Below are 123,045 nucleotides of genomic sequence, written 5' to 3'. Positions count from 1 at the left end.
CCAGCTAACACGACAATAAAGCAGGCTGCAGTGGGAAAACAACTTGGTAACCTTATGATTCATTTATTATTTGAATTTAATGATGAATTAAACCCCTGACACCATCCTTACTTAAAAATAAATAAATAAATAAACCTTACTCAGCTTCATAATTATCCCACCTTGACCAATAACTAGGTTAACTTTAGGAAAATCACATTGCAGATACCTCCTTCCAGAGATACAACATAAAGTATTTTATTAATGAAATTATTTCACCTTTAACAAAGTATTTGAAATCTAAAAGAACAGTCCAAGGCTTCTAGGAGATTCTTGATTTATAATTAAAAAGAGAACTGTTGAAAATGACTCCTCAAATTAGCAAATCGAATCCAAGTACAATATCGATCGGGCCCACTCCAACACAATGCAAGTGTTTAGACTCTGGTTACTCTTTTTTTCCCCACAACAAAAAGCAGACAGCTAATAAAAGTCAGTATATAAAAGCCCTTTTATAAAACCCTTTGCAATTAAAAATCACATTTAGCGTCCATAATGCTGCAGCAGCGGAGGGCTGCCCCCCACCCCCCACACAACTACAGCCCTCTCTCAGCAGCAGGTTTGTCTCCGTCACAATGGTAGCTCACAAAGAAACATCACAGTACCAATTTAATTTTCCACGGACAGCAGCAATTTGCGCTACTCTACTTCAAAACGAGTACGTTAACTAATCATTAGCTCCACGTACATATATTTAAAATACTATGTACAAGTCTGGATCCACTTTTAAGGGAACACTGAACTGCCCATGCTTGCATAGCCAGTTTTTAATGAGCAAAGGCAGGATTACGTGCCTGCGGTCTCTGATTTGGCCTTACCCAATCAATAACACCATCGCTTGGGCAGGGATGCTTGCGCATCCCTCTCGGCAGACACGGGGTAAGTGGCAGATGACATTTTTGTCTCCAAGACACAAGCAAGACTTGCATTTAATAGTTTAGGTACTTTTCATATGAAATTCCACCCTTGAGCAAGGCACTAATTTAGTGGGAGACCTCTACTGACTGCGGTAAAGCTTCGGTTCACCCAAAGAGTTGAAGGCCCACTGCCTATAGCTTCAGGATGATGATGGGGTTTTCAGAGATACACGAAGCACTTAAATGGAAAAGGGTTTTTTTTGCTATCTGTGTGCTTTTCAGAAAGCTATACAAACCCACAATACGGTATCTTTATAGAACAGTTTTGTTGTACAACTCAGGTATAATTCTTGATTTCCAAAGAAGTTGCATAAAAGATATAAATACCTATTATTACTGGGTCATTATAATCACAATTTTTTGGTCAAGTACCAGTCTTTTTTTTGTTTGTTTGTTTGAAGAAAAGTAAGCAGTATTCAGAAACACATTAACTTCTCAATGAAAGTTTGGCATCCAAGCTCTGCTTTTAAAGTTTTATTTTTTAAACAACAACAAAAAAAGTCCTCCACTTAAGAAAGTTAGGTTGTTACCATCTTACATTTCAGAATACAAAACTGAAAAAAATCCCTATTAAAAAAAAAAAAAAAGAAAAGAAAAAAAGGCAGGACTTCAGCCAAGTATTCAGCTACTTATTGCTGTAGTTGTAACTCGAGTCCATTTAAAACCCTATGTTTTGGTCATTGGTAGCGAGAACACATTTGGAACACTAGCAGCAATAGAAAACCCCCTTAAAACATAGACAGGTACACTGTTGAGTGAAAATCAGCAGAAACCATCACCACTGAAACATAACAAAGCATTATGTAAAAGTACAACTTAACTGGTAGCTAGAAAAAGCGTTGATTTAAAGTACTGTCCCAAAGCTTTACGTGGGCCTATGTGAGCAAAGAAAAGTCCTTTTGTTCCCACTATGAAAAGACCAGAACCCCAGCGCTACTCAAACATAATGAATGCAGCCTCCACTCTGCCTCAATGCTTTCTCTCTCCCACCCTCCTCCAGCAGGTGGAACACACAAACTCAAAATAATTGCTAATTCCAAATTCAGGTGATATGCACAAACACACTGTTGAACAAAGTTTGGACAAGAAAACAGTACACCTGAGTTCAGTCATACAAACTAATTTTTTTGTCAAGTGTTAGACGAATATATCCATGTCTCTAATATGAATCTAGATGTATTTTCTTACAAAACGCATTGATAGAAATATCCAGGCAAATGCATACCATACAATAGCAAAAGCTTTAAGCCCCATTTAATAAGATGACTTTCTGATTAAAAATAGAAGGCAATTAAGATTTACTCAAAATTACAATTAAGAAAAGCTTTCACAGTGCAATGTTGAAACTGTCACAAAGTTAAGAAAATACTGATATCAAAGTACAATCACAATGTTAAGGTAGACAAAACTACTATACAAGGGCAGATCTTGTAAAATCAAAAGGAACGAACACAACATAGGGGACACCTCACGCCCCTGCTCTACATAGCTCATTTCCTAGTCTGCAGAATCCTCATTGTGTCTTTCTTTTTTTGACATCGGTAGAAGTCTCGTTAAAACTAAGAGATTCATTCTTCTTTGTAGACCAGATTTCAGAGCATGATTACTTCGTGAAAACACGTTCTTCATCACTGCACAATTTCAAAGTAGTGCAATATTGCCATGATGTGCTGAGGCATGAACACATAGCCTGTGTACAGTGCCATTCCAACGATGGAAACTAGCATTGAATCTGAGTGACAGTTAAGGAAGAAAGTATTTGAAACAAAGTGCATTAGAAGTCACATAAGCATAGCATTAAATCTTTCCTGTTAACTATCTTACAACGTTGTATTTTTAAAATACAGGGTGTCAACTGCATTCAGCGAATACATCTGTAGAAGAAGCAATAGAAAACTGACAACCAGAATACTCGGTAGGAGTGACGAGCTGCACCGTGGTAGGAGGCCTGGGGAAACTGAAAATAGGCAAAAAGCTCAACTTATGTGTTGCTTGACAGTACTTAGAACAAAAAACCTGCAGGGTAATGAAAAATATGAGTGATGTTGTGACAGGCACCTTTCTAGCAATTTCAGCCACAAAGCCTCAGAGGATCAGCGTGGCTTGGAGTAAAGTTGTGCATTTAAATAAACAGATACTCACTATAGCAGATCCGTAAAACAAACCTCACATGAAGAAGTCTGCTAAACAATCTCAAGATGACCACTTTGTTAGTTGAAGTCCAAATGGGGACCTTTTATAGAACTTCGAGAAGGCAGATGGCAGGAGGATAGCTTATAATATGTACGTACCACTAAACCTTCGTCAAGCTCTAGGATTCTCAAAGCTTTATCTACAGAAATCATGGCACCAGACTACTGAAGGATCACATCATTCAAAGTTTAAGACTTCATAAATTCAAAAGTAGCACACTCAATTAATAACAGCCTCTTGATTTCAACCAACTACCAGCAGAGATTCAGTAAGCTTAGACAGAAACATTAGGAAGAGCTCTGAAGATTAACAAACAAGATAACGCTGGATAACAGTACTCAATTTCCACAGGTGAAATCAGAGGAGCTGCGCATGCTCCTTAACTTTGAGAAATCAAGTTACCTCAGCACGTGCGTTACAAAGGCTTTGTGACTGACTTCCCTGTGATAGAGCGGAGATATTCGTTGTGCTTATTAGAGCGTACTAGCTTCTGGGTGTATTTTTAGTCCCAGAAGATTGCACAACGCGAGACACTAAAATGAAGGTCAGCCCATAAATCCACGTTTCAGTACCAGTGCTCGCGGTGACTCCGGAGCACGAGGCGCTGGCGGCGCACGCAGGAGGTCGGCGCACCCGTAGCTCCCGAGGCCGCCGTGTCGGCGCGGCGTCCCCACGGCACCTGGCAGGCCTGGCACAGCCACGCTGAAAGCACCCCGTTTGAGGACAGGAACAGCCCTGCTGAACTGAGATCGCAAACGATACTTGGGGCACATAGGTGGTTTTTAAGTTAAGCAGCAGTTGCTTCCCTGCAACATGAGCGTTTTATAAAAATATGTGATCATACACACATACCTTCCATTTGCTTAAATATCTTGCCCAAGTTAAAAAGATGCATAGTTAACACAAAAGCAAAAAAAATACATATTCATGACTAATCTACTCGCAAGGGAAGCAATAATGGAGGTTTTTTCAGTGATACAGACACGGCATAAACAGAGGAAGGTATTTTAGTCAGGAATGTGTTGTTGTTTTTTTAATTAAGAACTGCTACCTAAACAATCGTGTGCAGTCAGCCTATAAATACTAGAACAAATAAACAGTAGGTTATCTCCACTTTTACTGACTGTACGCAGGAAAAAACTAATCTCATCACACAGCTGTAACCTGGGAAAACACTTTTATGTAACGAAAGCCAATTCCTTTACAACTGACCAGGAAAAGCAGCTTTGCGCTAGTACTAACACCCTTCTCGCTGGGTGTAAGCGATGATAATGTTTTGGTTAATTTGTCTCTTTGCCTCTTGACATTAACTGGAGGTGGCTCGGGGTCACTCACGCCAGACATCCTTTCAACCCAGGATCAAAACAGACACGCTGAAGAGAAGCACTTGCGATGCCATAACAACACTTGAGGGGATATACTGCCTGCGTGGGAGAGCTGGTCGAAGAAGCTAACCTTTAAGTACTCTTTTACACAGATGCCTTCACGTTAGCATCCATCAAGCTCTCCCACTCCAAGCGAGACAAACAAATTTACCAGCCCGAGGACCAGGCACTCTTCCACCAAAACACCATGTGACGAAGCACGACCAAGACGCGAGTGAGCTCGGCGGCGTGCACGCCCACTTCCCACTCGGCAAAAACACGCGCACGGAGGGATTCATGGAAGGCTCGTGCTAACCAGAAACCTCGGCGTTCCGGTTTACAAGCCAAGAAAAAAAAAAATACCAGAAAAAAAAGACCAAAGCGGACCCAACTCCTGACAGACACCGAGCCCCGGGCAGCAGGACCGGCGGCAGCAGGCGGGGCAGCGGCACGACGGGGACCGCCCGGCTCCGGCGGCGCCGGCCCCCGCCCGCTCCCCGCTCCCCGCGCCCCGAACCCGCTCCCCGCGGCCGCCCCGCTCCGTGCCCCAGCGCCGCCCGGCAGGCCCGGCGCCGCCGCCAGAAGGATACTGAAGACGGTGCGCTCCCAGGGCTCCAGCATGTAGAGCGCGGTGACCAGCAGGTACTGGTAGTACAGCCACGACATCTGCTTCCAGGCCGAGCCCAGCGCCATGGCGCGCACCGCGCTCTCCCCGCCCGCCGCTGGCTCCGCGCCGGGCCCAGGCCGAGCGGAGACGGGGGGCGGCGGCTGCCCGGGACCCGCCCTCCCGCCGCCGGCGCCGCCGCCGGGCCCGGCCCCGCCGAGGCCCGGCCCCGCGCCCCGCCCGGGCGGCCGCTGCCCTCCGGGGCCGGGCTGCCCGAAATGGAGGCGCCGAGAAGCGGCGCCCGGCCCGGCCCGGCCCCGGCCGGCCGTCAGGTGGCGGCGCACAGGGGTCGCCGTCCCCGGCCCAGCAGCCCAGGGGGACGTGCAGGGCTGCGCCTGACCGACCACCGGCTTCTGGGGAGAATCGAGCCTCAGCAGGATGTTGCTGCAGACGGTTTTCTCTCAGCCTGTTTCGTTTGAGTTGACACACTGGGAATTATGGAAGACCTGAAGGCTGCGCTCAACGTGATGCACTGGAAGTGTGCTCAGAAGGCTTCAGCGTGTGTAGTTGTCAGAGGGTAAAGCCCTCCCCAAACCAGTGCCCAGATAAACGAGACCTCAGAATCTGACAATGCTGACTGTCCAGATTAATCCCAGAGGAATGGAAAAAATAAAGCTGCTACAGATCAACTTTGTACCGCAACTGTTGCTAACTTTGCACTTCTGTAAGGCTTATGGGGCCAAACACCAGAGGGTGTTACAACCCCCTGACTGCTATTTGGCTTCAGATACAGAAAAAGTCAGAGATTGGCCTGGGACTGCGTGATTAGAAAGGCCATTGACAACCTAGTTTAGAAGGCCCCAATCTAGTTTAATCTAGTTTAGTTAAACCAAAAACCTGGTAAAAAGGTATACACGTGGAAATCGGGCACCGTGACTAAGCTGAGCATGAGGTGTAACCTCTAGGCACTGGGGCCAGGCCACCAGCCAAGACCTCCCCCACAGGCCAAGTGCGTGCACCGTAGATGAGAAACTGATACCAACCCAGTACAACCATCCTGCTTAGTAAATCAATTTATGTCACTGAGTGTCGTAATTCTGTTCTTGCAGGCACCCCACCCCAACTTCACCTGTGCTGTTCGTACAACGGAAAGCAAGGAAATACAGTCACGGGAGGGTGTATGTATTAATTATTTACACAGTTGCAATTGCAACTACAGTACTAGGAGCTAACTGTGCAGAAGAAAACCACCTGGCAGACAACTGAATATTGTCTCTATTTATGTGGCAGGATCTGAAAACGGTTTTAATCTGTCCAGAATACATTTAGACACACTTTCTGTGCAGATTTATTTCAGCACAAGAAGAAATGAGAGCATTGACACAATTAATACCCCCACACAAGCGGCCACAAGAACTGTTGTCCCTTTCCAAGACAGCTGTTGCTTGTTGCAATTGTTACTGGAGGAGTCTTGTGTTGGTGCCACTGCTTGAAAAAGTAGTGGTAGTTATGAAAGCCTCCTTTCTATATAAACACAAAGTTCAAGGACAAGTGGTGTTTTCAGCACAAATAAAGCACTACTCCCATTCACAGCTGCGAGCTGTAGCGATATGGGGCAAATGTGTCCCAGTTCTGCCTGCTCCCACGCTTTGCAAGAGTGGGACTGCGATTTGAGTGATAGGGCAAGCAAGAAGCAGCAGCAAGTACCCGATACGAGAAGAAAGGTAATGTCAAGAGGCACACCAGCTGCATGATTTCCTGCTACATCCACCAGCTGTTGTCCAGGTCTCTTACACCTTTTCACTACGGTACGTACTCAGGAGGCAATTGTTAATATTTATTTAGAGCCTTACAAAAAAAAATAACAATACTCCTCTGAATAGTTCCCCTTCCTTTCCCAGCTCCATTCTAGCCCTGCTTTGGAACTGCCATCATCTATTGTTCCTCCTGCTACCACTGGCACTGACACCTGAGCCCTCGAACTACATTCCCAGATGCTCACGTTTCCAGCAGTTCAGGGCAAAGACCCTTAGCCTGGTGCTCCACAGCACTTTGATGCTGCACCTGGACTGTGAAGATGGCTACATCGTGGCCAGTATGCCCTACAGCACAGAGTGCATCCTCTATCACATCTGCTCCTCCACAGTTGTAAGAAGGAACAGTTCTTATGTTCAAAATGCATGTGTATTCTGAGCTGCTTCCTGAGAAACAAGCAGTAATTTCAGCATTTCCATGGTCACCCTAACAAGATGGAAGCCAGCAATCTTCTGAATACAATAAAAGCCATTTACAACATTTACTCTTCTGCCAAGCTCAAACTGTCCTGAGCTTTATACAGCTAAACTTCTGGAATGATTAAAAAAATATAAATCAATGTTGCTATGTACTAAAACTAGACTTTTACAGCTTGCAAAGAGCAGTAGGATTGATTTTCTTTTTACTGGAAAGTACAATGTCTGTATTTTACCCAAATTTTACAAGAACTGCATGCTGTTTATTCCAGTAAGACAAAAAATTTGAAGGTTTGTATTTCCCTCCATCATCACCAGTGAGTTATTTTCTTGAAAAGTTGTGAAGAAAAAGGTGAACGCTGATACTTGTACTAAATTCCTTCAGTAAAACTAAAATATTAAATTTGCTAAAAAACAATGTCCACAAAAGCAATTAACAAATAGCTAAGCAAATAACTGCATTGTTTCCAACCCACAGGATGTTTACGGAGCTCTGAAAGTGGACCAGATGAGGCACAGATCATGCCAGTCTGCACTGCAGAAGCTGTTGTCCACTACCCTGTGTGATGTTCGATGACTAAAGGATTTACTTCCAGGAGGTCCTTCTGAGTTTTGGCCTCCACCCAATGGTTACTCTGGCAGTGACACTACTCTGAAACAGCTGCACTGACCATTTTCCTTTTTACATCCTGCTGAACGTCTCTCTACCTCCGCTCACTCTGTCATTTTCCAGGTGTATTTTTTATCACAGCTTCTTTTACATTAATCCCAGATACATCTTGTATAGGAACCTGGTGGTCATTTATCTTCCCTTACAATGTAATTCCTCAAAGTCTCTGGGGGCAAACCGGCAGCAGCCTATGGCCCACAGCATTCGGTTTTTGAAGGGCCAAAACATTAATCAAACTTATATTGTATTTTTTTTAATTTTAAACATGGGCCAACTTCACCTCTGCCATTTCTTCTATCTTTCCTACTACAATTACTCATGCAGTAACACAAAATTGAGATGACCTGGCCACCAATACACCAGCCAGCTTAATATTGTCACTTCTATTGTCCATAGTGTTGGCTTCATGCAACCCTGACGGTAGAACAAACGTTTTGGTGTTTTCCCCCTAGGCTCATGGGCTCATGTAACACTGTACAAAATCAGTATTTGTAGATCAGTAGAACACAGCACCAGGGACTAGAGAAGGTAACCAAAGAGACCTATGATTCTACTGTAATCTAAACCACAAAATATGATGTTCTTCAGGTTCCTACCTCTTAAATATTTCTGTCAATATCTCAGAGCATGTAACAACTTATTTACAGTACTATCAAAAGAAAAAAGCTTAAAGATGAGATTGAACAAAGGCCTGTTTGAAAAAAAAAGTTGAAACATTAAAAAACATGAGGCTATAAAGAAGAGACATTACTTACTAATAAAAAAATAGTTCACCTCTTGGGAGTATGCCTGGAGAAGCAGAGAAAAGGATCCAACATTAACGTTACAGTGGTTTCATTGACTAAACAAGAAGCCTAAATATCATAGAGCAGAAGCTACTTACGCTTCCATAAAGAAGCCATAATTGTACTGAAGAAACACAAAAAGCACACAAACTAGATTAATGGCCATAGAGCTAACCATAAGTTTATTCTTAAAACATGTCACCGTGAAGAAAAAGGACAGTAGAAAAAAATGTCAGGTATTTTCTTCTAATGTATTTTTACATTAAAAGTTCCTAATTGTGTTACTAAGCATTACTATGTTGATTTAAGTGATCCATTCCAAACTTGATATAACCTGATTTTCCCATCTATACAAATAAAAATTTCAATTTGAGATCTTAATGAGCCAAAAATCCAAATATAATGACAAGTCCTTCCTTATCTTACCTACATTTGTGCAAATCATCCAAGAATGCCAGCCTAAAGAAGCCCGACATCCTGACTGAGAGTTTATTAGTATCCTAGAAATGATGAATGCAGCTACACAGGACCAGCTTATACCGTCTTTATTCTAAGCAGCAGTTCTAATACATATTGAGATAATGGACAGTATATACACAGGGAATGATCATAATACACAGATCTTACATTTTATTTACAAAATTTTCAATCCTCAATGATGCAACCACCTGGCAGCGTGAAAGAATATTGTTCTCAAATGCAAGCAGTTAACCATATTCCTTTCATAAAAAGGAATACAACAACAAGTGTCAAAAACCCAACCGCTATAAAGTTCTCTAATTAAAATGTACATTTAAAAGAACGTATTTTAAACATGCTAACATGCCTGCATTTCTGATACTTCACACTGTCTTAAACAGTGCACTTTTTTTTTTTGCTGCTTTTGCATATTAGCAGTGGCTGGCTAGAACATTGAAGAAGTGAAAAACTTCATCTTTATCCATCACTGCCACCTCAGTTGAACATTCAGTACATAACACTGGATGATACACTTCCTCCTCTTCTTGATTGGACTGTACAGAGGTAGTTTCTTTGCTGTGCTTCATTTTCTTGCTTCTTTTATTTAGCTTCTTTCTGTATTTCAGAATTTCCTCTTTGTTAACAAAGCAGTTCATCACAAACATTGCTCTGTACTGTGTTTTGTAAGATTCATGTCTACGGAGAAGGGGAGAAAATGCAAGTCATACCACTGATAAAACTCTGCTTCCAAGAAATTGGTTATCATCACTAGAAATGGGATTAAACGTAGGAAGTACCATGTCAAAGGGCTGAAAGCCAAATAAGTATGAAGTTTTATAAGCAGAACTCACAACTACCGAAATCACAAAACTAGAGTTGCAAGCCTGAAATTCTCTATCTATAAATAACAAACATTGATACATCACACTTGAAAAATATCTGTCTATAATAAAATGGATTTTCAGCTGTCATCTGCATAACAACCGCATAGCTGGAGCACATAGCAAATTCAGGGCTGCAACAACACCATGTCTCTCAGGCTGCAGTTTTAGAGCAGCCTAAACCAACATAACAGGTGGCTGCAGAAGTCCTATCTTGACTTCTGGGTCTTTAGTGCTTGTACAATGATGTGCTGAGCTATTTTAGTTTATCAAACTCACGAAAGACCAGTCCAACGATAAAAACAGTTTTCTGCGAGCTTCGCAAACTGAAATACTTAACTACAGAACAGTCACAGAATGCCAGAACCAGCAAACGGAAGAGATTGGGAAATAGCACCCAGCATTTAGATGATTTTAGGCTGCTGTGGAATTTCACCTTCAACTACCAAAAGTACTGAGTAAATTTGGGGTAGCTTATTCCTCATTTCACAGGGTTTCTTTCTCCATTACTCTCAGTGCAAAAGTCTTCTCCTTTGCACAAGTTCACAATAGTAATTAGGTCTGCAGTGCAGTCAAATACTGGAGAGCTGCAAAACATGCTTTCCAGGTACTACTTAACTATACTCAAAACTGCTAACACTCAGAGCAATTAAGAATATACTACTATCCTGATTTTGCCTAATCATCCACTAAAAATGAAACTTTAACATGAAAATAATAGTTAACCTGGAATAATTTGATACCTCTAAACATCAAGCTAACATATTTTTCTAAAAACAAAAAATCAGCGTGAACTTCCTGTTTAATCTCCATGATGTTTTTTAACAGTTTACCTTCTCCACTATACTAAAGTTCTTCCCTGTTCTTCCTCATCTCCATGCTTCATGTTAAACTGACCATCACCATTCTTTGAAACTAGAATTCACCCCTACATCTGATTCATCTTCTTGTTATTAGCTCCACCTTGCAAGGCTCAATTGATCAAATCACTGAGTACACTAAAAATGCAACTGACCAGAAGAGAGGCATTGCAAGAAGACCCCTTATTGTTCAATAGTTACCTCTGACAGTCCAGGCATAACGTTGTCATGCAGGCAGGGCAATTCAAAACAGCATCGCTATTTGGAACAGCTGAAGGTTTTGTCTGTTGTTGCCGCAGCCCTTTTCTTTGATTACGGTACCTACCAATTGGAGAAGGGAGGAGAGACAGAAAAAGTGAAATTACGTGCCCTTGCTGTCACACACATCAATTCAACCTTAAGAACTCTTTTTGTATTAAGATACATCAGTAAGTACCCGGCTCCTTCTCGAGACCTTTTTCATTAACTCAAAACACATAAACATAAGCATTGCATGGAAAAAACACGCAGCAGTATCTTTCCATTTATTTTGTTCAGAGGATTCTCATTTGGTGACATACGTACATCTAATGTGGACTTCTGCCCAATAATCATCTTCCTGGAGAAGGCAGGTATCTTAAGTGCAATCTCTGCAGGCAACATACATTAATGTTGTGTTTTTCAAGATTTACATTTCCCTTCTGCTTCAACAAGCATTTTTCTAATTTATCCTTCAAAAAAAACTCAAGTAAGGCAGCTTTGTTCTGTTTGTATGACAACCTTTTCATTAACACTGTGGTTCTTTCGATAAGATCTATACACAAAACTGGCTTATTGAACTAGCACATTCATTATATGCACATAGAAGTTTTACAGGCTTTTAAATTTCATACACTGTAAATTCTAAGGCAAAAATATTCTCACTGTGTGGACTTGACAGCATTTTTCTGTATAGTCACCACGTTCAATGGAATTTTTCATTTTGTGGTAATGCCCTCTTTTGGCTGGAATAAAGTTAATTTTCCTCCTAGTAGCTGGTATGGTGCTGTGTTTTGGGTTTGGGATGAGAATAACGCTGATAACGCACTGATAGTTTAGCTGTTGCAGAGCAGTGCTCACACAGAGCCAAGGACTTTCCAGCCTCTCACCAGTACCACCCTGCCAGCATCAGGTGCCCCAGGAGCTGGGAGGGGACAGAGCCAGGACAGCTGACACAGAGTGGCTGCAGGGATGTCCCATACCTTACGGCTTCACGATGAGCAATAAAACTGCAGGAGTTGGCCAGGGAGGTGCGGGGAGCAGGGAGGCTGCTGCTGCTCAGGGAGTGGCTGGGCATTGTTTGGCAGGCGATGAGCAATTGCATTGTCCATCACTTTCTTTCTATATTCTTTTATCATCATCATCATCATCATTTTTCCCTTCCTTTTCTGTCCTATTAAATTGTATTTATCCCAGCCCACAAGTGGTTTTTTTTGTAGTTGTTCCCCCCCACCCCGATTCTCTCCCCCACCCCACTGCGGAAGGGGAAGTAAGCAAATGGCTACATGGTGCTGAGTTGCCAGCCAGGTTAAACCACAACAGCTAAGCATCCTACAGCTCAATTATTTACAGTCTCTTACCTCCTCCTTTGTAAGTCAACCCACGCTTGGTCTCGATTGTCTTCTTCTGGGTCATATAACAGCTCATCATTGGAAAGAATCCGACGTTGCTGATGTTTTCTTTTTTTCTGGGCATCCTGTGTAACTGTAAAGATTTGTGCAAGTACACATTACATCAGTTGGACATGAGACGATTCTCTACTTAAATCAAAATGTGAATTTTTTGATTTTCCTTTAAAACATCTGCAATAACTAAACTAAATCAAAGATCTAGCTCATCTCTACTCCAAATGCACCGCCCCAAAGGATTAAGACGTCTTACGTAGATTGGCATACATCATAAATTTGCAGGAACTTTGTTGAGATGATATAGGCTGGTAATTGTCCCCAGAGGGCTCTCTTCAGAGTCCCTGACCCCCCTACAAGGATTCTACTAGACCTGAGATGGTAGTCTCCTAAAATGCCCTCCTCTCCTCAGTTACTTACCCATTTTATCTTCCTCTTCTGAATCAGAATCAAAGTAAATGTCATCGTAGTATTTCGAAGTGGTGGCATCTCCAGTCTGCCCAGTGCTTGAGGAAGTACCTATATGCGTAATTGGAGAGAGAAGTTGTAAGAACATCTCACCAAAAGGATAACTAATGTATAGTCCAGAACAAACCTTCATTTCCAAGTTAGTTTACTCAGAAGCATTCTGGGTGTGTTAAGTAACAGCTCTCCCAATTTACTCCCATATCCCGATCATCCACACTACTTGCGTTATTTCGTTTATAGGTGCTCTCTCAGAGTAGAACTGCTCACTTTCTCTGAGACGAACCCCCAGTACAGTTCAAAGGAAGGTTTCTTTTATTCAGTCATGCAGAAGAAATACAGATGTGGCACATTGTCATAAACTTTGACGTAAGTAAAATTCACAAGAAAAAAACTTGCTACTTTTCAGGACCACAGTAGTTCATAAAAGACCTAGATCGATTGGCTGTCACATGTTGGTCCGCCCCAAAAATCCTATTCTGTTCTGGATGCATGTAGCAGTATAAACATTTCTACACCTTCTTAACTGCAAAACCAAAACTGAAGGATCAGGTTTGTCTACTAAAACAGAAAAACTATTAAACCTGCTGGATGCAAAATAAAGTTCCTACCTTAAAATAAATACGACACGTATTTCCCCAGAAATTAAAACACCTCACTAGGCGTTTGTACTAGGTACAAAACTAGAACATACGCTCCTCCAACACCAAAGCAATCAATCTATTGCACCCAAAATAGTACACAAACTCCAGAACAGGTAAGTCTTTAACACATTTTTACTATCTGATGTAACTTGTAATTTTAAGCACTTAAGGGAGGAAGAGATGAGTATTTTTCTTGATTCTTTTCCCCATCTGATTTGGGATCTCAATCCAACATATGCTTTTCTTTTGTGCAAGAAAGGGCACCAAATCTTGATAGCATCCAGAGCCACTAGAGGCTGCAACCTGCTCCTGAGACTTCTAAATACATGTGCAAAGTTAAAGAGACACCAGGGAAAAAGGAGACAGATCAAACAAAGAGAATTCACAGTAAAACAGGGAATCACAAGTTCACAAACAACAAAACAAGTCTTAGAAAATGATGAAAACAAACGCATTTCTGCAAGTGGCACCTAGTGACCAATTTCTGCAGCGATCAGCCATTTTAAGATTTTTCCACAGGCTTCCTACAGCCCCCCACTGCCACCACAAACCTCCCCTCTAGCTGTGAGAGCACATCAAGTCCTTAACCAGACACCACTTCACCCGGTGTCATGCACAAGCAGACGCTAGGTGCGATTTACCCATTTCTGGTGATTTCCATTTGCCTTCTATCGTTCTCATGGTGGTGTTGAGCTCGGCCTCCATCTCCTTCTGGAACTCATCGTCGCTGGAGGATTCGCTCTCCCCGGTCAGGCACTCCCGTAGCAGTTTCCGCTTCTGATCGGGAGTGCCGTGTAAGAGCACGTCCACCTCATCTTCCGAGCTACAAGGATCGAAACGTTACGGATCTCATCAACACTACCAGCTTAAAACACCGACTGATTTGGGGAACGAACACCTAGATTGCGGGGACATACTGGGAGGCGCTTCTCCACGGATCTGGGTGAAATTGCTATGCCTCCCGGGCCCGGGACGCTCCCCACCGCAGCCGGGCTGGGCTCAGCAGGGCGCCCCTCGGTTTTCCAGCCTCAGCCCAACAAAGGCGACCCCCCCGCCCCCCCAAGGCGCCGGGCCCGGGCCTCCGCGGTTACCGGCCCCAGCGGGCAGCGGAGGGAAAGGGCAGCCCCCGGCCGCCCTCCGCGTGCTCCGAGAGGCACCTGCTGAGCGCCCGCTCCTCGTCGCTGGGCTCCTCCACCACGTAGGGGTCGTCCTCCTCCCGCAGCCGGCTCATGGCGGCCGCCACCGCTTCCGCCCGCTCCCGGCGGCTCCGGGCCCGCCCCGCCGCCCGCCTCCGCCCCTCGCTGGGCCGGGCCGGGCCCGGGGAGGCGGCGCCGCCTCGGCCGAAGGCCCCCGGGAGCTTTGGGGGCTGCCCCTCGGGAGCTTTTGGTCCCGCTTCCAGTTGGAGAGACACAGCCGATACCAAGAGGCTTGAAAAAAATTTAATGAGCTAGTAACACTGAACAACAAGGACTAATCTAAAAACCGTTCCCACGATCCTACTTAAAATATTTACACGTTTGTTAACTGTATGTACATTTTAGTCTTTGTCCCTTATAGTCTATTTATAGATGAGTTCCTTAGGAATTATACCTTTAATAGTTGGAAGATGAACAGCACAGTAGTGTTGTAGTAGCCATTAATAGAAAACATTATATACACAACATGAGTTGCTAATAGCCACTGGGCACCGGTAACTCAAAGTCTGAGGCTATGCATATGCAACCCAATGCACAATGCAAACAGCATGTGAAGCCAAGAAACTTCTCCGCCTTAGACATGTTCCATGTGCAATGCTGTAGAAGTATACTACACTGTGCAATTCACCCTACTTGGAAAAGAAACAAAAAAACAAACAAAAAAAAGATGCCCCACAAAACTAACAAACCTCTGTGCTGCAGTACAGGAGAGGCTGTAAATACAGAGACATCAGCTTACATTGATCTGCATCTCCAAGCATGAAATCCCATTCACCAGAACTCTGCTGCTCCACAGAAGGTCTGCAAATTTTTTATAAAGCAGCAATCCCACTGCAAAGAACAACTCATCAAGTAAAGCCTAATTTCATGACATTCTGGAATTATACAGAAGAACAGCAGCTCATGGAAAAGATTCATGGTTCAAGTGAGAGAAAGCAATACAACAAATGAAAGACCAAGGATTCAAAGAACATGAAGTGTTCAGAGCTCTAAGTCCAGTTAACAGATTGAGATCCTTTTCAGGCATTCCTCCATTGGCTATACCTTCACTTTTTTATTTTCTGAAGTGAAGCTTCTTATCTGTATCAAAGTGGGGCTGTATTATCTTTCCTTAATAATTTATGCATCTGCTGAATACACTCCTGTTACTTTATGTCCCGCTTCTGGGAAGAAAGCAGCAAGTTCCCTTAAAAAGCATTTCTGCCAAAGAAAATGCAGTCAGCCAACAAACTCAAAAAAAAAAAAAAAGACATAAGTACACTGGATAGGAAAGTCACAGACAAACAGGCAAACGAATAAACCTGAGAATGCAAGTGAAAAATTGTACCAGGCTAGTACTTAAGTGTCAGACCAATCTAGTACTTACTCAATGGTTTTACAGGATGAATAGAGAGAAGTCTAATTAATCTGATTTACTAGAAAATATTAAGCTTATAGATGATACAGTGTCTGCATAATTTTAGAAAAATCATTGATTTCATGGTTTATTTTACAATAATTGGATTAGTCTACAAGTTAAGGCAAACATACTAATGTATTTGCTTTTCCTTTTAAATCATAGTTATAAAGGTTACACAAAGTTCTCCAAAACTTCTAAGAAATGTTCACAATTGAAAAAAAACGATTAAATTTCTTGATATCAGTACATGGAAAAAAACTAAGACAGTGTATACAATGCATTATAGTAACAATATTCAAATATCTAATGGTAATATTTAAGCCATTTGAACAATGTACTTCAAATGGTGAACTTCAGAAATTACTTACAAAGGTAAATAAGATTGGCAGCTGTATCATAGTATTCATAACATGAACATATTATTGGCTAGCTTCACAAAAACAGAGCATTTGGTTTCTGAACAATGAAAGCATATAATGATTAAATAAACATGAATATGTATGAATAACAAGTATGCTGTTGCTTCGTATAGTCTGGAGCTACTTTCAGGTGTCTGTTTTAATTCTTTTGAAAGGAGGAGCTTGCTTATGTGCACTTTGTCAAATGATTTCTCCAGGGAACTGTAAATGCCTATTTAAAGTCATGAAAACAAAATCCAGAGGAGGGCAGCCCTTGTTAGTGGGAGGACGGAGCGTAGCTTATGTGTCACCATTTAACACTGCCAGGCAGCTCTGCAGCAGCTGTAAGTTACCCTGCAAAAATAAGAAAAAAAATTACATTTCCTTATTTTCTTTTTAAGCTTATGGTAAAAATATGTTTTTTAAACAGCAATGACACTCATCATTAAAGGAAAACAGATAGGTATTAAGTGTATGTAGAGACATTCATGTCAAATCACTTTTTTTTTTTTGATTGTAAGAACATTGTTATATAGAACTATGAACTTGAGACTCAAAAATAAGCATTTGCTACCCTTTCCGTGTTTCTTTACAAGTTTCTTGCAAAAGATCTAGAAGTTCTGTGGTGGTGTTTTTTTTTTTTAATATAGTATCCCTATTATTCTGTCACTGCATTATTATTCCCCAAACAGAAGCACTCATTAATTCAGCATTCTTTGAATGTATCAAGAAGTGTTAACCAGTGCTCAGCACTCAGTACCTTCTCACTAGAGCAGCCATTTAAGCTCCAAGCTCTGTTCAAGGATAGGCCTTGTTTGTGGAAAGCAGCCTTTCCACAGGCTGACTTAAGTCCACGCAGCTACTGAACAATTTGTCATTCTTACTTTTTCAGTTGAAAGCATTCCAAGGGACCTGTAGTAGATAGGCAGAAGGACGCTTGTCCCTCAGCCTAAAAAGGTCAGAAATCAGAGCTCTATCCCCCATTAAGGTTTTTACAATCTGGATTAAATAATTAACTACATTAAAACAGAAGATTCCCATTTATGTCTATTGAACCCTTTTAAGTGTTATTCAGAAGACAGCCATTTTAGTTAAGGCTTCAACAGCTTTTTGTCCTTTTATGTCTATACTGGCAGAGGACAGTCACAAGCTACCTCACAAGGCCCACAGTTCTGGGATATGAACAAGCTCAATATACAGGAGACACATGGGGACTTGATGGCCCATCGTTGTGTACAGAAGAACTCATAAATCCAAGGTCTCTATTATTGTAACAGTTGATTATTAGCAAGTAATGAAGTCACGATAGGAATGAAGTATTTCTTCAGCCTGAAGAATGTCTGTGGACTGCACGCCTGCTGCCTACAATGAAGGTGTGACTAGTCATCTTTCGCCCATCCCTTTACAGTTCAGTAGCAGCACGAAATATCTGCAGTTTGCAGGCCATTATGTAACATTAAGAGTTTCAGTCAGCCAGTCTACTGACATTTTACAAATAGGCACATCATTCATTTTCATTAAATTTGCAAAGTTCAGAAGAATAAGCTTATTTAAATTATAATAAATCAAGGACAACAGAGGCTGAGAGCTATTCCTCCTTCTGGCTGCAACATTTGATAGACTTGACTTGCACCAGCACAGCTCAAGAAAGTCCTGTAATTTCAAACTCAGGAAAGCGTTTCTTGCCAACTCGGACTCCTGAGCTCTAGGAATTACTGTTACTGGTAGACTGCGGTGACAGAATCAGGAAGAAAGAACTACTTAGAAAGCATTTAACCAAATCCCTTAGCTTTGTGTTTTGCTTATTCCCTTCTGTCAATTCCAAACAGACATCTGTTGTTAGTATGGCAACAAATTCTTTTCCCACCAGAGTCCAGGGGCAAGACTGTATGTATCAGTATTTCTGGAAAAAGATGTCTTTTTTTTTTTGAGGTAGGTGGCTTAGTTAAAACTCACGCGTCACAACACGAAGCGTAGCCAAGGCTCTAAATGCTGTAAGTATATGACTATAACTCCCGCAGTTTCACCAAGTTTCAGACTGTCAATCCTGCCTTCTTAAACATGAAGCCCAACACAAGAACACCTCAAAATCTAATGGTTTGAAATAGAGAACAGGTTTAAACGCAGCTATTGCACAACATGCTTGAATGCGTAAGGCCTTAAGTAAGCTACTGATGCCTAAAGTCATAAACAGAGCTAGCCTAAAATCACAGTACGTATCAATTACTAATCATAAAACGATCATTTTAACACAACAGATAAGTTACTTTTGCATTCAACATTTCCTTATTCCAATACCATTCCAAAAGTCTGACCTGCAAGTAAAATACAACTCTAATTTATGCTGTAACATAACCAGGAAACTAGAAGACAGACCCTACCTAGAGAAACAATCAGAAAGACTGGCTACAGATAAAGAAACATTAGTGCATTTACCATAGGCCAGAGACCAACCCGAACTAAAGTTTCAGTTTGACAGCTATTTTAAGTGAATCTAGAGTCCATTCTGCTGATAAGGAGGGAAGCTCCCTTTTATTCCTAGACCTTCCCAGCTAAAACTGTGTGTTTTGACACAAGGAATGCTGTGAAAACAAGACAGAGAATAAAGCTTAAAAAAAGCAAATTTTAGCTGCATCTTACTATACACCTGCACACATACTAGTGCCAAGATGAAGCAGAGGACCAGAGTCATCATCATCCATCTTGACAGTAGCCTGCACTTGCATCAACTTAAATAAATCATCAAGCCACAGTCTGATTTTTAGCTTTCCCTAAAGGACTAAACTGCAACCAGGAGAGGCTAAGAGCATATTAACAGATTATAACAAGCATTTCAGAAGTAGTAAAAACTGGGCACAGCTGGTATACTTCATATGGGTGCATACAGTGCCCTTGATCTGCTAAAGGTCTGACTTCATCACCCTCCAGGTTTCTACACCCACACAGCCCAATATAGCTCAGGAAATGGGAACCAACTTTCAAAACCTTCTCTCAATACTTGGATCACTCTGACTTCTAGCACAGCTGTGTTTTAGGATTTATGTTTTTCTTTCAACTTAGAGGAAAACTTGTAACAGTACGTCATGCAGCAGTGTTCAGTGTGGCTGAATTTCCTCGCAGAAGACAACCTCTCAGGTTGAGCAGGTTTCACCTCTGTGCTTTCTATGCCAGGCAACGCCAGGTCTAGAAGCCATAAAGCTAGAGTGATTCAGATCCAGAAGCATCTGCGTGACATCTAGTCCGGAGATACTCATTCCAGAAAAAAAAAAGCCACATTAAAAGAACTACACACTGCTGCTGGCTCTTGCTATCTGTTGCTCACAGCCTTCTCCACCCTTTTTTTTTTTCCCCGCATTAGCTTTTTGCTGGAAAGAGCACACAGACCTGAACAACCGCGCACGTTGCCAAGCCTGGAAGTGCTGTGCTCCAGATCCCCTTGCCAAGCCCGCTTCCTAGTTTGGAGCGCCTAACCCTTCACCTGCCTTCAAAAGCCACAAAAGCATGCAGACAAGGACTGCTGCAGCATGAGGCAAAGCACTCTGTCCAGAAACTTAAAGCGGGGATCTTTTGGTCTGGCCTGATGAACTTACTGCCTGCAGGAAAAAGTAGCTTTCTTTTCGTTCCTACCAGCCCTCTTTTGGCTCCACTGCAAGAAGAATTAGGTGTCTATTAATATCCCAGCTTAGACCACTCAAAACCAGGACTATTTATTTTGCATTGCAACAAGTGCAAAAAAAAAATCATCTCCAGCACAAGGAAAAACCTTTATATTCCCATATTCCCATAACATTGTTCTTCATACATCAGGGGACAATACTATCACAAAAAAAATCCAAGTCTTTTCATATCTTTCTTCATTTTAAGGAGGTACCTCAGAAAGACAGTCTCAGCCAAACAATTTAGTTCTTCCATACCCTGTACAGACTAATTAGAAAGCTATCCATAAGACTATCCTCAAATGCGTAAGAGAATCTCCCATTATATAAGACAGGAAAACAATCTATTGCACTTGTAAATTCTGTAGTAATCCAACTGAGAATCTATAAAAATAAAGGCATAGCAACCAAACTAATCCATCAGTGGTTGCATGTTTTGAATAAACACAAAACATAGGCTTTGAAAAAAAAACAGAACTTTCAAACCTAATGCGAAACAAAATATCCTTTTGCTCAAAAAATTCATAATGTTTGTTAACATTCCAAGAACAGTCATCATTTGTCAAAATGTCCCCTTCAACTGAAAATATTTAAATATGCAAGACTGTTTAGCAAATCTCAGTGCTTCATGATAAAATAGGTAAAAGAGGTTCAACAAAAAAAAAAAAGGAGGGCTAGAGTTCAAAGCTTCTTACAGCCTCATTTTGTTAGTAAACTTATTAAGACAATTTAAGACACGCACTATCTGAAGGTACACGTCCTAAACACAGACTGGAGACAAATGAAGAACTTGTTCAAAAGTTTCACGCTCTTCCAGGTAAATTGAGGACCTCAAGAAGCATGTATCAAGTAAGTTGAAAGCTACAGACATAAATGACTTTCCCCCGCCTTTTTCAGTTATTAGTTAGTAAAATTCAAGAGAACATCACTGCAAGATTTTGATTTGCAGAGTTAATACAAATGATTCTTTGACAATAATTTAGAAGATAGACATTTTTCAAGCATTTTACTCCAAGGCAAGCAGGAAATTCAGCAAGAAGTCAGATACAACAGATCTTGAAGAGTCAAAGTTTTTACAAGTTTTAAGAATGAGGGAAAAATTGTCAAATTTCTGATACGGCACATTAAAGCAAGCACTGCTCATCTGAAAAAGGAGTTGAGCATTCTGACTTCACTGATTGATTTGCCAGGAAAATATCCCATCAAACTGAACTTATATCTACACAGATAAGGGGGAAAAAAATCCCACCAAGTCCCAAAAAGCTTTTCACAGTATGTTAGTTTTACAATCAATGAGTTTGGCAAAATGAAGAATGACACTGTCAATACTACTGAAAAGAGTGTAAAGCTGCCCAAAAGATGGGAACAAGTTAACTCACCAACATTACAAATCTCTTAACTACTCCATTTAACACCTATATTCTGAGGTCATTCAAATCTTGGTGTTTAGCACATTTTCAAGTAAATGAAAAATGCTGAAGAGTTTACTTTTTAAAGAAAGACATCTTCTGCTATTGGACTGTTAAAGTAAGATAGTTATACTTCTCTAGCAAATCAGAGCAGCTAGTCCAATTTAACTAAAAACAATAATTTCATATGGGTTAAAAGAATCAAATACACCGTGAAATTTAAGGACAGTACACACTCTTTATTTCCTGCAAGAAGTTATATCACTCAAAAGGCTATCTACATCATTTCCCTTTTGTTAGCGTTGTTTAAAGGCAAAAAAGAACACTCAAAAAGCACACATACAGAACTGATCTGACTTTAGTCCCTAACTTCTGACAGGCCTTCTGTGTGATCTCATTCTTAGTATCTGTCTGTATACATCAAGCCTTCAGCATCTGGACAACAGGAGAAACCACTTCCTATCTCACTGTAAATGATAAAATGAGGTTTTAAAAATAGGCAGGTATTCAAACTGCACCAATAAATATCAAAAACCCAGAGAACCATAAAACTGCAGCCAAAATTGTCTTCAAGAAGATGAATTTTCCAAAGGCACCTCAAAGCACACCAGTCCCCTAGAGCTATTTCACCTATACTCTTTTTCTTTAAATATTAAAGAAAGTTGTAGAAATTCACCTTCCTGGAGAATGCTTACCAAACTCCCCTTTCTTGGATGCAGAGCATGTATCACACAAAACTCACACAGCTGTTTTGGTTATTCAAGCAAATAATATTTAAAACCATTTGAAATAAAGGCCAAAAGGGATTACAGTTACCTTAGCATGCTTTAATTCCAGTTCTGCTAGTTCCACTAAGTTTTTTCTGAATGCTGCAACTCTTCTTGTCTTAAAGTCTATCAGTTCTGTATAAAATAAAAACGGATTCATTAACAGTATTAATGCTAGTGCCCTTAACTGTTAACTGATTTTCCTTCAAAATGGAATAGGGAAAGAATGAGAGAGAGAGCAACAGGAAAAAAAATAAATCAAGTTTAATCTCATCAAATCCCAGACTCGAAGATACCACTACATCCTTATAATGAGGAAGCAAACCATCATTGCAGTTCTCCATGTCTAGCTAACTTTTTGTGGACACCAAGCTCGTTTTGAAAAAAGACTGCAATGTGGATGCTTTTAAACATTTAATTCTTCTGTTCCACGTGCACTGTTCTTTCAAAGCTGATATGTGGAAGTCTCTACGGAAGATGCCCGACTAAAACTAGCATGAAGAACAAAAGAAACAAGTATGCTTTATGCATATAACTTTGTGGCTGATAGGTTCACACATCCTCCACTGTCTTATCTAAAGTAATCATTAGCCAAATTTACAGGGTCAAACAATTCTTAACTGATAAAGACAGAAGAGCACGGTGTTTAAACATTTGTACAAATCTGCCCCAAATGAGTCAGATGACTACTTACTCACAACAGTCTTAGACAAAAAAAAAAGTAAGTTTCCAGGAAAGAGGCAACATGTAAATAATATTGATTTTCTTTAAAGTTACTGTAACTCTGTTTTCCATGACCACTCCCTTTTCTAGTGTCATTGCTGCCACCAACTGCTGCCTTCACAGAAGAATGCATAAAACCAAAATGGCAATTTCAACAGTACTTGAAAAAAAGTCAGGTTTGCCATTACTGCTAGCAATTACCCTTTCATGTACTATTCTATGCATATAAGAGACGTAAAAAATAATCTGTACCGAAACTTTGCTCTGCCAAACAATTATGACATTGATATTATTGACTAATGTAACAATCAGAGCCAAATGAAAATACCATTCAAACTTTCCAAAATAAGTACTGATTAAAAGATAATACTTTGCTTAGGGAACACAGAACAAAAAATTCTTCGCAGTAACAGTATCTTAAAATCTGCTAATTTTCAAGTAGTAACGTAGGATCAAAGACCACCCAAATACCTTGTTTTGCAGACTCAGATATTTTCTCAAATTTCTGACAGCATATCTGTTGAGTAGTTTCAGCCTGCAACACATCTTTATTTTTTGCTCTTGCTTTATCCAATGCCTTGTTAGCATTTTCATAATCCACTAGTGACCTAGATCTTCTATATAGGAGATCCTATAAAAAAGAGTATGAAGGATGTATAAAGTTTACAAGAATCTACCCAAGGATTTTATTAGCATATACCAAGGGAAAAAAAAAAAACAGATTAATTTTAGTCTTTCTTCCTGTATTCCAGTTATAACTAAATAATTTTCATTCACTTCATCCTGCAAATCACAAAAGCGTCCATACTGGATCAGACGTGCAATTTAATATTGTTTGGTCTGCATCTTGTCTGACAGAAGCTAGCACCAGATGGCTTAGATGATACTGCAAAAAGTCTAAGAAGAGGCAATCATTGGAAATTTCACAGCTTCTGAGATTAGAAACAAACTATATTTAGATTATGGATTAGAAATACACACAGGGCCTAAGAGACAGCAGTATTCTTTTTTTGTGCAACAGCTATTGCTGTGATTTAAATACAGACACTTCCTTAGTCTGTCATATTACTTAATCATCTTGTATCAAGCAACACTAAGAATGAGTCTCAGTAGGTATAGAATATCAAATCTGGCCCACATGTTTTTGTATCAGCACTTGCAGAGCATCTGGAATATCTTTTTTTTAATATTAAAAAAATGGGTAGAACTGCTTGCAGTCTACAAGCAACTTGAAAAATTCAAATGTTCCTCCACTGTTTTTAATTATACTGTATGATTTAGCTTTGGTAAGTGGATCACAATCCCAAATTACCGTATATAAGAAACAACAATGCAGTTAAAATCCAATTGTTACAGTTGAGGTAGAAATAGCAGGTTGGAGGTGGTAGCATTTATAACATATCCACTTTTAAAAAAACATACTGTGCATTTCTCAAGGCAATTTTTTCCCTTTTTTGAAAAAAAAGGAACACTACTTCACTGAACACGCAACAAATTCACCTTAGCAGCTTGAGATTCCCTTAAGTAATATTTCAGAAGATCAGAAAGTTTAAGATCTTCATCAGCAGATACCCGGGCCTCTATTTTCTGGAAAAAACAGTAAGTAAAAGCATCAATTTAAAAACATCCAGACATCGGGCACTCATTTGTATGATGTAAATACAATATAAAACATACAACAGTGCATGATAGATTTCTCAAAAGTCTCTCTCAAAAGCTAAGATCATGCATTTGTGATAGAATACTTAAATGTGCGTCATGAGAAACAGAATTAGTCTTTTGTATTAAAATGTAAGCAATAACCTACTGTGCAAGCAGTAATTGAAAACTGGCTATTTTAAACAAAACTTTCTTTCCAATTTCTACTATACATATATACATACACATATATAGTATACTAGAGAAACAGCAGAGAAAAAACTTCTGTAGTATAGAGAGTTGAACAAGAAGTTGTTTAATTTTTGAGATCAAAGGAAAACATTTAAAGTACCCTTACAGAGTAGTTGTGTAACTACACTGCATTAAATGGTTCAAAATACTACTTCCCAGTAAGATTACTTGCTTGTATCTAAAACAGAAACTTCTATGAATTTAGAAACAGAATAAGTGTACTTTAAGTATCTTAATTTTAAAAGAAATTCTAAAAGGCAACATTTGAGGTCAAAGCAAGTAATTTCACAAATACCATTTTCTTTAAAATACCCATTTACATGGATACAACTGTTTAGGAAATGCACACACTTCATTCAAAAGATTTCCTAGCATGTGGCATGCCTCTGCAGAAACAGGTCTTGGCTTCAGAAAAAAACAACATGTCCTCCATTTTTTTGGATTAAGGATTAAATTTCTTTTTTCCTTAACAAGTTCTGTGATGACCAATTTCAAGTATAGAAGGTAGTCTAAGCATTTAAGGTGTACAGCAGCTTTAGTAGCTTATAACACAGAAGACAAAGACTGCCAAGAAAATTTTAGTAGACTGAATACTCAAAAGGATCCATCATTTTACAAAACAGATGACTGAAAGCTTAGGCTTTTTCACTACCTAGTACATGTTTCTTAAATACTCAGTGTAGCACCATCCTTAAAACATCCACATGCTCATGTTTAAGTGACACAAAGTGTCCTGGCACTTCAAAGATACACACAAAGAATACATATACAAAGATTTCAAAATACATACCCTTGTTTTGTCAAATAACTCTGACACCTTCAGGAAAAACCTGTAGGAAGGAAACAGTTGGTATTATAACAAAATTAATTTTAACAGTCTAATCAATTTTCTATAACTCAAAATATAGCTTGTGTATGGCAATAAAAGCTGTAAAGGTGCTGCTTATAATTGTAATTTACAGAACCCAGAGAACATAAGGTTTTTAAATTGTAGTACTTCAAACATTTGGGAATTGTACAACTTCATAAAAGGTAAGAGACAAAGCATAACAGATGGATGGATTTTACTAAAGAATAACTGAACTGCTCCTCAGAGATTCTTTATGCTTTAAGTTAAACTCCAAATACCACCACACTGCTTAACAGTCTTATGCTATTATCAAGTGTCCTTCACTCAAATTTGAATGTGCTTTTCTCCAAATAGTAAACACGACATGTCCTACTTGAGATTCAAGGAGGCTGAACAGTGTTGTGCATCTTCATCAGAGGAAGCAAAATAAGGGTTCAGCATAACAGCAGACTGAATTACAATCAAATCATTTCATTTTGAGAGAAGACAGACATTACCTAGAATGCTAAGGAAAAATCTCTTAATGGGATACAACTATAATAAATTCTTTTCTCATAGCAAGTGTGCTACCAACCTCAACAGGTCACCATGAAGACTGCTACTTGGAAAGCACCCCCCATAAGTTATTAACAAAATCTTACTTGCATATATCTGTGGAATCCTGTGTTCCTAATGCATATAATGAAGAACCAATTCTATTATAGTCATCTGCAACATCTAGAAAAAAAAGGAAGCACTTGTTTTTACCACTGAATACCTCTCCTTTCTGGAAAACAAGTTCCTTTATTTCTTCAAGAGTAGGTGTTTTTCTAAAAGGAACATACTTTGATACAAAAACAGAAATGAAATTCCATTTATAACATGTATTATGAATGACAACTTCAAGCGGAAGTTAGAACCAGTTCTATTGTATCAAAGTGCCATCAGAAGCAATTCTCATTATTAAGACAACCTTGTTTTAACAGATTGAGTGGGTCATCATCAGTCCAATAATTCATTGCTCCATACATCCCAAGGGAATTAGTGCAGTTGGTTACAGTGAAGAATGGTATTAGGCAGTCATTAACCTCCACATCTACTTCTCATATTTAAACATAAAATACATTTTCTGCTGGAAATAGGAAGTCAGTAACTCCGTAAGCACTGCAGCTCTCTGCAGATCACAAGCAAGTTATTCATAATCTACAGATGGCCATTTTCAAAATGAGCTTCCCAGGTTATAGCTTTAATCTTCTAGCCAGAATTTCAAAAGGTATCATTTGTCTCACTTCTCAGTTTAATAAAAATTGTCAGTAAACTTATAGGATTTAAGTGTGTGTATATATACATATATATATATATATACATATATGTATGTATGTATTCCTAAACCAAAGGTTTCGATTTTCTCTGCAATTGAGAGCACTACCTAGAGCTTCAAGAAATGACCATTAGCTAGCATTCATCTCAGGAAGAGGAATCAATAGCTAAGTGGAGAACCTCACCTCAGCAACAGAAGGTGTCCTGCAAACCACACTAGTGAATACACATTCCATTCTCCATTCTAGAAGGCTGAAAAAAATGCAAACTGGACCTCCTGGTCTAAAACTAACAGCCCAAACATCAGTATGCTGCTCAGCAAGGCAATGCAATGCGTAGTGTGTGAAGAACTGCACCCTGGTGAATGCAAGCTCATCTAATAAGGAACAACTTCATTAGAATTAAAAACACAAATAATGCTATATTCCCCATTTTACATTTTAAAGACTAAGAAGAATTAGACGTCAAAAAAATATGTTTTCCTACAGAAAGTTTTGTGTTTCTCTTCAAAGGAAGAGCATGAAGACTGAGGGTATCTTCAGTGTTGCAGTGCATTGTTCGTACTTCATCCAGTCTATTACAGCAAAGGCTAAACCTTGAAAATGAGATTAAACTTCGTTTCACTAACATAAAACTACACTTGAAGAAATTCGATCACTTTTTGCACGTAAAAAGAAAACTAAAAACTACTGCTCCTCACAAATCATTTCTGTGCACTTTAGCTAGTACTGCTTTCCTTCTGGAAGAACAACTCACTTTTGTGTGATCTTGTCATTTTATCAGATTTGGCAGAGGCATCTTTGACTCGGTTGTGGTATTCTACAAGGAATGTTCTTTCATGTTCAAAGAAATCATCCACATCCTGCAGAAAAACAAGGACAAACTCAAAATCCTCAGATTTCACTTACTCTGTAGTGCAATTTATACAGAGAAGATTTGCACATATTGCTGAGAGAGGAAATGAAATCTATTTTTATTGTCTTAAACACCATTTATGTAAATCAATTTCCTCTTCACTTATTTTATCCTGTTCTAAAGTTTTATTATGAATTTGTAGCAAGCATTTTAAAGGTCTAGGTAACTAAACCTGAAATGAAGAAAATAACTTCTCTACTATCACTTTGTTGATAGAAAAATAGGATAAATGTCAAGTACTTAATATAAGACACCAACCTAGAAAAAGGTTGGGCAGGTAGAAAGATACCCAGTTGTGCAAATGGTATGGTTGCAGCAGAGACGATATGAACTTATAGCTCAAGAACACTGATCTTGATGACAGATGTCTTTCAACTTGGTAAATGTATGTAAATTTAAATAGTTATTGCATTGCCATTGAAGGTATTTGGTTTACATTTACTTAAATTAAAACAAAACCAGCACAGATGCTCAAAAACACGTAACAGCCTAAAACACGGGCTTTGAACAATTTTGAACTTTTTGAATAGTAACTGCTGGTTATTTGAATTCTGTATTTTTCTCTGAGCCATACTTAACCTATGGTTGTTATCTTATATCCACTGTCCAATACAGCTGAAATTCAAGATTTTACAACTAGGAATTTTAGCTCTGCTAACTTGCTTGCAAATGGGAAGTTATCACTAGAAAGAAAGATCATCATCAGCTTCTGCAGAATTTGTTTGTTATAAAACCATTCTTTCAACTTTAGGAAAAGTTGAAATAAAATTGAATTTTCATCATCTCAGCTATCTTCTTGAGTCTTCCCTGAGGGAAAACGCAGTATCACCTCTGCTGTGCATAGCTTTGAAAAGGTAGAAGAATGTTACAAGGCAGGGACAATTCTGAGCATTAGTAACTTCTGAGCAGCTGTCAGACAGCACACCTCCCCATCATAAAAAAAAAAATGACAGACCAAAAAAAAAAGATAATCAATTACCTATGGGTGAAAAAAATGCTTAATTCCATAAAACAGGGGAAAGGAAAGAATACTGGGAGTTCCCTTTCACGGAAGCAATTAGATAGTTCTCAGAGATTTTTGATCCTTGTGGGTCCCTTCCAACTCAGTATACTCTATGGTTCTGTGATTCTGTGAGATTTTGCATTCAGAGACACAGGTCCCTTCCCATGCTCTGCCTCTAATTTTTGAGAGACATGGCTAAAAAGTCCTTATTGTAGCTATGTAAAGTTCTGCTTCAATTGAAAAAAAAAAACAACATTAATACTTTGTTTATCTCGATATGTTAAGCTTCAATCACCTTTACTCCTGAAACAATGACACCATCTGCTGATTTAACCATATTTTTAAAGAAGTCTTCAAGTTTCTCTTTCTTATTTTTCCCACGAACACTCAACTGAAAAACAAATTCATATATCATGTTAGTTCATTTCCTGGAGGCAAAAGACGCTTTTTTTTTTTTAAATATAGATTGACATACCAAAACTTGCTACTCCTAAACCAGTTTTCCTGCTCTCTGCTTAGTCAAACCCTACATCAATGGGGACAGAGCACCACGCAACCCAGAACAACATACTGCTCTCATTTACTAGACTGTCCTTATACCTACAATACCCTTCCAGAAAAAAAAAACAGTATTACTCGAGCAGATACAGATAATATTAAATGCATGACATATACCTTCCAGTTATCAATAATACAGTATTTATCATGCATAGTATAGCTGATAAGTTAACCTAATATTACTAGGTTTTGCTCTTTTAAGTGTAGAATCACAGATCTTTCACTTTCAGAAAGTGCAGAAGCCTCAGATCCCTTACTAGATAAAGGATAACGTTGGTTTCAGCCTGCTCACACACTTCGTGTCCATTTAAGTCTGCCCGGTTTAGGAAATTAGAGCTGGCATATCTACATCAAGCAACAAGGATCCTCTGTAATATATTTTGAAGACAAGCATGCACTCAATTGAATCAGTGCTTTCTACTTCAACATTCAATGCTCATTTCTGCAATTTTTCTGCATTTACTGCATTTGTAGAATATAAGCATGTAACATTTCGATAGCCACAGTAGCTAAGCATCTAGGAGAAAAAAAATAATTGAAATGTCACCTACATTTAAAAAAAGGCTTTATCATAAAATTTCATAGCAAATTCACTCTGGTTTTGTGAGCAACAAAATTTAAAATCACAGTTCCAAATCCTGAAAATCTGTGTTCCATCTTTGTTGCTTCAACTCTCCCACCTTCACTCCACACCCCAAATTCCAGTCAAGAAGGGGACAACACCAAATGAAATCACTATCAAAAGCTAATCTTTTTAATCCAAAACATATTAGATTTCCATTAATACTTTTGATGCTGAGCCTAGAGTACATGGAGCATTTGGTTCCCCAGGTGGCAGCAGAATGAACTCGCCAGACCTAAATTAATTTCTAACTTTTAAAATACAAATATGTCTGGTATGAAGTAACTGATGCAATTTGCTCCAGGAGGTAAAGCCCTCTTAATCAATTTTCCGTGCTACCATAAAAGTCCATCTTAATTTCTCTTCCAGCAATTCAGTTTTCAATACTCACATCCTGATTATATTCCAAGAAGACATGGAAATTTAAATCCTTTCTCAAAATAGGATGTGCTGCCACACGACACAAAAATACTTCATGCATTGCAACTGTCTTCTTGAATATTGCCAAATATTCACTGAAAACAAGAAACAAGACAGACATAAGAATTTCACTTGAAGCAATAAAGTCTGAGGAAAGCCTACTGAGAAGCTTAAAGAGATCCTCAGTAAGCATACAAAATTTTAAGCTCACATAGTTGAGGTTATCATTGATATTTTATGTATACATGAACAAATAGCACAATGTTAATACTGGGGGGGGGGGGGGGGGGGGGATTTGAAGCCCTAACATATTACAGATACTTTTAAAGAAGACTTAACAAATACAATCTAATTTTTAAGACTAGCTAACACTGACTGGTTTGCTGTAAGTGTAACCTCATTTAGGTGTCCTTTCCCTGCTTCCACAAAAGTCAAGAAATTGAGACACAAACAACGCTAGCTAATATGTGGCTGACGTGCAATTTCCTTCCTCCCCATCTCCATCCCCTTGCCTGTTTGCACCTCCTTCCTTACTTAAATGCTCATATCATTTTGTTAGCTCTTTAAATAGCTGCCTCTTACTCCACATTAAAGCACTGAGCCTTTTTTGGCTGAAGCTTACACAGATGTCTTGCTTCATAGTGGTTCTAAAAGTGAAATTAATTATTGTGTTTGGTAGGTACAACCAAAAAAAAAAATCACATTTTACCATGACAATTGCACAGCTGCCCAGGTGAACCAACTCAACTTTAAATCACAAATGAATAATTGCTTTAATTAAGAGGAAGGCATTCTTATCAATACAAGTTTGCTAGAACTTTTTGCTCTGCAAATTCAAAGAATAAGCTGTAACCTCTCTAGAAAAGAGGAAGGGGCTTTTTTCCCCATTCTGAGGTCAAAAGGTAAAATGATAATCAACACTTCTGCTTCCACTATGTCCAAGAGGTTAAGATTTACATACCAGCAAACCAGCAGGGCCAGTGTTGGGAGATGTTTGATCTCATTGAGAGTAGTAGTCATTCAGTGAAGACAAAAAAGGAGGATGCAGAGGATGGAGGTGGCAGTAGAAGAAACCCAAAGTTTTCTGTGTTATCCAACCCCTAACCAGACCACAAGAGAATCATGATCAGGGCCGCTGGAAAACCACAGATTCTTTAAAATCTATAGTGTTTTACTATTTTCCAGTTCTCTGCGTATGAAGTGTATATCTACTCTGTAATAAATTATGTTGCATGTAATGCTAATACAGAGCTTTAAGATATTTGCTCACAGCAACCAGAATTTGGAGAGAAAGCAGCATTTCTAAGAGTTCTATGTACTTTTCTTGCCAATTCAGAGCTCTTGACAGAAGCAGTCTAGAAGCAGTGTAAATATACACTTAAAAATGAAACCAATGGCAGGAAAAAGATCAAAGAAGTGAGCACATGACAAGGAAAGTGGATGGAGCCAGGAGAAACTTCACTGTGTAACTTGGTATGGAAAAAAAAGACTTGTTGCGAATGTTTCAACACATACTAAATTCATAGTATGGAAAGATACTATTTTCAGGAGGTATATTCTCCCTGTGCAAAAACCCAGAAGTGTCAGGAAAAAAAAAAAGATTTTCTAGTAATCTCCATATTCTCGGGGAACAGAAGGATGGCATCTATGCTTACAATGCCAACCACATGCAAAAGTCCCTAGTTCAATCACTAGATCTATAAACCTTAAAATTTCATTGCGCTTATAAAACTGGGAACACCAGGGGAAAAAAAAAATAAATAAAGACTGAGGCTACCTCTTCCCTTCGCAAGTGTTCTGTGAGGAAAACTATTACATACTATATTAAAACTATATCTAGCTATTTTTTTCCTTATTAAAAATTCTCAAGAACAAGCTGATTTTCTTCCTTTTTCAGAAGATTGTCCATGAATTTATTATTATTATTATTATTATTTTTTTTTTTTACAATTTCTAAGCAATGATTTCTACAATTTTCCTAATGGCTCTGATCATGATCACTAAGATAATGCTGGTTATGTAGCAAATTGATTCACAAGCCTTTATCTCAGAGAACTTTTGCAGTGAAGTCAGAAATACAGGATAGCAAAACAGCATTAAAATTTTATTTTTCTAAAAAAAAAAGTAGTAATCAAGTCTACATACGCCTCCAGTTCTTGTTTCATCTTGGTGAATTCTTCTTTAGTCATTGATCCTTCCCCTTCTCCAAGTTTCTGCAATTTCTCCCTTGAGGCATCGAAGTCAGGCCTGGGTGGTGCTGGCGGAATCTGGAATTGAATCAAAAATTTTTAATTGCTCAACTTCTCAGTCAAACAACATCCATTCAGTAAAGAAACTGAAATTTGCCTGCAGCTTTTTCATATGTTGTCATTCATTACAGTATTTATAGATAAATTCTGTCCTGAATGAGTTAGACATTCAGCATTACTATGCCAATTTTGGCCAGATGTTTTTGAAGATTACTAAAGAACTAACTAAATGTCTTCAGTAGGTTAATTACAACAGAAATCAAGCCTTACTTAGCTTTACCAATACAAGGAATTACAATTTTAAACCAGAATTGATTATAAAATGGTGGTTTCACTTATTCGGTGTAGACTGTTTCTTGTTTAAAGAAAGAATTCTACAATTCTTTTCAAACCACCCATTTATAACTCCCAAAAATACTAAACCAAAAAACCCACATTCTACGTTGTTTGAAGGCACCAGTTCTTTCTTGCAGCACTGCTGACATTACAGATATATCTGCTGAAATAACAAAGCATACAATAAACAAGTCTCTAGGCTAATATTGTAATGTAGTATATTAACACTGAAAGAGAAAACACTGCTGTCAAACTAATCCTGAAATGCTATGAACAAAGACAAACAGAACAAATAAAATTTAAGTTCACTGATATTTGCCCATTACATTAATGCGTTACAAAAAAACATAAAAGCCAGAATCTACTCAGTCAAGTGTCTGAAGCTAGTTACTACCACTCCAAAGGTCTAGTCACTCCAAATAGCTCTTCTTACTGAAAAAGACTCAGCTCAAGAATGGTATGACACATCACAGGCTATATTCATCATAATGTATCCATTAGTCAATTAGAAATTTAACACATTTACCTACTGAATCAGCAGATCCCCTCACCCAAACACAAAGCTTTCATACCAAAACGGTAAGTATTCCTATTTGTAATTAAAGTATGAACAGTAGCGCCCATTTTTAATAGGCACCCAGTCATAAGGTGACTATTTTGGGGACATCTCTTCCTTGGATGCCTGAAATAAACCACAAAATGCTAAGTTATGCATTAAGGTTTTCTGTAGTTCTAGATGGTATTTGCTTCCTTTTTTTTCCCCTCCAACTGATTTATGATTCTGATCTTCAAAACTGAAAAAGCCTAACTACTAGAGCTCAGTTACTGCACTCTGCCATTCCAGCTAAAACAAAAGCTGCATGAAACTTGTAACTAAGTTAAACATTGGCTCAATTTGAGAGAAAAATAAAAGAACAAAAAAAATACCACCAAGTTATACAGTTCACCTATCTACCACACTTCAACACTGTGGACTAAAAATATGCTGGATACTGATTAAAGTACTCTCTCCTTAGGACTAAAAGGCAAGAAGTACGACAACTACAGTGACTTTCCTCCAAGCTTTCTTCAAACATTAACGTTGCGTAACTATGTAAAATGACAGTAAAGCATTAGATCTCCCTTTAGAAGGAATGAACAGCTGCCATTTCCATTGGACTTAAAAGCCAGTAGTGCTTTTTACACGCCCTGTTTTCCACGGACATCAAAGAACTGTAATACTTACGATATAGCCAGCATAGTCCTCGTTCTCGACAAAGGAATCATGAAGCCAAATAAACTCTTCATGTTGCCGGACAACAGAAAATTCATTTTGTTTGAAATTTGGTAAGGAACTCTGGAAAGGGAAGAGGAAGAACTACAATTTAGAAAAACAAAAACAAAAGTCAGTGTTTTTCATTACCATACGGAAAGAGCCTTGAAGGAACATCAAGGTATAACTCTGTTAAAAAAAAAAAATAATCCGAGCTTCCAGATATGAATTTGATCAAAAAAAGTTTATAAAGCAATAATTACCCTCATCTTAACTGGTGCATCAATAAATTGGTATGGGTTGCCCAGGGAGGTTGTGCAGTCTCCACCCTTGGAGATATTCAAAACCCAATCGGACAAACCCTGAACAACCTCCTCAGATTCACCCCAGTTTTATGGTGGCAATGGGGGGAGGACATGGGACTAAATGATCTCCAGCAATCTTCCACCTCAACTATTCTGTGATTCTGCAATCAATAAACCATTAAATTCACAAAAAGAAGCCAGATACAAACAGTAACTAAAAACGATTATTGAATATAATTCATTATGAAATGTATTTTTAGACTCTGAAACCATGGCTAGCCTAGTAAGAACTACACTAAAGAATACTGAGGTATATTAAAAATTCTACCTGCAAACAGGCTAATTAATAAGCCTAGGAGTCACATGATATCACATCAGTACAAAAAAGAACACCATTTCCTAGGCTCTTTTTAAAGCTCATTTTTTTGTCATTGAATAGTTTGTTGAGCACTGCAGCTCCAGTCTCTTAAACATGAGACAGTGCTATCTTCTCATTTCCTTTGAAATATATATTACACTTGCTTCAAAAATACAATTTAAGCAAACTTTCTTTTCCATAATTAAGAAAACATTCAATGTACAAACAGAGTCTTTTACCTTTGTGTGGACAGTGAATTTCACTTTATCCCTCTCACTGAGTGCATCTGAGATATCCACTTGCAGAGCAGCATCAGTCTGGAGATCTACATTTATTGCTCTAAGCTAAACAAAGAAAAAAATCTATTTAGCTTAAATTAAAAAAAAAAAGTTAATTGCATTTCCGTTATACTTCCCTTGAGAAAAACCCTGATCCTTCCTGCAATGATGAACATTCTTAAAAGACTAAAGATAGATTATAAAAAAAAAATTAAAAATAAATTAAAAGATTATTTTGGGGGGTTGGGTGGGAGGGGATCTATCAGTACTCCTTATGGCACGCATAATCACACAAATAACATCCCTTATTGCATTCCCTATGTGGGCACCATCCTCATTTCTGTGTATTGTTAACTTGCTAGCAATTGAGGTGGTCAAGACAAAGTACATTTACAGATAGCAGCCAGTTCTGTAGGTTTCTCTTCTCTACTCCACCCCCATTCTTCCACTTACCTACACTCAGCCAACAACCTGCAGCATATGAGGTAATTTAAAAGTAACTGATAGTTGTAAAGGTGTTTTTGAGAAGAAAAGTGGTCCTATATTTCAAAGCAAGATCTGTTAGAGACCTAGATTACTTGCATTGTCTTACACTATTCTTAAGATTTCCCATAATACGCTGAAAATGCTAAAAAAAACAATTATCTGAACTACAGAGGTAAGTTCCCTTTGAAACATTTTTTTCTGAAAAAACAAGATGCCAATCCCTTCAAAAACAGCATGAGAAATGGTAACAGTGCTAGCAACATACATTTTCTTCTTCCATGTTGCATGTGAAATCTTAACTACCACAATCTAATGCAAATCAAATCAAAAAGAAAATGAGACAATGATCAAATACAGAAAAATCAGATTATCTCAGCACTGCGATTATGAGTCAATGTTTGGCAGTAGCTTGACTAAACGCTTCACCACTATTCAGTGAAACTAACCTCACCTAGACCTCAAAGAGAAGTTCACTTCCCCTCACCCTTGCTGTTCTAGAGCAATTTGTCCCATGACCATTTCATAATCACGATCAAACAACATTCAGAATACCTTTACAAGTACTAAGGCTAACTAATCTTCTACAGTCACACTGTCAGAAGTTATTTCATTTGTCACGCTTGTGAGAGTCACTTTTTACTGAAGCATTTTGTTGTCTTTGATGTTGCATTTATTTCTACAAATAACACATTCTACTGTATAAAAGTGCTTTGCCATAAAGATATTAGACTTTTTCCTGCAAGATTTTTCAGAAATGCATTTTTTGAAGTCTGCACTCAAGTCCAAAAACGCACCGAGTATCAGCAACGTACGGCACAAAGGCTACGCATGAGCAAATTCTGAAGGGAACGCTGAAAAGCACTGAAACAGCACTAGGAGAGAAGCGTGAACTGCCACATCTTGTTTTCCGCTAGTTATCTTAACCCTGATCTTAAATTTTAGTGGTCAGCACCCACTGTTTACTTTTCTTGTTACACTTAATACACCAACAACTCCGCTGCTTATGCAGCAGCGACCAGGCTGCTCGAGCTTACAATTACTGTATTAAACTAAACGAAATCATACGGCCTGGAGCATTATGCTAGGCTACAATAAGGTTTGACAGCTACTACACAAATAGTAGTATTTTGGGGTGTTTCGTTTCCTCCAAGTGGGTCACTGCCTCACACAAAGACGTGATATTAACATGCGATGATCTGCTGCAGATCACTTCGCCAAAGCAGAATGTCCCAGCTCCTACTGAGTTTCCAACGTGCTTAACATCTAATTTAGGAAAGAAAAATATAATCTGACATACCAGTGTCAGCCTTATGTCATGACACCACATTTTTCCAGCCTGGAAAAAAGTTTTTAGTGGTTACATTGTTTGAGGTACTGCTCGTTCTTCTCCAGTCCCCCAGAAGCCATTAACGAGCAGAGCAGAAAGCTCTCAGCAAATAATCTGAATTATCCAGACTTTTTTTTGGTAACCTTTCACAGGTCTTAACGATTTCACTAATATACTTTGTTTTCCTTTTTAAAAAAGTGGTACAATACAAAACCCAAAGATTCAGAAAAACAACTGTTCAGATTTGTCACTGGTCCTTACACAGCATCTAGTGCATCACACCCTACGGGGCCATACACACTCTTTACAACTTCAGAAGCAAAATGCTTATCTGCACTGAGAAAAGGAAGAGCAACATGAACCCCGACAACTTCACTCAAGACATAATACTGTAAAGGACTACTTGTTTGATTTATACCAAGTTACACTCGTAACAATCCTGAAGAGTTTAATCATATGTTAAGTTATGCTACGTAGCCTGACTGCCAACGGGGAACATTTTCATCTGCAATGGTAATGAAGCATTCAGTGAGAGGTGTCAAAGACAACCAGAAAGTTGAAGGACCATAAATTTATTCATATGACACAATGGCTCACATTGTATTACTGGGAATTAAATTCACAAACAGCATCATCACACAACAAACTTAAGCAATCTCTTCACTACTTCAAAAGGGAACTGGCAGCAATGGATGGTTTTCTAGTCATGAAGAACAGAAAATGAAAACATAAAACGCTACAAAACTTTCCAAAGTCTGACTTGGACAAAAACTGAAATGAAACTACTTTAAACTCCAGAAAAAACAGGGATGGGATAAATCCCTCTGTCTCTTGGCTCCTCCACCCACCCCAATCTAATACACATAAAGCCGCACAGTAAGTTTATGCTTACATACATGCTCTACACTTATGCTGAATAACTTGCAAAACAAAAGCTAACTTAATTTAGCTGCTTCATAGTTTCCTAAGCTATACCAACAAAGCCCCTTTTTTATTCAAAGGGTCTAAAAAAATGCCAGAAGCCAAAACAGGACTAATTGATGTTACAGTACTAAAAGAAAACACAATGCAAATGTGGGGGAATTAGCACCTCAACCCTTGTTCAAGGACCAAATATACTTCAAATGATAATGAAGCTGGAAGAGACAAGGGGAACAAGCAAACCTTACATTCCTAGGCAATGTCATCCTTTAACAACAGTAACTGCTATACTCTCAGCTCTTTCAAAAGAGTTAGAGAAGAAGGACCCATTTTTCAACAGGTTCTTTACAGACATTTAAATACACGGAGCAAGGAAAACAAACAACACTTTCACAACAAAAGAATACCAAGCCTCAGCGCAGCATCAGGTTTCTAGCAGACCTGTTCCAAGGGATAGCGCACTTCCCCTAAACGAGCGCACCGGACCATTAGCCAAGTCAGCTGAAGTATATATAGATACAAAATATACAAGACAGTACTAGCAGGGCAATACTATACCACCTTTTAAAGCACGCATTGCTTACATTAGAGATCACACACGCACAAAAACAGGAACTGAGTTACTCTAAGGGGACTCAATAGTATCTCCCTAAGTGAGATTTAGAAAAGCAATGCCTGCAAGTTCATTTTATGCAGACTATTCATAATAGGTTCCTTCTACAGACCACCCACTGCTACTTCCTCAAAGATGATTCTCAGTCCTCCGTTTTACAGTCCTCCGGAAAAGGCTCCACATGGTATAAAGCAATTGTTAGAGAATTCCTGTTTTATGTGGCATCAGCACAATTTCCAGCCCTCTTTTCATCCCATCATCCCCACATGAAACTTAACACAACTGCAGCTGACCAACATAATTCTAAGAGCTACGACTACAGTTGTCATAACAATCTCCAAACTCCAAAGAAAAGAGTATCGATTTTCAAAACTTAAAGTGAATTACTCTAACCAGAAATTGCCATACGCACTTTCAAATAAAGGCTTAACCTATCCATTTTTTAATCACAAACGGAAGAAGGTGACAAATCAGAACAAGGGAAACACTCTGCGTAAAGCTGTTTGTTTATACTACTGCTACCACGAAAAAAAATAAGGTTTTGAAGATAATAGCACAGAGAACCCATTCAGGAACAGGCTGCCAGTGTTGCTTCTGATTAGGTTTTCTGTATCACAACCAAAATCGTGCAGATGATGGGCTGTATTTTAACCCCAGGGACTTACGCAGCAGTAGGGGGAAAAAAAGTAACTGAAAATAAGAAACCTAAAAACAAAATTAGGAAAATGAGGATAGTGTTTATTTCCTCAGTGCTGGATACATGAGGAAGCAAGGGAAAGAAAAAAAAGAAAAAGAGAGGAGTGCATTTGGCCAACTGAGATGATGCAAGTCGCCCAGCAGCACAAACAAGACTGTTAAGAGATTTCTGAAGGCTTTAAAATTACATTGTGAACTCTGACTACTTGTGGCCTTAGAGAGAGAATTAAAAAACGAACAGCAAAGCTTCACACGGGATCAGACCTGCGTTCTTGTATTCCTCCTACGTCTTCAGGTAAAAACAACTGAACCGTGTATTTCAGTGTCTGTTCCTACATACCAGGGACAGGACACGTAAAATACAGTTCCACTGGTGTTCTTCAGTCCTGGTTCAAGGAACTGGAACGCAAAATGCACAGAAATCCTACCACATGCACACAGCCAAAAATCGCTTTGTACTTAACGTTACACTGGACGCTGAGTATGCCAATACCGTGTTTTCCAGATTTTGTGTCTGTAGTAAGACACCAGATGCAGCTACAGCAACACCCAGCAGCCACAAGGCCAGGCCGTGCCCTCCTTCCCGGCAGCAGCTCTGCTGCCTGGCTCGGAAGGAGCCCCTCAGCGACCTGAGGGTGCCCTCGGTTTGAATGAGCTCCGCTCGTTACCTGACCTGCTGCTCGGGGAGACGGGGACGGTGCAGGCGGGCGGACGGACGGCTGGCTGCAGCACTCAGAAGCGACGTGCAGGCCGGCAGGGCAGGGCAGGGCAGGGCAGCCCCCAGCCCCCCGGGGCAGCCCGGCGGCCCCGTCCCGGCCGCCCAACTTCTCCCGGCACGGCGCTCACCGGGCAGCGCATGCCCGCGGCGCACCCGTCCCATTGTTACCTCCGGGGCACCTCCGGGGCCTACCGAGCGCGGCCGGTGCCGCCGCCTAGGCCCCGGCCCCCCGTTAGAGGCGGCCCCGCGGCTCCGGGGGGGGGCAGCCCGAGCCCCGCTCCCGGCCGGTGGGCGCGGGGGGGCCGTGCCGGGCCGCCCCCAGCCCGCAGCCCCCCGCAGCGCGGGGACGAGCGCCCTGCCCCAGCCCAGCCCAGCCCTGCGCCGAGCCCCCCAAGCGCCGCCGGGCTCCACTCACCCCTCGGTCCTCCTCCGAGAGGAAATCCGGGCCGTCGTCCGAGCCTTCCTGCTGGCGGCCGGCCGGGGGGACGCGGCGGGTGGGCGTGAGGGGAAGGGGGGGTGTGGGGGGGGGGAGACAAAGCGCACAGGTTAGCGACCGGCCGCGCCCTCCCTCCTGCCCTCCCTGCCCGCCCGCCCCGCCCCGGCCGCGGGCCGCCCGGACCCCCACCATCATGGCTGCTCGGCGCCGCTCCGCGCCCGCTCTCCCCCCGCCAGGCCGCCCGCAGCCCAGCGGCGGGGCGGGGCTGCGGCGCGCAGGGGCGGGGCGGGGCGGCGGCGGCGCCTCTCGCGAGGGAGCGGCGGGAGCGGGCGGGTGGCGACCGGCCCTCCCCTCCCCTCCCCTCCGCTCCCCGTGAGGGGACGGGTGGGCTCGGCGGGGTCCGCCCGCTGTGGGGGCACGGCTGTGGGTCTCTCAGCCCCCCCAGTGCTGGGGTTCGTGGGTGCGAGGTCGCGCAGAGCGAAGGAGAGGAGCCTGTGCGAGGCAGGCAGAGCTGCCTCCATCCATCCTTGACCTTCGCTCGCAACCCGCCGCTTGTCAGCCATCCCGCTGCTTCCGTGGCTTCGGGGGAGACGGGCTGCCACAGCAGCGTGTGCCTCTGCGAGCACGGTCACACAGCTACACCGTGCTGGGAGCGGCGTGGTTCATAACACGCCTCGGGTCCTGGGCAGTTACCTGGCTGCCTTCAGTCAGGTTGAGGAACAGAGCCAATAAATGCCCCTCCATTTAGTGACAGGGAACAGTGGAAAATAACACCATCCAAACACTAGATGTAAACATGGAGGGCAGCGAATCCATGGCCAAGGCTTCATTTTCAGGTGAATCAGAGCTGGAACAGCAAAAGCACAGCCTCAGGGTAGGGTTTTATGACCACAAGCTGATCCAAGCCTGTGCGCTTGCCAAGGGGTGGTGGCCGGTGTGGACATCAGCACTTCAGGGCCATGCGGGCAGGTGAGGGAATTGATCCAGCTGCAAATTAATCCCACAGAAAGTGGTTTCCATCTGAGCCAGCTCCACCAAGCAGCCGAAAACACACTTACACGAGCACTAATGGGTCAGGACCACCGCTTCCAGCAGCAGCACCACAGGTTTAGCTGGGCCTAAACTGATCAGGAAGTTACAGCTTGGAGAATCCCGTTCCTGCAGCTGCAGGATGGGCGAAGAGAAAGCTTCCTGAGCTCCATCGTGCTTAAAAACATACCTGGGAGTCAGATAACAGAAATTGTCTTGAAAATTGCCTTTAGCATGGCTGCGGAAAAAGGCCTTTGAACATGCTTTTTGTGTGTAATTTAAAGGGCTGTTCTTCCAACAATTTTCACGTACGCAGTTTCTACACGGATACAGGCACATGCAGTATTACACAAAGCACTGACTTGCTCCTCAGGTCTAGAGAATTTAAAACATTTTATGGGATACTGAGAAAGAGTATGTGATCTCTGTTTAAATACCAGCCTTGCCATGCTGAAGAGGCAAAGACAAAGCCGTGAGGGAACCGATTTCTGTGGGTTTACCTGCGTATACTAGCATCCTGTTCTGTGCGTAGTCTGGGCTAAGTGCTGTGCTACCACTCCACCCAAGATCTAATTTCCTGGAAAAACCAAGATCAGTGACAGAATTACCTGAATTACCTTAGGTTGATTTTTTTTTTCTTATTTGTTAATACATTCTTGTAGGGCCAAAGAACCCTAGCCAAAGAGTTGTGAAAAGGCTTCACAAATAATAAAAAAGACAACTCCCTTTTTCAGACTGCTGAGGAGTCCAGCTGACTGGCATGAACCCAGTAGCATGACCATCTCAAAAGCATGTATAAATAAACAAACAAAAAAATAAATAAATAAATAAAATGACTATATGGCTTTCCAGCGTGACTCTGGAAGCAGTTTGGTCCTTTTTTGGTGGCTTGGAGACTAAGGAGCAACATAGGCCAATACAGCGGTAGTACTGTGGCCCTGAAGTTATTCTGTACAACGTGATACCAAAACTGCTAAGCAGCAATCTTATCCATGATACAAATCTTTTGACATGCCCTGATCAGATCGCTCTCTCCCAACTCCACGTCTTGCCCTACTTTTGCCCCATGCTCCTCCCTACTGGCACAGCACTGCTTGCTGCTGGCTGTTTCAGCTTCAGCAGCGGTGAGACAAGCCACATTCCTCTTGTCCTCTGCCTGCTTTGTGGCATTCCCACAGTGCGAGAAGGGTTGCTGTGTGAATAGAGGCCTGAGGCTCCCAGGACAGATGTAAGACCAGTCTGGAAAGGCTAGTGTGAATCTGTGAAAACAGGGGCAAGCAAGGACCAGAACCAGACCCGGGAGTCAAATGCTTGTTTCTGCTGCCGTGGGGACATCCTGGTTACTGGGCTAGTAGGCTAGAGAAGAGCACTATCTCTTCTCAGCGCTCTGCTGTCAAGACTCAGCTCCGTAAGCCCACGCTGAGGCTGTAGATCACATTAAATTTCCTTTGACAGCTCACCCCACCGAAGGAGTCTCCATCGCGGCCGTTTGCGCACTCACCTCTATGTCTACCCACCAATCGTAAACCAGGTCAATGAACTAAATATAACCCAGGAAGAGGGAAATTGCATGTTGTAGCTGTGGCAATCTGACCGCCCTCCGGTAACATCACATTCCTCCCTTCCGTCCACGCACGTTTCGTATCTACATCTTGATCGGGCCCTGCCTCCACTCGACCTGCCTAGCCAGCAGAAAAATGACAGAGGATGAAGGAAAGGAAAGCTGTTTTGTCAGGGAAGTTGCACGGACTCTGATAAGCTGCATGGCTGGGCCAGAGAAGGATGCAGGAGATTGAAGCCAGAGGAAATGAGAGTCTTGGGGCTCTCGTGCTATGTCTTGAGGAATTATTCCCCTTACTAAAAACACCTCACTTTTGCTCCAGGACCTGCACTGACTCTACTCGGCTCTTTGTTATACATTTAATTTTTTTCCTGGCTTTTTTATTCACTTTTTCCGCTCTTATACCCTATTTTATTTAGTCTCCTTTTAGCAGTTAACCTCTTGCAGCAAGGATCGCCATTGCTCAGAGTCTGTAGAGCCATAAGTAGAAAGAGGGACCGATCCCGTGCCAATGCGGAAACTACAGCACTGCTGTAAAGCACAGGTCTTCAGTGTGTCTAAACCCATGCACCTGCAAAGAGGCAAAGTGACGGTAGATGGTGCTGTATACATATTTTTAGGAACGTATTTTGGCCGATGTTTACCAACCAATAACGTTTCTTTTGACTGTGATATCTGTGGAAGCCTAGAAGCCACGTAATTTAAGAAATATTTGGCTTTTATCAGGGAATCGCTACAGAAATCTAAAGACTTTCCATTCCTTGGCATCATGGCTTACAGTACTACCGTATGAATAATCACCGAGTGATTCAATGAATCCAAGGGCTTTGATTTATGCAAGTGCTGTAGTTCTGATATTTTCATTAGCTGATATATATATATATATTTAAAAAGTGTGAGCAACTATTCATGACTCCTCTCTCTAACCTAATTACGCTCAATTTTCTTCAAACAACCTCATGTGTTGTTCATGTGGAGCTCAAATAAAACTTCTTGCAGACAAACTGTGGTCATCAGGACCAACTTTCCCATATCTCAGTGCCAGGCTGCTTCCTCCTTTCATTTCATCTTTCAGAAGAAAGTATTTTATTCTCTTAAACACTTCATTTAAATTTTCTCCACTGCTGCTAACTGAAACCGTATTACGGAACCATATCATTAAAGCTATATTGCAAGGGTGTTTTTGTTTGTGTTCTGTTTTTGTTTTGTTTTGGTGGCAGAGCACAAAATTATATTAAAAAATGATAATATTTACCTTTTATTTCTGTGGAAAACTAGAGCTTTTAAGTTTAATGTTTTTCAGAAGATTAAGGATGAAGGAGAAAAAAATTTCAAAATCTTATTATAAAACCATTCTAAAAAGCACAATTATCAATAGAGGCTTTCTATCTATTAGGGAGATAGATCACTTTGCAGCAAAAAATATGATCAAACTGATTATATTACTTTATGAACACAAAGAGGATGTGAGCTGTAGGATTAAAAGAACAGAGAAGAAAAAATACGCATAATATTCTAGAAAAGAAAATTAAATACAGCTTAGTACAGTATGTGCCTAGTAACTTCTAGCCACTCTGAAAAACAATAATTTCCATCAGAAAAAAAAAAAAATAATCTGTTTCTCAGTGTGGAATAGACTTCTGTGTATTCCGAAGCATAATGGGGCCATATGCAAATAATAAAGATGTGTGGGTTTTTCTTCAGACTGCAGGGATCCTGAAAAGGCTCACTGTGCAGTTTTAAAAATCCTCTCCTCCTTGTGCCAGATGCTGACTATATGTATGCATATACATTGTAATGCAATTCAGCACACTTCTTTCCTAGGAAATATTTTTTTTCCTTTTTTTTTTCTTTCCATTTTTAAAATTGATTTGCATGGCATTATAGACACATTCTGTCTTTGTACTTGTCTGCTATGAATGACTTAGTACTCATATACAACTACACCGATGCAGAACGTTGCACTAATCTAAAGCCTCATCTTTCACCTGTGCCATGAACTAATACCAAGAAGCTGTAATGGGAAGAATATGTTATCCAGTAAACAGAGGTTAAAATGACTTATCCTGAGCCCTGAACCTTCTGAAGGTCTTTTTCTTCTTTGGATTGCATACTGTTATTAACCTAATCATCACTGTTTTATAAGAGTTTATATTTTATACATAAAATTATGGACCGAACAGATTTTCAGCTACCTAATCTGGATTTAAAGCCACTGATCTCAGCTATTTTCCTAAACTCCAGTCCTTTTTCCTTTTTTAAAACAGTTGAAACAAGGAGAATATTCTGCAGGAATCTTTTTTTTTCTCACTCTTCTCAAATCCTAATATGTATTTCTTTAAGAAAAAGCCAGAATTTCTGGCTTCGTGTTTGGTCCAGACTAAGAGTGTTACTTGCTCTTCATACTGGCACAACAATAGCAATAATAATAGTAATAATAACAGTAATAATAATGGCAACTATAATAATAATAGTAATAATAATATTTATTATTATTAACAGATCCAGAAAACCTTTTATGTTGACATCACCGCTGAAACCAGATTCTCTTCCCATGTAGCATCTCGGAGTTTTAATTTCAGAGCTGCCAGTTTTAATTCCTGGGTTGTGGAGGGCAATATGAATGCTTTGGGGTAACAAAAGTGAGGTTGCAGTGAGTAACTGCAATGATAGGAGTATTATGGGAGACTTCTCTGAAGCAGTTTTATCACTATTTTCACATGAGATGTTGATGAATCTAAGGTAAAAACAACCAGAAGGCCATTTACAGTAGTGCTTTCATTAGGGTTAGCAGTGATGATTCTTGTCAGGGCTAGGGAATAGTAAAACAGATTCAAAAACCCCTCAGTATAAATAAGGCCTTGTTGATAAAAGTGTTACCGAAAAGGATAAAAAGCAGCTTAGCTAACACTGACCTCATGCACGTCGTCACTCAAAGGCCAACTCTGCCCCAGCAGGGCAGCACCAGGCTGGGGGACAAAGCAGCTCTTGTCATGTCTTGTCATTGGTACAATAATGGATATCAGGAAGGACTTCACAATGCTGCTTATTTTGCCAGAACAGATTGAATGACACTTTTTGCCTAATTCAGCAGATACCTATTTTTGGTGACTATTGGTCATTATTCTTTGACTTTTGCTCCCTCTTTTCTTATTTTCTTTTCTTCTAATACTTTTTTCCTTTTTTTTTTTTTTAACATTTACTGTTTTTCCTTCCTAATCTCTCATTCCCATTTCAACCTGTCTCTTTCTTTCTCTTTGTTAGACTTTGTCTTTCTGTTCCCATTTTACTTCAGTCTTGCCTGAAGGCAACTGTCTGTTCTCTCCAGCTGATCACAGAATGACACCTCTTCCCTCACTCCCAAGCCTTTAGGTCCTCTCTGTCATCAGTCCCAGCTCATTCTGGTTTTGCCTCTTTTCTTTCTCTCAGTCTTGTATTCAGTCCTCTGTTCTCCTAATGTATTCCTCATTGGTTTCTGGCTCGCTCGCATGTCACTGTTGTCCTCTTTGATGCCTGGCAGGTAGCCAAATGCTTCTGAGTTCTCCCCTGAAAACCTGGGGTACCTCTTAGCACGTCCTATGAATGCCAGGAGTATTAGAGCATCACTTGGAGCACAAGAGAATATTACGACCTCTAACCTGCTCTACTGGGCACAATATTCACGAGCTTGCCAAACAATAACTCGGTGTCCTTTGTCTTCCTGCATGTATCAGGTGAGCCTTATCTGGCTAGCATTTCTGACCAAAGAGATCTCATTCAAAACAATGGAAGATAAGCCAAGGGGAAAAAAAAAAAAGAAAAAAAAAAAAAAAAAACCATGTTATTTCTGACAAATATTTTACCAGAAAAAATGCTGTGTTTACTAGGTACCATCAACCAGCATTAAAACAGCAATTAGCTGAGGCATTATATAATGGCCAAGGGCAGCTCTTCAAACATTATCATGTCTGACTCAAAAGCACAGCTGCTTCCATCTCCAGGTGAATCTTTTGTGACACTTCTTTTACAGCACATGCACTTGGGTGCAGCCACCCTAAGACATCCTATGTTTCATCCACAGTCTCAAATGCCTGCTTGCCCAGTGATCCAGACAAAATAATATCTGTGCTGTGTCCAAATGTGTTCCTTTCCGTATGTTGTCATCACAGGCCTTAGAACCGATTTGAGGATTATTCAGGAAAAAAATAAATAAAAATCAGGCCACATAGATGTTGGCCAGCCAACCATATCATCCTGTGTGTTTCCTTTTCCCGACTTCACAGCTACGCAGATGCTTGTTAATTTTAAATCACGCTGGATAGCCAGTTGCAATAAAAGGCATGGGTTAAGCTGCAGCCGCACAGAGCACTCACTGTTAGGCTTTGCTGCAGTTTTACTTCCAGCTGTCTGCTTTTGAGTTAACATCCCTCGAGACTGCTTGATTTGACTGATGGTGCAAAACAGCCAGGATGTGCAGGGGGAATGTAACTGCTGCACTGAATAACTGATTCCCGCAGTGTGACCAGCTGCACTTGAGCCGCTGCCCGTGCTTCCAGACAGGCCAGCTCCACCTGAGTCATCAAACCATCTCTCTGGGTCTGGAGATGCCGAATGTGACGCAGTCACCGAGCGTGGCTGGGAGAAAGCCAGAGGCCGTGCTGCCACAGGAGGGATGTCATGCCGGTGCATGACATCCCCTCCTGCACGTGCAGTCCCTGCGGCCTGTGCTGTCCCAGCGCTGCCAGGGTGCCGCCACAGGGCAGAGAGGAGAGGGAGCCGAGCCAAGATGGCGACAGCCAAGCCAAGATGGCGACAGCCATGTCCCTGTGGTGAGGGTTAGAGGGGGAGTCTTTCCCTTCCCCTCTTACTGTGCCTCTTCTGAGGCACGAAAATACATTTCACCTTCCACTGCTTAACCTGCCCTTGGCTTACAGGCGCAGCTGCACCCCATGCCAGCCTCTGGCTCCCGCAAAACAAGTTAAAATACGCGTGGCATGGTGTTTTAGAGAAGCGTGGTGGCATTCACTGATGGACAGGCCCTGCCGCACAGATTGTACACAGGCACCGAGTCTGTCACAGTGCAAATTTGGCTGGGATAGCTCGCATCACCATGGAGGTCTGCAGAAAGCATACAGACAACAAAAGCACCTGTCTATCAGCCTCCGGCCAGCATAACTGGCTGGTGTTGACCAGGCTAAGCTGTATCCTGGAATGATGGCTAACGGGATACACCAGAAATTCTTCCATCAGGACAGTATTTGACTCCATGCAAAAGGCAGGGGCTCAGTGTCCTGCTTACACATGACCTGCAAAATGGAACTACAAAGGAAACTAGTCATCTTTATTTTCGAGATTTATTTCAGGCAGGTTACCCACGTGAGTAAGATAGTCAGGAATACACTTCCTTCGTCTCAGCTCTTCTGCTAGTGCAAATCAATGTTTTTCCATTAAAGTCGATGGAGCTTTGCTGATTACATGAAGTCAGGATCATTAATGTCCAATTTATTGGCTCTAGTCATTAGATAATACTCTACAATGGGACATCTTTTTCTGCAGCTTCTTTATATAAAGCACAAAGGACCTATACAATTTCACTTCATTATATTTTGCTTTAGTCCCACCTTCTCCAAAAAAATCCTTTTGTTATTTCTCACTTGAGGGGGCAGCTATGACTAAGTGGCGGAACAAAAACTTCAGATTTACCAGACCTGCAGTGCAGCTCATTTCCCACCATTTAAGGCAATGCTATTCTTGGAATTTGCACTTTGAAATGTCCCCACCCAGAGGATAGGTGCTTTAGGACAAAGGTAGGCACCAGAGTAAGTCCCAGTTACTGACCAAAGACTAAAAGACTAGGTTAATTTTTTCCTTTCACAGCTCATAGAAAAAAATTCTCTCTGCTGTGTGTCTTATTTCACATCTCCACATAACCTCCCAAGTGTAGCACTGAAGACAGAGGAGCTCCAGAAATTAATGCTGACAATGGATCCCCCCTCCAACCTGGGCTGACCTTTCTTAGCTCTGGACTTTAAGTAATCCTGTCTCCTAGCCATATTGTCACAAAATCAGCTCTGCGACACATACAACAAAGACTTCTGCTAAATCGTGACTACTTTATATTAGGATGTACATGAATTTCAGCTCCACAAAACACCCCAGTGCAGTGGTGTGGTACAATACTGTATCAAATCTTGCAACCACAACAAAATTGAGTTAAATCAAGTCGGTTGTGGAACAAGCCTACAGGAAAGTACAGCAAAAGTTGTCATACTGGTGATTCATTTGGTGGTACTCTTCCCTCTGTGAGATTTCTGAACCAATGCCCTAGGTACAGGGGGCTCTGACTTCCAGATGAATCATAAAATGTCTTGGCTGCCTGAGATGTGGTTGTGTGTGACATGCATAATCTCTGTGACGAGCTAAGGCAAATAGAGCAAGTAAGGTTTAATTAGGTTCAGTAAGGCTCCTTGTTAAATTTACACAACATCGTCAGCTCCAGTCCCCTCCTAGGGCTCCAGCAGTTTTTCTAAACCCCCTCCTCCTGGGTCACCTGCAGTTCACATCTGGTTCTGAATGTAAAACACACCAACACCGAACATCACAGCTATGTCTGAAGTGCTGCCAGCAATCAATTCGTGTTGGGCTACAAGGCTACCACGTAGGGTTCCTCAGGAAGATAACTGCATGCCCCACAGTTGAAAGTTAGGTAAATGATGCTTATAGAACTGGTGAATGCCCACAGTAAAGTTTATAGCTCTTTCACTGTTTTCATATTTCCCTTATTTTGTATATTTGAGACACCCTGTCTTAAATTTGTCAATAAAATATTAGAAAAATGCTTAATTTGTTCTAAGTCTTCCACATTTTTATTTTGAATGAAGTACTAAATATCTGGGGCTTCATTTATTAAAAGCAAGATACTGATTGCATAATGTAAAATTTTAGATATAGTCAAGAGAGGGAATAAGAGAACTTGGCAACTGCCAAAGTACGTAGGTCTGAGGTACGTAGGTCTGAGGTGAATAATGACCAGGATTTGGACACATTCGGAAGGAATAGAAGATAAAGAGGGGTATAGAAATGGGAGAAAAATATCCACTTCTTGATAAATTATAGATTTAGATTATACATTAATTTGATAGATTTATTTGACAATATAATTGCCTGTTCTTTACAAAGATAGACACTAGACCTCATCTTGCTGGACTTCCTGAATGCGTTTTGTCTAACGCGGCATGGGAGAGCAGTAATTAACATGAAAATCAAGACTAACATATGAACTGTAAAGCATACAAGAGACTAACTGGAGAGACATATTCTGTCAAGAGAAAGGGGAATTATTAACAGAGTTTCCTAGATTCACTCTGGGAACAATCTTATTTAATCTTCTCATTAATGACCTTGGCACAAAAAATAGAAAGTAAATGAGCTAATGAAATCTGCTGACAACACATAGCTGGAAGATACTGTTGATACAGAGGAGAACTGAAATATCATGCAGGAAGACCTGCATGACCTTGAAGGACTGCAATAACAGAAATAAGATGAAATTTTATAGTAAATAGTGCAAAGTGATGATCTTTAGGTTGGAATTAAAATAAGGCTTCAGAGTATCAAAGCACGGTTCTGGCACACCCTCTCTATTGCAGTAGTAGAAAGAAAAATCTAACTAATTTTAAGGTCAACTTGCTATATTTGGGAAAAAAAAAAAAAGCAGGGGCAGGGAGTGAGGGAGCAATATGGCTTGAGAGTGGGTAATAGCAAGTGGTTGGAAAGAAAACCCCACTGGGTAGCATCAGGTTCTCCATTCCCTGTCAGCCCAACGTACCACAGAAAAACAACGTGCAAATTTTCACGTGCACTGCATGGAGCCCATACCTTTACCATCTCTGCTTACTGCAGGTTTGGAGAGATGTGATCAGAGTCCTGCAGACATTTCAGATGCTGTGGTAAATCATATGGCCGGAACACAGCCAGGGAAGCCTGTCTTCCTTTGGCCATGTCAGTTTAACGCTTCAGCAAGGCACAAGACCAAAGAATCCTCATGTGGCAAGAAGTAACCAAAATAGCTTTGACCTGTTCAATAAGTCCATTCTGCAAGTCCTGGCAACATAGGTAGTGCTGTCTTTGCAGCAGGAATTGATTCTTATAGGATTAGCTTACAGAGACTCCTCTCCCACTTCCTGGCCTATGAGTTTGTGGAAGTGTTTCCTGGGCACCTCATCACTGGAGCTTAGGATGAGAAAAACACATTCACTTCTGATCAAAGGCAATGATCAAAACATGATTTCTGGAGGAAGTAAATTAAACACACTATGCTGTTGTGCCAAAAATAAATAATTCTTCTGACAACTGAACCTGATTCTACAGAAATCTCACCAGGCTTATTAACAAGAAGTACTACACAGACAATTAACATGAGTAAGGCATGTGTTAGACGTGGAGATGTTTATGTTATATTTAATGAGAGCTGAATCTACAAGGTGCAAAGTGAGATGGATGCAATGACACATCACCACCATGATGATACAGACGTCACCGTGTCTGAGTTATAGATGCCTGCTCCCTAGTCACTGTGTCAATGTAAAACATTTGTACAATTCTGGTTCAGAAGCCAGGCAAACCAGAACCTAGCCACCAAACGGTGCCCTTCAAGATGTGAAGTTCTGCTGCATTCAACATGAGGGTGACTGCATTGAAGTAAGTTGAGAAGGTGAGTGAAGTTTGTACCTCAGTGCTGTCAAAGGATGAGTCTTGGCCATCAGGCCAGACTGACACACAGCAGTATGGGTGAACCCCCTAACTTGCAATCCAAAGAGAAACTGGAGTATGGAGACCTGCTTAGGGCATGAACTTGTGAATTAGAACCACTGCTAGTTGACACAGAGGTGAATTCAGGCTGCTTCCTTAATGGGGGGATTTCTAACTTTTTTTGTCCTATGTTTTTTGTATAAAAACTAGGGTGCACTCAGCCATTTTGTAAACAATATGGCAACAAGACTGGGCTGTGCAATGTTTGTGCTGCATCCTGTGCTGTCATTGTGTGCTGGTCATGTGTAAGGTACCCTTATAGCACGGGGCCACCTGGGAGACTCGGACAGGGGGTGCCCAGCTCCAGGCCCACAGATGGGCCGTGGCGTCAGAATTGTTTCTGAACTTAACTTCACAAAAATGAGGTGGGCTTTTGTGCACATACAGAACACAAGCAGACAGAACATGGATGCTGATCCAAAGAAGTCATAATAGGTATAAGTGGCCACATGACTACAACATTTATCATTCATGTCATGCATTTAAGAAGTGGACACTGCTAGACTAAATTAATAACACACATTCAGAACAACCTTTTGATTAAAATAATTATGGCTGCATTTTTTCTTTACATAAAGACCACCACATTTCAGTCTGGAATACGCTATCGTTGTTGTCTAAAACTACAAATCTGTGATATACGCTCTGAAATATATATAATGCTGGCACGTTATTAGCCTTCACCTGCTGTACACCCAGAGCATTTCCCTGCTGCCTGCATCATACTATACTGTTCTAATGATTCCATACACGAACAAACTTGCAATAAGCATTTCTAACTTCCACTGATTTTAATGGGAATTACCCCTGGTTATGCCTGGATTACATCAAACTTGACAAAAAAAAACTTCATATACACTTAGCACGTGTGCACCGGCTGAATTTCACGTACATATCAGATGACCTCTTTCACCTATTGCTCTTGTTTTCTATCTATTCTGTAGTGAACACATAATTTACTTCTCTGTTCAATACACCACTAGATACAGTTCATCTGGAAAGCCATCAGAAAGCTGAAGCTGGACAAAATTTGTCCCACAAGGAAACTGAATGAACAAAGCAAAAAAAAAAAAAAATATCTATCAAGAAATGCTGGCCCTTGGATACTGAAAGCTGTGTGATGTGCTACCCATGGAGCATGCCTAGGAAGACTGTGGCATGGCAAGGCTCCCAGCCTCTGCAATGCTCATAGTCAGCACTTACGAATCTGAGGAATTCGGTTAATTCATATCACTGATCTTCATGGGGGAAGGGTGGCCAAAGCGCTGTTAGAAGTGGTGAAAAGAGGAAGCTAGAGCTGGCATCAGGCATGCACGTCTGATGTAGCGCACCTCCAAGTTTCACCTTTAAGTTAAACGGAAAAAGGCTTTGTGTGTGTTCTGCAGTGTTATCAGCAGCTGAGGTTTGATGGGCTGGAGTTTGCCACTGCTCTCTCAGCTCAGCAGGAGTCAGAGTACTACAGAACATGCAGGTTAAAGCATGTGCTTGTTGAGAAGCTGAGATGCAAGCTTCTCAATCACCTGGCTCTCCGGACTCTTACCTGAGATTTGCCAGGCAGCGACATGCATGAGTATGTCAGAACTATTCACGATCTACAGACCCAAACATCCGCTACTTTTGGTCTGAGTTAAATATATTGTGGATATATATGAAAGCTGTGTAATACACTAAGTGTCCAATTCTTGCTGGAAGAGCTGGACTTACTGTACAAGATATATGTCGTACACCAGCATTCAGCGCAACACACAGGAGCACAGTGCCTGCCCGGAGCACAAAGCATTGTTCTTCCAGAGTCAGCCTGCATACCATATCCTGAACTATCCGGATCGAGGCAACTCCCAGAAACATCGGAGACATTTCAGGCTTTGTCCCTGCTCAAAAAAAACAAGCAAAGCCCTAACCTTTCCAAAATAAGTGAGCAGTGTAAATTCCTAAACTCACTGCATGGTGCGGCAGGGCCGAGCACCAGCAGAAATGAGGGGGAGCGCACAGCCTGGCTTCTGCAGGAAGCCTCTTCTCATTGGACACGTGTCATTAACTTGCCTTTGCTATGCTGTCGAACAGCACCCTCAGATGGCCCTACTTCATATAATCTCTTCATAAAGACTTTTTCCCTTTTTAAGATCAGGAAAAGGAAATAAATCCTCACTGTACTGCTGCCTGTCTCTAGTGCTTGTGACTGCACAGAAAAACGTGAGGTGATGAATTAAGCATAATGCAAGGTTTCAGAAAAGGAAGCGGATGAAAACTCTTAAATATATTATGTTAATATAACCTCTGATTATACAAAAAGCTCCTTCATGATTTTTTGAACTTCATTTTTTTTTTCCTGAACATGTAAATTTGGTAATATGGCCTGTCATCCTTGTGACAGTTTTCTATATATTTTATAAAACAGATTTCCTTGGTTTGACTATGAAGCATTTACCAATGAGCCATGCAATTGACTCTCAGGTTTCTATGCTGATATACAGTTTATTTCACACTGTTTCTACACTTCAGTATTCAATATACCATAAATTCATGCATCCATAGCATCTCCGCACAATTAGCACTTTTGTGAAAGCTAACAGCTGAAACCAAAAGTTTTAATGACTGCAAGATAGGACAGGTTGGGCTTCTGGCACCGAGAAAAGTATAAAATAACCTGATACAATGGTTCACTATCTAAATGATCAAGCCTGGATTTGAAAGTTAAACCCTGTGAGCAGAGTGGGACTCTTCAGTGGTCTTGAGAGGTTATTCCAAATTGTTTGCCAGTTTGGTAAACTGCAGTTGAGTTACTCTGAACACTTTCTTCAGAAGTATAAGGCTACGTGTTTTTAACAGGAGAAACCAGCAAACGGAACAAAAGTGGGATTTTTCCTGTTTGCTATATGCTTCTGATAAAGCCTAGAGCACAGCAAGAAACTGAGGGAGCGGGACCAGAGGAGAGCCACAGCTAGCAGGGAACAAAACGGGTGGTGACGAGAACAGGTAAAGCTGAGGTAACCGAGACAAATGGAGGGTTGGAGTGAGGAAGCAGGTGAGGAATCTCCGCAGGTAGGCCAGAGGGGGGGAAATGCCTGCGAGGAGAAGGGACAATGAAGCCAGTCAAAGGGAAGGACTCAATTTTGTCATTTTCCTCTTTAAGGAAATGAAAGACAAAGTGAAACACTCATACCTGTTCAAAGTGGGGACAAAATGCTACTGTCTAGCAAAATGACAGATTCTGATCTGAGAGTATTTCCTAGTCCTTTTGCATACAGCGTGACTTGTAACTTCACTACCATTAAATTCACTTAACCACCATGGTCACAGATACTATAGCCTTGTAACACCCTTTCTATGCACGCTTTCACGCTGTGCCTGAGATGGAAAAGCAAACTTGATATCATTATAGCAATTCCCTAAAATAAAGTAAGTGAAATTGTTGTTTCTAAAACCAACTTTCACTTTAATTTTCAGCCCCTTAAAAGATGCTGAAAAGCTATACCTCCACTAGTTATATATTTTTCTTTTTTTAACGTGATAATATCAAAACATTCATTGCAGGCATAAATATTCTGTTCTATATCTATCTGGAGAGTTCCAAGTTATAACAACGGAAAAGGATCTCAGACCAATATCATAAGGCAGTTAGAATATTCATCTCTTACAAATGCTGGCACAAGGCTGATGAGATGGTCTACAATTATTTCAGGATTAAGTACTGCAATAATAATCTCATTCCCACTGAACACTCTCAAACACTCTCAGCAAACCCATTTGTCCCTTTTCCTTAATTGCGATCCTATCCCCATAGAAAGAAGTAGCTCCATAAAAATGGGTGAAGCAAACGGTTTACTATTTCCTACAGTAAACTGCACAAATTACAATTTCATGTTGTTCTGCTCCTAATTTGTTGAATAGGAAGAACAGATTTTGGTTTATAAAAGTCTGCAGGAACTGCTCCAGTTCAAACACATGAACCAGAGACTCATCATCCCCTGTTGCTTTGTAAGCATATTTATTTCCAAATTGTCCATACAAGGATGCTAAGAAATACAATACTTGGCCTATATAATTTTCTTTATCCCACAGACCAATCATTTTAATTGACTTTAACGTTAAAGAACTGCAATTCATACCCTAAAAATCCTTATTTGCAGCATCTTATATTTAAAGCATTAAAACCTCACAAACACTTCAGCTGCTATGTCTGTACATAGTAGAAAGGACTCATTGCAAGCCAGCACAGTCTCTCTTTTCGGTGGAACTGAGGAGATGACATCCACATACAGAGAAAATTAAAAAGCAAAGAAACAAAAATCACAGCAACAATGAAAATGAACAAACAGATTCCTAAAAAATATCTGGCCATGTAATTTTTAATGCACAAACCTAAAAGTATAGCATTCCATTTCCTGGATATCAATAAGTGAATGTTTGAAAAATAAGTTAAACTAAAGTGAGATTCTGAATTGCTATTAGTGTTAAATATATTTTATGGTGTCATTATTTGTGCAGGGGATGACTGCAGATAAACACCGAACCATGTGCTTCTTGACTCTGGTGTGTGCAAAACTTACTGGCAATATCTCAGCCTTGCAGTTCACTACGAGCAGCAACAGCAAGAGAAGCCCAAGTGTTCTTGAAGATGCACTGAGCTGTCAGTCAGTCTGACTTCTCAAGCAGGGTAGTTCAGCACTGTAAGATTCCTGAAAGAAAAGTCTACAGTGGACATAGCCCCGTGGTGTTACAAAGGTGCTGCAGCGAGAGAGCACAGTGCTAGCTGCTCACACTGGCACTGCAGCTCTTTTCTGGAGTCTACTAAGACACATGCAGGACTCAGGTTTGACAAGATAACATTTTGTACCTGCTAAAACAGCCACTGTAGCTGAAAACAATTATGGCGACCACATCCCATGCTGTATTTTGGCCTTATGCTGCTTAGTTGTATGATAATACATTCTTTTCTCTCTTTCAGTAATCATGACAAAACAAAATTCATAGCCGAAATGGATGACTGTAATGCCAGAAGAAAAAGCTGTAACTGCAGTCTGCCCATTCTATTCAGAATGAAAAGTAAGGTGAAATGATTGAGACATTGATACCATTGGAACCTCAGTATATCCCAGGACAGACAATGTAACCGGCTATGCAAGGAAGCAAAATAAACTGCTCTGACCTGAATGCTCCAACACTTCTCCAACATCCTGAAGATCAGTAGCAGATGGTCAGGGGGAGCCCACTGGATGATGGCTTGACTTTTGAGTCCTCCTCCTTGCAAAACTGAGACCAGGCCACAGAATTAAGATTGTTTTAAATTTATTACTTATTTTGACAACGATGACTTTTAAATGTTGTTTGTGCTGCGCTGTGAACATTATGTTGGCAACACTGAACTCCAGGCAGTTAACATTGTAATGGAGTTCAAGTGACTGAATTAAAATAATAATGATACCAAAGCAACGACTGGAATTATTGAAAGGTCATATATCTAAATATAGCTTGTTCTGAAGATACTTCCAACTATTGCACCTGTTGAAGTAAATCTATAAAACTGGCTACAATCAAAGCCAGGTGTTTTCGTCAGAACAGGTAAAAAAAGAGAAAGTGTTTATCCCTGTGACTGCGGTAGCTGTTCCACTCAGCCTTACCGGTGAGCAAGGCATAGGCGTTCAGCCAGCTGGTAAAGTCTTTACCCTAGAAAAATGAAGACATTCTGCTCAGCTTCCACACATTTTCTGGGCTGGGCTGTTGCACGCAAACCTGAAGGGGCTGACATCGCCACCAGAGCAACCCGACAGTCAGAGGTGGCACGCAGGAAGAGATGCATTCAGTGGCCACGTAGGCTAACGCCATCTATTTGTTTCCTATGGGTGTTGTACAAGATGCCTTTCTACTTTAGTCACACAGAATAAATATTGGTTAGGAATTCTGGCTACTTGGAAGGGGAGTTCTGGGAACTGATTTTCGAGTACGGATGCAGAGAAATAATGCAGCATTACAAAGGGAACTCACAAACGCAAAAGAACAAAAACCTTCAGGTGACAGAGCCTGCATCAACACAGCCAGTGACGAGCTAAAATCATGCTACTGCTTCATAGAAGAATTTATGCAGGCAGTGAACTCTGGGGACTGGGAAGTGCTTCATGGCAAAGTCATGCTTAAATAACAGGGCTAAAGACTCAAAAATATGATCATAAATTACATTTGTCACTTGCAATCACCTAATTAAGAACTATACCAGTTCATCTTAATGCCCAGAGTCATAGCTTAATCATGGTCTTTGGTATAATCAACAAAACACATGTTTTTCAAGGACTGCTCAGATGCGCTGCACTGTACCGTGCACCGCCTATACAGTACCACAAACCAAAAGCCTCATTACAGCATGGCTCCGTCTTTGCAGGACTAAAACAAATTTTGATACCGAGCTGTATGTTCACATTTCGTGGTTTAAAAGCATTGAGACAGTGCAGACTGTGGCATCAGTATATTCCAGCAAAGCACACAATAACATAAACTCAGTCTTTACAGTTGAAAGCCGATCCTGAAATTAAAAGGAAAAAAAAATCCTCTGCTGTAACCTTTTTTTTTTTCCTTAGATATACAGGTCTCCATGAAAAGCTGCTTGTTCTAAGCCTTCCTCTGCTTCTCTGCACCTTGTTTGCTACATGCACATTCAATTTTCTGTTGAAACAGCTAAAATGGAAGAAAAGCTTAGCTCTCGCATTAGCCTTAATAGAAGGTCATACATGAAAGCAGTGCTGCCACTAAGAGGAAGCAGACACAAATAAGGCTCTCTAAACCGGTTTTCAAAATCACATCTCTTTTTCAAGCCAATGTATACCCTGCAGCTGCGCTCACCAGAGAGTAACTGATGCTTTTAACTTTCTGCATAATAGAAAAGCTTTTGAGTAGCATAATATTACAGCATTTAGTTTTTCTAAATCAAATCTGTACAATCACAAACAAGAGAGGGAAAAATAGATACTAAAAGGTACAAGTGGAGATTGTCCGTAAAGCTTTACAGAAGATGGTGGGCAGATGGTAGGGATTTGCAGTGACACAGCTGTTTTTAAAAATAAAGAGGTGGAAGAGGAGGCATGATTACAGCTACACACACATTCCTAAGCCTGTTCACACAAGAATAAAAATTAAGCTAGCAGTGGGAAACAGTTTGCACATTTCTTTATCGTTTGAATTGACATTAAGAAACTATTAAAAATAATCAGCACCTTCAAGTTCCTTCTCCAATCATTAGTTTTCTAAGTAGCCATGAAACAAAGCTGACAACAGAAATACTAGCCCACAATGAGATACTAAAAGGGCAGGGTCAAAATTACTTTCACTGCCTCCAAATAGCACATTTTTGCCATAAACCTTACAGTACAAAAAGACAGGTGTAACATCAAATAAACACTGTAAATGATGTTAACCATTTGAATTTCCTTACTATCAAAGGCTCTAATTTTTCACTTATTTTTTTCAGATGTTATCAGTAGATTGCGTAGATAGGCAATGCAATGAAGAGTAGCATGTGTGGGAGTTACTGTAAATTTAAGAGCATAGGGGTGGGGTAGGAAAGCGTCCAAATTCAGTAGGGTATCAAAAACTGAATATGAATATAGCAAAAATGGAAGATCTTTGACCTAAGCAGTAATTTTTATAAAAAGACTTAGTTTCGTAAAAGACCTTGCATTTATTTTTAATACGTAGGTTCATACATACCCCCCTTACACAATCACACAAAGTTTGTGTTAGGTAAATGGTAGAAAGATTGCTAATCTCGTGTGAAAGCATGTCTTTACCAGAGAATCTGGTGAAGCTACTTCTTGACTAGTTATTGATCTCTGTGCACAGGATTAACTCTCTCAGCTCCATTTAAGCTGTTCCTAGATCTAGGAAACGTTAACACTAGAGATACCACTGGAACCGAATGGGCAATCTTTTGATCACTTCCCGCATACTTCAGAGTCACCTTTCCCACATTTCAGCAGCTCACTTTCTTCAAAGTATTAAAAAAAAAGACTTGTCAGCATAGACAGACTTCTTTCTACCTTCAAAACAAACAAACAAAAAAACAACAAAAAGCTAATTTTCTGAAGGTATTAACTGGGATCCAACGCAGGAAGAAGATTATCCAGCATCTACCCACTAAATAGTTTACACCTACCTCCAGAGCTACCGATGCTGGCTTTTGCTGGGTATTGTACTGAATGAGCTGCAGCAGAAATCCGTCACAAAAAATGCTTCACTCCACGCATTTACTCCACAACACGTCCTTTTGCATTGTTTGAACTGCTCCCGATCCAAAGACAAGAGCAAACTGATTAGCGTAGGTGCTGCCTAGCACACAAAACTCACTCAACATCTGAAGACATTTAAATTAATTTTATTTATACCAGGTTTTCAAATTCAGAAATATTTGAAAGAAATTCAATACTTAAAGACAGGTGCTACATTGATGATCTTCCATCCATCATTAGTGCCATGTTTTCACTCTACAGTCATTAACTCTCCACCACAAACTAAGGGGAAATTACAAAGTTTATGAAAATAGGCAGACATGAAAATTTGGTTTATACTGGAATTGGTGTAAGAGAGTAAAGCTTATCATCAAATTGTGGCAATCTGATTGCTGCTGTATCCCATTACTGGTTCTGAGCAGAAAACGACTCTTCCATTTGGAGAAATTGACTCTCTGGGTTTTAACCGAACATAGCCCAGATCTGTTTAGTGATCCGACTAGGAATGATTCTTACACTAAAGTCCTTGTAAGTTTAAACTTTGCATCTCCAAAATTGCCACAACCACAAACCTCACCTAGTCACCCTCGTTTTGGACTTAATTGCCCTTTTCAGAGAAATCAAGCCTGTATGCCTATACCTCTTCCAGGATTTACCAAATCAAACAAAACAACTGCTGGTTTTGAAGTATTTCTTAGAAGAAAAATGCCATTTCTGCACGTTACTCTCATGAAAATTGCATTTAACATTTCTTTATCAATAAAGTAACTGAAGCCAAGATACCCAAAAGTCATGTCGACATGGAGATACACAGAAGATATTCAACTTGAGAGGATTTTCCTCCACTTCTAGATCACAATGAGGCCCTCACCATTTTGCATAATGACAGAAAACAACAGCTGACAACCCATTTTGGAACAGATGCCAGCTGTCTCTCATTTGTTTTATAATTTGAACAGTAACAGTTCTGTAGCACTTTATTGTTGCTTTAAAAATAATAATAATAATAATAAAGCCATGTGAATTGGACCTCACATCAGTCAATCATTTCAAGAACAAACTGAAAGGAAGCTGATCTTTTTTGATCCAAAACCTGTTTTGGTAGGAGTTCTGAATCTTACATAAATACAGTTTGTGCTTCAATTTTATATCTACTTGGACTGAGTGCATATACAACAAAGCTAGTTTAAAAAAAAAAAAGGTAACTTTTAATATTCAACTTAGAAGCCACAGACATCTTTCCAGACTGTTTGCAGCAGAGACAAACATTAAATTTAAACACAGTACTGCTTTAAAAAAAAAAAAAGTTTAGTGTCTAAAATGAGATTCAAATGCTTTATTAAAATTTAACATTTTCAGTTTTGGCTTTTTTTTCTAAAGAAACCATTTATACCTTGTGAAAATCAGTTAAAAGATTATTCCATTATACTGAACTCAAGTCAAACATAAAGCACAAAGTAGGTCTTTACATTAAACTGGGCGTTGCACACAACATGAATGATCAGAAATAGAGAGACTACTTTGAGGAATAAAAAGTTGTTTTTTCTTTTTCTTATATATAGACAACATGCATACCATCAGTTACTTCTCAACCTTAAAAGATACCTGAAAGGAGAGTTTTGTAGAACAAAACCAAGACTCATTGATATGCTTAGTAAGTCAGTGGTCATCATGCCTTTTTAGTTAAATTCTAGTAAAGTTTAGTCTACATAGAACAGCCAACACAATGAGGTGTGCAAGTCATGGGGATAGCTAGAAGCCTGAAATAAAGTCTTAAAGTTCTACAGGACAAGAAAGCCTAAACGCAGTACCATTACGTTATTTAAAATAAAAAAAAAAAAACTAAAAAATTGATGACTCTCTGCCTCATCGTTGAAAAAAGGACTATGAACTGAACATAAAAGACCAATATTTAAAAGCTCGACAGTTCTACTCCACCAACTTTTTAAAATAAGGTAATGATAAAGAGCATTCCTTCTAGCAGCATGTACGTTTCAGCTGTGACTGGCTGCCTAACAGAGTGCCTTTATGCATACCAGTAGAATCATGTCCAGTTTTGCCATTTGTGGATAACGATGACAAGATACAAAAGCATGTGTTTGCCATAAATAGCTCTGGCTAAGGGAGGATTGCTCACACAGAGCAGATCAAATTCTCTATAAGGAGAGCATTATTTGGCCCTCAGCCAAAACATGTCCCCAGTGCAAGCCTCGGTAGTGGCAAACACTTTCCAGTTCTATTTACATAGAAGTTAACAGTTCATCTAGGATATTTCTTGTACCGAGTCAGCATTAACACTTAAGAAACAAAAAAATACCGGTTCGTATGCTGCGTATCGTATAGCTGTCATGACACATCATCCTATCGACAGACAGAGAGCGGTTAAGATTTCACGTACGGTTTTGCTCTGACATGTAGAACTTTAAGAACATTCAGGTACGGAACACACTGCGGGGTTTATTACTTGGTATTTCTGAGTTCCTGACACAAGTGGTTCGTGGAGCTAACGGTCTCTAGTAGCGGTAGCTTCTATAACGGTAAACTAGGAACGGGTCCTTCATCGAGTGATCGGAATAGAGCCACAAAGTATAGTAAAGCAGTGCCTAAATCATGATTAGGAATGAAAAAAATCGCATTATTTATGATGAGATTAATGATTGTTTAACTTTACAATACTTTCCACAGAAGTTAAGTTATTCGAAATATGCTTAAATTAAACATACTTAAAAACTGTATTTTCCAATGAAAACAAGGCAACATTCTGTAATAAGCCACAAGTTTTATTGCAACGTGGCCAGTTTTTGATCTCAAAAACAATGTTCCATTTAAGGCTCTTTTTAATACAGAAATTGCCATCATGACTGATGTTTTACAAAACTTTAGTGTTTCAAGACTCACATGGTAAACAGATAACTTCTACTCCTGATCAGTAGTGTACATTCAATGGAAAACAAAAGGCATCGTAACAGCTACTTCATTTATAAAGATATGCATGTAACAGGAATGAAACTGAGGTACTACAATAATTTGATGACACGGTTACAGCAACTTAATTGGCATTCCTTTGGGGGGGAGGGGCGGGTCAAACATATTACAAAAAAGTGCTTTAAATGCATAGTGTTGTGTGCTGCCATGTCACAAAAATAGGCTTGTCAAGGCAGGTGAGGTGTATGAATGCACAAGAGCCTCATGGAACTGCAATCAAGTGCAACTGTAAGTAATACTGTATAGAGTCTACCATCCGACCAGTGGACAATACTTTCAAGGCATTCAATTAGCTTACCCTTTGCTGTCTGCTAGACTATTCACATTAACTATCACATTCATTGTACATGTTGCAAGGAATGCATGCAACGTCAGTTTTGGCTAAGAGTGTGACGTGAAAGCATTCCTTGGATCCTACATAAAACTACCAGGATTAAACAGTCTAATGGCAATCACTGGTAGACTGCTTAACAATGACATCTCCTTCAGGGGCATTAGGGAAGGGACTTATTTTTTGAGGAGGGAAGGGGAAAGGGAGTCTAATACTATTCCAATTGAACGAGCTGCAGAAATGGAAGCTCCTTAGATCCAGATGGCACTTGTCTGTCTTTTTATAAGGGTTTTCCTTCAAGTGAAACTACCACGTTGCCTCCCAATTTCTCTCCAAGTGTTGAACGGTCCTTAATATCATCCAAACCATTTACTTGCCACTCATGTTTAATACCTGAAAGACAGACGGACAACAGGGTGTTTGTGAGAACCTCAGCCTCTAAACAGCATTGCAGCTAACGACCGAAACGTTTTTAGGCCCATACCTGTAAATTTCTTTTTAATGGCATCTTTAGAGCTTGCGTAGATCATCTTGCTTTTTAAAGGCGCGCTTTCAGGAGCCCTTTAAAGAGAATAGAAAAGAAAAAAAGAACACCAACAACACAACAGTTATTCAATCACCCAGTGTTAAGTCACGAAAATTCAATTTTAACTACAAGCTTTGCTTTTACGCACCAGAATATAAATACCAGGTCTTCTTTCTTAGATTCCTTTGTCTCATATGTGGCATCATACAAAGCGTATCGGCAATCATTCAGTGGTAGCAACTTCACAAAGGCTGAGTAGGGGTCCTCCACGGTATCTCCAATGTCACCAACCAGTATCTGCTTTGACTCCTCTACAATTATTTGTTTTTTGTCATCACTTAAGCAGAAGAGAACGGCTTTCTTTCTTTTTTTAATCTCTTCTGGGGTTGAAGATTTCCTTACTTTCATGTCATTAAAAACCTTTATGACTTCATCGTTCACTGTTACTCCAGAAGCCTGTAAAATGAGTTCAAAGGAATAATTTAAACATCAAAAATTAACACCCTCTAAGCAAGGCGACAGCCCACAGCGCTAGATAAAGAAGCCCACCTGCCCCTGGAAGAACAGAAATACTACACTCAACCCGAGCACGCTACGAGTTTAGTCATCTTTGTAGGACCGGTGCAGAAGACACAAGCGAGGTAAATTCTGCATGCTCGGCATCTTCAACTTTAATTCTGCGTAGCGCCCTTACACAGCTCAGCACGCAACCGTCCTGCTGCAGCAGCGTTACGGTACCCGGCCGTGTGCTTGGCCTGTTCGGGGGCAGGGAGGGCAGAGGGGAGGGAGCTGCGCTCGGCAGTTTGTAGTTTGGGGCCGGGGCGGTTTTTTTTTCCCCTCCCCGGTGGAACAAACGCTACGGCAGCGGCACATACCCGGCCCCGTCATGCCTCTCTTTTTGTTGAGTGATGTAAGGGCTCCGCGAGCAGCAGAAATGTTTTCTGCATTGTGTCAGCCTTGACACCGCGCTTTAAAACCTCCCGGATTTCATCCCGCGCGGCCAGCCTTAGCCGATCTCCCTTCCTGCCTTCCTTCCTGGGCAAACACCGGCCGCAGTCCCTGCGGCTCCCGTCGCGCTCCCGAGCCCAAACCCAGCCCTGTCAGAGCCGGGGAGGCAGGCTCCGGCGGGCGGCCGAGGGCACCGCACAACAAAACGCGGAGCCCCCGGCCCCGCAGCACGGCCCCGGCCCCAGCCCCAGTCCCTCGCCCCCCCGGCACGCCGCGGCCCGGCCGGGCAGGTGCGGGCGGCGCCGGGAGCGGAGGCTTTGTCCCGGGGGGGGGGGGGGGGGGGGGGGGCCGGGGCCGCTCCCCCCGCTTTGTTCGCGGCGGCAGAGAGGGAGAGAAGGAAGGAAGGAAAGGAAGGAAAGAAGAGAGGGAGGGAGGGACGCCCGCCCGCTCCACGGCCGGCACCGGAGCCCCCCGGGCCGAGCGGGACCCCCCCCCCCGGGGCCCCCTCCCCGTCCCGCCGCCGCCGGCCCTCGCCCGCGCCGGTGCCGCTGCCGCCGCCCCTGCCTTCCCCCCGCACCGGGCTAAAATTAGACTAAAATGGCCGCCGGAGGCCGCGGGGCCCGAGCGGCGCCGCGCCGGGCCTGCTCAGCCCCTCGCCCCGCCGCGCCGCGCCGCCCCCGGGGCCGCCCTCCCGACCTCCTTCCTCCCTTCCCTTCCCTTCCTTTCCCTTCCCTTCCTCCCTTCCCTTCTTCTTCCCCCGCGCCCGCCCTCACCATGGCGCCGGGTGGCGGGGCGGCGGCGGCTGCCTGCGGTGCGGGGCTGCTGCGCGCCGGGGAGCGGAGCCGAGCGGAGCGGAGCGGAGCGGAGGGAGCGCGGCGCTGCGCCGGGGGCCGGGCGGGCGGGGACTCGGCCGGGCGGGGATGAGCCGCGGCGGCCGGGGAGGGCCCGTCACATGCGCAGCGCCGCCACCACGTGCCGCCGCCGCACCAGCGCCCCGCCCGCACCGCCCCCGTGGGGTGGGATGGGACGGGACGGGGTGGGATGGCGGCCGGGCTCGGCTGGGGGCGGTGATGGGCACCGGGGGCGGCCGCGGGGCCTCGCCTCGCCCCGCCCCGCCCGGCCCGGCCCGGCCGGGCTCCGTCCCCGCGGCCCTTATCGCGGCCGCGTCCAGCCGCAGCCGAGCCGCCTGGCAGCGGGACAGCGCCGCCTGGCAGCGCCCGCACGGCCCCCAGCCGGCCGCCGATACGGCTGGGGCGTGAGGCGCAGCGCGGGCAGATACCGGGGGTGGCTTCCAGGAAAGCGGGGAGGGGACGGCCCTGCGGGCCGGGCCGGGCTCCCGTGAGGGACCGGGTGGGCTCCGGGGGTCCCTCGCTGTGGCACCCGGCGCAGACCGTGCCGGCCGTGGCACAGCGAGAGGACGAGGGGGCTGCCGGCGCCCTGAAGTGGCGCGGCTGAAAGCCCCGAGCTGCCGGGCCGTGTGTGTGAGCACCCATCCCTCCGGCCCTCCCCGCAGCGCCCGGGCCGCGTCGGGTATGTGGGATTCTTTCCCCACTGCTCCGTGCCACCCCGGGGGCCCGGCGAGCAGCTGTGTTTCCAGGTCTCCTCCTCTCCGAGTCACATCCTGCCCTCTCCTGGTTCCAGGATTCAGGATGGAGCTGCATCCGTCAAGATTCAAAAGTGGGCCCTTCAGGCTTGAAGCCGCTAACCTGGAGCTATATTACCACGCCAGCCTTCCTGCGCACTCAGGAGTCCCCGCCACCCCCGAGCTGAAGACAAGGAGCCTGGTGCAGTCAGCTTCTTCCCAGCTGAGGGCCACAGGGTGACTCTCACTGCCCGCACACGTGCCAGCAACGTCGGATCCGGGGATGAGGACCCGGACTGCATATTTGCATTGGAAAAGTTGTCCGTGACACAGCTCCGTCTTCAAATACGATACATGCTGCTTTGTGTTTAAGCAAGCAATTAGGATAGGTGGAAAATTATTACGTGAATTAATAGCACAAATCCTAAACTGGGTAACTCTCCAGACACAGTTTTATGGTTGACTCCGACCAACGTAAGCCCGTTGAGAATGTCTCTTCAGGCCCATTTCTGGGCACCTGCGTCTCACAGACTCGGGTGAACTCGCCCTGCTCGGTACGGCTAAGGACTCACAGAACAGCACTCGTGACCCTGCAGTGTGTGACATGCCCCTCCTGTGTCCCAAGCACAGGCCCGTGTGCCTTACACTACTACTAGTGTAAAACAAAGCTGCTGTGCGTGGGTGCCCAGACCCTCACAGCACACCCTCACCACCCACACAGAGGCCCTGCCCTGCGCTGCCAAGGCAGCAAAGCCAAAGGTGGAAGAGGAGTTACCATCCCCAGAGCTGCACAGCCAGAGAGATGCTCCAGGGATGACAAGTCAAAATTGTGCATGACTCACCCTCCTTCTTTACTGCCATGGAAACTGAATAATGAATCATAAGTGCTTGTTATGCTGTTCAGCTCTTCAGAGGGCCTGGGTGTGTTCGGCTTGCCTAAGCTCGTGCCACAGAAGCAGAACTGAAATGGCCAAAAAACTCCTTGCCATAAGGGAAACTATAAAATATTGGAGTGTCTGAAAACCACATCCCAGGTACTTCTAGAGCAAATGCACCTTAAGTGCGCACAGGTAAAATTCCTAAATCAGTTCCAAACGTAACAATTCCTCCTCCAGACCTACGTTCACTGTAATGACACTGCGACCCTGATAACACTTTCAGACCCAAGAAATTCAGCTACCAAGTGAAGAATACATCACAAACTCACGAATGCTGACACCCTGCCTGTCATGACCAGTGAGATGTTATCCCGTACCAACCTACCAGCACCGAGTCAGCAAGTGAAAATGCAAAGTCCAAAGGAACAGCTCGAGCTGAGAGCAGTAGGATCTGTTTTTGCCTACCTTAAATATCAGATCACGGCTGACATACCTTGCTGACACGCTGAAGATCTGCCGCGATTCCCCTGAAGCTGGCCTTGCTCCTGGAAACAAAGACGCACTGCTACGTGAAGGTGCGATCTCGCAATCCATGATTTCAGGAGAAGAGCTGCTGTGTCAAGCTTTTACACCTCCTTTTGCTCCCAGCCTATCTCCACCTTCGGCATGGACTTCCACATTGACCTACCTGAGTGCGGGGCTCCTGGTGATCTCCTGTTCCAGCAGAAAGCTAACAGACAGCGCTTCCCACTCCGCAGAAGGCAACGTGACTGACCAGCACTGACCCCGGGTCCCAGCTGCCTCAGTTCTGAGGGTGCGATCCACCACAGAAAGGAGAAGCGGTCTGCTATCTGCCCAGCTCCAAGCACCACCTCTCAGGCAGGCCCTCCTTAGAGGTTTGCAGCTCCGACCCGCCCGCTGGATTTCTGAGTGCTGTCCTCTCGTGGCACCGTCCTACCATCTGTGCCGAGGCGAAGGTGTATCCTGGCTCCTGGGGAACTTCCAGCTCCACTGCAGAACCCCAAAGATTCCTAACCCATTTCTGTCTGCTTTACCCATACACAAAATGGGGCCATAACCAGCCACCCAACAACCACTGTCACTAGCTGGAACCACCTGAAGCGTGCCATAAAATCAAAGGAGTAAAGCTTCAGCTAGACCCTGCCCCTGGGAAGAAAGGCTGTTATATGCCCGGAGTGCTGCTAACACAGACGCTGGATGCTGCATCACTGAAGAGCTCATCCTTAGCACCTCTCAGTGCCACGCCAAGCAAGCAATGGTATTTTACAACCATTTGTTACAAGACACCTGAGCAAACTCGGATAACATGTGCGACTTGACCAGACCCAGAGATTTTTTGAGCAAGCTGGAAAACCTGACCCTGAGGGGTGCAGAAACCTCTCCGAAAGGCAGATCTCATACCGTGCCTTCGTGCTCCTGGCCAGACTCATCCCGAGTCCGGTCCTTAGCGGGGCCCCAAATACCGGTGCGTTACCTCTAACCTGTGCTTACAGCTCCTGCTGAAGGATGGGCTAACTTGCAGCAAAATCCCAGGTGCCAGCAAGCCAGGGCTCCCAGCCCAACCCACCCGCTAGCTGCTCAGCTTTTCTGGAGGGACAAAGCGCCCGCGCCCTCTGCCCTGCTCTCAGCTGCACGCAAGCTCTCTCGGTTGTGCCACCTTCAGGAACAAAACTTGCAGCTGCAGCCCCGCAGCTGACACGGCAGTTTGGGGCAGGCTGTTAGCACAAGTCTTTTCTTGCCTGGGCCAAAAGCAAAGGCAGCACCACCAAGCAGCCCCTGCCTCCACTCTGCCTCTGCGTGGCACCACAGGGGGCAGGGCAGAGGGGCAGGAGGCTGCTCGCATGGATGCTGAGCTCGGGGAACCCCCGGTGGGCTGGGGCTTCGTGCTGGGGCCGAGCAGGGTTTCTGTGCCCGTTTTGCTACGTGACTCACGTGCTGCCGTTGCCGCTCCCAGCCCTCGCCTGCCTTGGCTACTGGAACCTCTTCAGGCCCGGGCCAGTCCGTGCAGGACGGTTCCCTACCCCCTGCATCACCTTCCCCCTTTGATGCTCTCGTTCTGGACTGTGAGGGCAGATGCAAGCTACATTAGCCTGTGGCAGCAAGGGGCTGCCGGGCTGTAAGGACGGCCTGCTGCTGGCAGAGGCCGTGGCTGGGAGGCTGCTGGAAGCAGCGGGGTCAGCCATTGCCCCGTGCTCCTGTACAAAGCCGTGGAGAGAAAGGAGCTCCTCTCCCCGCCTGCCCAGCTTGAAAAGCCGCTCGGCGAAGATAAATCAAGGAAGCACCGAACTGGCACCGGCTCAGGTGCAGGCAGCTCTCAGATCTCCTCCCTGATGCTGCTTCCCTCCCAGGCATCACGTCTGAGCTCCTAAGTCTCACGCGGGCTAGGTCAAAGGCAAACCACCAGGGGGAGAGCTGAGGCCAGGCTGGGGCTGGTTGCAGGCTTCCACCTGGACAAAATTCAGGGGGCCAGCAGCAGGTTTTGGTTGGGATTCTCCTACGAAAACCTGTGCATATAGGGAAGGGGGTGACAACGACAACTCACAGCCAAGACAGCTCTTCCTCTGAAGGACGAATCCTTTGCAGTGAGCATTCGCAAGGCCCGGCGCCCTCCAAGCACGAGGTTTTGTGCCATGTAACCACTGATCTGGGTATCCTGCCACCCCCTCGGCCAGCCGCAGTGCCCGCAGGGCAGCGCAGCCACCGCCGTGCCCTCCCTGACTGGCAGCACAGCCTGGGGCTGCTGGACATCTTCCCAGGCTTCTGCCCGCAGAGGCCACTGCTGATCCACCTCAGCGCCTCTTCAAGCAGCACGGGGCTCCAGGAGACAACGTGTGGGCTCCAGAGCTACCCAGCCGGGTTTTTCCTCAAAGCCCCCTTTAAATGGCACGTCCCTACCTCCTCCACAGCCTGCAACCTTCTGCTGAGAGAGGAAATCCGAGCATCTCCCATCCGGCACGTGCCCTCCCGTCCCCCAGACAGACCTCACAGGGACACGCCAGCGGCAGCAAGCTCCGGAAGCAGGACACAGCCACCCAGAGGGTTTGTCGAGACCATCAAATAATAATTTACTGTGATTCAATCTGTGGCTTTGTACAGTTGCCGGGGGTGGGAGGAGGCCAAAGGGAGGAGGGGATGGGGAAAGAAAAAAAAAAAAGTCGTTTGCTGCAGGCCCGGGTGAAGTGCGAGATAGTCCTTGGAGGGGCTGACGCTCCCCCCGTCCTCTTCCTCCTCCTCCTCTTCCTCTCCCCCTGTACTCCTCCCCCGGATCCGATTGTTTCTTCCTTCGCTTCACCTTTCCTGGTGCTCTGCACAGGGGAAACCTCTCCAGGTCGCGGTCCAGTCAGCTGAAACGAGAAGAGGGAGGACGCTCATTAGTACCCGCTGGCTCTCGGAAGCCACAGCAGCCCTTCCCACTGCCACCCCTCGCCTTTTGGGACAGCCCTGCTAGCGCCCACGGAGGGAAAGCCAAGGGCTAGGCAGGTCTTGGAAGCCTGAACCTGGCCAGGCAAGGCTTCTGCACGTGTGCCGAAGGGAACAAATGCTCCGTGGAGCAGCGGGTGAGGCTCAGGGGGCTCACCAAACCCTCTGCCCTGCGGTGACCTCCTCCTCCTTCCTCCAGGGAAGAGGGGAACCACGAGGCGAGTCCACAGCAGGGCAAGGAGCCAAACCTCTGAGCTCCCCGGCCACACACGCAGCCTCTCCTCTCGTGTCCCGATGTTCCTCCTCCTCCTCTGCTCTTGTCCTCAGCTGGCCACCGCGGCTAATGCACGCTGGCGTGCCCAGTGTCCGGTTTGTGACGCTGGAACCACCTCCTGGGGCTGCACTGCCCGGAGAAAAGGACCGTGCCTAGTCCTGTAGGGCAGCAGCCACGGCAGCAAAACGTTCTCCTTCCACTCCTCTAGTCTCAAGCCTCCCCTCCTGCCTGCCGTGGGGGAGCTGCCACGGGTTGTGCAATTCACGGAGGCATCTCAGGATGCCTCTGCATCTCCGCGGGGGCTGTATGTGCATCGCAGTGCTGCCCAGACAGGCCCTGCTCCTCCGCCCCGCTGCAAGCAGCCCATGCAGAAGACGTGGGTGACACAGGGCAATCTGTTCACAGAGGGAACCGGAGGGGAAAACCCTCCTGGCCGCGGCCAGCCCATCTTTTTGAAGCCAAGGCCGGTCACCAGCAGTCCCCGCAGGAGGGGGCGGCTGCCTCAGCCCAGCCCGCGCGTCCCCACGTGCTGTCAGCCGCGAGCCAGAGCAGGAAACGAGCCCCGCGCTCACATCCCCATCCGGAGGAAGCGCCGCTGAACATCTGGAGGGGCCGAACATCTGGAAAGCTCTCAGCAGCCAGGAGGGCGCTAGGCACGGCGCACGGCTCAGCCCCCGGGGCCCGCGCGCTGCTCGGCGGGGAGCGGAGGGGTGGGGTGCTCGGCTGGGCTCTTGCTCATAGGAAGCAAACGCTGCCAGCGATGGGTTTTTTTTTAGGGGGGGGAAGAGCTCTGCTGAGCTGGCGGCCTTTGCCTCAAAAAGCAAGGGAGGGAAACCAGCTGCCCACCTCCACCTCCAGCTGGAGCCTCCGAGCACAGTCGCTGCTGTAACGCTGCCTTTCTCTGTAGAGCTGTGTGAAGGGATGAAGGGGCAGGCGGGGCGTCTGGGAGACCCCCCAGGAGACATCACACCAAGAGCAATGGGCGTGCAGGCTTTTCTCCTAATCCCCAGCCCTAGGGACACAGTCTCTAGGTGTCCCTTACATGTGCATTTCCCTGGGGCACTCAGCCCCGTTGCCTCTCCCCCCTTCCGCTACAGAATTCTGCTATCCAGCAGGACTGCAGTGACTTAAATACATTCATCACTTTAAAAAAAAAACAAGGAAAGAAAAGAAAAATAGGCAAGCAGATATAGACAATCTGAACAACTCCTTTTGGCTCCAGCACGCACCATTTGTAGAAGCAAAACAGCCCCCTTACGGCTAATTCTCGGCATTGCATCAGCTTCACATATCCCTGGGGATATACCTAAGGGGAAAACTCTTCTGAGGAACAGAGGCCTTTCAGAGTCAGATGCTCTGCCTCTGAAATCTACCTGACTTTATTCAGATGCTCTGAAGCCTCAGGACAATGCGATTTATGCATTAGGAGGCGATGTGCTCACGCAGTTCCTCATCTAAGCAATTACAGGGTCAGCCTGGTGAACACGCATCCCTCCGCTGTCAGAGGGTCAGCATGGGAAGGAGCTTTCCTGGGGAAAGCATGACAAAAACATGTCTTTTTTTTTTTTTCAGTGTTCTGTAGAATTTTGTTCTGCTGAATGTGGGGAAAAAATAAACAACCCTTTCCTCCCACACATTTCCTCAGGAAAGTGGGAAGTTTTGACTTACCTATGTTTTGACAGAAGATGCTATTTCAGTCAGAAATCTCTTGAATTAAGAAATAGCCACCGCTGAAATTGTTTCCGACGCATCTGTTCGCAGGCAAGTACCCCTGCCCCGCTTCCTACGTGCCCCGCTGCCCCCCGTCCCCGCTCGCGGCACTCACCGCAGTCACGAGACGACACATTTACAGTTCATGCAGCCAGGGCCGCTCTCGTCGGGCGGATTCAGCTTGCGCAGTTTGTGCTGCCGGATCTCCCGCACTAAGGTGTAGAAGGCATCCTCGACGCCCTGCAGGAAACACACGTGGCTTGTGGCAGCTGCCCGCTCTGAGAGGGAGAAGGGCTGGGCCTGCCCGCCAGCGAGGAGCCCCCGCGCTGCCTCCAAGCGGCGAGGATTGCCGAGCTGGAGGCGTGAGACCAAGCCAAGAGGACAAAGAGGAATCCTAGCACGGCCCCCAAACGGTGAGCAAGACTGAGTGAGCGACAGCACGGCTGAGGATTCCTGGTGACTAAGCAGCTTTCGGCAGCCTGAGCAAGGCCTGCCATCCAGGAGGAAAGCCCCTGCTCGATGACTGAAGGTGACGGCCGCCCCTCTGCCACCTCTGTGCTCTGGCTGCCTGCAGAGCAAACAGCTGGGGAGGCTGGAAAAACACCGTGCTGCTTCACGGCTGCTGCCTGGGCTGCCATGGGGTTCCCCTGGCTCTGCAACGTGTCTGAGCCTCCTCCCAGCAGAAACTGGGCCATCCCATGGGCTCGGACCAACACAGACCCTATCCGCCAGAGCTCCTGATACTGCAGCAGCACGAAGGCATTCAGAGGCCGACTCGTGAGCTTACGTAGCAAAGTCATCTTCCCTTCGCTGCTGCCTGAGCACCAATCTTCTCCAGATTGGAAGCGTGAGCCCTGATGGGGAGGGGAACATCCTGATGGAGCATTTAGCCTCGGGGAAGAAGCTAACGCCAGCGGATCTGTCTGCAAGGCATGCAGAGACCAAGCACACAGCTCTGCACTGCCAGGGTTTGTCCTGCTGGGGCACCCCGAGACAGAGGCAGCAGCCTGGGGATGGGCTGGGGATCCTGCCACGAGAATTTATTTCCCCGGTGCCATCACTGAACAGGCTCCTCGGGCCATCAATCACAGCTTGCATACAAGGCAAGGCCGCAGCCGATTCGGGAGCTTTCCAGCAGCTCCATTCCCAGCATCTCAGCGGCAGTAAATCAGCGCCCATGCTGGCTTGCTCTAATTCACGCTCCCTTCCCTGCTTGCCGCCACTTCGGAGCTGTCAGAGAGACTTACGGCACGCCGGATAACGAGCAGCTGGAGCGCTGCTTGCCCGACAGCCCGAGCACACAGCCCTGTCATCGCAGCCGTGCGTCAGTCCTGCCCGTGTCCGTCAGGGAGGCTGCTGGCAGAGCCACGCCACCTCCCGCTGCCCCTTCGCACGCGAGGCAGGGCAGCTGGAGGGAAGGCTCATCCCTCTGCCAGTGGAGGCGACTGTTGTAGTCCCAGCGAAGCTACAAACACCCAGAAGAGGGGGTGAGAGGGAAAGGGTTTACGACTTGACCAGCTGGCGTTGCTGCTACTCACAGGCTGCAGGCAGAAAGCAACCCCGGATGTGGATCCGGCTCTCCGGGGTTATAGGAAGAAAGAGGGGAAAGGGAAGGAAAGGGAAGATTTTGGCAGGGGGCACTGGTCTGTGTGTTAACTGCTCCTCCTCCTACCTGTCTGGTTTTGGCCGACGTTTCTATGTAGGGGATCCCGTAACTCCGGGCCAGGTCCTGTGCTTGCCGCGTCTCCACTGTCCGGGCTGGCAGGTCACATTTGTTCCCCACCAGCACCATGGGGACATCATCTGAGTCCTTCACCCTCTTGATCTGCTCCCTGCAACAGTAAGAGATGCTGAAGTGAAGGGAGAAAAGGCTCCAGAGCGCTCCCCACCAGCACGGAGGAAAGGTCGCTTCTTCCTCAAGCTGTGCTTCCCTGCTGCAGCATGCCTTGGGCAGGGCTTTCGGGAGGACGAACGTGACCGTAGCATGTAAGCAAGTAAACAGCAGCAAAATAGTCGGGCAGTTTGGGAAATGGAAACTAAACATGCTTCTGCTCTTCAAATGCAACCGTTAAAAAATTCAGCTTGAAATTATGGCAATCGATATCAAGACAAAAGCTTACCACATCCTCCCAGCACGGCGTGAACTAAATAAAAACGAACACCTAAGCAGCTACCTGGATGCTTCCAGCGTTTTAGATCGAGTAATCTTCCTGAATGGGTAAAAGTCACCAGAAAAACCACCTGCAACCAGAGTTTGCTGAGCCGATGAGCCTGCATTTGGCAGCTGTAGGCTTTTCCGCAGATGCACAGACAGGATTTGCTTCGTTTCAGCTTAGTTCAGTTCACTCAAAGTTGAGGAACCAACTGGGAACCAAAAATGCAGTAATGCTTGCTTCTCCATTCCAACCCCTGATTTAAAACTAGGTGGGCGAGGACGAGATCTACTACTTCTAAAATCCTAAAGGCCATTATGACCACAAACAATCCACTCAATTCCCTCATGACAGATAATAACTTCCTTTGTTTAATAAATCATTTAACTTGGGATGCAAAACAGCTTTTTTTTTTTTTTTTGCTCACGCATCCAGGACAATTAACGTGGTTTTATTTAAAGTAATAAAAGCATTTTTTTTAAATGCTGCTTTCTGCATCTTATTTGAATTCAAAATCCCCATCCAAAAGTAGCTGGACATGCACCACACGCCAAAAAAAAAAATTAAAAAATCAATCATCTTTTTTTAATATAGTAGAACACAGAAATGAAGCCTGAATATATGTCAGATATGCCATAAAGCCACTTAAATGCTCGATGTAACATCCTGATCAGCAGACCCGAGCACTAAATCTAGTGCACAGGCTACACTTAGCTGAAAAGAGATACCTCCTAATGGGTCTTAACCAGGGAGAACGAGCATTTCTCTGGGGAAAATTATTTTAAAAGTGCAAATGCAAAGAGCACATGCGAAACGAGATTAAAGCCAGTGATTTACATCATGATTAAAACCCGGGCTTGAAACCAAGCCATCCTGTGAGTGATTCATAGGCACCAGCACAAGGCAGTGGGATGAACGCTACCGAATCCCTCAGGTGCTTTAGGAAAATCCCATCCTTTGTCCTACGGTTCAGCTAAACCGAGCCAAATTAGCCTGCCATATATAGAGTTAGTGCCGTGAACACGCCTGTTAGCTGGAGCCATCTCACCGGCTCCGACCACAGAGCGAGGAAGGGCTGTGCCTGCCCTGGGAGCTACAGGGTTAGCTGGGAGCCACGTTCGCAGCACAACTGCTGCTCAGCAGCTGCCCGGGGGCACCCCAACGCCCGATCCCGCTAGGACCCCCTTCTGTGTGGAGGGCGACCCGCTGAGTACAGCCCCTGGCCCCCAGGGTCGGTCTGCTGCCTCCCCTCTCCTGGATGGCTCATCAGGATCACCACTCGGGGTTTCCAGAGACATGACTCTTTTGGTTTTCCCCGTAAAACCATCTGGGCTGCTCCTGGCAGCGGGCAGGGCTGTGCCGGGCCAGCCCCGGTGGCAGGGAGCTGGGCACGGGCAGGAGAGGAGGAAACTGGCATGAGTCACTTCCTACCCTGCTCTCAAAAGCCCCTTGCTGGCTGGCGAGCCATCTCTTGCATCCTCCGCAAACACCTCCTGTCCCAGACAAGTCCTCAAAAAGGCCTAAGCTCCTCCTCCAGCTCCTCTCCCAGCTCCCCGCACAGCAGAAGTTGCTGAGATCGATTCCACTAACAAAGCAATTCCATTAATTAGGGAGGGGGAGGGAGGGGGTCGTGAAGGATCAGCTCTCCCTTTAGTTACCATAAACACTTAAACATTGCATTAGCGAGTCCCCAAAGGCCACGAGCAATCCCTTCGGATGGGTTTTATTGGAGGCACTGACATTAGCCGTCTGCTCCCTCTGTTCCCTGGGGAACGGCCACTCGAGCTAATTGCCTGTGCTGGCAGCCAGCGCCTCCGCCGCGGGGCCTGACGCGAAAGGGAGGGCAGGACGGTGCCGGGACGGGGCCTCCCCGCGGCGCTCACCTGTACTGGTGGATATCCTCGAAGGACTTGGTGTTGTTAATGGCGAAGACGCAGAGGAATCCCTCCCCCGTCCTCATGTACTGGTCTCGCATGGCGCTGTACTCCTCTTGCCCCGCTGTGTCCAAGATGTCTAGCAAACAGGTCTCTCCATCGATGACCACTTGCTTTCTGTAGGAATCCTGCCAGGGGACGGAGAGAGAGTCAGCGTTATGGGAGAGCACGCAACAGGAGGATGGCCCCTGCCACCCCTCGGCCTGGTTTAGCTGCCGTTAAAAACGGACTCGAGGGAGGGAAAGGGAGAAGGGGGAAAAAAAGGGAATAACACATGAATAAAGGGAGCAGCTGAGCAGGTTCCCCCTCCTCTGGCAGAAGCACGGAGAACACAGCCCCTGGCCTGCTCCTCCCAGCCCTGTCTCTGGCAGACAAGGGGCAGCTTTGTCACTGCCACACTGGCATTGATTATTTTCCTAACTTTACTTAGGCCTGGCTAATCCCTGCCACCTCCATTCCAGGTGGTGAGTCCCATACATTGCTGCTGAAAGGGGACACGCACAAGCAGAGGCTCCTGGCCGCCAGGCTTTCCTTCCAGCAGCTGGGATATTCGGGGCTGGGAGGTGTTTAACCCAGCTGGGCACCCGGCATCCCTGACACGGATCAGGCACCAGAGGCAATCGCCACCAGTGAGGCTGCAAAGCGATGGCGAACCTGGTGCTGTCGTGCAAACGTGAAAAAATAAATAAATGAGGCCGCGAGGAGGGTGTTTCCCACAACCAGCCCCTGCCCAGGGGGGCTCTGGGGAAGGTACGGAGCACCCAGGCCCTTTGAAGCTGTGCGTTTTCCCTGTGGAGGAGACGATTACAACTTATCGCACGTGGGAGAAGCCCTGGAAATCACCAAGAGCGTTCTCCCAGGGTCTCCCTCCAAAGGTCTGACTTTCAACACGGGCTCCTCGGAAGCACTGCTGCCTCCTACCACACCTCCCTATCCCGAGGACCCTGCTGGGGTAGCCCGGGGGTGTCTCTGACAGCCCTGCCCCGCACCCAGCACATTGTCTCGACTCTCGGCCACAGGAGGAGGCCAAAAAGCGTGAAAAACACGCAGGTGGGGGGGCTGTGACAGCGCGATTACAGAGCTCTGCCTTCTGCAGCCGCTTGCGGCGGCTACGGTTTCGGCTTAAAACTAATTCAAACGTCTGCTGCTCTTCCAGCGACCACAACAATGTTATCAGATGAGCTCTGCCCCTGAAAAATAGGCCTGCAGACAAAGAGCAGACACAGCAAAGGTCACCGGCGGGACCGGCAACGGTGCGGAAAGGGAACGAGGCCAGCACGGACTCCACCCTTCTGTCCGCTACACCAGCAGCAGCTACGGGGCCTAAGGAGGCCTTGCTTCACCTCGCAGACAGAGCCACGGCATCGGGCCCGCGGCCTTTGCGGCGGCTCCTCCTGACAAGCAGAGGGTGGCCGAGGCAGGGCTGCAGAGCCCTTGAGCTGGGACCACGTTTTCCGTGGCTGTTATCCCCGTCCTTTGCTTCTACCTGCGCAGGGAACCGTGGCGGCGCTAGGATCGGGGAGCTCACAGTGCAATTTTCATTAGCCTGTCTGTAATTAAACACCATCTCTGCTCCCATTTACAGCCTCCTCGGAGCAGGGCGGCACTGGGGAGGGCAGACGGTGCGTGTTTGTCTGCTCTCACACACGTCCTCCAGAGCTCCCTCCCAGCCCAGCGCCCTGGCTTGCAGCCAGAGGACAAGTCCCTCAGTGCACGACATTAACAGCGAGCAACATCCCGCATGGCACCCTGTCCCGCACGGCACCCCGTCCCACACGGCACCCCATCCCATATGGCACCCTATCCCACAAGGCACCCCGTCCCACACGGCACCCCATCCCACACGGCACCCCATCCCATATGGCACCCCATCCCACACGGCACCCCGTCCCGCACGGCACCCCGTCCCGCACGGCACCCCGTCCCATACAGCACCCCGTCCCATACAGCACCCCGTCCCACACGGCACCCCGTCCCGCACGGCGCAGCCCCTCTGTGCAGCGTGGATGCTGACAGCCCGCAGCTCCCCATCCTCAGCCTCAGCGCGGCCCCTGATGTCTTACCCCATCTTCTCGCACAACTGACACGGGCCGGACTGCCCAGCTGGAACAAGACGTGCCGGGTGACAGAAACAAACCCTGCCGTCCCCCCTGGACAGCAAGCAGCAGCTCTGGGCTCTGACCTGGGATCCCAGACAGGTTCTCCTCCAGCAGGTGGAAGGACCAGCTTAAGTGATCCCGGCTCTCCGGCGGCGTTCACGCACGAGCCAGGAATTGCAGGCACTTGGAAGAGGATGCTTGGGGCCGCCCGCAGGAGCAGGGACACAGCCGGGACATCGCCGGTGCCGACCCCGCTGTCCCCGTGGCTGCAGCGCAGCAGAAGGACCCCACCAAGCTGGGTGCCCAGCACCCCGTGTGTGTTAAACGCTACGGTCAGGTTACAACCTGAGGCTAAGGGAGTGCTGACTGCTAAAAGCTGCGAGGCAAATGGAAGGGTTTCTCAACAGTCTGGCTTTTTACTCCATCCCCGCTCGCACGCTGTGGGATGCTGCCAGCTGCAGACCCGGGGCTGAACAGCCGTTTCATCAGTGCCCCTGGTTCCTGAGAGACGAGCAGCCCTGCCTGCTGCTTCTCCTCTTCCCAGCCCTCCTGCTCCCTGCGGGCTGAGTCCCCAGGGCCTCAGCGAGCTGAGGTGGAGCTGAGCGCGCTGGGGATGCAGGCACGCAGCCGGGGTCTCTGCCCCCCGCCTGGTTCCCCGGCCAGGGCACCAAGCACGCACCCCTGCTCACAGCGACCCGTCAAGGGGTTTATTTAAGCAACCCACACTTGGCTGCACGCTCATGTACTCTTCTTCTCTCAAGCTGCCCGTTTCAGTGCTGCCGTGCTGCTCGTTAGCCAGCTGAACGGGCAGAGTCAGCTCCTGGGCGCACTCCAAAGCAGCTTAGTCACGGCGGGACGGTTTGTTGGGCACCTTCAGATCAGCAGCAGGTAGCTAACCCTGTGCATCCCGAATCCCCATAAAACAAAGTGTGAGTAACAGGAGCCGCCATGGGTTGAATAAGACGGCTGGGGGGCTGCAGGGCACTTCTCGCTGTACAGACAACCGCACAGGAAGGCAGGGCTGGCCACGTCCCACCCTCCTGCGGAGGGGTCCAGCCCTTGGAGGCCAGCACCGTAAATCCATGGCAGGAGGGAGGAGGGAGCACCAAAACCCGAAATCACCTGCAGTAGTCACAGACAGGAAAATAAAACAGCTCTCTTGCCTGCGTAGAAGTTGGAGATGGGGAAGAAGGCAACGGGGTCTGTATGCAAGGTGCAGCACTGAGACTCTGGAGCCCTAAATTAAATTCCAGGCTCTGCTACGGACCTTCTAGGTGACCTTGGCCAAATGATGTAATAGCACGTGTTATTAAGTGCTCTTTCTCCTTCCCATCTGTAGGATAAGACTGTTCCTGCCTTTATACCGAGCGCTGTCTCTTGTTTGTTTAAGTTGTGAGCTCTTCAGGGTGGGGACTGCACATACAACACCTACCAGAATAGCTTTCTGACCTCAGCTGGGACCTTTTAGGCTCTATGATAATAATAATAATAACTGCGGTAACCACAGCTGTATTTAGACACATCTGGTGGAGAATCCTCCAGGACTGCAGACAGGGAGGTTATTGTCTGAGAGGCGTGACCGAGCTGTGATTTGCATTCCCAGGGTGGACCTGCTCCTCCTGCCAGCAGCGGCACCACGAGCACGGTCCTGCCCAAACCTCCCCCAGACCAAGGTGTAAATCATACGGCGGGTAATCAGCATCTTGCGAGCAGCAGGGATGCAGTGAAAACAGCTGGAGGAGGGGCTGGTTTTAAAAGGTTAAAAAATAAATAAATTGTTGTTTACACTTGAAATGCAGAAAAGTGGATTTTGAGTACTGAACCTCTCCTGCACAGGTACTTGGCTGCCCCTCAGGTGGGGTACTGAGCGTGACAGACCAGGCTCGACAGACAGATCCCCGCTGACTCCAGACAAGTACATTCATCTTTTGGACGTTCATCGTTTGCTCCCCGTAACGGAGAACGAGCAGCAATGGGCCTTGCAGCACACCCCAGCTCTCCGCCTCCCACTGGAGGATGAACTCGCTGGGCTCTGAAGGAGGACAAAAGCCCAGAGCTCAGCGCTCAAGACAGAGGAGCACCCTGTTTTGTCTCTCCCTGGGCTGTTTCACGGAGCCTGCAAGCTGCAGAAAAGAACCGCAGTGTCATTTTTCCTACTGCAGAGCAGATCTATAACCATGTATTAGGCAGCCCGAAGAAAATCACTGAGCTCCCTGCTCTGCAGAGATGTGGGGATCTCTTAAAAAAAATATCATCAGTCTTCAGCTCTGCTTGGGCTCCTGACCCCACGCTGCTTCGCCTGCCTCACCCAAACAGCAGGACGAGCTCTGACAAAAGCCATTTCACCGGAAAAATCTCAGAACGTCCTGCATGGGAAGTCAGTATCTTCACTTTGATTTCACGGAAAGAGAAATGGAAGCACGGGCACAAAATGGCTCATCGGTCCCAAACCTTTAACCCCTCCCTAGGCGGCGGCGGCGGCAAGGAGGAGTTTTGTGCCGCCTCTCCTGGCTCTGCCTGCTCCTGCTGCATCCCTCGCTGCCTCTCTCCAGCAGACGCTGCTGTCCCTCCTCAGGAGGCACACGTCGGTCGCCGTGACCTCCAAACGCACAGGCAGCAGCTGAGAAGGGCTTTGCAAAGCAGAGGACCGTCCCTGCTCGAGTTCAGACTCGAGTCCAAGTCGATCACGGGGTTTGCGGCGAAGTGGCAAAGAGCACTAGGAAAACACGCAGGCGGCGCCGCTTACCTCTATCGTGGGGTCATACTCATCGACGAAATGGTTCTGGATGAGCTGTATCGTCAGCGCGCTCTTCCCCACGCCACCAGCTCCCACCACCACCAGCTTGTACTCGGTCATCTTCCAGCCGACCCCAGCTCAGGACCTCCAGGAGCACCCCGACCTGCAAGGAGAAACACGGCCACCACGTCAGGAGAGCAGGGGGCACAGATCAGAGGCTGGGAAAGGCAGAGAGGCTGGGGATGCATGCGCTCTTCACGGGGATCTGCAATAGCCATGCAATTCTCGCTGCACAGTATTCTCCAGCACTGCCCTGGCCTCTCCTCCCAAGCTCGCAGACATACCACCCTGCTAAACACGGCCAGAAATGGGGAAAACGTGGGATGAACCAAGGGTCAAGGACTTTTTTCGTTCTCCCCATCCGGCACTCCAACCACCCTGGAAATCTGGCCAGAAAAAACACGACATTTGTTTCGTTATGTCACGCCGTGCCGTGCCTCCGGGATCCGCTGCCTTTTATGATCCGATTCTCTGGGGTCCCAGACATGAGATGACCTCACCTAAAACACAAGGCTTGGTCTACAGTTACAGCGAGGAACTGCAGCATCCAGAGCTCTTTAACCTAATACCCTCCCCGAGTAATGAAGGCTACTTTAAAACGGGGAAAGGAATCAATCAAAGTGAACACAAAAACATGCCCAACGCCTAACCCTTGATGCTCTGCAATCCTTCAGCCTGACAGTCCGCATGTGAACTTGTGAGCGGCGCTAGGTAAGGGAATATAGAAGATGGAATAAGGGAATACAGAAGGCTGGCAGAGACCACAGGGAGAAGGATGCTACCAGGGAAAGCACTAATTGGGAAGGCTCGTTACAGCCGGTAGGAGCGAGCCGAACTCGGGCAGCGATGCGGACTTGCCATTACCCTTCGGCGGGGGAAAATTCCCCCCCTCCCTTAAATTTCTGCTCCCCTCCTACTGAGAAAGAGGAACCTCAGCTCGGCGCTTCCGGCAGGACGATTACGAAACCCCGAAGGTTTAAATAGCAACCTCGCTGGGCTGCGAGCCCTGCCTGCTGAGAGCCACTCCAGGGCCAGGCACCACTGCACGCGCAGCCCCTCCGGTCGTTTGCCATCCCGCAGGCATTGCTCGCACACCGCCAGCCCGCTTCTCCCAAGGGCGAGGGCTGCTCGTGCCTCCTGGTGTGCTTTGCAAGCTCTGCAAGCCAGCTTAGCGCCCAGGTGGAGAGCGGGACGCTGCCCGGGCAGTACTCCAGGCGTTCCCCAAAAGCCCGGTGCTGCGATCACCCCCAGTTACAAAGGGATGCATCCCGGATTGCAAAAGAAACAATGAACAATGACCTTTTGCTTTTGGAAACCCCCAGCTTTCGGCAAGGCTGTGAGGAGCAGGAATCCCAGCAGTTCACAACCCACGAGACAGATTTGAAGACCACCCGTAGAAGAGCATTAAGCCAGAGTCACCATTCCTGGCCGCCTCCGGACATTCTGTGGGCAAGGCGAACAACCGGGACGGGGCACGGCATATGGAGCACTGCAAAAGCGCCCAGAGTGAGGCCAAACACTCGTCTCCAAGCTCTGGTAGCCCGGCGTTTGCTATCTCGCAACGTGCTGATACCGGCAGAAGCTGCCACCTCCCCTGCGAAGACGAGGGAGGGTTTTTTGGTGAGGAGGCTGGTAGCCGGCGTACCAGCAGCGGCCACCCTGCACCCAGCCCCTGTCCGCATCTGCTGGATTTGCTAACGCAGCAGAGATCTCATCTAAAGTAGGCCAGAACTTTCTGACTTCAGTCCCCATCTGACTGCAACCTTAAACCACTCAGACAGCTCGATCACCCGCCCGGGCTGGGAGCAGTCAGAGCCAGCCGCCTCTCGCCGGAGCCCTTTTCTTAGCTGCTGGCTCAGCAGCAGGAAGACAAACAAAGAGCGTGTCCTTCTCAGCACCCGGCATCGCGGGGAAAAGCAAGGAAACGGCTGCAAAAGAGCAAGCACAACCGTGATGCAAAGCAGGACCTCTGGCGTTTGTGGCTTTCCCAAAAGGGGGAGGCAGGGAAGAGAAGCGCGGGGGCTTCTGCCGGGGAGACGGTAACAGACACGCCGGGTTACCGCGCTCCAGCACAGGGATTTGCTGGATGGAGGTGTACAGCCTGACGATTGTTGTGAAAACCTTTCCTGGTGTGAGAATTTCCAACGGAGGAAAAACAAGAGTTTGAGTTTCTCAGCAGCTAGTGCAGAGCCCAGACAGAGCTGACCAAAAAGAAAACAGAAAAGCACAGCTTCCCAGTCCTACACCACGCGGGAACAGCGGTCTGAAAGGCTGAGCTGGGTCGCTGCCTGGTGTTTTCCCCACCAAACAAAATTTATCACCTCCGCAGCACCCAGCATCCTTCCCGAGAGCTGGATCCCCAGCAAGCCGCCCAGGGCAGCGGGACAAAGAGCTGAGCAAGACGCCAAGGACGGGAGCCGTTCAGGAGCGCACCGCCTGGGAAGAGGGCTGGGATCTTAGTGCCAAACCAACGGCCCTAGCGTGGAGCTGGAGCTGCTGCTGCATTTCCTGACCTCGTGGATTTTCTCCCAGAGAGAGAGGGCTCCTGGCTCCCATTCAAGCTGTCTAGGAAAGCCCAGCCGAGCGCTTCCGCCTGGCAGCAGCAGCTGCTCCCAGCCCGCTAGCCCCCGAGTCCTCCTCCGTGGATTTCACATTTCCACGATGGAAGTTTCACAAACGCTGTTCACTGCTGAACGTTTACACTCTACCTGTCGACCGGGAGCATGTTTTAATGCACCCAAAAACAGCTCCACCTCTGCAAATGTCTTTGAATAGGTCTCAGCCTGAGTGCCCCGTCCCCGAGAACTGAGGAACCTTTCGATCGCCAATGCCGCAGTGTTTGAATTTAGCTCCCTCTGGCAAAGCTTCCTAGCAGGCGGAACAGTCTCAAGTCCTCCACCAAAACAAGGCTCATCTCAGCCTGTCACCAGCAGCCCACCACGCCTGCAATTCGGGAATCCTGTCTGATGACTTGACACGTTGACAAGGCAAACCTTGCTGCCTGCACTCCTCCACCTGCTCAGGCACAACAGTGCCACCAGTGTCCCAAAACACAGCCTCCAAACGGCCTGAACGAACCCCTCCAGGAGCACGAAATGCCACCTTGCGTTTTCACTTGAGGGTCAAAATGCTGTCGTTCTCGGTGGCCTGCCCAGCCTGAAAGAGGTTAGGGAAAGGAGGCTGGCAAGCTGCTGCTGTGGTATGAATCACAGCCCATCCGATGCTTCATTTTCATTTACTTGCTGCTTTTTTTTACATTAACAAAGAAGTGAGCTGCAAATCTAACACAATGTGCTTGGCTGCTGGCTTCGTATCTGCAAACTCAGACGATGCAGCCTGCGGGACAAGAAGAGAGAGAGGGGTGCCAGAGGTGTAAGGAAAGTTGCAAATGGTGGCCCTGCTTTGGAGAAGCAGCTTGGACGTAATAAATGTCTTGCATTAGAAAAAAAAAAAGGCAGTCTAAGAGGAACAGAATGACTTCTTCCATCCTCTGCAAGCTCTTTAAGACCTGAAGGAACAGGCAGCCTGTCCCAAGAGACTGAGCACAAAAATATTGCTCCAGAGGAGAAAAGGGATAAGGAATGACATCACGTAGGAGGCTCAAAGCACAGGCAGACATTCAAGGGGATGCAGGAAACCTTGGAGGGAGAAGAGCAGAAAGCTGCAGGCAGGTTCAAGTCAGAGGCAAGCCTGAAAGAGAGGGATTGTCTCTGCAGCACATTCGTAAGCCCCAGCACCAAGGTGCAAGCCATGGCTTTGCATGAGGTCTTCAACAGGCACGGACGAGTCTTGGCTCTGGACACAGTTTTAGTTAGAGCACCTCTGGCAACAGATCGCCTCTGCCAGAGACTACCCTCTGTTGGAAATTCTCACACCAGGAAATTAAATCCCTGCTTTTTCCCTTGCCATCGTGCCACCAGGCAGCGCAGGGCCTGCAGCCCTCGGTGTCCTCCTGGAAGACAGACGGGTGGCAGGAGGTGGTGCTCAAGCATCTGGTCCTCATCGCACGGGCCAGAAGAGATGGGAGGACAGAGGAAAGCAGGATGGCACCATCCCCACCAGCACTGCCGACAGCTTGCTGATCTCTGGTTTCTCTCTGTTCGTGTTGCACCTTGTCTGGTACTTCAATAAACACAGTACAGTTACCTGCCGCCAGCACTGAGCTGGTCTGACCACGCTGCTCTTGCTCACCCGCTCATAAGTTTAATGACGTTCTTTCTCGCCAGCTTACTCTGTAAGAAAAACACCTGGTAGTCACAGCAATGCTGAGTGGTTTTATTAAAATACCAGAAACCAGTAAACAATCTCCATAAATTGGTAACGCAAATAACAAACCAGCTATCCAAGAGCTTTCTCTCTGAACTAGACGATACAGGCCATCCAAACGATTATAGTCAGTATAAAGACCAGCAGGCCCCTTATCTCAGGAGCTTATAAACCACAGCACACCACTACAGCATGACCCCAAGGAACAGTCAGTGCAGCGCCTGCCATCAGCAACACCAACATTTCTACTCTTGGCCTGAGTGTGAGCACAGACAACTTCCTCAATGTCTCATTACACTTGCACTCACCGGTGAAGGGGAACTTCTAGCAGCACAAAATGGCCCCAAGATCAAACTGAGTGTGCTTGGGCTGCTCTCGCCCACATCTCCAGAAGCTCTGCGAGGTGCTGTAACGTGCTTGCAGTTCATGGTGGGATCTTCACCTCCCACCCCCAATGCTTCTCCCTGAGAGCAACCAGCCCGTCCCACTGGGGTGGCTGCAGGAGAAGCACACTTCCAAGCGAACCGTAGATTATTTAACGAGATAAAACATGCTGCTCTGCACGTCGCTCCTCTATGTGCTGCTCCACGGAGAGGTCTGAGGAAACGGGCTCCTCTGCTTTCCCCTCCGGCCCACGGCCCAGCCTCGTGGGGCCAGGCAGGTGCTCCAGAGGCAGGCGCTTATGGAGAGAGGGACAGGTACCCGGGGAAGTTAAAAACACGGCCCACGTTACAGGTAACAACTGGACCCATTAAAAACCTGGCCTCTGAGCCACCTCTTGACTTGGCACCAAGTTGTAATGCCTTGGGGTTGATCACGGGGGGTTGGACAGGCGGGGCTGGTCACGCACACCATCCTCCTCTCGGCCCGCGGGCCGGCAAAGCCAGGCAGAGAAGCCAAGGGACCGGCCTGAAGCCATCGCCAGCAGCAAAGGCGGAAACTAAATTGAGGCAACTTCCCATCCAGGGCCTTAGCGGGAGCCGAGAAGCTCCACGCGCAGGTTTTGGATGGGAAAGCCGTTGGTTGCCTGCTGGGTCGTTGTGTCTGGCTGTCAGAGCTGACGGCTCCCCCACGGAGCGGAGCTTCCCTGCGCAGAGATGGTTGGAGAGGCAGAGTAAAGCGAGAGGGAAAGCCCAAACCGCTCTCCAATTATCCTCATGAAATCACAACTGTGTCACCAGCGTGGGGAGGCGGCAGTGACAGGCAGGGACACGGATGCCCCGACGCACAGACGAGGCGGGATAACAGGAGAGAAGAGAGCAGTCGATGCCGAAACAGGCTGGGGCAGCAACCAGCAGCACTGACAAGCCCAGCTCTGTATTTAACACACTCTGCAGGGGTCACAGGCAGCATTTTGCAGCTGGGACACGCTTTCTTTTTTTTTTTTTTTTTTTTTTTTGAGAGTCGACAGGGAGCGACCAACGCCGTGTATCAGGGAAAAAAGTGCCCCGTCCTCAAGAACTGCATTCTCCCTACACGATTTCCGTTCCCCTCTCCCTCCCCACCCTTCCCCGTTCCTCCGAAGCAACTGCTGACGGGGAAAAACCAAAAAGCTGGTTTCAGGAAACACATCTAAGCCATTTTCATTTAGAAAAAATTTGCAATGGAAATAGGGTCTGGCTGTTGGGCTTCCTGCTTGCTTTAAAGCCTAACTCATATGAATAACATAAGTAAATAAACGGACGAGGAAACAAGGTATTTGCAACTGGGAAGTGCTGAGAATTGTCTTGATAACGCTTTTCATTCTTTCATTTTTAACATTTTGTGGAAAAGAGCCTCTAAAAAGGTCACTTTTGGGAGCAAAATGCTATTGGAAGAGTATCAGTAAGCTTTGGTCCCTGGGAACAAACCGGTGCGAGCAGCACATGCCCCATCTTGCTGGAGCTATTGCCGCAGGAAGATCCAGACAGGGAGCCGGGTTTGGGGAGCGGATGGAAAGGAAAGGAGCCTGTTGGTCAGCACCAGGAAATCAGATGGAAAGATCTCAGAACAGCAGGCACCCTGGACCCTCACAACCCCAAAGTGGCACTCAGATCCGGCAGCACACCGGTACGGGGTGGCAGCTCCCGGCTGGGCTCCAGGCAGGTTCATCCTGGAGCAAAAGCAAGGCTCCAGCATCCCCGCGTTGGCGTGGCCAAAGACCAGCCTCGCCGCGCTGCTTCCCCCTGCTCCTCGCCCAGCGTCCGGCTATTTTCAGCCCAGGGGATTTCCTGGGCCTGGCACAGCTTGTGTTTAGCAACCCTCAACAGATCTCTTTCCCAAGGACTCATCCAGCCTCCCCTGAACCCACGTAAGCTCCTGCCACCCACACTACCCTATAGCAAGGAGCTCCACGGGTCTGCTCCCCGCAGGGGGACAAAGCAGCCCCCGTGTTAGAGCCTAACTCATCTCCGCCAGCTTCCCCAGCCAGCCCCTAGATCTTGTCCTAGAAGGGGAAAAGCAGGGTCCATTCCCACCCACCCTCTCACACAGGGTATCCCAGGCTGCTAATCACATCCTCCGAAGTGTTATCTTTTCCAGGGAAACGTGGCACAGCCTTTTTCCCCCACCCCATGTTTCAAAACACGGGGCACAGCAGCACGTTTGCGATGGCCTCGTCTCTGCAGGCAGTGGCAGGTGAGGGAGCACAGGGAGGGTCCGAGGAAGGACGGAGAGCGAGTTTCCTTGCCTTGCCCTCCCCAACGGGACATTGATAAAAAGCTACTCACGCTTCGTTCAAAGCCAGAGCTCAAAGGAACAGCTTGAGTGACCCAACAGAGCCAAAATCAGATATTTCTAGAGCGTCTCCTTTATTAGTGAGCCATTTCATTTACGTGATCAAATATAATGATCATCCCTCTGCGTTCATTTAGCCCTTGCAGAGCTTTTGCAGGCATAAAAAAATGCACTTTTTTTTTTTTTTTTTTTGCAGAAAAGCAAGTGCCGGAGCATCTTGGGGAGCCAACGAGAAGTGGGCGGCTGGGGAAGGAGATAAAGGGAAGCAAGCAGGCACCTGCTGCTGAGACAGACCCCTTTCTGCCCCCGCTCCCCCAGGGCACGTTATGAGCACGGTGACACAAAGCTATCCCGGCCGTGCTGCGCTGCTCGCAGGCATGAATATGCATCAGGCGTTACGCAGCAGATAGTCCGGGGCACGCCGCTGATTTACAGGCTGAGCAGGGCAGCTAAACAAATCCCTTTCTCACCCTGTGATCCGCCCAGGGGGAATCGCTCTGCAACAATAACGCTCTCCCTGACGGGCGGCTGGGAAAGGGGGGCCCAGAGAGGGAAGAGAAGGAGCTGACCTCACTCAGCCGCGTTGCAGAAGAAAAGCAAGGTGAGGATGTGCACAGACACACCTCGGCCAGAGCAAGCACTTCTCCTCGCAGGAGGAACAGAGGCACGCCACCGACACCACCCCAGCAAGATGCCGCTCAGGAGGATGACTGCCAGGGACCAGCAGCGAGGTGGGTGCTGAGCACGGACGGCAGAGAGGTCTGCGGAAGATCTCATGCGCCTCCAAACCCAGCCCTCGAACAACCGAGGTGAATGAATCAGACGTGGCCAGGTGTGATGCCAGGCAGACACCAGCAGCGCGTCGTGCAGGCAATATCGAGCAACGGTCACAGAAAGAGAGAGGTCTAAAGGCACGAGAGCCAAGTTTGGATCAGGAGCCTTTGTTTGTTAAGTTTGGGTCCTGGATTGCCCAAGCCTCACTTTGCTGCTCCCGGCAAATCAGCTACAAGAGGATTTATTTTCTGTGATGCTCACATTCCCTCCCTCTGCAGCAGCCTGGATTTTAAAAAACAAAAATCAAAGCACTGTTGCTGGGGGTGGGTTATTTAAATGAATCACTGTCACGGCACAGATCTGCTGCAAATAAGACTTAGACGTCCTGATACTGGAAAGAGAGGATTCTCCCTCTTGGCTGTGGAGCGACAGACGAACAGACACGGCACAGGGACTCCATCCTGCCTGTCGTGCAACTGCACCCATCCCACCCCGAGAACTCAGAGCCCAGCAGATCAAGCACATAACTCCCCTCTGCAATGAGGAACCCGCCGCAATTAAGTGACTCGGTCACGGTCACACAGGAAACTTATGGTAAAGCTGGGGATTTCTGCTCCCTCAAGTTCGAGTTTTTGCCACAAGACCGTGCTTCCCGTCCGCGGCCATGGCTGAGCGTGCAGGGGACAGGATCACGATGCCAGCTCCATCACCTCCAGCATATGCGGGCAGAACTGCACCATCAGCAGAAGCTGAGGGGGGTGGTTTCCTTCCAGAATTTCCTCAGGAGCCTGCAGCAACGACGACGTGCAGGATTTGGGCAGGCTCACAGCCAGCTTCCAAAGGCACATTAAGGTTGAAAAGAAACCACAGAAAAGCAAGGCACCAGACCTGCAAGAGATGTGGCTCCACCTCAATGCAGAAGTTAACTGAAGCTTGACAAGCTGATTAACAAGTAAATAAAGCCTCTGAGAGCAGCAGAACAGCTGAGGTTCCCCTGATAAGGCCTAAAGGTTAGGCACCAAGGTCTTTTTGAGATCCCCGAGAATATTTTCCCCCTTTTGAAACCTGGTGCTGCACAACTGGTCCCTTGCCACAAGGATGTCCGTGGTGGAGGCAAGGAGGAGGTCTGGATCCGGCCATCCCACTGCACTTGACGTGGCCCTCACACCCCAGGGACCCTGCCCTACCTCTCGGACTCGACCAATGTGCTGTCTCTACGCAGAGCAACTATTCAGGAAGAAAAAGGCAACACGGGGCTCTGATGAGCACCGGATCAGCACAAAAGCACTGGCAAGCGTTCCCTCCAGTCACACCAGCCAGATTTCCCAGTCTGAAAGACAACCTGAGCTTCCAGAATGACAACTCGCTGGGCAAAACAGTCAGGTTGCTTATGAAGTAACAGGACGCAAAGGTGAGCTGTCCATTTTTGAAGAAAACGGACAAAAATATGGGAGTTTGGATGCAGGCTCTGAACTGGGGGCAGAAAGAAGAAAATGTGCAAGTCTCCAGAAAGAAAAAGTCAACCAGGGACCAGCACCTGCCCGTGGGATGGCACAGAGGAGCAGCTGGTGCCATTCCAGCAGGTACCTGGCGATTAAACACAGCTGGTGCTTACAGAACACAGAAACAGCATTTCACCTTATTCTTCAGCATCTGCTGCTGGGGTACACCAAGGAAGAGACATGCAAAGTACAGCCCAAACGTCTGCAGTGCGAGCCAGAGAAGTCACAGCTTGGGGAGAGCAAAACCGAGCAACACGAGCCCACGGATACTCATCTAACTGAAATGTCCTTTTTTTTTTTTTCCTCAGGCATGGCAATGTGCCTCCATCATAGATCAACCTTGCAGGGCAAACTCCCCTGGCCACGCAGCAGCAAGAAACATTGATGTGCATCACACCGAGGGACGGAGTCAAGAGCACGCAGCTGGACAGGAGCAAGAGGGGGCTAGGCGAGGAAAAGCTGCTAAACAAAGATAAAGAGGATAGGTAAATTGTTTGGTGAAATTAACGCTGAGGATAAAACGTTCGGCACAAGCCTGATGTTATTTGTATTAGCAAAAAATAAGTACGAAGCCAAAGGGCTAAAGCACTGGTCTAAACTGGCACTGTCAGATTTCATGTGCACGAAAATAGGCATGCTTTCTTTCCCTGTATTGCTATTACCAGTATAGGCAATCACATTGTTTAAAAAAAAAGAATTAAAAAAAAAAGAGGGACTTTTGAACTTTGAACTGTACTACACTTCCCAGGATAAACAGAGTAAAAAAGCAGCATTCAGCCTGGCTCCCAGCTCAGTTCCTTAGGACAGTATAAGCAATGCCTGGGCATGGAAGATGTCATAAAGGATTCTCAAGTAGCCCCAAAATTGTCTTTTCCTCCTTCCAGTGGAGACCAACCCCAATTATGAGACCCAGAGCAGGGTCTCATCCTGCTGGGTGTTCTCCAAACAAGAAAGAGGGTTCCTACACCTAAGTTTCCACTTCCAAATTTATTTATTTATTTATTAACTCTGGGTGTCGCTGCCCTTCAGTCAACCTTCATCTTTTGAAGCCAATGACTTCCCTAACATCTTGCAGCAATGAGATCCCCAAGCTACAAAACTGTGTCTTTTCACCAAGCTTGTACATATGGCTCCCCAGTTTCTCCTCAGGTGTCTGGCTGTCTCCCAGTACCCTCAGTTTCTGATCCTGCTGGACAAGCTCAGCTCTACAACGCTGAGGATGCACACACTGCAGACACATTCCAAAAGGAAACGCAGCAGCGTTCATTGGATTTATTCTTGGACTTGATAAGGCTCATGGAAACAGTTCTGTTTGGCCTCAGAAAAGAAGGACCACAAAAGGCAAATTCAGAACTTACCTTCACCTGACAGCCCTGAGCCACCGTGTGTGTCTAGTATGGAAAAGGTGTGAGATTTTTAATTTTCCAGAAGAAGGGAGAGGCCAGCCCAAGCTAAGAGTCACAAACAAACTCCTGAGTGTCAAATCTGATACCTGACCTTGGAGGATCGGTTTAAGGGAAGGGTAGAAAGTATCATCAATGAAGCCATTAAAGCCAAGCCAGTCAACATTGGCTTAAGGCTTCATGTTATCTTAATTTTCAACCTTAGCACATATGGAGCATTTAACCCTCTCAGCATCTTGAGACAGGAACAAGGTAGAGTGACATTTTCTGGGAAATGAAGGATTAAAAATACACGTTCACTCAGTCAGGAGGCACAGAGAAAGACTGCAGAGCAAGCTCTGAAAGTCAGCAATCAAAAAAAACAAGCAGAAACATGATGGACCGATTCAGCCAAGTGAAGCATGGTAGAGTCAAAACAAGTGCAGAGGTCTCCTAATTATCCCAAATCCTACCTTCGTGTCCCCTCCTTTTCCTTAGCACTGGCTCCCGAGGATGTGCAGAGCCTCCATGAAGGAGCTCCTGCGAGGCGAGCGACAGAACTAGGCCTGCAGGTGTCCCATCGTGGTCTCGGGGTTTGTCCATCTTGGGGAGGTGCAAGCACGTTGGAGAATGCCTGGGGACCACAGACAGAACTGCTGCAGCCAAGACCCTGCTGACTCACAACACTGGGGCTTTGGTTTAAAATATAAAAACTTAAATAAAATGACCTTCCCTTCAGCCGACTGGGAAAAATCTAAGCATCTCCCTTCAATTCCCTACCACACAGCAACGCAAACTCATCATTGTGAGTAAAACTTACTTGATACATGCTATTAAAGTGGGGATAAGGAACAGTTATATGGCCAGCATCGCTCTGCAAACAACCAAGTGCCGGGAGCAACTCATGCTATCGCCCTTCTCCATCAGCCTCCATCAACCAGCAAACAGGCCCTGACCTTTCCTTCCAACGTGTTCAGTATCTGCCCTCCCAAGCACCAAAGATGGTGATTTTATTTCATTTTTGTCAGCCTGCTACTCTAAACATGAACTGCAATAGCTCCGAAGCTGCTGTTTGATCGGTAATGGCCTGGTGCTACGTGTGGCCTGAGGCCTCCCCACTTATCCTCACTCCTGCCTGCAAAACTTGTCTGTGGTACCTCTGCTGACTTGTTGGAGGCTGTGAGGGCAACAAATGTCCGAGTAACAACACATGTCACGAGCTCGGGTTGCTCTGTAGGAGCTAGAACAAGAAAGCGAGAAAACAGACAGGTGATGTGAACTGGTTCTCCTAAAAACATCACCTTGTCTCGTGAGGTGACGCAAGTTTCCTAGCTCCTATCACAACACAACCCATCTTGTGAGCCTCAAGTCAGGCTCAGAAACTACCCGTAAGATATGAAAGAGATCCCTCTAAGCCAACAGCCACTAAGAGCAGTCACAACGTCTTTACCTGTGAACAACCAGATCTTTCAGAGCTTTGCTGAGGGCTTGGGGGCTCTCTTCTGGTTTAACGTTGTTGGTGGTTTGGTTTTTGTTTTGTTTTAAAGTGAACGGAGAACAACCAAACCGTCCATTTCTCCTTAAATGCTTGGTAAGAAGACAAAATGATCCTTCCTTGGAAAATAAGGATAAATGCAGAGATTAAGATTGAACTGTGATTTTTTTTTTTTTTTTATGGCCTTGCCCGTATCATCAGGCCTCTTGGAAACACACTGAAATGTGGGACTGGCTGTAAGATCTCAAATGTGATTATTTGCTTTTGCAGGAGCCTAGAGGAGACACAAGTCACCAGCGAGGTTTTGGGAAGTGATGACATACCGATGAAGGCTCCCTGCTTCATCTGGCAGCAGCAGACTTCACCAGCATTGTTCCTCAGGGCTCTTAAGGCATGCACAGCACTTTGTCATTCCTGGACATCGTTCACACCTAACTGGAAATAAACTGCTTCCTCATTTCCCCCTTAAACCCGCTCTTATTTTCAGAAAGCAACTCCCTGAGGACTGTGTCTGTCCCTACAATGAACCTCCAAGGCCACAGCATGGTGGAGTGGGTATGGTTCCTACATAGCTCTCATTGTTCCCACACAGGAACTTCAACTGAAGCATTAAAAAAATAAAAATTCAATGTTTGCAAAAAGCTTTTTTAAACAGAAAAAGCCCACAGAAAACCACCAGCTTGCATGTCAAACAAGCTAACTTTAACTTGAAACACTACTCGAGCAAAAATAGACGCTGCACTGTTCTGCAGAGGGAATATATTAATGGAAGAGGAAAATTCATACTTGAACAGCAGGGAAAAAGCAGCAAGCTCTGAAAGCTGGAGCCTGTCAACTTATCCTCAAAATCCATCCTCAAAAACTTGGGGTAAATGAACTCCTAAATGATCTCCTGCAGTCCAGGATTTGGACTGGATTAGTATCCAGAATTTGGACTCGGAAACCCCTACCAACCACGCATCTTTTGTACCATCACGCAACGATGTCCTGCTTTTACCCGCACGCACCCCTCCTGCCCTGCCTCAGGTAGGACCTGCATCCCAAACCACGGTTTGGTGTCTGGACCTGGGCTGTTGCTGCCCCAGGACAGGGAGCGAGCACGTCACACAAGCCATAAACACCTATTTACAGCCTGCAGGAGGATGAAGGGGCTGCTGAAGTTCTGCTGGCCTGTCACCACCAGTCCTACTCTGTTTATCTTCAGCATCACACTTAGAAACGTAAGCAGAAGTTAGTGTTTCTTTCTCCAGTGTTTAACACTGGGCAGAGGAATGGAGATTTGCTGCAAAGGAGCTGTTCCCAGCAGTGGCTGCCATTCCACAGGCTTAATTTGTCATTATTTCCACTTACTTCTGATCAAACTCGAGATAAACTACGTTAACCCAAACAAGAATCTGACTTAACAGTCCAAAATTCTGTTCAGACAAAAAATTCACGCAGTTGGCCTTTTTTGAAAGGCTCCCACATGGCTGCAAGGTCTGCAGAAGACACTGAGACCATTGTGAAACGCAGTCAGTGCTCCAGCTGGGCTTTAGAGGACAACTGCTTCATGCCACTTTTAGCAAGTTGTTTGTTTTTTTAAATTCTACAGCACCAGAGGAATTGATGCTCTTGAAGAGCACAGAAACGCAAGCCCAAGGAGTGCTCAGCACACTCCAAAACACTGTGAATCACCGGCTGCACGAGGTCCACCCAAAGCTCTGCTGCTGCACCTAAAACGAAGCGTGCCATACACCCACCGTGGATATTTACTTGCAAAGCGCCAGGTTCTGTTCCCCTGGATGACATCCTGCTGCATTCATGTTGCTGCTCCTGCGTGCTGGATGACCTGCTGGGCACCAGCCGGGTGCTGTGCTGAGCTCAGCACCACGGCACCCCAGCGCCACGACCTGCCTGCACCTCTCGCCCGCAGCCAAAAGCTGCCAGCAGCTCTCTGAAGCCGCGTTCGCAGCGCCACGTTGCCTCTGAAGGCAAAACCACAATGCGCTGTTTCAAAGCACCCAGCTGATGAGGAACAACAATAGGGAGAAAAAAAAAAAAAAAAGAAAACCACCTTGCACCACTCCCCCTCCTTTCTCTCACGAGAAGCTTATAGTAATTGCAAAGCATGAGAATCTGAACAAACGCCCTGCTTGGGCAACTGGGGCCATCCCCGGGAAAATATTTGCATCTAGGGGATGTGAGAGTTGTGCAACCGGTGAAGTATCAAGCCAGATAAGGCAGAGACCTTTCACTAGGCTCCAGAGAGACACACTCGTCACTCCGTGATGCTGACTCAGGCTAAGACAAGTTGCTTTAATTTTCTCTCCCTCCCTCCAGCCTTCACAGGGGAAATAATACCAGCCTCCTTCTCAGGCAGTTTGAAGGCACCAGGCGGTATTTGCAGAGCTGAATCAGAAACCGAAGGAGCCGTCGGAAGGAGCACGGGAGGGAAGATGGCTTCTCCGTGATGGGAGCCTGGTTCCCACCCGAAAGGTTTTAAACTCGTAAGGAAATTCCTCGTGCAACCAGGTTAGCTCTGCCTGGGACACGATGTGCAGCTTTACACATATTCCATTATTTCCCACGCCTAAGGCTTGATGCAGCCTTCTGAGCCCTGCTGGATTTAGTTACATATACATGTCGTTTGGGAATTAGGCTAGAGAAATTAGTTAGGAAGGTCACGTGGTTACAGAAAATTTAGAAAAACTGATGGCTCCTGCTTTGTGCCGCCAGCTTTCCAGCACCAGTACACCTGCCTGTTGAGGTGGGAGAGCAAAGCAAATCCACAGCGCTAACAATCCTGTGTTAACATCTCTTTGGGCCCTTGCTGACTTGGTTTTTGCCCTGTGGAAGAAACAACAGAAGCAGCTACCGAAGAAGAGCTGGGAAACGGGGCAGGTCCACCAGCAACGCACCCGCTGACCTGCGGGACCTGCAAACAGCAGGCAGATGGCACGACAAACACCGGGAGGCGCGTACGGAGCAGTGAGTGCCTGGTGCTGTGCCAGACATTGGGACACTCTTCAAACACGGCCACTATTTATCGTGCCAAAGTTCAGAGGGGAAGGACAGCAATGAAAGCATCGGAGCAAAACACATGCTGTGGGGCTTCACTATGAGGCTCTGGGGCACCTCCCTTCGGGAATTAGAGGCTCCTGAAGGTTTTCCATACGCTCTCCATCTCAGCTGCCGAGCCACATCCATCCCCTTGAGAAGACCTCATGCAGCCCCATCCCTTTACATCGTGGGATGTAAAGCAGAAAAGCTTGTCCTGGACACAGGTAGCTGGTTAAGAGAGCAGGGAGAGGTCAGGCGCATTGCAAAGGGAGGACGAGGCACCACGTAGTAAACAATAAGGTATCTTTGCCTTTCTCTGCAGCACGCAATGTGCGCTTCCAACCTGGGGTCAGCCCGAAATTTTTCCCCTAACATATTCTCCGTGACTGCAAAGACACTGGCGGTCCCTTTGACATTTCCAGGTCTCTTCGTGGGCACATTACGGTTGTGACATTTGGTCTTCTACTGCACAGGGTACGTTTACTGTACAGCAATGGTCTTCTGCCTTTATCAATCCTAAAAAAAAAACACATTCCTGTGCAGCCTCCTGAACAACACACTTTAGCTCCCTGACAGCAGTCCTTGTTTTTACTGCACGGCTTTCGTAGACCCTTCAAAAACCACCCAGGGCTCCTCGCCTACATCAGGAGCAGTGGCTGAGAACCACAATTAAAAGGTCTGAAGCAGCTGGAATGCACGCCGTAGGTTTCCTGAGGCTGTCCAGAACCGAACGCTGCTTTACAGCTATCTGAACTCGCAGGAATTAATGTTTCAGCAAGCAGCAAGGTGGGGTACAAAGCCGTGTTTTTTTGGTGGTTCATAGGATTTGATGCTAACTACGCAGGCATGAGACAGGGCAAGAAATGTGGCACAGCTCCCTCCCCTTCTGGGGCAGGGCAGGCTCAGTGCTGGCCGCCAGCACAGGGACTCACAGGCTGAGCTCTGCAGGCTCCTGCTGCAGACAGCCTCCTCGTTCCCGAAACACCTGGTGCACCACGTTTCTGCCACCGGGCTAATTCTTCTCCAGGAGAAGGCATGACGGAACAAGCGCTCCCAATCAAAGGGGAAACTCAGCCAGCGAAGAAAATCCTCCCCAGGCTACCAGGCTTTATTCCTACCTGTTGGCTCAGCTTCGGTTTTCAGTTCTTTCACGAATGGCTCTCGCCACCTCCGCCCTGCTCCATGAAGACCACTCTGCTTTCCACAGCAACCGCCAAGGCTGAGCACCAGTGGGAAACAACCCTACAGAGCCCAGCTCCATTTACATAGCAGCGCTCCAGCGTTAGGAGGCGTGGGTTTTACACACCAAACCCCAGAGCACCCACGTTCGCAGCCCTCGTAACCTGGGGGCACCACAGGGCTCATCTGTTAACCCCAGCTCCAGATTTAGGATTTCACGGTCTCAAGCCTCTGCTTCACGGGAGGGAGCTGCTGGGAGGTATCTGCACCCTTCCAGCTCTCAGCCAGCAAGGAACTGCAACGAAACAGCTTCTCAAGCAAAGAAGCAGTATGGGTTTACCAGGTAAGACAGCACGCAGCTAAGGACAGGCTATATTCAACGCTGCCTTGCTCTCTGTGCTACTCTTCCTGGCAAAACACCGCCAGTCAAGGTGGGATTCATCTCACCTACAACAGAACCCATCAACTGGAGCCTCCCTGCGATCGATGGGAAGAGACAGACGCAATCTGTCTGCCTGCTTTCAGACATCTGCATTAGGACGAGATGAAAGCACTCGTTTCCTCCGTTGCGCATCCACGGGGGCCGAGGGTAAGCAGCCGCGATGTTAGATGTCAACGTCTGAGCACGCAAATTGCACCCTGATGTTTCTCATCCTGCACCGAGCTCGGAAGCTTTTCAGAGAGGGACTGCACCCAACATGAAAGCACTCCCAGCCTCCGAGGCCTGGAGGTAACACCACACTTCAAACGGCAGGAGAGAGACCGATACTCTCGAGTATCTACCGCAGAGACAACTCCGCAGCGTTTTTCCCTGGAACGATATTCCAAGCGGATCCAAGGCATTTCGGGGGCTGCTGGGCTGCCGACGAGGAGGCAGAGCTGCAGGTCTCGACCCGCCTCTGTGCCAGCAGAAGAAGAAGGGGAAGCGTCCCAGGAGCCAAACGCTCGGTGCCGTGAGAACTGCAGAGCCCGGCGAGGCTGCGGCTTTCACTTTACGCCCCAAAACAGGCACCGGGGCAGGCAGAGAAGGATGCGCACACAGAGGGGCTCGGGGACAGACACAGGGGCCAGGGAAGGAGAAAAGACCCGTGCCATCTGCGTGCGCCACGGACGGATTTGGGATTTTCAGAGCAGTCTCGAGGATTCTCTTTTTCATGACTGCTGATATATGATCCTTTGGGGCTGGCAACGCCGGGGTTTGATGCAGACAAATGCTAAATAATGAGTCTGGGGGCAGAAAGCCAAAGCAGAGAGCACACATTAAATGGAGCTGTCACGCTGCTAGACTGGCCAGGGAGAGATTGAAGAGTTATTGTAAGATTTGTGAAGCCATCAGCCCTAGTGCTACAGAAAATAAGAAAATTAAGCTCAAAGACGGACTGCAGGCAGAATAACTTCCCTGACAGTAGGATAAATGAGGAATAAGTTGCTACAAAAAGCCCTCAAATCAAACAGGGTAAAAAAGCATGGAAGAGCCTGCACGACGTTTACCTACAGTGGAACTGAATTGAAGGGTTCAAAAGAGAAAAAGAAGTTCAAATTAGCTCCCTGAAAGGATGACTTATGGGTGGCAGAGCTTCTTCTCCTACATCCACCCCAGCGTACACCTATGATGGGGTCTGCAGGCTCCCACCTCAGATTTCAACCATTATCTCCGTGCATCCTCATCCCAACAGGTACCTGCTCCTGCTGCTTGTCCTGCTCCATGCATCCGCTGCCAGCCACAGCTCACAGCAGGGGCACTTTGACTACTTTGATTTTTTTTGTTGTTGTTGACTCCCCCTCCCCTGGAGATATTTACTGAAGCTACGTTAAGCTGCGGATTGAATAAGCTTGTTCTAGATGCAGGCTTTGAAACAAAGATGAAAACCCAAACTGTCCTAAGAGATGCCGCTCCGACTGCCGGCCCATGGTCGCTGCCGCTAACAGAGCTTTTCAGCTGACTTCAGCAGTTTTTGAGCAAGACTTTGTAACCCTGTTGCAATGCAATCGCCAAGTCCTGCCAAAAACCATGCATTTACTAGCATGCTCTGAAAAACCCCAACCCCCTGTTACGCACTCAGCTTTCCCTCTCCTCACCAAGAGTTCACACTTCGGACAACGCTAGTTTTGAGGACCACAAACTGGCCTACAGAATCAACTCTGGGCTTCTTTATTTAGAATTGGACATCTCTCCTCCAAAACTCCTGCTGGATTTCCGTTGTTGTCTTAAAAGCGTCCTGCAATTGCCTTGTTTTCTCTTTAAAAACATAGAGATTGCAGGGAGAGAAGCTGCACCCATGTACTGGTAACTGCAATTCCCAGTCAGCTGTCCTGTGCCTTCAGAAGTCCCTAGCCAGGGACTAGAGCATACAGTGACTTCCACAGGCGTTAGACTGTGCAGATCTGACCCGCAGTGCCACCATTTATCACCAAAACCAGTAATAATTCATTCCTGCAGAGCATAAAATGAACCAACTGGCTTCCACCTGGAGCTACTGCACAGAAGACCAGGGCCTGGAGGGTTTCCCGACAGCAGCAGCAGCACTGTGTATTTTTAAAGTGCTGGCTTGTGTCAGATATTGCAGAACCACTGGGCTGGCTTTCTGAAATCCTGTCTCCACGTCTGCTCTCTGCCAACGGGGAGCTTGCTGTGCTGCAGGCTCAGCAGGCGGGGACCTGCTGCTTGTGTTCTCCCAGAGAGCGACTCCTCGATCACGCTGCCCCTCATACCGAGCAGGCAGGACGGGTCTCAGGAGCACGGGCGCAGTCTCAGCCCTTTCATCCATCTCCAGAAGCAAGAGCTAGTCTTAATTTTCTATCTGCAGGCACACCAAAGGACTCGTCCTTTATGTGTGCGTTCAGCCACGTAAGCTCCCAGGAACACAGCCTGGCTCGTGACGTGCTGCAATCCTCCACCTTTCCCTCCGAATCCGTCCGATCTCCAGAGGACCGGAGGGTCTTCTCCTCGCCTGCCCTGGAGCACCTCCACAAACACCTCCCTGGCCGCCAGGCGACGATGCGCACGGGGACTCGGTGCCCCGATGCGGTGCGGCGCCAAGCCTACGGCCCCATTACAGAGCCAAAGGAACAAGCGGATAAACCTGAGCTCCAGGAGTTATGTTTCTCCGCAGGCAATTCCCGCCTGCCATTCCAGCCGAATAGCCTCCCGTTACTCACCTCCTCTCCTGAGCAGGTTTATCATCCGCTCTTCTACGGTTTCTCTGAATTACCCCAGAGGTGACCGTATTTCAGTGGCAAATTAAACTGTCACAATACATTCCTTTCTACACTGTTTTTTAAAATATGTGAGCCCCGGCTGCAGGAGAATTGTTTTGGATAGATTAGATTAGGTGCCTGGGAAACGAGTTCAAAAAAAAAAGGCATAAAGGTTTTTTGCTTCTCGAAGAAACCTACCTTTCCCTCCACCACCGCCACGCCACCCCACCCCCCAGGAAGTTTTATTATCCTAAAATACCTCATCAACTGACTGCATCTGTTTTTTTAGATCCACTGTTCTTTCCATGAAAAGTGCCTCAGAGCAGCTGACAAAAGAGGGATGGCTCATTTCAGAATTACCTGCTACAAGCAGAAATCAAGAGCCAAAAGCTCTCCGGGTTTTTAATCGAGCCCTCCTCTTCGCCCCATCCAGAGGGCTACAACATTTCTTGTCAATTACTCGAGTTTTCTCACTCTTTTTCCAACCCACAACAGGCCAAGACACTTAGTTTTACTATAGGGTATCAACTCATTCCTGAAGACATGATGCCACTTACAGCTTCGAAGATGTACATGGAAGGGACGTCCACATCTGTTTGAAGACCTGACACCAAAAATCTTTAAAAACAAAAGGCTTGTTTGAAAATGATAGAAGGGAATAAAACCCCACTTTCTTGAGGTTCTTTGTGGGGAGAAAGCCTTTCACTCCCTCCCACCCTCTAGCATCTTTCAAAGAAACTCTTCCGTGGAGGCCAAAGCTGAGCTGCAGTGGTACGACCAAGAAAAGCACGTGCTGCAGCTCCAAGGAACCACTAGCAGTGGCTGAGATGAAGCGACGGCATTTTCAGCCTTTCACACCTGCAGACACCTCTAACAAGGTGCCGGAAACCTTCAGTCTCTGGTCCTTTGACACCGGCCGTATCGCAGGGATGGGAACGCAGAACTGACGCAGCACTGGACAACACATTTGCATTGACCTTGCCAACTGGGTCTGCATGCTACAAAGGAGAGCCTGTCTGTCCACGGCAGGAGCCCAACAGTACCTGAAATGAGCTACCCGATCAGATGCGGATGCAAGGGGATTCAAGAGAAAAGCTAGTTACAGAATTAGCACACACCTAAGCTGGAGTCTGTCCCATTTACCTCCACGCGACTCATGCTTTACCTATTTACACCAAAAAGGTTGTCTTCTCAAGCCCACCCTTCTTTTTCTGGAAGATGAATTCTAGTGCCTTGTGTAACACCAAGCGCTCTGACACCTCTTTCTTGCTCTAACAAAGCCAGACACAGAGAAAGAGCACACATGCTACTGCCACTGCAGAAATACACGAGCCAGTGCCACACCAGGAGGCTGCTGCAGCAGCTAGCTGGGTAATGAAAAGGACAAGCGACTAAATAAATCACTTGCAGCCTAATTTCATATATTCAGACCTATTTTATACATGTTCCTCTTTGGTTTGGAGAAGACTGTGAATGGAGTTGGATGCAAACCACAAAAGGGCTGAAAACGGTGCGAAGGAAGCATCAGAGCAGACTGAGCACTGGCACTGGAGCAAGCCCTGACTGCCTGACACTCCAGCTGATGAACCGAGTTCACTTTTCAACAAGCCTCCCAGCAAGATCCCAGCTTGCTTCAGGCGTAAGTGCTTGCAGTGAGATTCTCCTTAGAAGACTCTTCACCGGAGCCTGCTTTTCTCAGGGAGACCCTTGGCTGGCCACACTGATTCAGCCTGGACTGGCAGGAAAGCACTCACCCCACCTCGTGCAGCAGGCTTGGGGGTGCATTCTTCCACAGATCTCTTCTTTCACTCCTCGCCTCTCCTCCTGCAGGGCTGTGTTGAAGAACAGCTCAAGGGAAAGCAGGAGAAGTGCACAACCCCATTGTGCACAACCGCATCGTGCACAGGGGCTTCTCTCATTTCACTCCTGCTCCCTGACTTTTTAGATCTCACTCACCACCTTCTCCCACTGCCAGAGCATCCTCCTCTTCGTTTCACAGGTCACAGCTCCTCCCTAGTGTCTGCTGCTCTCCAAGGATGCTAAACAAGCAGATGATGTACAGGCATCTTCCCAGAGAACTGTACTTGTGGCAATGTCTCTTTTTCACATTTGTCAAGTTACTGCTCCCACACGCATCTAAATTCAGCTCCATCAGCTCCTGAATTTAACTAGAATGTGAGCAGCCTGATTCGTAATGGGCTCAGCTATGCAAAAGGAAAAACCCACTTACAGGTGTGCCCAGTGCTGTATTATGCAAGCACCTATCCTGTTGCTGCCTCTGCGTTACCAGAGCACCCCTCAGCCAGGACATACCCTTTTTTAGGGGATATTCTGCACTGATCCACCCAGCACCCCAGCAGCCAGCTCGGCATTACTCCCAACGAAGCAGAGGGTCCAGGGAGAGAAAGCAACAAGCTCAGCCAACAGCAGCGAGGGAGCCAGGACTCCTGGGTCCTCAGCCTTGCACTTTATCCACCGAGCCCTCTGTCAGCACCGGCTCTGGCGAGATGGATGGTGTTCAGGGATTGCACTTCACCGTCAGACGGACGCCGCGGGCAGGTCGTGCATTAAGGCAGGGGTATCGCAGCCATCACGGAAAAAGCGTCTGAAGGGAGACAGACCATCCTGCTAAAATGTAAAGCTGGATTCCGGCTGCAAGAAGTTGGTGATTCAAGTTTTGCTTTGCCTGAACGAGTCATTAATCAGTGCTGGTTTTCATGTCAGAGACCAAGAAACAGGCGGCAAGGACAGAGAACCGAACAGATAATCACGAAGCGTTTTCCTCTGGATAGCTATCATGCTAAACCAAACGTCACCAGCTTTCCTCTCTCCCCACAGCAAATTAACTGCACAGGAGAGCTCCTCTTGGCCTCCTCCTCCCCAGTCAGTCGTGCCTCATAACTGCAGGCTGCCTGGGCTGCTCCCTGCGCAGCGCACTCGAGTGCTACCCAGGGCATTGCACGCGACCCAGAGGCACGGCGTAACTCACCTCCAGCAGAGACCTCTCCTCCCCGGTACGAGAGGGCGTCATCACGCAGCTCCCAGCACCGAAGCAGAGAACTGTGACATCCGTGCCTTAGCTCATTCGCTGCAGCACCACCACTGCAATCATCAGCGGAGACAAATCACTCGCTCTGAACGCTTCCATCACTTTCCTCTAGACTGTCTGAGCTTTGCTGCCAAGGCAAGACAAATTTCCTCCCCTGAAATACATAGCTTTCTATTCCTCGCATTGTTTTCAAGAATATTCTCTGTAGATTTCATCCAAAAAAAAAAAAAAAGTCTTATCCGTAACAGCATTCTCTGTTTTAGGACACTTTAATTTTTTAATACTGGATCCACTAAGGTGAATATTCTCCTGCTTGGTCAGGCACGATAACCTGCTTGCCTCTTGCCTGCCACTAAAGCAACCAACCTGACACTCAGGCTCTGAAAAGTAACAGTAAGGAAGAAAACTTCCAGTGCCCTAATAATTCCTTCTGCCCTACTGAAAGGTACCTCCTGGACGTAACCTCGGAGGGCAGGAAAGGGAGGAATGACGATGCCAAGAGCAGGGAACCAGGAGGTCCAGGAGGGGTGATGGGGGTATGTCAGGCAGCAGATGAAAACAGATCGCATAAAGATATAAAAACAAAGAGCAAAGTCGGCCATTTGGTCCTAGTCATTCTCTTAGAATACAAAGATATTGGGATACTTAGTCAAAATCGCTTCAAAAAAAATAAAAAGGCATAGGGGAAAAAAGAAATGGCAAAAAATGAGAGCTGGAAGAAAACTCCAGAACTGCAGAAACACCCTTCTCACAGCAGCCAGAAAGTCAGGGGAGAGGTAGAGGAGCATCACCACTGAGCAAACATCTTCATATTCATACACAGACACTGGGTTTGGTTCAGCTGGCTACAGAGCGTTCAGTAAAAATCTCCACCAAGGTGGAGAAAAAGGGGAAAACGGTTAATTTAGACCAAATAAGCATGAAAAGAGAGGCAGAAAAAAGAGAGGCAGGAGAAAGAATGAAAGAAAAATGATGACAGAGAAGTGAAAACGCTATAGGGAAAGGAGAAAGGGGAAGGAAAAATGAAGTGAAACAAATACTGAGAACAGTTCAGGGAAAGAGAAACCATGAAAGAGTGGAGTGAAACTGGAAGGGAAAGATAAGAAAAGAAAAAGGAATGTGACACGGCAGAGCAGTTGACTAGCGCTCAGCAAATAAATCATTTGTTTAATCTCATCCATATTTGTCAAATAATTTATTTGATTAATACTCTTTCGTGGTCTTCAACCAGCTATAAAGGGGATCAAATACCGTTTCATAAATATACTTGCTAGATTAATACAGGTAACACCGAATATCTTCTACGTTTTTATCTGCTGCCTATCAAGCTCTGGTTGTAAGCTTACACTTCAAAACTATTATGTAGAAAGCTGATAATAAATTACAATTAGATAAGCGTGCTCAGCGCACAACCATTTTGCTTTCCTAGGCTGCCAGAAGCAGAGTGGCACAGCGTGCCTGGGAAGATGGCAGGCGAGACGGGGCCTGGCCGGCACTCCTGCCTCTTCCCTTTTTCCGCAACCTTCCCCCCAAAATCGCTCTGCACGGGGTAGCTTTTGTCTCCGTTTTCATTGCGTTTAGTATTCCCCCGTATTCAACTTCAGAAAGCTCTTTTAAGTCAAGAATGTGAAGTTTTCGGTCCGGGTTGCAAACGTGGGGTGAGCCGACCCTAAATTAGCAGGAGGGTGAATTCAGAGCGAGGGGCATCGGTGCTGCGTGGCTGCGTCGTGGGAAGCAAAGTTTGGGAAATTAGCTTTGCTTCTCCCAAAGGCGAGGCAACTTGGGAGAAGGCGACGTGGAAAACGATGCACCAGTGCCTCTCCTCTCTCCCCCACCCTGGAGGCCACGGGATGCTGCTCCCACCACACGTTCACCACCTCCTGGAGCCGAGCAGCAGATTTACAAGAGAACCACCCCGAGGGTAACTCCCCGGGGCTCTCCGCCAGGCAGAAAAGCGCCCCTCGGGTCTCAAGCCTTGTTTAAATATTGCCGCATAAGCGATACCCCAAGCTGAGCTAATTATTGCTAATTACAGGATCGTTCGAATGTAAACATAGAAGGTACGACCGTGCACGCTTCGTCGCTCGTTTTTTCACCAAGACTAAAAAAAGGCGTGCTGACAGCTCCCACCCCAGAGCCTGCTCCTTCGCGGAGAAAACAGCCGTCAGTCTCCAGGCCCACCGAGGAGACCGAGCAGGGAATTCAATCAGCATCAGCCGCCCTGGTGCTGAAATGAAGCAGCTCGCGTGTTATTAATCACGCTGGGAAGGCGCTGGAGGAGCGGAAAGAAAGGACTGTCGAGGCTGGGTTAATGGAGGGGGGACACACACGGACTCTGTTACGAACACCTGGGAAAATCGTCCCCTGCAAGTCCCCTGCAGTAAAAGCAAAATACTCGGGAGCTCTGCGAGGACAGAGAGGCCAGCAGCTCTGACCAGGGAAAACCAGCGTCCATCAGCCTTACAGCTGATGCTCTGGTCTCTGAGGCAGGCAATTCCTCAGCAATTTGGTGTGTTTGGGTCAGACTTTGCAGAAGAGCCTAACCCGCCAGTAACTGTGCAGTTAAGGCGGCACGAAGCCTCGTGGGCTCTGTGCTGTTCAGTTCCTCCTTCAACATGCACGACCCACTGATGCCACCCAAGCGGGGCTAAGTCACGACAAAGCCCCCCGGGGGTTTGTACCCATCCTGCACCTTACAGGGCTGCCCGGGAGCAACTCTGTGCACCGCAGGTCAACGAGACACAACTCAGGCCATTTAAGCAGCGCAGCTGTGCCTAACGTACACCGACCTTCGCGCTGTTTTAAGCCTTTCTACCATCACTCCTGAGTTCGCCAGTGCTCTCCAATTGCTCATCGGCTCTTTTGTCTACGGGCATGCCCCACAAAACGCGTCCGCATCCAGGAACCAGGTGGGCTGAGCGCCAGGGGTGCCACCCTCCCAGGGTGCACGCTACCGAGCCAGGTGTCCCTCGGAGGAAGGGAGGTGCTGGTGGCCCCGCAGCACAGGGAACCTTGCCCCACGTACCTGCACCTCCGCCACCTGCGCGCGGCCCTGCGGCATGGGGCAGTGCTCCGGTGGGTGCCTGGGGGCACCTCCTGGGGCTGGGGGGCAACGGAGGGGGATTGCGGGGGGACAGGCAAGGGGGACAAGGGAGATGGGTGATGGGCAGGGGGGACGAGGGATGGGCAGGGGGGACGAGGGAGATGGGGATGGGGGAATGAGGGATGGGGACGGGAGGATGGGCACAGGTGGGGGGTCAAGGGGTGGGCAAGAGGGACGGGGGGACAAGGGGGACAGGGAGATGGGGACAGTGGGACGGGCAAGGGGGTTGAGGGACAGGCACAGGGGACATGGGAGAGGCAAGGAGGACAGGGATGGGGGGATAAGGGAAAGGCGAGGGGGATGAGGGAGATGGGGACAGCCACAGGCAGGGGGACAAGGGATGGGCAAGGGGGACAGGATGGGGGCACGGGCAGGGGGGATAAGGGATGGGCAAGGGGGTCTAGGGGGGACAAGGGGACAGACAAGGGGGGGTTTGAGGGATGGGGACAGAGGGACAGGCAAGGGGGACGGGCACGGGCAGGGGGTTCCGGGGACGAGCCGGGGGCACGGAGGACGCCTGAGGCTCGGCGCCTGCTGCCCGTGGCGCTGTGGGGCCGCCCCCGGGGCTCGGCGGAGGGCGGGCAGGCACCGGGGGGCTGCGGCTCGGTGCCCCCCGCTCCCCCCGGGGCCGGGCCCGGCTGCCAGCGCCCAGCCGAGCGGGGCCACGGAGGTACCGGGCGGGCAGGGGGAGCCGCCGGGGGGGGGCACGGGGACGCCCCAAAACCCCCGGCACACGGCGGGGGGGGGGGGGGGGGGGGGCACAAACGCTACCGGGCGGGGGCGGCCGCCCCGTTAACAGGTGGCTGCGGCTGTGCCCCGCCGGTGGGCGATGCCCAGACCCCCCCCCTCAGATCCGTACACCCCACCCCGGTCCCTGTACACCCCCCCCCCCGCCGGTCCCTGCCCCCCCTTCCCGGTCACTCACCGGCTCGCCCCCCCCTCCCCCGCGCCACGGAGGGATGCGCGGAGCGGAAGTTTGCGGCGGAATAACGACGTTTTTCTTCGCAAGACGCCCCAAAAGCCGGGCAGCCGGGGCGGGGGGGGGCCCTCAGCCGTGCGTCGGGCCGGCGGCGAGGTGAAGTTTCCACCGCGGTGGTGGAGGCGCCCCCGGTGCGCAGCGCCCCCCCCGCATTGGCACCGGGCGCCGGGGCGCTCCGCCGCCGCCGCCCGGACAATGTGCGGCCGGGCGGGGGGAGCCGAGCCCCGCCGAACCCAGCCGAACCCAGCCGAGCGGAGCCGAGCGCGGCCGAACCCTTCCGAACCCAGCCGAAGCGCGCCCCGGCACACGCCCAGCTCCCCCCCCCTCCCAACGCACACGCAAGTCCCGCCCAGCTGTCACTCACCGCCGCCCGACGCTTCTGATAGGCTCCCCCCGCCGCCACCGCCCTCCCCGTGGGCTGCGCCGCCTGTCAATCACGCCCTGCCGGCCCGCCCCCCCCGCCGAGGACTGGGAGTGGCGCTGTGAGGCCGCCCTGAGGCGCGGCCCCGGGGCGGCGGTGGGGGGGGGGGGGGGGGCCGCACACGACGCCCGCCGGCCCTCCTCAGGGCCCGCCATCGCTCGGGGAAGGCTGCGGGTGACGCCCCCCCCGGCGCCCAGCGAAGGCCCCAGTGAGGGACGAGCGCCCCACAGCCGTTGTTGCCCTTCCCTCGGCCTCGTCGCCCCCGTCCCCGGGTGCGCGGAGCCGCCGTCGGGTGTCCCCCGCGGGGCTTGGCCCCGGCGGTGGTGGTGCCGGGGGAGATCGGGGCTCGGTCACAGGCAGCCGCCCTGCGGCCTGCCGGCACCCGGTCTGCTCGGGCAGCCCGCCGGGTGAGGGCTGGGGGAGCCACCGGGCTGTTACCGGCCCCTAGCTGGTAGCCCGGAGGCTAACGCCGTCTCACAGGACACTTAAATCGCTCCCGGACATGTCTAGGGAACACGGTAACTCCAAAATTGTCCAGGAGCCATACACGCAGGTCATAAAAGCAAATGTAGATGAGTTGGTTCGGTATAAAGACAGCTGAGGTACACGCTAGGCAAACATAAAATACTCAGATTTCACGTCTGCGTGTGGCGAGGAGCCCTGCCCGACCCTATTTGGGTCCCACAAGCAGCACGGTTAAATCTGAGCTTGTAAAGCCGATGGACACGGGCTTCCTTCTGTGACTCCAGCTATGCCAACACAGCACTTCTGTCCTGTCCCAGCACACCTACATTACCCAACGCTTTGTGCCAGACACGGCGATTCCCCTGCTGCTGTGGAAGGTGAGCAGCGGACCGTAACACCTTTCAACCCGGGAGCATGCAGAAAGGATCGAGCTTTGAGGCAGGACAGCGGGATATGCCTGAATAAAGCATGTGTTCCTAGCGCTGGAAAAACACCGCTCGCTCTGATGTAATTTTCAACCGCATCACCACAATTTATTGTTTCCATTAGAAAGGTATCTAGTAATCTGAAAATTGATCTAGAAACCATTGTTCTAGATACTACAGTTGACACACAATAAAAAGAAAGCTCATGCCCTGCAGAGCTCATAGCTGGAATAGATTAAGCAAGTTCTAAGGATACCCGTTGAGAAGTCGTGCAGGTTTTTTCAGGTCTCGTAGCCATGTGTTGCACCAGCACAAGCAAACCTGCCAGAGCACTTTCTAAAAGCCAGAACGCAAACAGACAGGTCCGAACGAACAGGATGAAGCTTCGACTTACTTTGAGAATTGTTTGCTTGCTCCTAACAAGCCCTCCCGGTTCTGAACAACCTCTCGCTTCTCCACGAAAGCAAGGACCGCAGCTCGCAGGAACACGGCATCTCTCCCGAGCAAGCCAACGGCAGGAGCAGCAGCGAACACAAAGGTGATGGGTTTCTCCACAGGCAGACACACGTACGCACAGCGCACCGCCTCTCTGCCCTACCTGTCTCGTCTTGTCTTACCCATTTCTGGTGAGCAGGCAGGGTACTGGAGCGTGCAGAAATCTTGCTTGTTGAAGCACCCTGAAACAGGGTTGTATTTTTCAGTACCTAGGTGGCCCAGAAGAACTGATTGGGGAGCAAAAACCAAATAGGTAGTGTAATAGACACAGCTATGGGTGAACCTCAGTTTCACGCCTCTTGGGCTTCTCAGTGACCTCCAAGAACCGAGAAACACCAGGAGACGGGACTGAAACTGCCTCTTGCTCATTCCTCAATGCCAGATCACATCAGGATGTAAGATACCTGAGGACTATTTTTTGTTGGCGGACTGCTGGAAGACAGAGGCATAATCATCCATCGGTGAGTCATAACCACACAATCACATAGGGATGATGACATAAACTTGTGAAGACACAGAGCGTGATACAGCTTTAATATATCTCCCTGCCCCCCGTTTTATTGTTGTTCTTGTTGGTTTTGATAAAAAGGCAAAATACTGGGATAAGACCCTGAGTTGCTGCAAACCAGTCCAGCTTTTGGCAAAGCTGACAGATTTACACTTGCTTAGGGTATAGCCTGATCTATAGACAGATCCCTCTTTTTTCCTTTGTGGCAAACTTCGAGGAGGGCAAAGAGAAATACTGACCTCTCTAGAAATCCTGCAGAGGTACAAACCACTGCAAGCCTTGCTTGACAGGAAAGGAAGGCTAGTCTAATACTGGGCCTACTGATACACAGTGCAATAAAAAGGAGATGGGGAGAATCTCACAGGAGCCTTACTGCCACAGAAATACTGTCAAAACAGATTCTGCAGTGGGGTTGAAAAGCTGCTGTCATTCTGATGCCTTCAGTTTTTCCTGATCATCTTCACCAAACTGTATATAGCATGCAAGCAGGAGGCCTTATCTCATGGGCTTGCTTTTCCCATCAATATTAGCATAACTTGTTAAAACAGCAATCTAAATTCAGTCCTGGAAAGACACATCACTGATTTTTGTAAGTGCTATGACCCCCAAAATAATCGTCATTCCCTCTTTAACCTCTGCAAGAAGGGACTTAGTGTGACATGCAAACATACAAACACAAGTTTGTGACATACAAACTTAGGCCGCAAGCTTCGTTAACAACTGAGCTTGCACATCAGCTATAGGTCAAGGCTATCCCCAAAAGTTTGGAGATGTTAATCTATTTTACGTTGTTGTTTTTTTTTTTTCTTTTCTAGTAGAAACACCCAGGTAATTGCCAAGTTGAACTAACCTCTCTTTTGCCCTTAAAAAAAATAAATAAACATGAAAACTTCTTCTTGTAATCATAAATATCACCAGCAAGGTAAATAACAGTACTTTTTTTTAGCTTCACAAGGATATTTGTTTAAATATACCCAGATTTTGCTCTCAGCTCTACCATTTTTCACCAAGAAAAACTGAAGGGTATATCAGTTCTCAGCAGGCACAGAGGGTAGATGAGTGGTGTCAAATTGCTTTTGTTGTTCTCCTGTGTCTTCTGTCACTTTGCCATATCCACATCTTCACCTAGCTTTGTTCTAATTATGCAGACTACTTCCTGGTTCTTTCTGTGGCTTTTGAGCTCTTGCTACATTCAGCTAGTCTATTTTCCTGGATGCATATTTTCTTCTGTGTGATTGAAACTTTCTTGAAGTGTTTGCAAGGAAGACTATAGTATTCTGCTCTCCTTATCGTTGTCTGAGAGCGTACTGAGAAAAACAGAGAATCTGGTGAAGTCTGCTTTCCCACAGCACCATACTCTTCATGATTTTTTAATTTATTCCTTCTGCGGATACACCAGACTCAATAAACCTGCAAGTACTTTTCCTGTACTAGGATGTTTTCCTTGCTCGTCTCTCCCTGAGCGTAGGGGATGAGTAATGTCATGGCAGAAAGCAAACTGATACATGAGAGAGTTTTAAAACTTTAAGTTTTCTAGGGAATGCAAATTGTTTCCTTTTCGTATCTGACAATGCAACACAAGTAACTTGTCATGGCAACCAGTTTATGAAACAGGAAAAAAAAAGATCATTACAAGGTGGTTTGTTACTATAGCAAGGGAAGAAGCTGAGACCTTATCCTTTTTGTTCGCTGGTGAGCTGCACATCATCTAGGTAACAGAACTTGTCAGTAGAAGTTTATACTGTAAAGTTATTTATATAACCTTATGTTATATGTGGCAGCACCGTATATAACGGCCTTTTTGATACTTGGACCAAAGCTGAAGTGCAGTCAGAAGGAAAGAAGGAAGTGTTCAAAAGAATTGAAACAGAGCTGGATTCTCAGAAATACAAGGCCTAATCCATTTCCGCAGCAAGCTGATGCAACTCTGCAGATGCCAGTAAGGGATGAACCTATTTCTACTGAAATTAATTTGGCTTCCATTCTTTGGCAGTCTTCATTCTTTTTCCAATTGCTTTTAAGGGGAAAACTCTCTGCTGCAGATCCAGGAGATCTTTTCCCGATTGTTTTTAATGGGAAAACTCTCCTTTGCAGATCTGGGAGTATTGTGGAGTTACCTGGGATAGAGGATGGAATAGGCTCGCAGAGTCCATGTTCAAACCCATTCTCTTTACAGGGATGCTTCAGGGAAGGGCAGACTGCTCTGTAGGTGCAAGTGTTCATGGAAGCCAATGGAGCTATCCCGCACTTAAGGTAGGCTCGTTTGTAAACCTTCAGTAGGCCTAGAACACACACAAAAAGTTTGCTTTATGCCTGAGCTGGAAAGGATGCCTTCTGGGGGATAGCCTTGAAAAATGAAAGAAAACCTGAAAGTTTCTTAATCCCTAGACTACTGTTATGAACTACAAGCAACACAGCTCCAACCGAGTGATAGAATAAAGCATATGCTCTTCCTTTCTATTTTAAAAACACTCTCTCGCAGTTAAAGTTTAGCCTGTTGATATAGTAGTAAAGTGGTCCAGCATGAGAAACGGCGGCCAGCCTTCTGAGCTGCCTGGGGACTTAAAGATAAAACTGTTGTAACTCCTGGACAATCCTTGTCTAACTTCCTGATGAGGTTGTAGAGAAAATAGTGCTGGATCACAAGCCCCAACAATAGGACGACTTGGAAAGCAGCCTTTGAGAGAAGTGCTTAATGTATCAGATAAATCTATATGGGGATGCAAGGCTATAGCTTACTCCTGACAATGAATTGTTGTGCTGTGAATGACTGGCTATAAAAACACTATGGGGAAAATCTGAGTCTTCTGCAGCACAAAGAAACCAGGAGGTAAATGAAAGTCATTAATTACCAAAAAAAAAAAAAAAAAAAAAGCATGCTAAAACTATTCAACGCTATAATTTAACACAGTGTTCTAGAGAATGGAAGAAGTCTGTCATCTAATCCTTACTGCAGATTGCACCAAAAGATATCACAAGTGTGAACTTCTGCCATCATCCCAAGGGGCTGGGACGCACAGAGACACCTGAAACTTGGAAGCAGAAGTCCAGCTGAGGTACCAGACAGAGGGAAAAAGAAGACCAGTGAGTCCTGGTTTCTTTTCTTCTTTTTTTTTTTTTTTTTTTTTAAGACAGACGCTGAGCAGAACTAGACAGATTTCCTGTACTAATTAATTAACAAAACCAAACTCTGAATTAATTAATCAACCCAAATCAATTAGCAAAACCTTCCTCTCATACCATCTCCAAAAATATTGCATTGCTTCAGATGACCCAACCGGTGACTGGGCACACTTTGTTTTTAATCCTAAAAATAACAGCATTAAGGTTGGATTAAATTCTACTAAATAAAATACTCAAGCTTCTTTTAATCAAACTATTTGAAACATTGCGGAAGATTCTGGGTGGACAGAGCAAAATCATTGGTCTCAGAGAGTATTCTAATCCACATCATGAACTTTCTCATCATGGATTTCCTTTTTGAAATAAATAAAGAATTCAGGCAGCGCCTTGCCAGGTACTCCCAAGGACCCAAGCTCCCTCAGAGAAAGATTCCTATTGACTAAATGGATTTTGCTACCAGTCGGATTTGATCAATTATAAACTGAAAATAGAAACTCACAGACATGAGATGCTCTAGAATCGCAGAAGGGAAAGGCTTTGTAATCAGAGCTTGGACGTGGAAGGTGTGTTCCACAGTTTAAGAATGCAAACAACTGCTGATGCCTTTTTTCTATTTAAAACAAACAAACAAACAAAAATACGTAAAAATGGGCGTAATTCAAAGACTGATCACTTTTAATGGGCCAGTCTCCTTGTAGAGACACAGTAGGAATGAACAATTCTATCTCCCTACACACGATAGGTAGTAGTTACTAATGTGAAGCCCTCACCTGGGAGGACAGTGGTGTGTCTGGACTTCAAATTATGCTGGCGATGGGGAGAGACGGGCTGTAAGTCAGATCTGTATAGGTCAGAGGCTGTATTTAGAAGTAGTGGTGCTCTCTACCAGTTGCAGCCTGATGTGAAACACACTGCCCCCTACAGAAAGCGTCCCGTTTGTTTCTGTGGGTGCTTAAGTCCCTAGCAAATGTTGACTTTTTGACTTTTTATGCTTTTTTGCTTGGGTTATAGCTGATTGCACAATGTCGAGAGCCTGAGTTACTTAGAAATGACACAGATTCCTCCGTGAGATGTCCCCGCCTGACCAAGAGGGACCAGGGCTGATAAGTGTCCTGTGTCCACTTCCACGCAACCCCGGGCCTCTCTGCCAAGACTGCCAGGGTAGATCAGCAAAGGTCAAATAGGGTACGAGGTCTGCTAATGGAGAAATCTGCAAGTTAGGAGCCATGCTGACTTTCCTGGCAGCGGTTTGCTGGCACGTGTGCAAGAGCTTTTGTTAGCTGTCAGCATGAGCTGAACGTCAATCATTCTCTTGGAGTCTGATCCTCAGATCACTGTACTCTGAGGGAGGTTTTTGCCCTCATCTTCACACAGCAGCAGCTCAGGTCTCTGGAAGCAGAAAACCCTACTTCTTTTTTTCTTTTTCTTTTCTTTTTTTTTTTTTTTTCTAACAAGCTCTTGCAATATTTACGCCCCTTGTGATTTTCATTTTCAAACCCTATGGAAGAGTTTGAACACTGGCACACCAGCAGTTTCTTTATGGGACAGTTCGGATCACTTCCCATGCTCTGGGTCATCTATGTCACTTTTGCTGGCAGGAGCCAGATTTCCAGGCATGGAAACCAGATGAGTTGCTAAGGGATGTCTTGCTCTCTCTGTCATTTCTGTATTCACTGATGTGCAACAGATTTATCTTTGTGTAGTTCATCTGCTTAAGTCTGAGACCATCCCACATGCACTCCTGGACAAGACATTCTCATTCTTTTTGAAAAAGTCTTCTTACTCCTTTGTCAACTAATGCTGATTTCCCTTCAATGGTGGGGAACAATTGTTAACTACATCTGTTTCTCGCAGAAATTTCAAAGCAATGTTGCGCTGCGTGATTCAAGTATGCACACGTGGTAAAACTAGATAGAATTAAAGACATTTGTGTTTATCCAGTTAAACTACTGGTTTCTTTTCCTTTGATTGCTTTTTAATATGCTGGCTGCACACTGTCTTTGTCCCTGCCACGCATCATGTCCCTCCTTCACATAATGAGAGTCAAGCTGCTGACCCTTTTCTTTACTGTCACATCTTTCCTTAAAGTATGTTTTTCCTTCCATAAGGATCCCTGAACCTCTGTTCCCACCTTTGTGAGCGAGTAAAGCTGATGCAAAGCAATACTCACATAAAATGTAGCCACCCTATAGACTGGACAGGAGGATGGAGTCCGGCCTTTCCACCATCTCTGCTTTTTGGTGCTCTCGAACCTCCATGCTTGATGCTCTTGCTATACTCAGCTTTTGTAAAAGCTGGCGTTGCTCATCTGATCCTTTTCCATTGCAAAAAGCTGTTTGCCACCATGGCAGCCTCTTTCTGAGGCTCTTGTGGGGCATTTCCTTCTGCCCCTTCATCCTCTTCAGTGATTACCTAAAATCTGCACTGGCCTCAGCCTCCACCTTACTTACAGCAAAGGTAGACTTTCCTGCAGAGCAGCCACTTGCCATCACAGGTAGAGAACCCGAGTTATACTGCTCCCTGTGAGCTAAACGTTTTTGAAGTCAGACCTTCTGTAAGATTCCTAAGTCAAGATGTCCTAATCAACATGTAGCACATTTCTTCTTTGGCCTCAGACTCTTGGCATTGCCTTTTCTACTTCCAGTCAATGTGCTTAAGCTGGGAAAATACTGAGACTGATGTGCTGTAACACCAATTAGAAATGTGTGAATCCAAGTGATTGACTGAATTTTAGCCATTGACTACGAAAACATGAGTAAGCTAACATTAATCTACAGATGTTGTATTAACACTGAGGGATTTCCCAGCCCTCATTAGCAATACACTTTGATAAGGGTAGAAAGTGTTAGCTATATTTTCCTTTCAGTAAGCTGTTTAATCATCAGAGCTTACTGGCATTGGGATTTGGGAGACTTACACGATCACAAAGTGAATTAAGAGTAATGCAATACTCTCTCTCTAGCTTCCCTGTGATATCGCAGAGAGGAAGCAATGGATTCAGGTCTGCTCTGTTCCCAAATTTAAGGGCACTGGTACATTTCAGGCACCACGTGGGGGGTGAGAACTAAGTGGGAAGGTGCTGCCTCCTTAGTCAAGACCTTCCTCGTTTCTAGGAGGAGCATTCGTATAACAGCTCTCCTGCAGTGATCAGCACGTGCCGGTGAACTTGTTACAGCATGCTGAGCAGCACATTCTTGTTGATCACTGAGGTCTGATCCAAAGCTTACTGCAGGCCGTGGGGAAGATTCTTTAGTGGCCTTTGGACTACTCTGTGGACACAAAAACACAACAACTGGTAGGTGCATGGGGGAGAGGACCCTATATTACCACCGCATTTCACCCAGAAGAGATGGCAAAAGAGATTCTACATCCCAAACTTGTACGTCCCAGGACAGTAAAATCAACATAAATCCTACCTAATAAGTAATTCAAAAGCCCTTTCTCCCCTTGTTTCTGAATCATCTGCATCCCAGCCTTTTTGAGGATCTGGGGTTATGAGACGAGAACAGCGCTCCTTCTGTGGTCATCACATGCTCACAGGGCTGCCAGCCTGCTCTAGCCCTGTTTTCCAGTCGCTCTTTTAAAGTGCTCTCTATCACTGAGCAGCTCTCATTTAAAGTTCTCAGACATGAAGTAATCCTTCTAGCATTTCTAGAGAAAATCTGACAACCATTAAACCTGTTTTACAGGTGGGTAGGCTGAGCTCCAGGCCGCCGGAGATCACAAAGCGTATTTAGGGCCAAACTGCCCGGGCTGACGCGTTCCCCCTGCAGGAGTGACCACCTAGGAGGAATATTAACCCGCTGAGTTAGAGGAGACGAGTGCCCAGGCAGAGGGGAGGGCTGGCCACACAGCCTGCTGTGACTCTGTTTATATATGTATGTATACACATGACTACGGAGTAAATAAACCTAGCTGGCCTTGTGGCTTCGATCCAGAAGTCCCTCGAATGAAGACTCAGTGTACAGTAAACCAAAACACAGCGCTCTGCCCTTTATGCTGAGCCATCAGGCAGGTGGAAATGTAAAGCTCTGCCCGGCTGCTTATTCCCGAGTCACCTTCTTCAGCGTTTGTTATTGCCCAGTGTGTTAGCATGCTGCTCGCTGGGAAATAAATGACTTAATTCACTGCAGCAGTGAGGACACTATTAAAAATTAACCCTGGCAAATGGTCCTGCATATTTTTCAGGCAGAGCCAGTCAAGGGGGAAGAGGAGAGGAGTGCTGTTGAAATCTGATTTGCAGAAAAGGCAAGTGTTGAGTTTTTATTGATATGGATAGTTCACTTTAAGAAGTGCAGTTGTTGGCTTGTGATGATCAAAATTCAGGGAGTTTAAGGCACTTTGTAAAGTTAAAAGCAGTCCAAACAGAGAAGACCCAATAGGCATATTGCAGGGAAGGTCAAAGAATGGGATAAACGTGGATTACTTTTTTGATGTGTAATATATTACCTGTTTACAGAAATAAATGAATTTATCACACGGATGTTATCACCACCTATAAGAAATGTGGTCCACAAATGAAAACTCTTCAGTTTTGGTTCACGTATGGCACCTTTTTCTCACGGCATCACACCAATAATCATATCCTATCTATAGCAGCATGCAGAGTATATTTACAGAAATGAAGGGTTTGCATTAAAAATCTGAGGGAATAGATCAGCTGACAGACAGATCCCTCATTTTCTTGGCTTCGCCTGCCCCCAGCACCCACACAGTATCCATCAAATTGTCTCAAGACAAACCCTTACAGACTGCATTTTAAGCAAGCGTAGGGCTTGGGCAGGGTGCCAGGCTTGGAGAGCAGAGAGCTTTCTGTCCGTGCGCTGACGGTGTGTGCCTTCCCACTCCCCGCCGTCTGCATGCTGCAACCCAGCGCAGGGGAGCTCAGCTTTAGGCTCAGCAAAAAATCACTTGGTGCTCCTTATTCCCTTCGTGTCAGTCAAAGAAAGGGATTTGATCTGCAGCCTGCTGCTGTTAGTGATCCAGCTGATGACACAGAAATCGCACCTCGTTCTGAGAGCAGGAAAACAAACTCCAGCCCTGTCAGTAAACCTCATTCATCTGGCTTTGGTGTAGCAGCGATCAGCATGCTCCATCCCGAGCCTATTGCTCCGTGGGGCCGCCCCGGACCCTTGAACAGCTCCATCCGTAGATGGGGTGATATCTGTAGAGAGTCTGGAGGGTAACATAAGCTGCTGTGCCAGGTGCAGTGACTGTGCAAGCAGATCTGCCCGCTGGCTGGCATGCTTCTCCCAGAAGCATCTCATAGCTGTTGATTTCACACGCCGTTCTGCGATCTGAGGGCCAAGCTGAGGTCTGCGTGTTTCTACCGAACCACCCGCCTGTGTCCATGTGGCAGAAGTATTTCAAAATGTCAGGCTTAAGCAGATACTGTGTTCCAGCAGGGAAGATGATATAAAGCTCCTGCATAAACAATGTTAAGAGTTTCCTGGTTGAAAGGTACTCAGCTATTGCTATGCCCAAGCTGGAGACTTTTCCTACTCCAAGATCTTTCCTTATCTGTGGCATTTCAATGGCCATGGTTGAAATATTCTTCAGATTAATTCCTGCTTTTTACTTATTCTCTCTTCTTTATCTCTCAGACAGAGCTTTTTCATTAGTTCCTGTCTATCTTACTCAGCCATCTGAGTCCCCAGGCACCAAATCCCTTCGGCTCCCATGTCGGGCTCTAGGGAGGGGCCATTTCACCCATGGGGAGTGTTGTGGAATAAGCAGCCCTGGTCCTCTCCTGGCCAGGACCTGGCCATGCCCCACGCCACGCAGCAGGAAGGCTTCCTGACTTATCAGCAGGGTAGGGTGGTCACAGGGACCTCTGTTTCTAAGCAGCAAAGATGTTTGCCTAACAAAAAAACGTCGTATCAGAAAGTCGTGCTTGCAAGTACTAGGATACTCCCTGAACGTATTTCCTAGATAGCTGCTGTATAAATGATGAGGAAGTGATTCAAGCGTACGATCACAAACAAGAAGGTGTGTTGTGTGATACGAGATTCCTGCCCTTGCTGGGAAGTTGACTCTGTGACAAACAGGATTTTTCACTGTACACTTTATGATCCTTTTTTCATTGCGCACAGTCAACAATCAATTTCACTTCAATTTTCACTCTTGATACAGCCAAGCATGCTGCTGCAACAAGACCCAATAGTTGTCTGGAAACACAACACTCTAGAAACATGTTCTTTGTGGAGGTGGGAGTTTTGGAAAGCCCAATAGCTTCAAGTTAGTTTGGCACCTCTTTTTAGGCTAGGCGGTGGGTGTGATCTGAAACTTCCATTGATTTCTACAGGTTTTGAACCACACCCATTCTTTGATTATTTGTTTGTTTGTTTACCTATTTATTTATTTATTTCCCCCATCTTTATATTTCAGTCTCTAGGTTACCGAGGGCTGGACGTGTTGTGAGGCAGATAGCTCAAAGGAGAAAAAGATGCCACATGCCCAACAGTGTAATTCCAGCTGCTCAGCTCTCTGGAAAAGAAACTTGTGAACTGCACCTTCAGAATCTGCCTTCCACAAACCAGGAGCTGGCTGGTAAGCACTGAGCACAGCTGACTGCCGCACACCTGTGTTTCCGCTGACTTTGGAGGAAATGTATTCTTAACACCAGTTTAACTGGTACCCTGACTTGCTACTACGGGGAGTAATCAACTGATAACTTCGAAATTAGCCAGCTGCCACTGTTTGGTACACAACATTACTGTGAATGGCCTGTTAATGAATGTCCCAGTGATATCTCATCCACCACATGGCACAGGGAGTGACCGTATAGGTTTGTGTGTGTGCTCAGAGGACAGGTTTGGGCAGTGGTGACATGTTAAGAGTTGTTAGGGGGTGAACACATTTCAGCACCCAGCTCGGTAGTATTTTAGATGTGTCTGTCTACAGTAGCCTGTACTACAAAATTGCAAGAGCCAAACACTGTATGCAGATTAGTTGCTGCCAGAGAGGAACTGAATTCCACTTACATGTTAAACTCTTGTTTTGGTATAATGCTACTGAAAGGCACGAACTTCAGCTCATCTCAGAATATGGCAGAAAGTTGAAATGAGTCAAGTCTCAGCATATTAGAAGGGGTCAACAGCACTGTTTTGCCCCCTTTAAGCTTTCCAAAAGTTCAGATCCAAATCAGAACGGAGGTTGTCAAAGGTCCATCTCCACTGCTAACAGTGTTGAGCAAGTCTGGAAATGTAAGTTCTTTGCTTGGACCGCAGGAAGTGAGTAGAGATGAGACACGATATTGCAGGAGGGTCATGACCCCTAGAGTTAACAGTAGTTTGCAGTCATGAGCTGCTTCCCATTCTGTATTTCTGTCTTCTGCTGAAGGGATTTGAGCAGCCAAATACACAGCACTCAGCCCAGGCACTAAACCACACTGCAAGGGTTTACCTGAGGGTCTCTTCTTTGCTGTTTCAAGAAGAGAAGATGCTGGGATGGAGTGTTTAGCCAGAAGAGTAATCACATAGTGATAAATTGCAGGGTTCACAGGTAGAGAGCTGCCCTGTAAGTATGGCTGGAGGCCCCCATAGCAAGCAACATGCCACGTCCAGTGGGGCCAGTGGGGCTGCTGACAGATCCAGCCCTGAAAACAAACTGTCAGGTGAAGAGTTTGAGGTAGATGTGAGATTTGCATGGACTGAGACATGTTTTAGGGTTCTCAATCCTCTGAAATGCCACCAGAGCAATTGTCCTGGTCTCACCCAGCGTGCTGAGTTACTTAACAGAAATACATTTTACTGACAGCACATCAAAAGTACAGGAACATACCAATAGTCCATCTTCTCTCATCACTAATCCAACCTGGCTGCTGGAATAACAACATACAGAGTCCTTTTACTAAGCATGCATTATGCAAAATCAGAGCGAGGGCTATAAGGAGGATATTTGGAATTCAGGCTTCTCCTGTAATTTTTACATCGAGGAAACATCCTTCCCTATTTATGAGGATAGGATTCTTTCTAGTAGCTAGCATTGACAAGGAAGTTACACAAGGCAGTGACCCAAATACACGTGAATCCCAAGGCTTTCCAAAAAGACTTTCCATGAGAGAGGGAACCTCAGCCTCTTAAATTCTAGGGAAAAATCCCAGCATGAGATGGCGATGGGTTGCATCACTTCATTCCTGTGAAACTTTTGCTGGACTCACATCCAGGCTGTATGCTACAGATTAAAAAGCAGAAGCAGTTATGTAGGGTCAAGGGTTCCTTTGACATAGCAGATAAGAAGCCCAGCCATTTTTGGCTTTGTTCAACTCATTCACTGATGCTGAGCCAGAAGCAAGTACGAATCGTCTAGCAGACCATGGAGCTGAAATACCCCAGGGAGCACTGGGAACAGGCAAGGCACTTAAGACAAAAGAAGCACTTTGGCTCTTTGTTAGGACAGGGAGCCGTGTCCTCGCAGATATTGGTGCTGGGCCTAGGATTACATAGGTAGATACAGGGGGTTGTTCCAGCCCAAACAGCAGGAATGTCTGACCCCTCATCTACCTGCTGACTTCCTCCCTACATCACTGCAGACTGTGTCCCTGACAGCTGACTTCCTTCCCTGTAGGACAGGGATTTGTGAAGGACTTTTGTCAGAGCTCTTGTCTTAGTGTGGCTTGCTGCGGTGCTTTTGGAGTGATGGCTGAAAGCCTTGGTGTACATGAGTTGCATGCAGAGTAAGCTTTGAACTGTACAAACTGCATGCAAACTGGTGGTGTAATTGCATGCAAACTGGTGCTTTGCACTGATTAATTTTTTTAAAAGGCTCAATTTCTCCACCGCTTCACACCATATGTTGTCACTTACACTGATGGGAAGTGAATATAAATTGACACCT

The 123,045-nt window shown here is 46.3% G+C and overlaps 5 protein-coding genes and 1 long non-coding RNA gene across 10 annotated transcripts; 1 reads left to right on the top strand and 5 right to left on the bottom strand.

The window, feature by feature from the left end:
* Window positions 1–1,415: 1,415 nt before the first annotated feature.
* SPTSSA (serine palmitoyltransferase small subunit A) lies at window positions 1,416–5,300 on the bottom strand. Its single transcript, XM_066997229.1, has 2 exons — window positions 5,104–5,300; window positions 1,416–2,688 (listed from the first exon to the last, which is right to left on the bottom strand). The coding sequence occupies exons 1-2, from the start codon at window positions 5,204–5,206 to the stop codon at window positions 2,585–2,587; spliced, it is 207 nt and encodes a 68-aa protein (XP_066853330.1). The 5' UTR covers window positions 5,207–5,300; the 3' UTR covers window positions 1,416–2,584.
* A 4,032-nt stretch (window positions 5,301–9,332) lies between these two features.
* Window positions 9,333–15,074, bottom strand: EAPP (E2F associated phosphoprotein). The gene is made up of 6 exons (XM_048058788.2): window positions 14,913–15,074; window positions 14,397–14,578; window positions 13,067–13,165; window positions 12,602–12,725; window positions 11,205–11,324; window positions 9,333–9,958 (listed from the first exon to the last, which is right to left on the bottom strand). The coding sequence occupies exons 1-6, from the start codon at window positions 14,984–14,986 to the stop codon at window positions 9,694–9,696; spliced, it is 864 nt and encodes a 287-aa protein (XP_047914745.1). The 5' UTR covers window positions 14,987–15,074; the 3' UTR covers window positions 9,333–9,693.
* Window positions 15,075–15,178: 104 nt separating this feature from the next.
* Window positions 15,179–41,133, bottom strand: SNX6 (sorting nexin 6). Of its 3 annotated transcripts, none has more exons than XM_066997228.1 (14): window positions 41,025–41,133; window positions 40,815–40,862; window positions 35,600–35,704; window positions 34,671–34,781; window positions 33,006–33,127; window positions 30,832–30,955; window positions 29,556–29,651; window positions 28,099–28,204; window positions 26,685–26,760; window positions 25,984–26,023; window positions 24,804–24,890; window positions 23,775–23,934; window positions 22,630–22,715; window positions 15,179–17,102 (listed from the first exon to the last, which is right to left on the bottom strand). In XM_066997228.1, exons 1-14 carry the CDS (start codon window positions 41,028–41,030, stop codon window positions 17,049–17,051), a joined length of 1,221 nt encoding a protein of 406 aa, XP_066853329.1. In that variant the 5' UTR covers window positions 41,031–41,133; the 3' UTR covers window positions 15,179–17,048. The 3 variants fall into 3 exon arrangements, with proteins under 3 accessions (XP_066853329.1, XP_066853328.1, XP_066853327.1); XM_066997227.1 differs by having other exon boundaries at window positions 40,815–40,865; window positions 41,025–41,125; XM_066997226.1 differs by lacking the exons at window positions 40,815–40,862; window positions 41,025–41,133 and adding an exon at window positions 40,355–40,576.
* Window positions 41,134–60,561: 19,428 nt separating this feature from the next.
* Window positions 60,562–66,126, bottom strand: CFL2 (cofilin 2). Of its 2 annotated transcripts, none has more exons than XM_066997225.1 (4): window positions 65,995–66,126; window positions 64,422–64,729; window positions 64,232–64,308; window positions 60,562–64,140 (listed from the first exon to the last, which is right to left on the bottom strand). In XM_066997225.1, the coding sequence occupies exons 1-4, from the start codon at window positions 65,995–65,997 to the stop codon at window positions 64,028–64,030; spliced, it is 501 nt and encodes a 166-aa protein (XP_066853326.1). In that variant the 5' UTR covers window positions 65,998–66,126; the 3' UTR covers window positions 60,562–64,027. The 2 variants fall into 2 exon arrangements, with proteins under 2 accessions (XP_066853326.1, XP_013029793.1); XM_013174339.3 differs by lacking the exon at window positions 65,995–66,126 and adding an exon at window positions 65,149–65,378.
* Window positions 66,127–70,742: 4,616 nt separating this feature from the next.
* Window positions 70,743–110,613, bottom strand: HRAS (HRas proto-oncogene, GTPase). Of its 2 annotated transcripts, none has more exons than XM_048058713.2 (6): window positions 110,476–110,613; window positions 82,039–82,192; window positions 77,143–77,321; window positions 74,779–74,938; window positions 73,222–73,346; window positions 70,743–71,046 (listed from the first exon to the last, which is right to left on the bottom strand). In XM_048058713.2, exons 2-5 carry the CDS (start codon window positions 82,147–82,149, stop codon window positions 73,227–73,229), a joined length of 570 nt encoding a protein of 189 aa, XP_047914670.1. In that variant the 5' UTR covers window positions 82,150–82,192; window positions 110,476–110,613; the 3' UTR covers window positions 70,743–71,046; window positions 73,222–73,226. The 2 variants fall into 2 exon arrangements, with proteins under 2 accessions (XP_047914670.1, XP_047914669.1); XM_048058712.2 differs by lacking the exon at window positions 110,476–110,613 and adding an exon at window positions 108,717–109,082.
* A 289-nt stretch (window positions 110,614–110,902) lies between these two features.
* Window positions 110,903–121,924, top strand: LOC106031790 (uncharacterized). The gene is made up of 5 exons (XR_001204461.3): window positions 110,903–111,037; window positions 112,866–113,023; window positions 113,261–113,337; window positions 114,041–114,168; window positions 120,595–121,924. It is a non-coding gene; the product is annotated as an uncharacterized lncRNA (long non-coding RNA).
* The last annotated feature ends 1,121 nt before the right edge of the window (window positions 121,925–123,045 follow it).

This window comes from Anser cygnoides, chromosome 5 (genome assembly GCF_040182565.1).
Source record: "Anser cygnoides isolate HZ-2024a breed goose chromosome 5, Taihu_goose_T2T_genome, whole genome shotgun sequence".
Taxonomy (NCBI): Eukaryota; Metazoa; Chordata; class Aves; order Anseriformes; family Anatidae; genus Anser; species Anser cygnoides.
Note: the sequence above shows the minus strand (reverse complement) of the source record. Positions and strands in the feature narration are given on the sequence as shown.

Coding starts and splice junctions, on each gene's coding strand:
- EAPP (XM_048058788.2), bottom strand. CDS start 14,986: ATGAGCCGGCTGCGGGAGGAGGACGACCCCTACGTGGTGGAGGAGCCC. Junction 14,579..14,912: donor GAGGAGCGGGCGCTCAGCAG/GTGCCTCTCGGA, acceptor CGATCCTTGTAG/CTCGGAAGATGAGGTGGACG. Junction 9,959..11,204: donor TTATGCCTGGACTGTCAGAG/GTAACTATTGAA, acceptor CCTTCTCCGTAG/ACATGAATCTTACAAAACAC.
- HRAS (XM_048058713.2), bottom strand. CDS start 82,149: ATGACCGAGTACAAGCTGGTGGTGGTGGGAGCTGGTGGCGTGGGGAAG. Junction 77,322..82,038: donor AGTATGACCCCACGATAGAG/GTAAGCGGCGCC, acceptor GTCCCCTGGCAG/GATTCCTACAGAAAGCAAGT. Junction 74,939..77,142: donor GAGGATATCCACCAGTACAG/GTGAGCGCCGCG, acceptor TTACTGTTGCAG/GGAGCAGATCAAGAGGGTGA.
- SPTSSA (XM_066997229.1), bottom strand. CDS start 5,206: ATGGCGCTGGGCTCGGCCTGGAAGCAGATGTCGTGGCTGTACTACCAG. Junction 2,689..5,103: donor CTGGGAGCGCACCGTCTTCA/GTATCCTTCTGG, acceptor ACTGTCACTCAG/ATTCAATGCTAGTTTCCATC.
- SNX6 (XM_066997226.1), bottom strand. CDS start 40,561: ATGGGACGGGTGCGCCGCGGGCATGCGCTGCCCGGTGAGCGCCGTGCC. Junction 34,782..35,599: donor AATTCACTGTCCACACAAAG/GTAAAAGACTCT, acceptor TTCCCTTTCCAG/AGTTCCTTACCAAATTTCAA. Junction 29,652..30,831: donor TCTTGGAATATAATCAGGAT/GTGAGTATTGAA, acceptor TTTGTTTTTCAG/TTGAGTGTTCGTGGGAAAAA.
- CFL2 (XM_066997225.1), bottom strand. Junction 64,309..64,421: donor GACCTGGTATTTATATTCTG/GTGCGTAAAAGC, acceptor TTCTCTTTAAAG/GGCTCCTGAAAGCGCGCCTT. Junction 64,141..64,231: donor CATTAAAAAGAAATTTACAG/GTATGGGCCTAA, acceptor TCTGTCTTTCAG/GTATTAAACATGAGTGGCAA.